Genomic DNA, 103,746 nt, shown 5'->3' with positions numbered 1-103,746 from the left:
TTTTAGGTAATAAATAAGCACTAGTAAAAGGCAGAAGCACCAAATCAGGCTGGCTAGTTTCTGAGAGCCAGGTGAAAGGGAAAACCTACACCTTGGAGGGAATTTGTGCTTTGATCACAGGTTCCAATAAACCCCCTCACCTGAGGAAAATGTTCTGGGGAGAGGAAACAACAATCTCACTTCAGGGTGTCTTTATTGTAATCTGGCCCAGTTTGTAACCATTGGGCCACAGCTGAGAATTGTTTTGCCATGTCAGCTGAAGCATTCCACACATAACACTTAAGGCGCTTTCACACATGCTGAGACTAATGCACTTTCAATCCACTGGAACAATTGTTTGCCCGGGAGGCGCAGATGAGTTTAAATGACAGCCGCCCCCCTTCAGTGGAGCCCGGCCGGGAGGCGCAGATGAGTTTAAAGGGCAGCCGCGCCTTTCCAGCGGGCTCCGCTGAAGGGGGGCGGCTGTCATTTAAACTCATCTGCGCCTCCCGGGCGGGAGGCGCAGATGGGTTTAAAGGGCAGCCGCGCCTCTCCAGCGGGCTCCGCTGGAGAGGCGCGGCTGTCATTTAAACTCATCTGCGCCTCCCGGGCGGGAGGTGCAGATGAGTTTAAAGGGCAGCCCGCCCCCCTTCAGCGGATCCCGCTGAAGGGGGGCGGGCTGCCCTTTAAACTGATCTGCGCCTCCCAGCTGGGAGGCTCAGATCAGTTTAAAGGGCCCCCGCGCGCCTTCAGGGAATCCCTGAAGGCGCGCTTCGGCCGAATTTTCCCCCAAACTCCTGATCCCCCCTAATTACCGGGGATCCGAAGCGGGGGAGTTCGGACTTCGGCATGTACCGAACCCACAAGGGTCAAATTCGGCCGAATCCGAACTGTACCGATTTTTTTTTTTTTTGACAGCCCTACTCTTTGCATCGGCAGGAGGTTTTGGGGGCAGAGCCTGAAGAGGGCGGGGTTTGAGGAGGGGAGGGACTTCAATGCCATAGAGTCCAATTGCCAAAGTGGCCATTTTCTTCTAGTGAACTGATCTCTATCGGCTGGAGATCAGTTGTAATAGCTGGAGATCTCCAACTAGTACCTGGAGGTTGGCAGCCCTACTTATTTGGCGTATGTGAGAGCGACCTTACACTGTTCAGTACTTTTTTTCCTGTTAAATCAAACATGTTGTTTTGCCTTCACCCATGTCTTATCTGCCTAGTTGAACGTTTAGTAAAAGTGGGACTCAAATTTACCTCATAAATTCCTTCAATATTGTTATTAAAGCGTCTGAAGAATAGACCTTTGGGGGCCTGCAGTTTATACTCTACCCATACTTCATCACAAACTCACCCGTACTCATGAATGTGGGCTGTTTCCTCATTCAAAGGCAGTGTGGGGGAAAGAAGCTGTTTCAAAAAGATTCCAGGCATCTTTCTTGGACCTGAGGTGTTTCAATACAACATAATTCTAAACATAATAAATCCTTGGCCCTAGGGTCTCATTGCCTCAGAGGTTTATTCTGTTACACTGTGGCTCAGTGGTAGAGCATCTGTTTGGCATACAGAAGGTCCCAGGTTCAATCCCCGGCATCTCCAATTAAAGGGACTAGGCAAGTAGGGGAAGTGAAAGACCTCAGCCTGAGACCATGGAGAGCCGCTGCCGGTTTGAGTAGACAAGACTGACTTTGATTGACCAAGGGTCTGATTCAGTATAAGGCAGCTTCATGTGTTCATGGGACAATGTTGCACTTAGAATCATAGAATCATAGAGCTGGAAGGGACCACCAGGGTCATCTAGTCCAGCCCTCTGCACAATTCAGGAAATTAACAACTACCTCCCTCCCCCACATCCCCAGTGACCCCAACCCTCCCCCCACCATACAGGATCCCACAATCAAAGCACTCCCGACAGATGGCCATCCAGCCTCTGCTTAAAGACTTCCAAAGATGGGGACTCCACCACCCTCCGAGGCAGCGCATTCCACCATCGAACAGCCCTCACCGTCAGGAAGTTCTTCCTAATGTTTAGGTGGAACCGCTTTTCTATTAGTTTAAATCCATTACTCCGTGTCCTAGTCTCTGGCGCAACAGAGAACAAGCTAGTTCCCTCATCAGCATGACATCCCTTCAGATATTTAAACATGGCTATCATGTCTCCACTCAACCGTCTTTTCTCCAAACGAAACAAACCAAACTCCCTAAGTCTCTCCTCATAGGGCATGGATTCCAGACCTCTGACCATTCTGGTCGCCCTCCTCTGGACACTTGAAAAGGGGTGCTAGTAAAGACTGGTGGAGAGGAAGAAAAATCATTTCTGCCCTGCTCCCCTCAGTCTAGATCTCTTCCAACACAACTCAGATAGGCTCACATTGTCAATGGCTCTAAATTACCTCCTCTTCTGCTCTTCCCGCTACTGACTACTTCCTCAGCCCGCAGTTTCTGCACATCACTAGGGTTGTTACGAGAAATTCTCTTACTTCCTCCTTACCCAGTCTCTCTCTGATATCCAACAACCTGTTTCTTTTCTTCTTTTTTGAGGAATTTGGAATGTGTATCTCTGATCAATTCTATTTTGATCAACAAGAAGTTTGAAGAGGAAGAGGGGCAGGAATGGAAGTTCTGCAGAATTCCAGAATTTTACTCTGTAGATGCTCAGTGGCAGGTTGTGTCTTCCCAAACCTTCCTATCCTGCTGCTAGATGCTAAAGGGCAACACTGTACATACCATAGTGAAATAGCAAAAACAACACTTCAAATGTGCAAATGGTAGGTGATATGTATTTAGACAAAATAATATTTGCATATTGTAAAATATACTATATATACATTCATTACAAATCCATAGTACAATAAAGTCTTGCAGATGGTCTTTATTGTACTATCCAGCTCGTGTTGGGTCTTCCTCTTTTCCTGCTGCCTTCAGCTTTTCCTAGCATTATTGTCTTATCCAGTGTCGTTGTCTTTTCAGAATATGACCAATGTAAGATACAGTTTAGTCATTTTCGCTTCTAGGGAAAGTTCAGGCTTGATTTGATCTAGAACCCACTGATTTCTCTTCTTGGCAGTCCACAGTATCTGTAAAACTCTCCTTCAACACCACATTTCAAAGGAATCTATTTTCTTCCTGTCAGCTTTCTTCATTGTCCAATTTTCACACTTATACACAGCAATAGGGAATACTATGGCATGAATTAACTTGATCTTGGCTACCAGCAACACATCCTTATACTTAAGAATTTTTTTCTAGCTCCTTCATGGTTGCCCTTCCCAGTCTCAATCTCCTTCAGATTCCTTGGTTGCAGTCTCCCTTGTGCTTGATGATGGAGGCAAGGCACAGAAAATTTCAACTTCTTCATCACCAATCTTAAAGTTGAGTAATTCCCCTGTAGTGATTATTATTTTTCTTCTTCTTCTTGATTTTCAGGTTTAATCCTGTTTTGGCACTTTCTGTTTTAACCTTTATCAGTAGTCGTGTCAAGTCTTTGCTGTTTTCTGCCAGTAATGTGGCGTCATCTGCTTATCTCAAATTATTAATGTTCTTTCCATCAGTTTTCACTCCTCCTTCATCTAAATCTAATGTAGCTTTCCTTATGATATGTTCTGCATACAGATTGAAGAGCTAGGGAGATAAAATGCATCCTTGTCTGACACCTTTGCCAATTGGAAACCATTCTGTTTTTCTATATTCTTTCCTAATGGTAGCCTCTTGACCAGAATATAGGTTGCACATCAAACAATTAGATGCTGTGGTACACCCATTTCTTTTAAAACCAGCCATAGCTTTTTCATGATCCACACAGTCAAAACCTTTCCTTACCACTATTTCAAAACAAAATATAATGTGGAAATCGACACAATAAAAACTGGAATGGCAAAGCAGAACACACTTGGCTATTATGAAGTGTCATAGTGAAGTCTGAGCTGTGTTCCTTCGTTCTTCTCTCTGCCCTTCCTCTTCCTTGAAAGCCCTTTGGAGTATGCCCTTCATGGTCTGCCTTTCTTGCCCCCTCTTCTTTCTCCCAACCATGTAATAGATCACTGGGTTGACACAGCTGTTTAGACAGACACATAATAAGCCAAATACCATTGCATAGAGATTAACATTATGAGTAAAATAATAGACTGTGTAAATAGCATTCAGCGGAAAAGCAAAGATTAGGAAGAAAAGGAGAGTAAGTAGGACGATGGTTAAAATCTTTCCTCTCCGAGGCTGCCGTGATTTACCAAACACTTTGAACAACAGAATCGCAGTGGAGACAGTGACAAGAGGGAGGCAAAGAATACCACATGCTATTAACTGACAGAAAAAAGCATCAAAGAAAAAGTACTGTGCACCATAGAGAACTGCTTGACTTCCTGAGGACAGGCAGGCAAAAAACCATATTAGGGCACACACAATGGTGGGCAGGTGTGGCGGCCGGTGGCATCGATACCAGATGGGGAAGAGGACGGACAGACACCTGTCAATGCTGATGGAAGTCAATAGAAGTTGACTAGCACCATATGTGGATGAAATGCATGTAGCGATTGTTATATACAGAGCAAAAACTCTTGTCTGATGAGTCAAATCGAAAATCGAATGTAGACTTCCAAACAGAAGGACCCCAAAGTCAGCAACAGCCAAGTTCAAGACGTACGTAATGAAAGGGCTCCTTTTAATGAGGAAACCAAGAAGGCAGATGACAATTCCATTTCCCACAAGTCCAATGATGCTAATACATGGGAAGAAGGTGCAGATGACTGCATTCAAGTAGAGCACAGCATCACTGGGGGTATTATTAACTGATGTCAAAGTGTTATTGTAAAGATCACCATACTCCACAGGAGACAGGGATGTCTTGCTGGAATCAGTCATTGCATGTGCCCTCTTCTTTTTTATTTTATAAACAGTCCTGGTAAGAGAAAAGAGAAGAGAGGTATTGCCTTATTCCAAGTAGATGATCAAGCAACAATGCAGTGTATGTTTTAGCCTTATTTTACCTACTTCATGCACAGAATCAATTCCAAAAGCCACTGATTTTGTTGAATGACAATGAAATGGTAATTCTTGTTCATGTTTCTAACAGCTGGTCAAAAATTGATCTCTTATACTCTAAGCATCCAACTCTTTCCAGGACAGAAAAAGTTTACACAGATGCACATAGACATGGATCAAAGTGCTGAAGCTGAGTTTCGATGGGGTCCCCTCTAGGGTTGCCAGATTGCTCACAATGGTGGGCAACCCTAGAGGGGACCCCATCGAAACTCAGCTACATATAAACTGTGTATAAGAATTTTATATTGGATAATTTTATTTGTAGCTTGTAATACAGGCCCTGTGTTTTTACCAATTTTATAGTGTACACCTTGTAAGAAATGTAATTATTTTGTAATAGTTTATAGTTACTAGCTTAGGGTTGCCAACCTCTAGGTACTAGCTGGAGATCTCCTGCTATTACAACTGACCTCCAGCCGATAGAGAAGATGGCTGCTTTGGCAATGGGACTCTATGGCACTGAAGTCCCTCCCCAAACCCCACTCTCCTCAGGCTCCACCCCAAAAACCTCCCTCCAGTGGTTTACCTCTTCTGGAATGGCTCCGATGTCAGCAGTTCAAGATAACTCCAGACTTTAAATATGTTCTCCAAGAAAGCTTTGTAAGTTTAACTTCAGCACACGGAGATGTAGATGGAGAATGAACAAGCAATATGATGTGAGTGCTTCTTATTTCCCCACATGTCCTGCAGATGATGATGACCAGCAACGATGTGTCTATTCGTCTGCTCTCAGTTCCTGATTTCTGACAAAGTGATATTAACATAAGGGAAATCCGGTATAAATAACCAATAATCGCATCAACTTAGGCTAAAAAGCCAGCTATCTCTGTTTCTCAGAAAGTGTAAAGTGGCTGGGATGATGCATATTCTGATCACATCCATAGTAGATTACATTGTACTCCACTGAGGTCTCTGTCCTCCCCAGGCTCCACCGCTAAATCTCCAGGGATTTCCCAACAGTCTTCCAAGTAACATCGGGGCCCTGTGGGATCTGAAGGAGTTCCGCAGGGCCTACAAAACAGAACTGTTCTGCCAGTCCTACATCTAAGGGCAGCCGTGAGTCTTTCTCTGTTTTCATAATTTTCTGGCTTTCCCATCCACCCCAACCAGATTTGGGGGTCCACTGTTCTCCAGGTCAGTTTAGTGTCTAGTGGCTGCAAACGAAAGGGAATGCCATCTTGTTCTACTGTTTTAATGTATAATGAAGAATGATTTTAAAGTATATTTTAATATATGTTTTAACCTATGTTTTATCTTGTGACCCCCTCTGAGCCCGGCTTGCTGGGAATGAGGGCAGGATAGAAATGCAATTAATAACAACAACCCGGACCTGACAACCCTACACCCTTCACACCTTGCTGCTAGCCTGGGGGCACCTGGCAACCCTACAGAAAGAAGAGCTTGGGAAGTGGAATGAGCTGAGCAGGGGTGTAATGCCACTCCATCCACCCTCTGAAGCTGCTATATAGTGCTTCTATATAATCCATGGTGTTTCTATATGATCTTTCTGCCTAGGTAATGTTGATAATGGCCATGTATTTTCCAACCTTTGCTGTGTCCTGTTCATTAAGCTATGTTTCTCTACCTCTTCTTAACAGTAAGATGATGTCCTGTCTGAAATAGTGCTGCCCCACTCCTCCGCATGAGCAGCAGACTCAAATCTGGAGAACCGGGTTGGTTTCCTCACTCCTACACATGAAGCCTGCTGGGTGACCTTGGGCTAGCCACAGCTCCCTTAGAGCTCTCTCAGCCCCACCTACCTCACAGGGTGTCCATTGAGGGGAGGGGAAGGTAAGGTGATTGTAAGCAGGTTTGATTCTGCCTTAAGTGGTAGAGAAAGTCAGCATATAAAAATTAACTCTTCTTCTTTCTCAGTGGGACTCAAGACAGATTACATTCATGATAAAAACTTTTCAGTCAGCTGGTAAGCAAATTACAACAATATGACAACATTCATCAAGGTCTCTTGGTTCAGGGTGGCTTCAGTGACTTCAATGGATTTAGTAGCGTGTAGCTCTGTTTGCACTGTATATTACCTATAATCTGAGCTAGCAAGCCATTTCATCACTGCATTTTGATCGCTCATTTTGGGGTGATCCTGTTAGGCTGTCCTACTGATAGGAGCTTAACAATTAAGTTTGCTGTTGGAAAATTGTGTTAGTATTTGGGTGCCATAGAAACTATTTCAGTCAGAATGGGGAGGGAAACCACTATTGCCTCATATATAATAGGAATCTTACCCATCCTCCTCATTTTTGCACAGCCTCCTACACATTGATGCAAAATCCATGCTGGGCAGTGGTTTAATTAAAGAAAGAAAATATGCCTAAAATATGTGCTTTATGAATTTAATAGTTCAAGACCTTGGGCGGTCTAAGAAACTATCATTCACTTCACAGCACGGCTTCAAATGTTTGTGATATACAACATTCCTTACAATTGTTCTTTAATTTCTTTTTACAACAGATAGGCTTGGCTTCCAGAAGCCCATATAATGAGCTTCAAGCATAGCAGGGATGATCTTTTCCTAATTCTAGTTGGTAACACTGTGTGGGAGGGTATAATTTCCTGTACTGCTTATGGAACGTTTATTCATGCATTGCATAAAACAGGATTATGGTAACATCCGAGAGGACAGGGAACATTCTCAAAGGACATGCCTTATAAGTAGGGTTGCCAGCTCCAGGCTGGGAAATACCTGGAGATTCTGGGGGTGGAGCATAAGGAAGGCAACGTTTAGGGAGGGGAGGGACTTCGATAATTTATAATGCTGTAGAGTCCACCTTCCAAAGCAGCCCTTTTCTCCTGGGAAATTGATTTCTGTTGCCTGGAGATCAGTTGTAATCACAGGATGATGATGATGATGATGAAGAAGAAGAAGAAGAAGAAGAGAGTTGTTTTTTATATGTCGAGTTTCTCTACCACTTAAGGAAGAATCAAAGTGGCTTACAATCACCTCCCTTTCCCCTCCCCACAACAGACACCCGGTGGGGTTGGTGGGGCTGGGAGAGCTCTAAGAGAACTGTGACTAGCCCAAGGTCACCCAGCTGGCTTCATATGTAGGAGAGATGAACCCAATCCAGTTCACCAGATTAGCGACCGCCGCTCATGTGGAGGAGTGGGGGATCAAACCCCAAGTGGGGGATCAAACCCAGTTCTCCAGATTAGAGTCCACCTGGAGGATGGCAACCCTGCTTAAAGGTCCAAGCTAAATGGATAGAGGCTACACGGCTAGGCATAGAGGATAGGTTTTTTACTGCAAGGAGAAGAATGAGGGTCTCCAAAATGAGGGTCCAATGCAATATTGCACAGAATGCCCAGACTCTCTGACATTATCGAGGATGGAATGTAGTAAGCAAACATCCATGTTATCAACTCCTCTGTTAGAGACATCTCAGGGTCTTCTCCAGGTGGTAGTGGTGGAAAGTGCCATCAAGTGGTAGCTGACTTACGGCGACCCCATAGGGTTTTCAAAGCAAGAGACATTCAGAGAAGGTTTGCCATTGCCTGCCTCTGAGTAGTAACCCTGAATTTCCTTGGTGGTCTCCCATCCAAATACTAACCAGGGATGACCCTGCTTAGATTGGGCTAGTCTGGGTCATCCAGGTTAGGGCAACCTGCAAATGGGCAAAATCAACAATTGCCGGTAGATGGGCCTTCTCCATTGTGGCCCCCACCTTATGGAATGGTCTACCTGAGAAGGGAAGACTCCTCCTCTCCCAGCTTTCTGCAAACTATGCAAAACTGAATTATTCAAGAGGGCTTTTCTATAGAGGCAACAGGATTGCACTGTACAAAATGGTTTACAAAGTTGGATAAATTTTTAGGGACTGTGGTCTATACTGTGTATAGCTGGCTGTAAGTAGGATCCTACTATGTAATTTTTGCATCATTTGAAGTGTCCTGTTAATACTTATGCTTTGCTTCCGTTCTTTATTTCAAATTTCTGGTTGGTTCCAGACTTCTACAATCCCAATCCTGTTTCACTGTTTATTGAATGTTCCATCCTGTTGATTGCATTGACTCATTGCCCTGAGAGCCAGTGTGGTGTGGTGGTTAAGACCAGTGGTTTGGAGCGGTGGAATCTGATCTGGAGAAACGGTTTGGTTCCCCACTCCTCCATATGAGCGATGGAGGCTAATCTGGTGAACCGGATTTGTTTTCCCACTCCTACAAACAAAGCCAGCTGGGTGACCTTGGGCAAATAATGCTCTCTCAGCCTCACCTACCTCACAGGGTGTCCGTTGTGGGGAGGGGAATGGAAAGTGATTGTAAGCCGGTTTGATTCTGCCTTAAATGGTAGAGAAAGTCAGCATATAAAAACCAACTCTTCTTCTTCTTCATTCTGGGTCATCTCCCTTGAGTCCCAGCAAGAAAAGCTGAGTTTGAGCAATGTAAATAAATAAATAAATAAATAAATGCAACTGTTTCTAAGCAGCGTTGAGGAACTCATCATGACTAGATTCATGCTAGAGGAATTCTCCCTTTACTCTTCATCCTCTTCCTCTTTTTTGAAACTCTATTATGTAATTCTGGTATTTCAAGCAAGAAGCCACATGACCACGAAGCTTTGAGAGGTACTTTTTTTTTTTTTTACCGCAGCCATTGCAAGCGGTCTCTGTTATTTCAATTTGCTTTTCCAAGTCCAAAGCTCTGCTACCATAAGACAGAGTACTGTAGCAAACTCCTTTGTTCTTTCCTTTTTTCCTTTTATCCCTTAGAAGCTCCTTGATCCATTGATCTTGAGCAGCATATATCTAGGGTTTGAGGGATATAAGGACTGAAACAAATCTTGCCACTGACAATGTAGCCTTGGGATCCCTATCACTTAGCAGAAAAGGCATTACGTCAGACACAGAGGCATTAGATTTGTATGTTAAAAGGGGGGAGATATAATGTGATCGAAGTTCCTCATAAAAGCGGCATTCCAAAAGGGCGTGAGCTAGTGAATCGATAGAGCCAGAAGAGCAAGGACAGGTCCTGTCTGAATATGGTATATTCAAAATTCTGCCTTGCATAACCATAGAGGGGTTAGCATTCAATCTAGCTAAACAAAAAGCTCTAGAAAGACGAGTTGTCAAATAATATGTATAAGCAGGCAAACCACGTGGTGGTGGTATTCCAAAGAACTGGGATGAACAAACGCGGCGAGCACGAAAAGTAGTGCTGTTATAATCAAGTTCTTTAATGCGCTTTTTAATTTTGGTGAAAGCTTCAGTTTTCCCAAGATCTAATAACTCCTTTGTTCTATAACCCACTGATTTGTTTTTTGGGCAGTCCACGGTATCTGTAACACTCTCCTCCAACACCACATTTCAAAGGAATCTGCTTTCTTCCTATCAGCTTTCTCCAATGTCCAGCTTTTACACCCATACATAATAATAGGGAATACAATGGCATGAATTAATCTAATCTTGGTGGCCAGTGACACATTCTTACACTTCAGAATCTTTTCTAGCTCCTTCATGGCTGCCCTTCCCAGTCTCAATCTCCAACTGATTTCTTGGCTGCAGTCTCCCTTTTGGTTGATGATGGAGCCAAGGATTAGAAAGTCTTCAACAGCATATGAGCACTGACAGAGAGTATTATATGGAAACTTTAAGTCTGAAGGAAGGACTGTTTCAGTCTGTTCAGTCATACTGAAATCACTGGTTTTTCAATGTTGGCTTTCTCCGCTCATAAAACTGTTATCTGAAGAAAAAAATCACGAATCTTTACAAAGAGGAACCAACCAGGTGTAATTAAAGAAAGTTTTCAGGAGAGGGAAGGAAATGAATCATGTATTTTGGTAACTGCAAGAAATATTCTCAGTGGCCAATGTTTCACATCATGCCAGGATATTACGTAGAGCTGTTGTGTACTTGATGGCAGTGGGTGGTGTTCAATATATTTAAATATTGATGTGAATTTGGTTTTTTTTTTAAGCTATCATTGTTAGACATCAATTTTTTCATAGAACAAAGGTGTGGTAAAAAGTTCTCAAATAAGTAATTAGGAGGTACATAAATATTAAGTGCAGCTATTGGTATTGGTGACCTATATGTACTTTTTTTAGTTAATAGACCTTACCAAAATAGAAACAATCCATTTAAATTACATGTGTGATACCACACACTTAGGGCAAAAACGCACGGTCACTTTATCCTCCTTTAATCCCTGTTTTAGCCAGCATCGAACGCATGCGTTTCTCCTAATGTGCGTTTGATCCTGGCTAAAACGGGGATTAAAGGAGGATAAAGCGACCATGCATTTTCGCCCAGAAGAGTTTCAGAACCTATAGGAGTTACACTACCTTTGAAATTAACAGCACATTCCTGACCTTTAGGGCAAAAGCCCTTAGGAGGTCAGGAAGGTGCTGCACTGGCATTGGGGCCCTCCAAACCGGTGTCCGGGCTACTTACGCTGCCGTAAAAAGCCCCAGCACCGGTGGGGAGGGCCAGATGCTGGTCGCTGGGCAGTGCCACAGCAGCACCGCCCCAAGATGCTGGCGGGGCATTCCGACGGCATCCCACCAGCATAAAGGCCCACACCAGCATCCTAGGGGGCGTCCCGGTGTCCCAGGAGGCGTTCCCAGGGTGATCCAGGGGGAGGAGCTGATGTTAGTCAGCCTCCTGTCCCCAGATACACCGGCGGCGAGAGGAGCAAGGCTGCACCAGTTTTTTGCTGGTGCAGCCTCACTTTTCTCAATGGGATGAAAAGGCCCCATTTGACAAAAAAAGTGCCTCTAAACGGCTTTTCCTTTTCTTTCAGTGGCTGTGGAATGGCTTAGGAGGTGGCGTGGCTGCACCTCCTCCCTTTCATCCCCAGCAACCACCAGCTCAGGAATGGGCTGTAAATTAATCACAATAAATTGGTCTCAATCGATAATGAAGTAGAGCTTCTAGAATTATAGCTACATTGTTATGTTCCAGGAAACACGTGAGATCAAGAACACTACTTCCCCTCTCAGATGATGCAGTAATGGCAATACTGACCAGCTATGTGAACAAAGGTCCAGCCAAAGAGTTCCATGATAAATTGAAAGCATATTATTTATAGTGTTCTTAAAAAGGAAAAGGGGCTAGGAGAGGAAACAGAAAGGAGTACAATGAAATTTAGAAAATTTTGTAAACACTTACTGGTATACTGCATTGAATATATTTCAAATAAGATGGGAAAGAATCCATTTTTAATATGGGGAAAGTTAGTAAAATTTTAAAATTATTAGTAATTCGTAGTAGAAACATAATATAATATTTAATATTATGTCTTTTCAGTCATACTATGTTAGAAATTATGTTAATACACAGATGAATATAAATATTGTTGTTAATCAAAAAATCTTAAGGTCATAGATAAAAAATACTAAGTTAACCATTAATTAGCACTCTATATTGTTACATATTGCTTATATCTATGCTTACTATTGTGATAGTTTTCCTTTTCATGAGCATAAATATGTTTACTGTTTTATTTGTAAAGTAGAGTATGACTTGTTTCCTTCTATATCAAGTGTAGTAATCTCAACTATCATTATGGTGTGTATATGTTCTCTTTTTATTATTATAAAATTTAAAAAAAAACATATAAAAGAGAATGCCGCTTCCCCTCTTAAAGACCAGATCACAGCAACCACAAGAAATCACAATGAGTCTCTGGGACTCGAACTCAGCTCTCGCAGGTTCACGTCTGCTAGACTTTATCATGAGACCATGGGAGCTTAAAAAAGAACTCTCAGAACACCACAGCTGAGATGCTATTTCAAACTCACCTCTTTTCAAATGGCTCCAAGCTCAACGGTCCAAAATTACTCCGAAGGTATACATTTGTAGTGCATAAGAAGGCTTCCCAGAGTATAACTTCAAGGCTTATTTATAAAACAGGTTGAAACATAACTGAGGCAGTTTGCCAGCTGCAAGTTGTGTTTGCTTTGACGTTTTCAGGAAGCTCCTACATGCAGCTCCAGACCACAAGGGTGTTGCTGTCGTCCTACTCTAACTTCCCGAAGCACGAACAAGAAATGAAATTTCGAAACTAGCCTCCTTTTCCCATCTGTTGTTGACCTGAATAGAAATGCTCTAGAAATTATTCTCGAAAAGTTGTGTGCATTTGTGTGTGCATGTTTGCGTGAAACTGCTACAAGAAATATCGTCACAACATCTCATAGGCCGTTCCACAGAAAGAAACTTTGGTTTTGCTCTTAGATTCTTCTGGAATCATCAGTGTTGCTTCTTGAGAGTTCTTAGGAGGTCCCCCCCCCCCCAAATTTTTTAACATATAAAGCTTATTTTCATCGTATATAGAATGTCCGAACATTTAATATATACTGTCAATCAGCCTCCCCCTTCCCATAGAGGCTTTTATGCCCTTCTACAGAATTTTTGTTATACTCGCGTAGGATAGAAGTTAATCATTACATCGGTAAGACTAATTTTTTATTAATATTTTTTGATGACAATTTTCCGTGAAATCACACAGCTTTTACATAATCAAAATATTGTTCACAGAGGCATTGCCCTGAACATAACTGAAGAAGCTGTTCTTAAGCGAAACGTTCACCAATCCGGAGGTGTCGTCTTGTTCTTGATGCTGTGAATGAATTTATGGGCTACCATCTTGAGAGGATCATCTCGGGTGTTGCCAAAGAATTAATTTGTTGTTGCTTTGAAGAAAATGGAAACCTGACTGGTTAACAAAATACACTGTCTTCCCTTTGTTTGAATAGAAATTATATATATATATATTTTTTTAGGGTGATCCAACCTAAGTGTTTTCTGCTGAGATTACGGTTACATTATTTATTTGAGGTGAAGCAACCTGCATTATTATTAGAGACTACAGTTGTATTATTCTCTGAGGTGAAGCAACCTGTATCATTTTTGAATGTGTTAATAACTTGTATATGCTTATGAGTTTTGAGTCTTACTTGGTGTATGTTTATAATATACCTACCTTGGACAAACAGATTTGGTTGTTATTACATTGTTTACATTCTTTCACAGTTCTTGGTATTTTAAATTTAGAGCCCTCGTGCTGCTGTTTATTTCCATCACCTGGAGGTTGGCAACCCTAATCACACCCTACCTCTCAGGGCTGTTGTGTGGATCAAATGGAGGAAAGGAGAGTGACATAAGGTATCTTCAGGTATTTCCCCACCCTGAGCTGGCAACCCTAGTCCAAAGACATGTTTGTAAACATTTCCAATGCCGTTTCAATTTATACCCATTGTGTCTTTAAAAAAATACTGTCACCCTGGGACTGTTTCGAGTGGTGAAAATGGTGCAAGATGGAAGACTGAGCCTCCTTCTCCAATCCTGATCTGAATTGGGTACTACATGTGCAGTAATTAAAGACAACCCACAACTCATTGTGTTTTCTCTGGGGTTCACCAGATCAGAGTCTGCCGCTCATGTGGAGGAGTGGGAAATCAAACCTGGTTCTCCAGATTAGAGTCCACCACTCCTAACCATTACACCACGTTGGCTCTAAGAGACCAGAAAGTACTTTCACATTGGTCCCCTTTCCAACTGAAAGGCGGGCATTGCTGTTTATATAATTCCCCTCCTGTCCTGACCATTTGCCGCTGATTAATATTCAGCATGCTATAACACTTTTCTCTGTGAATATTTTCCAAGCACCTCCACCAACATTTCCTGTTGCCTGACACTGCTGAGAGGGAGGTGGGGTTAGAAATGGACAAGATTCCCAGTTCTCCTCTGAGAGTATTGTAAACTTGTAAATGTATTGACGTTATTTATAGTGAATCAATACAATCAAAAAGACGGGACATTCAATAAACTATGAAATAGGATTTTGGTTGTAGAACCAACCAGAAGTCTAGAAAACAGAGCTGAAGGAAAGCAGAAGTGTTAACATGACACATTAATTGATGCAAAAATTACACAGTGGGACCCAGCCCATGGCAACCTGGGTGGTGACAGGAACTCATTCAGAGCAGTGGCAAAGGTTCCCTTAACATTTTACATAACCCCAAAGAGATCCCGATTGCAATCCTAAGGACTTTTTTTCTTGGGAGTGAGCTCCACTGAATAGCACAGTGCTTACTTCTCAGTAGACCTGCTTCGTATTGCTCCTACACTCTCTTAAACCTAAGCTTATGGGGTGGGGGAACCCCGATGTCTCCTTTTCATTAGGGAGAATCATATTCCCACAGCTCTAGTTCATTTAGAATCCAAAGCCCCTTCAGATCCTGGCGATCTTACCCAGCAATGACCTTAAGAGAAGGGGGGGAAATCCCGTCTCCTCTGACCTCATCGCTCTTAAAATTATTTCACCACTTTCTATAGAGAAAAAAAGTGCCTTGTGCCTTTCTGCAAGCTCCCCAAGGTCCATGGGTGTGTATTTGTATGACTGAGATAATTCCGGAATTGCACCCCCCAAAAAAATCACTGAAATTGTCTATGCAAATTAAGCAATTATCGACTGTGATATGGTTTTAATCTCACATTAGAGACTCACAAGTGTGTGATTCTGTAATGCACTAGAATTGGCTTTTTTTTTTCTTTTTTTTTTTTTACCCTGAAGGCACTAGTTTGGGAAAGGAAAATTAGGCTTGGGCCCAAAAAAGCCTCTATGGCTATCTTTCATCCCTATTCTACTTTATCCCGAGAGTATACAAAGCATTTCCCTGCTATGCAATAAAGCCTGATTGCTGGAATTCCATAGATAAGTGCCACACCTTTGTTATATATAATGAAAGCCCTCCCCAACCCAGTAATATGATTGGAGGATGGTGTACACAGAAATGTCAATCAGTGTTATAACTGTATGGCACAGACGTGATCTAAGCATTGTGGTTGGCTGGTGTGTAGGTGAGACATACTTTCATTTCTCAGACTATCCTTTCTTGCATGATTCTTTCTTTTTTAGTTTTAAGTAGACAGTTGTAACATCTCCTAATCTGCAGAAATCTTCGATAATTGAAGGGGGTAGGATGTTTCTTAAGTGTAGTGTAAGATTTCTTAAGAGCTCTTTTTTGCAATCTGCAGTCCCCATCAAACCAGTGCTTCCTGTGGAATCTATTCATCTTCAAAACAGTTTTGGTCAAAATTGGAGTAAACAATTTAATTATTGCCTCCATCTTAGAATCATAGAATCACCAAGGTCATCTAGTCCAACCTCCTGCACAATGCAAGAAATTCACAAATACCTCTCCCCCCGCCCCCGTGGTTCCTACTCCATGCCCAGAAGATGGCCAAGATGCCATGATGATCTGCCTAAGGTCATAGAATCAGCATTGCTGACAGTTGGCCATCTAGCCTCTGCTTTAAAACCTTCAGGGAAGGATTGCTCACCACCTCCCGAGGAAGCCAGTTCCACTGAGACTGTTAGAAAGTTCTTCCTAATGTCTAAACTGAAACTCTTTTGATTTAATTTCAACCCGTTGGTTCTGGTACAACCTTCTGGGGCAACAGAAAACAACTCGGCACCCTCCTCTATATGACAGCCCTTTAAGTACTTGAAGAGGCTGACAGTGCTGGAGACTTTGGGTGTTATTGACACAATCTAATTTGCTTCTTGCTGCCTCATTATTGCCCTAGCTTTTGCTACATACATTTGCTTACTCACTCTCTCCACTGTGACCTTTCGAATACATCTCAAAGGCCAGGAAGTGGAAATTTAAAGCCAGTACAAGGAAGGTGAGCTGCACCTGGTGACACCGTGGAACTACCAAGGGGAGGGGGTTAGGTATGACATAAACCAGTTTGGTGTAGTCGTTAAGAGCGGTGGTTTGGAGCAGTGGACTCTGATCTGGAGAACTGGGTTTGATTCCCCACTCCTCCACATGAGCTGTGGACTCGAATCTGGTGAACTGGATTTGTTCCCCCACTCCTACACAGTAAGCCAGCTGGGTGACCTTGGGCCAGTCACAGTTCTCTTTGAGCTCTCTCAGCCTCACCTACCTCACAGGGTGTCCGTTGTTGGGAGGGGAAGGGAAGGTGATTGTAAGCTGGTTTGAATCTCCATTAAGAGGTTAAGAAAGTCATCATATAAAAACCAACTTTCCTCCTCCTCCTCCTCCTCCTTCTTCTCTCAAGTTTCAAGCTAATAAATGTGAAAGCCTGTGCCTTGGAATCACCAGAAACCATTTCCGAGTATAAATTGCAGATTTCCCATGGGTCCGAAACCTAGGGAGTCAATTTCCACAATACTTTTCTGATTTCTGAAGCCGTCCGGGAAAGTAATGGAACCCCACCCAACGTAATGGATGCAAGCTTGTGGATTAGTAGGAAGCTTCATCATGATGTATATGCCCCACCCCTATGGAACCAAAGCAAAGCATGTCTCAGATGGTATCTATCCATGGCTGGATGATCAATGCTGTAAGGACACATACTTTTCATGAGATGACTACTGGGATCTTGACATCCTGAAGGGAAACGGCACCATTTTGTTGACCCCCAATTGTTGTTTTCGGTTGGTTGATTTAGACTTGGAAGAAGATAGGATATTCTTTGCATGACCTCTTCTCTTTGTCTGTGTCCTCCTTGATTGTGCCTCTACCTTCCTCCTCCTCCATAATCCTGTTAAACTCTGTGCATCAAAACAAGTTATGCATAGTTCCATGAGTCTTTACATTAAGAATATTTTTAAATGTCCTCACTAAGACTGCATTGGAGAGCCAGAGTGGTGTAGGGGTTAAGGCATCAGACTAGGATCTGGAAAATCCAGGTTTGAATCCCCACTCTAACAACAAAGGGAGATTTTTTAATCCCTAAACAATAGAATTAAGTACCCAAAAGGTTGAGAAGAAATAAACAAATATCCAAGGCCAAAGAATATACACTCTAAAAATTATGTAAGTACAGAATATGTATATATTTATTTCAGGGTAAAATTTAATGGCCGAAATGTGTATGGTCGGAGTCTAATTGTGTGATTTTATGTCTTATTGGGTTATATGAGCATGTCAATTTGATAGGCTTTTGCAGGACTCTATATGTGTTATATGTGGTATTAGATTTTATCCTAAAATAAATATATATCGTATATACTCGCGTATAAGCCGAGTTTTTCAGCCCAAAAAAAGGGCTGAAAAAGCCGGCCTCGGCTTATACGCAGGTCAATACGGTAGGGGAGGGGGGAGGGAGGGAGAGAGGAGGGAGGAGGGAGGAGGGAGGGGGGAACTTACCGCCGCCATCGCCGCCTCCGCCGCCATTGCTGCCGTGCCCGTGTGGCTTCCCCCGGCCAGGAGCGCCCTGGGAGCGCCTCCAGAGGCCTCTGGAGGCCACGTCGCCGCCCCCGCCGGGCTCAGCGAGGCTCCTGCCGGCCGGCACCAGCCTGGGAGCGCCTCCAGAAACCTCTGGAGGCCCCGTCGCCGCCCCCGCCGGGCGCAGCGAGGCTCCTGCCGGCCGGCGCCGCCCTGGGAGCGCCTCCAGAAGCCTCTGGAGGCCCCGTCGCCGCCCCCGCCGGGCGCAGCAAGGCTCCTGCCAGCCGGCGCCGACCTGGGAGCGCCTCCAGAGGCCTCTGGAGGCCCCGTCGCCACCCCCGCCGGGCGCAGCGTGGACCCTGCCGGCCTGCGCCGGCCTGCGCACCTGGATTGAGGTAAGCCTGCGGGGGGGGAGGGGTTATAAGCCGACCCTCGGCTTATACGCGGGTGCCTAATTTTTCCCCATTTGGGGGGAGAAATTAGGCACCTCGGCTTATATGCGGGTCGGCTTATACACGGGTATATACAGTACGTATTTTGTACTTACACAATTTTTAGAGTGTATAACCTTTGGTCTTAAATGTTTATTTATCTTTTTCTTGACCTTTTGGGTACTTAATTTGAATCCCCACTCTGCTATGGAAACTTGCTGGGTGACCTTGGGCCAATCACACGCTCTCAGCCCCGACCCTGGCTAGTATTTGGATGGGAGACCTCCAAGGATTACCAGGGGTGTGACGGGGAGGCAGGCAGTGGCAAACCACCTCCGAATATCTCTTGCTTGAAAACCCTGTGAGGTCGCCATAAGTCAGCTGTGACTTGAAGGCAAACAAACAAACAAAAGACTGCGTTTGGAAGGGAGGAGGGCCATGATGAGAGGGAGAGCATTCCTTAGCTGTTTCCACTTGCTGAAAATTGGCCCCTGAAAACAGCTTTTACTGTTACTCAGAAAAATATAGACATAGACCAGTAAGGCTGTCCAGTGAGGAGAGTCAGAAACGATACCTCTCTTCTTCACTTGAGCAGCTGTATTTTGTATAAAGTACAGTATAACATAAATTATAATTCATAAATTCTGTCTGTCTGTCTGTCTATCTATCGAGCCAGTGTGGCGTAGTGGTTAAGACTGGTGGTTTGGAGCGGTGGAGGTGGGGAGAGGAGTTGCCACCATGAGAGTGTGCCAGGCAGGTGGAGGTGGTGTTGGCACTGCAGCAGGGTGGACTGGGTGGCAAGCAAGGTGGACCAGAGAAGCCATGGGGGAGGTGAGAGATGACATAGCTGGTATGCATTTTCATGAAGCTCAATAGTTTGTGTATCCCACAGACTTTAACAGCATCCGTGGCTCTCAATCATCCTGTAAGTGAACTTCAGACAATGATTGGACATTTTGTCCAAATTGCTTTCATAGAATCATAGAGTTGGAAGGGGCCATATAGGCCATCTAGTCCAACTTCCTGCTCAATGCAGGATCAGCCTAGAGCAACCCTGACAAGTGCTTGTCCAGCCTCTGCTTAAAGACTGCCAGTGAGGGGGAGCTCACCACCTCCCTAGGTAGCTGATTCCACTGTCAAACAACTCTTACTGTAAAAAAAATAATGTTTCCTACTATCCAGCCGGTACCTTTCTGCCCGCATCCATACAACCAGCATCCAAACGATCACAACTGAAAATAATCTTCACTATATTTTATGCAACTATCAACTAATACTTCCCATCTTACACTTTTTGCTGATTAATAGCAGTGATTGATAAAATATCAGGTGTGACGTTAATATTGCAGCCATATCTGTAACATTGTGTATGCAAGTGTGAATATACATACTCATTACAACAATGCTCAGAACTCAGTATTTCTTTTAAATCACTTTGATCACTAAGTGCAGCACTTTAAAACCTGGCTCAATGAGAAAAAGGATTTCTCCAAAGGATATTTCGTGAGCTGTGCTTTTGTAAACACATGATGCACTTCTCCTTCATCCCATCCTTGCTTTCTAACCTCATTTCTTGTTTGTCTCTGTAGGAGGACTTATTTCTGCTTCAGGCGAAATCCTGACTGTTGATCTTGGAGTCGTGCCAGAAGACATGAATTTTGATTTCCTTATAATGAGAGCTGTCAGGCACGGCCGGTGCAATCCTAAGCATGTCTACTGAGAAGTAAACCCCATTAAGTTCAATGGCACTTAGGCCCTAGTAACTGTCCTTAGGGTCACAGCCAGACAGTTCTCCCTGGCTTTACCCAGTGGTAGAGTCTTGGACATGGAACTGTGTCAGTCAGATCTACATTCAAGTTCTCCAGGGTATAAGCTTTCGATAGTCAAAGCTCTCTTAATCAGATATAAGGAAGAATGTAGGATTGCTTAATTTTAGTTCATTCATAAATTCAGAACAATGGGCCCATAGGACTGAATAGGGATGAAGGATTCTTATGTCACTGCAGATGCTAATTTGCTGCCCACTAGCATTTCCCCCTGCTCTAATTTAGCTGATTATATTCTGCATTGTACCTTTGCATCCTGTCTCCTTTCATTGTAACACCTCTCTCACCTTCACTTAGAGGAGGGCAGGGAGCTGTTCCTTTTGGCAGCAGAGGATAGGACTCACAATAATGGGTATAAATTGAGGGCGGAATGGTACTGACTGGCTATTAGGAGAAAAAAATTACAGTAAGAGTTGTTCGACAGTGGAATCAGCTCCCTAGGGAGATGGTGAGCTCCCCCTCACTGGCAGTCTTCAAGCAGAGGCTGGACAAACACTTGTCAGGGATGCTCTAGGGTGATCCTGCATTGAGCAGGGGGTTGGACTAGATGGCCTGTATGGCCCCTTCCAACTCTATGATTCTGTCTATGATATAAAGGTTCAGGGATCTCCATTCCTACTTGTATCTGATGAAGGGAGCTTTGACTTTTCAAAGCGTATAGTCCAATCCTCTGCTCAGTGCAGGATCAGCCTACAGCATCCCTGTCAAGTGCTTGTCCAGCCTCTGCTTAAAGACTACCAGTGGGGGGGGAGCTTCACCACCTCCCTAGAAAGCCGATTTTACTGTTGAACAACTCTTACTGTAAAAAAGATATTCCCTAATATCCAGCTGGTACCTTTCTGCCTATAATTTAAACCCATTATTGCGAGTTCATTTGTAAAGTGCACACATGTACTGCTTTTTTTCTTACAAACATATATGCAGGGTATGCATGTGATCAGGAAATGGGAGATCAGCACAAATGTTCTAGCTACATTGCAAAGTCCTCTGGGATGCTCTCCCACTCATCAATGGGAAAGATCCTTTGAGGAGGAATCACAGAATATGACGGTCTTGCACACTGTTTCTTGTGCTGCCACCAGACACAGCAAGAGGCCCCTAGTTCTTCTGTCAGACTTGGGCAGATGCCTCATCATGGTGACCCCTGATGATTGATCTGCTTTAAAAGGCCACAAGACCCTTTGTTGCTTTTTGCAAAAGTACCAGTCACATGAAACTGCCTTATGCTGAAACAGACCATTGGCCTATAAAGGTCAGAATTGTCTGTTCTGACCGGCAGTGGCTCTCCAGGGTCTCAGGTGGAAATCTTCCACATCACCAACTATCTGATCCTTTTAACTGGAGATGTCAAGGATGGAACCTGTATGCAAAGCAGATACTCTTCCACTGGTAGGGTTGCCAACCTCCAGGTTAGGGCTGTTTAAAAAAAATCGGACAAATTCAGATCTGGCAAAATCTGGCCCGTTTTGATCCGGGAAATGCCGCAGTCCGAACTCCCCCGCTTCGGTTCCGTGGAATCCGGCACGAGATTTGAGTTCGGGGAAATATTCAGCCGAATAAAGCTATAAAAAACACATTCGCCATTTCCATGACTCGGGGGGGGGCATTTTTTGGGTTTGAGGTCTCAAACTTTCAGCATAGCTTGAGGGGGTCCTTATTGCAAGAACCCCCAAGTTTGGTGACGATTGGGGCAGGGGGGGTCGAGTTATGGGGCCCGGAAGGGGTCCCCCCACCAATCTGCCCATTGGAATGAATAGAAATAGACCATTTGGAGTGGACTCGGAGTTTGCAAAACCATGCAAAGGAACACATGGCATGCTTGCCGCTTGCCAAGCAGTGGGAGAATGAAGTAAGTCTCACCCCCCACCTCTCCAACCAATATGGCGCCGCGCCGCACCCCAAACGGGGGAAAAAATCCAGCACACAAGGCGTGCTTGCCGCTTGCCAAGCGGACGGAGAGACTCACGCAAGTCTCACCCCCCACCTCTCCAACCAATACGGCGCCGCGCCGCACTCCAAATGGGAAAAAAATCCAAAGCGCATGAGGCGTGTTTGCAAAGCGGACAGAGAGACTCACGCAAGTCTTACCCCCCCACCTCTCCAACCAATATGGCGCCGTGCCGCACCCCAAATGGGGAAGAAAAATCCAAAGTGCATGAGGCATGCTTGCTGCTTGCCAAGCGGACGGAGAGACTCATGCAAGTCTCACCCCCCACCTCTTCAACCAATACGGCGCCGTGCCACACCCCAAAGGGGGAAAAATCCAAAGCACACGAGGCATGTTTGCAAAGCAGACAGAGAGACTCACGCAAGGTGCACCGCAGCTCTCGCCTTCTAATGGGGAAGAAAACCCACTCTCAACTCCAGGCGAGGGTGGCCAGGGCAAAAAACCGCCGTGCCGTCGCACTCAACCCCAGGCCAGGGGCACAAAATAGAGGCAAGTGGGCACACCACCCCCTCAGCAGAACGGTCGAAAGCCCCCCTTTGGCTTCTCCCCCCACCCACAGAAACCGCTCCCACCACCCACATACACACACAGCCTCTGCTTCCCCCACACTCACACACACACACAAGAAAAGGTATAGAGGAAAACCCCAAAAATCAAACTGTATGATGTCTTCTTCAAGCAAGAGCATGAGAAGAAGTAAATCCAATCCTATTCCGGTAAGCAGCAGCCGCTCGGCCCAATCAGGAATCGGAGTCTCAGCAGCAGCAGCACCAAAATGGAAGGCAATGAATACAGTCGGGACGGGAGGGGAGGACGGGAGTTTTTAGACTCTTCTCCTGGCCATTTCAAAAGTGAGAATCCTTGCTCTGATTGGCCAGGAGAAGACCCAGCTTGGCCACCATTGGCCGCAGGAGAATGCTGCTTACTAAGTGATGGTTATACTGCTGCTTCGGAGCCCCCGGATTCGCTGAATTTATCCAGTGATCGCCAGACCTCGCTGAATTTGGCACGTCGTTTTCCCGCCTTTTTTGAGTTCGGTTCCATCCGAACTGAAAATCGCCAGATCGGGGGAAATTCAGCTGTTTTTCAGTTCGAATGGAACCGAATCGACAGCCCTACTCCTGAGATGTTCCCACTGTCCTTGTTTGTCAAGTGCATGAACAGGCCTCTTCTCAAGCACCTGAATCTTATATACTATATACAAACTTGTCCTGAATATGTGGTCATTAAGGCTGTCGATTTGGTTCATCCCGAACCGAAAAACAGCCGAATTCCCCCTGATTCAGCAGTTTTTAGTTCGGATGGAACCGAACTCAAAAAAGGCGGGAAAACGAGGAGCCAAATTCAGTGAATTTGTGGTGTTCGGTTAATAAATTCAGCAAATTAGGGGTTCGGCACAGCAGCGTAACCGTCAGTTAGTAAGCAGCATTCTCCTGCAGCCAATCAGTGGCCAAGCTGGGTCTTCTTCTGGCCAATCAGTTTGAGCGATTGAGTGCATGAGCTCAGCTGCTGCACGGCCCGGGAAAAGAAAGAGAGAGTATCTGTTTGTGTGAAAGAGAGAAATCCCTGTGGGGGGATGCTTGTGCACATTCGCTCCTTTCCGTGGCTGCAGGGGGTGAATTTTTGGGGATAGAGACCCCAAACGTTCAGTGGAGCTTCAAAGGACCCTTCTTGCGAGACCCCCCAAGTTTTGTAAACATTGGGTCAGGGGGTCCCGAGATATGGGGTCCCCCCTTTTACCTATTGGGATGAATGGGATCAGCCAATCCTGTGTGCATCTCGAGAGCGGCAAATCCAAGGCAAAACCTCCTGTGCTTAAATGGAATCGTATTGGATTATCCAGTCCTCCCAGTCCCTCCTGATGGAACAGAAGACATCCACAGTAAGACCCCTTTTGGGGCTTTAATCTATAATTTTTCTCCTGTGTGTGTGTGTGTGGGGGGGAAGCAGAGTCTGTGTGTGTGTGGGGAGGGAGCAGTTTCTGTGGGTGGGGGGGAAGCCAAAGGGGTCTTTCGCCTGTTCTGTCTGGGGGGGTGCCCCCTCGAGTCTCTCTCTCCCTGGTTTGAGGGGGGGCTTCAGTTGTGTGTCCTCAGGTTTTCCCTCATTCATAAGTTCGGTTAGGTCTATTTTGATGCTTGCTCAAAATTGTTTTCAAATGGTGACTTAAAGAATGCATTTGCCTGGTCCCGAGTCCGATGCAAAAGGGGAAATTCCACGCCCTCCTGCTCCTGATGCTTAGCTAGCATGCCTCTGTCCCTTTCCATGGTTTGCAAACTCCCAGGCATCAGGTGTTGCTTTGCAAGGTTGTGTTGTTTTGCATCATGGTTTGCAAACTTCTTCTGTCCCTTTCCATGGTTTGCAAACTCCCAGGCGTCAGGTGTTGCTTTGCATGGTTGCAAACGTGATGGTTTGCATGGTTGTGTTACTTTTCATGGTTTGCAAACTTCTTCGCACCTGCCCTGCCCTTGCTCCCCGCAGCTCAGCTGTTTGTCGGGGCTGAGAGCTTTGAGTGGGTGGCAAGCTCTGCTAATTGCAAATGCACATTAAGGAGGGGGGACCCCCTTCGGGGCCCATATCTTAGCCCCCGCTGATCCAATCTTTACAAAACTTGGGGGTTATTGCAAGAAGGGTCCTTTGAAGCTACTCTGAAAGTTTGGGACCTCTACCCCCAAAAATGTCCCCCCGGAGCCGCAGAAAGGTGCGGTTGTGATTTTAATGGCTTTATTCGGCCGAATTTTTCCCCGAACTCCGGACCTCATGCTGAATTGCACGGACCAAAGTGGGGGAGTTTGGACTTCGGCATTTCCCAAATAAAAATGGGCTGAATTTTGCCGAATCTGAATTTTACTGAATTTTTTTCCAACAGCTCTAGTGGTCATTCCATGTGTGTGCTTTGCTTAGTATTTGCATGAGAACCAATTAATGGAAAATTTGCTACTAGGTAGGATAGAGTTGCCAATCTCCAGGTACTAGCTGGAGATCTCCACCGCTCTTTAGGGCTGTCAATTCGGTTCGGTCCGAACTGAAAATCAACTGAATTTCCCCTGATTCGTTGCTTTTCTGTTCGGACGGATCCGAACTCAAAACTGGCGGGCAACCGGGGGGGCCGAATTCAGCGAGTTCGGGAGTTCGCGAATAAATTCAGCCAATTCGGCCGTCAGTAAGCAGCATAACCGTCAGTAAGCAGCATTCTCCTCCCCCGGCCAATCGGTGGGCAAGCTGGGTCTTCTTCTGGCCAATCAGTCAGGATTGAGTACTGGAGGAATCAGCTGATGTGCGGCCCGGCCAGGGAGAGAGAAAGAGAGAGCGAAATCCTCGTGTGTGTGTGTGGGGTGCTTGTGCACATTCGCTCCTTTCTGTGGCTGCAGGGGGTGCATTTTTGGGGTGCACACACAAAACTTTCACTGGAACTTCAGATGAAGCTTCTTAAGGTACCCCCCAAGTTTTGTAAACATTGGGTCAGGGGGTCCCGAGATATGGGCTCCCCCCTTTTTCTTTCCATGGCTGCAGGGGGCGCATTTTTGGGGGTACAAATCCCAAACTTTGAGCGGAGTTTCAGACCAGTGTTCTTAAGATACCCCCCAAGTTTTGTAAACATTGGGTCAGGGGGTCTCGAGATATGGGCTCGCCCCCTTTTCCCTCCCCCCTTTTCCATTTATGTGGCTGCAGGGGGCGCTTTTTTGGGGATATAGCCCCCAAACTTTTAGCATAGCTTCAGTGAATTATTCTTAAGATACTACCCAAGTTTTGTAAAGATGGGTTCAGTGGGGGCAGAAATATCGCCTCCCCCCCTTTTCTCTTTCCATGGCTGCAGGGGGCGCATTTTGGGGGGTGCAGACACAAAACTTTCACTGGAACTTTAGATTAAGCTTCTTAAGGAACCCCCCAAGTTTTGTGAACATTGGGTCAGGGGGTCCCGAGATATGGGCTTTCCCCTTTCCCCTTTCCCCTATTGGGATGAATGGGGCAGCCGATCCGATCCTGTGTGCATCTCTCCAGAGCAAAACGTTCCGTGCCTAATTGGAATCATCGTGGATTACAGCCCGTCCTGCTGGAACAGAAGACAGCCACAGTAAGACCCCTTTGGGGGCTTTAATCTATAATTTTTCTCCTGTGTATGTGTGTGTGTGTGGGGGGGAAAGCAGAGTCTGTGTGTGTGTGGGGAGGGAGCAGTTTCTGTGGGTGGGGGGGAAGCCAAAGGGGGCTTTCGTCGGTTCTGCCTGGGGTGTGTGTTCCCCCTCAAGTCTCTCGCTCCCTGGTTTGAGGGGGGAGGTTTCAGTTGTGTGTTGCAAAGGTGTTGTTTAACAAGGTTGTGTTTGCAGTTGTTTTGCTAATTTCTCCGCTGTTGTCGGGCTGGGAGCTTTGTGCGTGGGCGGCAAGCTCTGCTGAGAGATGCACAACATTAAGGGTGGGGGGGACCCCTTTCAGGGCCCATATCTCAGCCCCCCCTGACCCAATCTTTACAAAACTTGGGGAGTCTTTCAATAAACGTCCTTTGAAGCTCTGCCAAAAGTTTGGGACCTCTAAGCCCAAAAATGCCCCCCCCAGAGCCGCGGAAAGGCGCGGTTGTGTTTTTAATGGCTTTATTCGGCCGAATTTGTTTCCGAACTTTGAATTCCCGCCGAATTGAACGGATCCGAAGTGGGAGAGTTCGGACTTCAGCATGTACCGAACCCACAAGGGCCAAATTCGGCCGAATCCGAACTGTACCGAATTTTTTTTTTGACAGCCCTACCGCTCTTAACCACTACACCATGCTGTTTCTCTCTTAAGTGCAAATATGCGTGAAAACCTTTTAAAACTCCAGCAAAGATGGTACTTAACTCCTACGAGCACATTTATAGTTTAAATGATGTACATTGTTGGGGTTGTCAAACTCCTAATGCTGATCATGCATATTTTTGGAAGCATTCACTAATTATACCTTATTGGAAGGGGAAAATGCATAAAGGATATTGCAGTATATGAAATGGACTCTGTGGACTCTAGGGTATTTTTGTGGGGCTTAATTATGGGCTATGTTAGGATAGATGAGACAGAGTTTGTTACATCTTTGCTGACCATGGCTAGAATGTATATTGGAAACTGCTGGAAATCAAACAATTCACCATCCTTTATGGACTGATCGCAAGAGAAATGGGAATGTAGCAGTTTTGACAAAGAAGACTTATGATAAAAGGGATCTTTATCAAATAGATGTGTTAGAAATTGGATTCAGTTGATAAAACCATGGAATACTAATTTTATGACCCTGTAAGACCAAGTATTTTTTTCCCTGATGTGAAATAACTTTTAAAAATTAAAAATGATAAAACTTTTAGGAGGTCTTGAATCAAAAGAGTTTCAGTGGGAAAGGTGAATTATAAACAAAGAAGACATCGCTAGAAAAACACATACCTGGGACAGTATTTTAGTAGGTTCATGTTTTTATATGTGTTACATAGAGCAGTGGATCTCAGCCCATGGCAGAATGGCTGGTTTGAAACAAGGATGCTATCAGATTTCCCAGGCTTGCGGGTTTGATTCAAATGCCCATTTGCTACTGTCATGCATCTCTGTGATTTTCTGTGTCCTCCCACTGAATGTTCACTATTAAAAGTTTTTTTTTTTTTTTTTTTGTCATCCAGTCACAGTTGACTTATGGCTTCCCCATTGGGTTTCCAAGGCAAAAGACGTTCAGAGGTTTGCTGTTGCCTGCCTCCGTATCTTGGCCCTGGTATTCCTTGGAGGTCTCCCATCCAAATACTAGCCAGGATCGAGGCTGAAAGTGTGTGACTGGCCCAAGGTCAGCCAGCAAGTTTCCATGGCAGAGTGGGGTTTCGAACCTGCATTTACCAGATCCTAGTCTGACACCTTAACCACTTACACCATGTTGGCTCTCTAATAGATGGATAGATGTACTCCCCCACCCAGGACCACTAAAAGTGGCTTGGTGGGGTGTGATGTTCAGTGAGAAGAAAAGGTTAATAAGCAACTCCAAATTCCCCTGAGGTCTCCCCTATCAAATTCCAGACTCAGGACAACCTTTGGTTGGGAGAATGAGAGGAGGAGGAAGAGAGAGACCAAGAAGAGAGTTCATGCCAAGAATGCCTTGGCACTTAACATACACACGATGGGTGAATAATAGAGGAACACAAAAATATTCCTGCATGGCTTTGAAGCAACCACCTAATCCCATGGTGCCTCAGGGGATGGTTGGATGGGTCAGCAGCATGTAGAAAATTCCTGTGTGCAAGTGGCAAAACCTGACTAAAAAGCCTCGACTATCTATCCCCCATTGGCTGTATGACTCTGCCAATCATATCCTGTGTCTCATTCTGTGTCTTGGCCTGACAATGGGTTGGGCCAACAACCTCCCTGGTCAAGAGCCATTAATTCATTTTTAATTGGAATTGCCACTTTTACACACCATTACACGGTTTCTACCATTAGGCGATATTCCCACTAGCATGGTTTAATCAGGTCAAACCGGGGGCGGGGGAAATCACAGAGGTATACTGCCACAGACGTCAAGGAACAGAAGGGGAATTATAGTAAGGTGCAGATGCTGAAGGTGCATCAAGACACCTAAATAGTAAGTTCAATGTAAACATATTTTTTCCCTTTAAGTATGTGCCTTTCCACAGACTTGAGGGGGGGAATGCTGTGAACAAACACCGTTAATTCATGACCAAAATGGAACTTCTCCCTCTGTTTATTTACATCAGGGAAGTATACTTCCTTTTTTTTCATATGAGTCAATCAGCACTATTACACCACGATACCAGAAATATCACCTAATTGTAGCAATGCAATCAATTTTTTGTTCTTGACAGCTCTGTTAGTTTAGATCTTTTTTTAACTGAAGAGGCCAGATACTGGACTTTGACTTAGGGCAGAATGTGGCAGAGTGAGTCAGTGAGTCCTCTGTTCAAGATACGTACAACTGATAAAAACATATTCCTCTTATACTTGCACTGCTCTGTTGTTTTGTGCTGGCCAATGGCCGTAACAATAAATGTAATGTATTCCTCTTGTATTTTTAGACAGTTTCTATATGGACTTCAGCAACCAATCAGCCACTATTTCTTACTAGGCAAGGTCTTCAGTAACAGACACTGACTCACTGATATTTACTGTCATGTAAATGTTTCAAAGACAAAGTTTCATTGTTTGTTTTTTTTGTACATGTAAAGATGTTAGAACTAGGACAATCACATTTTTCATTTCATCTAGCAAGCTGTCTAGTATGCATTCCATCCCTATTTAATTGTGTTTTGATTTGGAGAATTTGTAAAATTAATGTTCCAAAATTTCAGAAGGCAGAATTTACAACAGCCTTTCATTCCTTCCATCTACAGGTTGAGTATCCCTCATCTGAAAATCCGACATCCAAAATGATCCCAAATCCAAAACTTCTGGTGAGATAGTGACATCTTTGCTTTCTGATTGGTTCAATGTACACAAACTTTGTTTCATGCACAACATTATTAAAAAAAACACTGTAAAAATACTGTATAAAATTACCTTCAGGCTATGTGTATAAGGTTTATATAAAACATAAATGAATTTTGTGTTTAAACTTGGGTCCCAGCCCCAACATATCTCATTAAAAAAAGGTAAAAGTCCCCTGTGCAAGCACCCATGGAGTGACATCACATTCCGACTTTTACTAGGCAGACTTTGTTTACCAGGTGGTCTGCCAGTGCCTTCCCCAGTCATCTTCCCTTTACCCCCAGCAAGCTGGGTACTCATTTTACCAACCTCAGAAGGATGGAAGGCTGAGTCAACCTTGAGCCGGCTACCTGAAACCGACTTCCGTCAGGATCGAACTCAGGTCGTGAGCAGAGCTTTTGACTGCAGTACTGAAGCTTACCACTCTGTGCCATGGGGCTCTTGTTAAAAATATCTCATTATGTATATGCAAATATTCCAAAATCCAAAATAATCTGAAATCCAAAACACTTCTGGTCCCAAGCATTTTGGATAAGGGATACTCAACCTGTAGATGCATATTTTTTCCCATACTTTTTTACTGGGTAAAAAAAAAAGAATCTCCTTGTTGTGCTCAAACATGCAACTGCATCACGATTATGTTCACGCAGTGTTTTACCGTTGATGGGCCATTTGGGGGGGGGGGATAGACAGAAAACGCTGTAGCGGATGGTTTGTCACCAAGCCGTAAATTCCCTGCAATGTATCAAAAGGAAGTAAATAAAGCATCCAGTTCCTCTCTCAACACTTCGCGTTCAAAGCCCCTGCTTGAAATAACACTCTTGGTATTTAAAGTGGAACGTTTTTTCATTAGTAACATTCAGGCAGGTCAAGTGAGCTCTGCAGTTTCCAGATAAATTGCCTTTGTGAGAATTTATCCTGCCCTCTAAGTAAATTCTAACAAATTACAGGCAAATGAAAAACAACATTCTCCCCTTAGAAAAGATTTTCACCCATGAAGAGTCTCCCCCCACCCCAATTTTATCTTCTTAGGGTCTTCCTTTCCCCATTAGCAACCATTTCTGGCCCTTTCCTGTTTAACTTTTGATCTTTCTACTGGAAAAGAACTATATCTTCATTGGAGATAGATCACAATGAGTCACATTCTAGCTGATTCTGAAGAAGTGCTACTGGACTCTTGCTCTTTTCTACTGCTATTGGCAGACTAACATGGCTATCCATTGTGATCTAGAATTCCAAAGATGCACACAGGCTTAAAATGTTTGGGGACCTCTAATTTAGAGGTATAAAGGGGGCAATTGGTGCCCACAGACTTTAGCTTTAAATCTTTGTGCTCTGTCATGATATAAGCCTTCTTGGAATTCTTTTGCTCTTCATTGTACTCTTATTTTTTTTTCCACAAGGCATCCTTCCTAATTTATCATGCATTTACATTTCAATTAAGGATCCTGGCTGTTTGTAAAAGCCACCCCAGTGAGAAGCACAAATAAATTATTGACTTTACCATCATCTGCACAGCCCATTACCACCTCATTTACCCTAATGACACTAAAGGAGACTGTCACCCTCAATGCAGTTCATCCTCCTAATAGAAATTCCCCCAGGAGCTCTGTTTATGTGAGTTACATGCATTTGCATATGTTAATTAGGTAATCATAGCCTGGGTCTTTGCACTAGTGTCTTTTAACTATGATAGATAAATAGATGACTACATGATGGCAGAAAGACTCCCAGGACAATTCCTTCTCCAGTGAGGTTACTGTTAGGATGGTGATTTTAAAGAGGGTAGATATTGGTTAGCTGGATGGCCCAGGCTGCCCCAGTCTCATTACATTGGAGAAGCTAAGCAGTGCTGGCCCTTGTTAGTACTTGAATGGGAGACTAGCAAGGACATCGATGGGCCCCAGAGGCAGAAAAAGAAGAATTGGTTTTTAGTTGGAGGGTATATCCCTCTGGATGGGACTTGGAGAGCCCCATCTTTTTAAAAACCCATATGCTTATTCCAAATCAAACCCACCGAAAGGTTGGTCAGACCAAGTGGACTCCAATTACACAACCCCGACTTCAAAAGGGCCCCAACTATGGGGCCCTAACAAAACCAGTCAAAAAAAGAAAGAAAATGGGAGAAAGCACAGAGCCGTGCCTCTGAGCAAAGGCATATAGCCAAACCTGCCAAAGTCGAATATTTATTTGGCTTTTTCGGGAATCACCTATTTGGGTTCAGGCAGACCCCCGGGTTTTGGTGTTCGGTAAACCCGATCCCCAAAAATAACCGAAATGGCTCATTTCAGGTTTATTTTCAGTTTGGGGTTTATTGATATGCACAACCCTACCCACTTTTTCTGTGCTGCAAGGAGTCTCAAAGCGGCTTGCAATCACCTCCCCACAACAGGCACCTTGTGACGTAGGTAGGGCTGAGAGAGTTCTGAGAGAACTGTGACTGGCCCAAGGTCACCCAGCAGGCTTCATGTGGAGGAGTGGGGAATCAAACCCGGTTCTCCAGATTACAGTTTGCCACTCTTAACCACTACACCATGCTGGCTGGCAATGGCAAACCACCTCTGAATGTCTCTTGCCTTGAAAACCCAGTGGGGGGTCAGTATTAATTATTAAAGACAGTGGACTATACTACTATGTATAGCTTGCTGTAAGTAGGATCCTACTATGTAATTATTGCAGAATTTCCTATGTCATGTCAATAGTTAGGTTTTACCTCAGTACTGTTTTTAGATTTCTGGCTGGTTCCACAACCCTAATCCTACTGCATTGTTTATTGACTGCCCCATCCTGTCAATTGTATTGACTCACTCTGTGTAATCCGCCTTGAGTCCAAGTGAGAAAGGCAGGCTATAAATTACATACATAAATAAATATAAAGAAATAAAACAGTTGAAAATACTGCTCATATTAAATGAGGTGCTTTACTTGAGGCAAAATGAGCAATGTAAGCTTTGGTTTTCAGATGGGATGCAAAATAAATGGACACATCTCTACATAACTAGCCCTCCCTAGCATCCAGTGTGACTTAGATTCAAACCAACATTGGCTGTAGGAAATATGGACGCTATATCTTTCTGTCCTGTTAGATTTCAGGTTTTATAAAACCTGCTTAGAAAACTGCAGATGTTTTCTACAAAAGGGTAAGAATATTAAAAGGTTGCTCTAGGTTGCCTGTCTCTACTCTTGTTAGTGAGGTATATTGAGTAGCAAGACATCTACCATCAAAATAAGAGCATCTGGTGGTGGGACGTGCTGTCAAGTCACAGCTGTAGGGGTTGGTAAGCAAGGAATGAACAGAGGTAGTTTGCCATTGCCTGCCTCTGCAAAGCAACCCTGGGCTTCTCTGGTGGTCTCCCATCCAAGTACTAAACAGGGATGACCTGGTCAGGAAGCAATTTTCCTCCAGGGATCCTGGAAGGGTTTTTTTTTTTTTTTTTGGCCATCTTCTGGGCATGGAGTAGGGGTCACTTGGGGAGGGGGAGGTAGTTATGAATTTCCTGCATTGTGCAGGGGGTTGGACTAGATGAACCTGGTGGTCCCTTCCAACTCTATGATTCTATGACACTGCTTAAGCTTCCAAGATGTGACAAGATAGAGCTAGCCTGAACCATCCAGGTCAGGGCAATAGCATCTACAGGAGTCAAAATAATCCAGTGATTACCTGGGAACAAACAGACAAGAAGGAGGAAAAGAAGACAGAACCTTGTTTATATGACTATTCATTACTGAATTCTAAATATGAAAAGACTGCTAACAAAAGCAAACTATTGTTAGATGTCAATGCATTCTAGAGGTTGAATCAAATCAGGGTTTATATTGCAAAGGGATTAATCTAGTCCAACCACGTGTCCCACCCCCCTCTCCTTCTTTTCTTTCCTATTTAGCATCACATCTGCCAACTACAATGGGTTATAATTTCATTGTGGCTTTTTATGTCGAGAAGTTATTAATACCAGATGTTCATTTCTTAGACTACCTTGAAAGCCAAATAATAATATTAATGAAACTCGAAATGTTACCAATTATGTGTCCAGACTCTATGGATTAAATCACGTATTAAAATTCTGCTGTGCCTCCTACATTTTACACAATAGCTCCCTCCCGTGCATATCACAACATCATTTAAACAATGGTAAGTGTTATCTTTTTACATTTTTCTTAAAGGAGACAGGAAATTTATATACAAATCCTGCACTGTTCCCTTGTTTGGGTTGGGGCTAGGGCTGTTGATTCGGTAAAAACTAAATCAAAAAATTCATATTTGGTAAAATTTGGGTTTGGGTTTACCGAGTCCGCAAAATCCGGGAGGTTAGCAAAAACGGATTTTCCATTCCTGAAAAGCCAGATAAAAATCTGGCTTTTTTGGGAAAGTCTTTCTGCAGCTCCTGGAGGGGGGGACATTTTTGCAGGTAGAGGTCCCAGATTTTCAGGGTAGCTAGAAGGGACTCTCCCTGCAAGAATCTGGATACATTGTATCTCCATGGAGACGCCGGGCAAACTTTCCCACCATTTAAAGCCTGGCTTGTCCATTGAGATACATTGCAAAGATCACACTAAAGCATCTGAACACAGTCACGTTGCCAAAGCATTTCAATGGAGAAGGATGGGGGCGACCCTTTCCAGACCCCATACCTCGGGACCCTCTGATTTTTGGAGGAAACCTGAATTTAAAGCCGAAGTCCTACCTTTACCGGTATAGGAAATTCAGCATTCGGGTTTTCCAGGGGTGGGGGTGGCCAATAAACCCAAACCGGAATTTTACAGAATTTTTTTTTCAACAGCCCTGGTTGGGGCCCAATGTCTTATGAACAGAATGCCTGAAGTTGGATCTATATTGAAATGTATTGGCTTCTTTATACAAAATTTGAGGAGGGGTGCTATATTTGTCCGAGCCCTGACTTGGATGACCCAGGCTAGCCTGATTTTGTCAGATCTCAGAAGCTAAACAGGTAGGATTGCCAATCTCCAGGTACTAAAACAACACAGCACCGATGCCTAAATACAACAGGTAGGTATTATTGAGCAATAGTGTTCAAAAACGTACCTATAATGTATGCAACAATATTACAATAAATTATTTTACTCTTAACAGTTGTCTGCAATGCATAAATCGTGTCAGATACCACAGTACATTACGAAGACCATTCCCTGTGTTCTGAATAAAATGGTAAGGCCCATACTCCTATTGGCGAGCCGGAAGGCATTCCAGCACCTCGGGAGGCATTCCCGGGGCTTTCTGGCACCCCGGGAGGTGTTCCCGGGGCGTCACAGGAGGTGTTCCCTATGAGGGTTGCACGGGTTTTTGGCACCAGGTAGAGGTTTTGGCGGGGCCGAAACCTCTTTAGGAGGCAACGCCATTGGGTTGCCTCCTAAATCCGGCACAGGCATTCCTTTCAGGAATATGCTGTTGGTGGTGGAAAGTGCTGGCAACTCTGTAGGGTTTTCAAAGCAAGAGACAAACAGAGATGGTCTGCCATTGCCTTCCTTTGCATAGTGACCCTGAATTTCCTTGCTGGGCTCCCATCCACGTACTAATCAGGGCTGATCACCTTACTGACACAATAATAATACGCATTCATTAAAACAATAAAATAAATCATAAATAATCCACTAAAACAACAGACAGTGCAGTTACTGTAGTTACTGCTGAGAAGTACTGCAGCCAGACATTCCCCCCACAGATCATAAATGTAGGTTGAACAAAGATTGGGGGAAGTAGGGAGACTATCCGTTGGGAGGGAAGTGGAAAACTTACTTTGCTGGGGGATAATTTCATAGGGAGGCTTCAGAAAAGGGGCAGAAAGGAGGCCAACTAGTAAAGAGAAACAAAAACTCATTGTGAGTGTTTGCCATTGGTACAGAGACAGCTTTATATAAGGCTCTGCACCAGTCATTTTTCTCTGCTCTTTCCAATCTTTATCTCTTGTGATATTTATCAGCAGACACCCAAAACATTTTGATTCGGGCTGTGTCTCCTGAGGCTTATCTCTCTCCTGATAAGATTCAGTGTCTGCACCGGTAAATTCGTTTGCTCTGCGGAGTGCCACGGAAACCTGGTGGCAGCAAAGCAAACGCCATCAATTAAATTCCTTTCTTTTTTTCCCTGTAAACTTCATAAACATGTAAATTCAACCATCTCCATAAACACTTTGATATTATGAATCACAACAGGGCCTCGCAGCTGGCTGTCGGTAGAAACAGTGTCTGGAACTTGGCACATCATTTAGCTGCCGGGCCAGGTGATGGGGGGAAAGGGAAAGTGTTTCATGCGCTCACCGTGGTAACAATGGAGGTAATTAGAGGTCTTTGGAGCGGATATTGTCTGCGTATGCTGAAAAGGATTTAGTGTAGCTTCAGTCTTGTCTGCTAAGATGTGCCATCTGGTGAGCAAATAGAAGCTATGGACCAGGAAGGGCTGGAAGGAAATGTCAATGCTCCACCAGCAAGGGTTCAATATACTGTCCAATTTTGTAAAAATGTATATTCATTTTTGATCAGTCCTCAGACTAGCTTGTCATAGAAACGAAACAACAGTTATCAAGATAAAAACCACAGAAGACATGAATGTTTGAGGAGAAGGGATAAGAAGTGTATGATACAAAAAAGAATTTTAAAAATTTAATGTACTTAATGAATAAATAAAACAAAAGAGTTCCTCTCACAGATGATGGAAAATTCATTTCTGTTTCAGGTGAGCAGCCATGTTAATCTATAGCAGTGATGGAAAGTGCTGTCAAATTGCCGATGACTTATGGAGACCCCATAGGGTTTTCAAGGCAAGTGATGAACAGGTGATTCGCCATTGCCTGCCTCTGCATAGCGACCCTGAACTTCCTTGGTGGTCTCCCATCCAAGTACTAACCAAGACTAACCCTGCTTAGCTTCCAAGATCTGGTGAGATGAGGCCAGCCTGGGCCTTCCAGGTCAGGGCAAAATTACATGTCTAGTCCTTTTGGTGGTGGAAAATGCTGCCAAGTCATAGCTGACTTATGGTAACTCCATAGGGTTTTCAAGACAAGAGATGCTCAGAGGTGCCACTGCCTGCCTCTATATAGTGACTTGGTGGTCTCCCATCCAAGTAATAACCAGGGTCAACCCTGCTTAGTTTTCAAGACCTGACAAGATAAAGCTAGCCTGGGTTATCCAAGTCAGGGCTAGTCTATAGTAGTAGTACAAAATTTTAGTACAGGAGCGCCCTAAAGACTAGGGTTGTGCAAAAAATAAAGTCAATAAATTTCAGGTTTGGGTTTATTGGGCCCATTGTTTTCCCAGTTAACCTGGAATCAGTCAAATACTCATACCAGTAAAAGGGTAATTTGGCTTTATTTCTGGTTTACTGAAAAAAATTGGGTCCATTATAGTCTATGGGGATTTTTTTCAAAGCTCAAGTGGGGGCATTTTTGGAGGTTGCATTCCCAAATTTTCAGAATAGCTTCAAGGGACTCTCCTTGCATGAACCCCAAAGTCTGGTGAAGCTTGGGTTAGGGAATTTGATTTTATGGGGTCCTGAAAGGGTTGCCCCCTCCTCCATAGAGAAGTAGTTTATAATGCTTCTCTACGAAAGATGGGGTGACCCCTTCGGGACCACATAAAATTAGACCCCCTGAACCAATCTTCACCATACTTCGGGTTTCATTCAAGAAGAGCCCCTTGAAGTGACCAGGAACATTTGGGACCTCTATCTCTAAAAATGTTCCCACTGGAGCTTCGAAAAAAATCCCCATGGGGAAAAGCCTGGGGAAACCCGAAGCCGAAAAAAGCTGAATAGTTATTCAGCTTTTTCAGGAATCACCTATTCGGCTTTGGGCAGATTCGCAGGTTTCGGTATTTGGTCTATCAGAAACCCGAATATTGCCAAAAACGGCTAATTGTGTGTGGGGTTTTTTTTCCGGTTCAGGTATATTAATATGCACAACCCTACTAAATACCAAAAACATTTTCCAGGGTAGATGCTTTCATGAGTGAAAGCTCTTTTTGTCAGATACAAATAGGAATGAAGATAGGATCTTGATGGATCTTTATTCCTATTTGTATCTAGCAAAGTGAGCACACAGTCAAAAAAGCTTGTGTGTGCGCTCGTAAAGTCATCAAGTTACAGCCGATTTATGGCAACTCCAAAAGGTTTTCAAGGCAGGAGACAAGAGTTGGTTTGCCATTCCCAACTAATTACATGACCCGCCTTTGTTCCTTATGTGAAATTCTTAGGGGTTTTTTTTACCAATACTTCAGTGTTAATAACATTCTATTTGAGGCCTTGGAATAAGGTTATCTGGATGCATGTTAGTGGGAAACAATATTTAAGAAATCTCTTAATCTTTGGAGGCAGTAGACAGGCATGGAGATGATGGGGGGATGTATGAGTGTGTGTTTTATGTAACTGCTCTATATCCATAAAAGTGTCAGACAGAACAAATATGTTTAGAGCTGACCTACTTTCCCAGCAATGCCAGCCAGAGGAGAGGGGGGGGGGGCGGAAATCAGATCAAGTTTTTTTTTTTTTTTTTTTATAATGATAGTTTGAACTGGGCAGAAAAACAGAGGAGAACTGGGCAGAAAAACAGTACCTGTGCTGTAATGAGCAAAGTTGATGATATGACACATTTAGAAAGCATTATATGTTATGATAAATTAGGCATGACTGGATACTCAGTGATGCAATAGGACACTTATGAGGCCAAATGTCGACCACAATGGGCCTTAACTTAGCTGTTAATATTAACCTGAGATGTTCCCAGTAGCAAACGTTTTCTTCCACCCATTCTGCGCCTTTACTTTTTCGCCCTTCTGGATGCACACCTTAACATGGTGAGGGGGTTTGTGTGTGTCAGGGAAGCTGAGAGCAATACCGTAAGGGGTCTAGACTCTATCAAGAGACTAAACTCCTAGCAGAGTCACTCAAGACGGAATGGTCACAGCTGAGACATCAGACGAAGATGCATCCACCCCCTTAAGGGATCAATGGCAACATCCGCAGAAGAGAACAGGCAGTTGCAATGGGGACGGGGCAGAGGAATCCCTAAAGGTTAGCTACTGGGCAGCAGCAGTAGTGGAAGGTGACACTGGCGGAGGACTTTCGTAGACAACGGCAGTGCCACTACGGCTAACTCTGGTTAGTACTGCGCAGAAGAAAGCACTGGTAAACCACTTCTGACCAACCTTTACCTTGAAAACCCTATGATGAGACAATCCAAAATGAAAAAAAGATATAGTGCTGGAAGATGGGACCCCCAGGTCGGATGGCACTCAATCTGCTACTGGAGTAGAGCAGAGGACAAGTACGAGTAGCGCTGTTCTTAATGATGCGATTGGACTAAAGCCGAAAGGACGTTCAGTGGTTGACATGAATAGATGCAAAAGGAAAGTCCGAAGCTGTTCGACGCATAAGCCACAGCCTTCAATTTGCAAGATCTGAGCAAGGCTGTCAAAGATAGGACATTTTGGAGGACTTTCATTCATAGGGTCGCCATGAGTAGGAAGCGACTTGACGGCACTTAACACACACACACACACACACACACACACACACTTTTTCGCCACAGGAGGCAACTTCTTATGAACGCTCAGAGCTTTGAGGTTAGCAATTTGGAGGTAGACTGTGGCCATGACCGTACCACCTGAACATTGCTCAAAAGAAACTATTACTCCTATGTGTTTGTTGATATGGAAAGTCCAGGGGTGGTGCTAGAGCCAGCATGGTATAGCTGTTAAGAGGGGTGGTTTGAAGCAGTGGACTCTGATCTGGAGAGCCAGGTTTGATTCCCCACTCCTCCACATGAGCGGCGGGTGCTAATCTGGTGAACTGGATTTGTTTCTCCACTCCTACACATGAAGCCGGCTGGGTGACCTTGTATTACCTATACTATACTAGTATAGTATAGTATACTATACTATACTGGGTGACTTTGGTCTAGTCACAGCTTTCTCCAAACTCTCTCACAGGGTGTCTGTTGTGGGGATGGGAAGGGAAGGTGATTGTAAGCCGGTTTGATTCCCCCTTAAATGCTAGAGATAATCGGCATATAAAAAGATTAAGAAGAGTTGGTTTTTATACCCCAATTTTCTCCTTTAAGGAGTCTCATAGCGGCTTACAATCACCTTCCTCTCCTCACGACAGACACTTTGAGCGGTAATTGGGGCTGGGGGAGTTCTGAAAGGACTGTGACTGGCCCAAGGTCACCCAGCAGGCTTCATGTGGAAGGGTGGGGAATCAAACCCAGTTCTCCAGGAGTCCACCACTCCTCACCACTACACCACACTGGCTCTAAACTAAATGAATGCCTGAATATGTCTCAGGTCTCCGCTGCAGAGGCTATGTTTAAGTGTCCTGCCCTGCAAAGCACCCCATGTTTATATACAGGTTTATCTTTCAAACCTCATGGGTTTGAGGTTTTCGTGGGTTCCTCATAATACAACAGAGAGTTTTCCCACAGAAACTTAGGCAGTGAGCAATTTTTCATCCCCTTTTGTGGAATCTTTCATTGGGGTCTGGTTTCCCGGAGCAACTTTTGAGTTATGCCGTCCATTTCAGTTATGCCGAGCCTTGGCATTTAATTACTAAGGCAAAGATGCTATTAATCTTGCCCCGCATCCTATATCCCATCGCCGTGTGTTCTTTTCTCTAGCAAACTTTTATTGGGCTGCTGTTTTTGTCTCCAGCAAGCCTCACGGTGGCAATGAACCAATGCCATTTCCAGTTTAAGTATCAGCACCATCTGGTCTGTGTACAATGCATCATTCTTCCTTTTAAGCAGCAGGTTTGGAACAGCTGCACAACTGACTTTGGATTCGGGGTGGGGAGAAAGACACATCTTTCTGCCCCTTTTTTTAGACGGGCTGCATTTTTTTTCCAACATGGGTGCCATCGCAATCAACAGCAACAAAGATTTTAAAGGAGATGGATTTTTTTTCACCTTCTGGTCTGTGGATCGAATATTATCTTGAATCTTACCTGGCTTTGAGCTTCTTCTTCTTTTTTAACCTTCAGACAACACTTTCCAGATCAGCTTATCAGCTGATGAATGACTTGGAAGGCTTTAAAAGGTGGATGGACATGTTCATGGAGGAGAGGGCTATTCATGGCTACTAGTCAAAATGGATATCTGTCATGATGAGTACCTATTCTCCACAGTCTCAGAGGAGCATGCCTATTATATTAGGTGCTGTGGAACGCAGGCGGGATAATGCTGCTGCAGTCATCTTGCTTGTGGGCATCCTAGAGGCACCTGGTTGGCCACTGTGTGAACAGACTGCTGGACTTGATGGACCTTGGTTTCATCCAGCATGGCCTTTCTTATGTTCTTATTATTGTCACAGAATCCTTGCATGACAGAGAATTGGGTAGTATGGTTTAAGGCACAATTCCTGTGGCACATTGGCCAGTCATGATCACAGTCTCCTTGTTCCAATGGAAAGTCTGCACTGGAACAAACCCAGCATCCTTTGAGAGTAGGGTTTCCAACCTCCAGGTGAAGCCTGGAGACCTCCCAGAATTACAGCTGATTTCCAGACTATAGAAATCCATTATCCTGGAGAAAATGGCTACTTTGAAGGATTGAATCTATGGTATTACACCCCTCCCTAAACTCTCCCCTCCCCAGATTCCATCCCAAAATCTCCAGAAACTTTCTAACCCAGATTTGGTAACCTTACTTGGGAATTGTGTATTGCAATGAAGCATCTCCCCTACAAGGAAAGGGTAAAGAGTTGGGATTTTTTAGTTTCATAGAAAGTCATACTAGGAGGAGAGAGATGATCGAGGTAGATAAAATTATGCATTGGATGGATGAAGAATAAGAGTTGGTTTTTATATGCTGACTTCCTCTACCACTTAAGGAAGAATAAAACCGGCTTACAATCACCTTCCCTTCCCCTCCCCACAACAGACACCCTTTGAGGTAGATGGAGCGTAGAGGGTGTGACTAGCCCAAGGTCACCCAGCTGGCTTCTTGTGTAGGATTGGGGAAACAAATCCAGTTTACCAGATTAGCCTCCGCTGCTCATGTGGAGTAGTGGGGAATCAAACCCGGTTCTCCAGATCAGACTCCACTGCTCCAAACCACCGCTCTTAACCACTACACCACGCTGGCTCTCCCTCTGCCAGAGGAATTTTTTTCTCCCTCTCCCACAATGCTAGAACTTGGCATCCAATGAAATTGATTCAGGACAGATCAAAATAAATGCTTCTCTATTCAAAGAATAATTCAATTCACTTGTGGAATTTGCAGCTACAAGATATCATGATGGCCACAGAAGGCTTGGGACAGGGATCAGACAAACTCACAGCAGAGAAGTCTGTGAGGACCTGATAAGGCCCCAAAGGTTTGCTTGCCTCACCAGGGTGTCAGTCAGATGCCCTGGAAATAAAGACCTCACCCATCAGTAGGGGGAAAAAATACTTTTTTTTTTTAAACAACACCAAATCAAATGTTTATCCCATTCTGTCCCTCAGGAAAGGACTGTTGCCAAGATGAGGTTCCAAGAGTGATTCTCCCCAGTAAAATAAAAAGGCCAGTTCTCCCTACTCATCCACCCTAACCAGTTCTTCATAGGCTGGAGAATATCTTGATTGACCTGGCGGCTTCCTGTTGATCTTAGTAGAGGTTTGTCTCAGGCTATTTCACTGTCTTCCCTTTGGTCCTGCTAGTAGGGTTGCCAGCCTCCAGGTACTAGCTGGAAATCTCCTGCTATTACAACTGATCTCCAGTCGATAGAGATCAGTTCCCCTGGAGAAAACGGCTGCTTAGGCAATTGGACTCTATGGCATTGAAGTCCCTCCCCTCCCCAAACCCCACCCTCCTCAGGCTCCACCCCAAAAATCTCCAGGTGTCTCCCAACCCAGAGCTGGCAACCCTACCCAAGGTCGATATATCTAATAATCAAGGGTAGCCTAATTTACAGTTACTTAAATCTGTGGATTAGAGCCACACTGACATAAAACTTGATGGACACCCCAGGTTTGCAGAAAAATCTAAAACCCTAAAAATATTACATTGGGGGATTTAAATCCCCCCCCCCCAATAAAGAGCATTGTCTGCACATGCACAGACAATGGACTTACCTGTGTCCTGGAAAACTTCTTTTTTGAGGCATAAGTTTGAAATATTTTTGCAGGGCTAAAAACTACTCATTGAGATAGAGGGCTTTCCATACCTGATTTTTAGAAAGCCTGTTTCAAGAAAATGGCCACATGGACACATGAAGGTGCCTTATACATAGCTGGGTACCCAAGGTTGGGTGAAAAGAAAATATATAGGTCTATGTGTAAATATAGAAAGTATAATTTATTAGAAGCGCTATGTAAAATTTAAAATTCTTTAAAAGCATTAAAATAGCACAATGGCATATCCTGAAGTTGATGACTGTAACCACATACCAAACGCATTTCGGCCTATGGGGCCTTCATCAGTGGTTAATTAAAACCCTTTCTTAAGCCTGCACACATACACAGAAATACAATAATGAATACAAATACAAACAGTTCAAACCCAACCAGGCATGTGTATATGTTGTAATTTCTATTCCCAATTACTCTAACATCTGGTATAATAGGTTCTTGTTGTAATACTGGTTAGTATAAGTCTCTCATATACTCTGTGTGCAGGTATCAACCTAGTAAAGCAGTATCTTATACCTTATACATATATTGTGTGCCTTATACAAAATCAGTAAATTGGTCCATCACAATCAGTGTTTTCTACTCAGACTGGCAGCAGCTCTCCAGGATCTCAGGTTGAGTTCTTTCACCTCACCATTTCTCTGATCCTCTTAGGTGGACATGCTGGGGATTGAACCCAGGACCGTCTGCATGCTCTACCATTGAGCAGATGCTCTACCACTGAGCCATGGCCCCTCCCCTATAATATGGCTTAACCCTTGACATTTCAGAGCACTGAGGAGCGCCCCACCCTAAACTCCTTCCAATCTAATTCAAAACTGCAATTTCACACTGGATCACTCTTTCTTTCTAGGTTTCAAGAGAGCTTGGTGATTACAGTTGTAAATCTCTGCAATGCAAAGCTGGAAACTCAAATATATACATATATTCCAGAAGGAGAAACTCAATCACTAATTACTTTAGGTCTTTGGGAAGCAGGCAGGATTACAATCCGCAGTAGCAAAATATTTCGCCAGTGAGATTCAGGCAATGATCAGGAGTGGCGAAGAGGAGCCACCCTGTGTGTAAATAATCCCCACCTTCAATGCCCAGCATTTGGAAATGGAAACGAAAGGCACCGAGGGCTTCATGCTCAGTATCACTGTGTCAATTTGCATAGCACCTCATGTCTCCTTTCGAGAGTCACAGCTGGGACTCCTCCGTAGAATGGCAGAGCAGAAACTCCGAGGGGTATCAGAGGATGCCGCGTCAGCTTCTCTCTGGCGTTCAGCGAGGAACGCAATTGCGGGAGATGTCATTAAAGGGGGGCTGGAAAGATATGCAGTGGCTGCTTAATGTCCCCATTTTATAGGAGCAGTGCAATATCGATGAAGAGCAGAACGGGCTCTTGCAACATTACCACCCCCTCCCCTCAAAACTGATGTGTGTGCAGTTACCAAGGACGGTGATGCTTTGTTGTGGGCATCTCTTCTTTTTGTCTTTCTCTCACATGGTGTCAGCTCATGCCTTTTGTTGCATTTCTCTGGCGACCTTAACTTGTTTGTTCCTGCGGCTCCTTGGAAGTGCTGTCTTAGAACCATAAGAGGGGGAAGGGGCCATGCAGGCCATCTAGTCCCCCTGCTCAGTGCAGGATCAGCCTAAAGCATCCCTAGCAACAACAAGAAAAGGTGGCTCAATGTACTAGGTATAGTAGGCCAGCCATGATTGATGGTGCAAGGTCCTATGATCCAATTGATGCCCATCTTCTTGATCCTCCAAACAGATGATCTCATTGATCTCCACCGTCCATTCACTAGTTAAAAACTCTTTTATATCCAGGGACTTCACATGCTAATATGATATCCCCATTACCAAAAAAAGGTAACAAAGTGAAGTAGCATAAATCGGTAATTTGCACACATGCTTAGGAAGAAGAAGAAGAAGAAGAGGAGGAGGAAGACGAGGAGGAGGAGGAAGAGGAGTTGGTTTTTATACCCCACTTTTTTCTACCTTTAAGGAGTCTCAAAGTGGCTTACAATCACCTTCCCTTCCTCTCCCCACAGCAGACACCTTGTGAGGTAGGTGGGGCTGAGAGAGTTCGGCAAGAAGTATGCCCGGCCAAAGGCCACCCAGCAGGCTTCATGTGGAAAATAAAACTCGGCTATCCAGATTAGAGTCCACTGCTCTTAACTGCTACACCATGCTGGCTCTCGTTAAAGAGGAAAGGTGTAACAAGAGTAGTGACATTGGAAGGTGTTCAGATATCAGCTTGGATCCACCAGATGATTTCTGCATGTACGAATGGAAGTATGCCTTTGCACGAGTAGAAGTGTGTAAGAAAACCTCCCGCTTGCCCCTTCTGTTATAGTGTATCCCAAGCTCTTCTCCTGCCCGTGCAAGACATTGTGCAAACAATTTCTGGGCACTGTCAAATATAGGAAGGAAAGTGCAGAAGAACTTGTGTTTCAGAAGAACTTGTGTGAGTGGAACTGAACTGAGTCTGTTCACATTGCTACTCATGCGTCATCTTGTCTCGACATATTCTTTAATGGTGGATCACTGCTTCCTCACCCACAAGGGTGACCCACAAGTAGCAACTGATAGAATCATAGAGTTGGAAGGGGCCATACAGGCCATCTAGTCCAACCTCCCGCTCCATGCAGGATCAGACAGAGCATCCCTGACAAGTGCTTGTCCAGCTACTTCTTGAGCTCCTGCCAGTGAGGGGGAGCTCACCATCTCCCTAGGTAGCTGATTCCACTGTCAAAAAACTTATTGTAAAAAAGAAAAATCCTAATGTCCAGCCGGTACCTCTCCACCTGCAATTTAAACCCATTATTGCAAGTCCTATCCTCTGCTGCCAACAGGAACAGCTCCCTGCCCTCCTCTAAGTGACAGCCCTTCAAATACTTCAAGAGAGAGTAACCATGTCTCCCCCTAATCTCCTCTTCTCCAGACTAAACATTCCCAACTCCCTCAGCCTTTCCAGGCCCCTGATCATCCTCGTTGCTCTCCTCTGCACTCGCTCCATTCTGTCCACATCCTTTGTGAAGCGAGGGCTCCAGAACTGTACACAATACTTTAGGTGCGGCCTGACCGATGCAGTGTACAGTGCAACTATGACATCTTGCAATTTGGATGTTCTGTCTCGGTTGAAGCACCCGAAGATCGCATTAGCTTTTTTTGTCGCTGCATCACACTAGCTGCTCACCATGGCTGCTCATGATGTGTAGCTTCAATCATTATAATAAACTACTTGGATCCTTTTTATCCCCCCAGCACATCCACTGAAAATATATTACCCCCCCTTTTTTTACAAAAAGCAATCATGTGCTGCCCTCACAGAAACTTTTAATGATGTGGCAAGGAGACGGGCGAATTCCGCAGATAATGCAGTGATTAGCAGAGAAATATTTCCATGGGCATTAAAAAGTCGGCCAGTTGTAGGAAATTGGATGTGCCTCGGTCGCTCTGTCATCCAAGCATCCTCAGTGGAGCTTTTAATCCTAAATAACAATCCTGATATTTTGTCTCGCAATATCAACTTTTCATCTCACATCATTAATAGCTAATTCCCTGCATTCCACTCCAGCTCAGATGTGCAGTAAACAATGTTCTGTTGACTGCCAAAAGGAGACTGGAGCAATGCTCTTTTCGCATGTGGCGGAGTGAACGAGAGAAAGATTATCTTGAAAAAACACAATGGGGTAGTTTTGGAACTCATCCCAGCACAACTGGATTAAAAGATAAGAGGTAATGTGCAGATCCATAATTTAGGACATCCTCAACATGCACCCATTGTTCCTTTATTTTATAATTTAAATTATTATTTGTATTAGGTTTTTTTTTTTTAAATAAAAAAAAAACCAAATGGTAGCAAGCAATGGCAAAGCCCTTGTTTTGAGAATACCTTATAGGAATTTATGCTCTATGTAGGGCTGCCCTTAAGACTGATTTGGAAACTCCAGCTGGTACAGAATGTGGTGGCGAGGCTCCTTATATGGACCTTGCCATGAGCTAGGGTTGCCAACCTCCAGGTAGTAGCTGGAGATCTCCTTCTATTACAACTGATCTCCAGCCAATAGAGATCAGTTCACCTGGAGAAAATGGCCGCCTTGGCAATTGTACTCTATGGCACTGAAGTCCCTCCCCTCGCCAGACCCCACCCTCCTCAGGCTCAACTCCAAAAATCTCCTGCTGGTGGCGAAGAGGGACCTGGCAACCCTACCGTGAGCACATATACAGTGTTTTGACACTGGCTTCTGCTGGAGTACTGGATCAGGTTCAAGGTGTGGGTTTTGGCCTTTAAAACCTTACACGGTCTGGGACCTTCGTATCTGCGGTACTGCCTCTCCTGGTGTGCCTCTCAGAGAGCTTTGTGTTCAGCAAACGCCCATCTCCTGGTGGTCTCTGGCCCAAAGATGTCCAGCTCTCCTCGACCAGGGCCAGGGCTTTTTGGGTCCTTCTTTGCCACCGTCAGGAGATTTTGGGGGCGCAGCCTGAAGAGGGTGGGGTTTGGGGAGGGGAGGGACTTCAATGCCATAGAGTCCAATTGCCAAAGGGGCCATTTTTCTCCAGGTGAACTGATCTCTATCGACTGAAGATCAGTTGTAATTAGGGTTGCCAACCTCCAGGTACTTGTCAATTGAATGTAAGCAACACAGTGGCCAATCAACAATTAGAAGCACAATGGTGTAAAGCCCGAAATGTAATTATAAACGCATACAAAGATAGAAATAGCAAGTCACAAACATGAAAGGAAACAGGGTTAGTTATATATACAAGCCACAATACCATGACAAAAAAAATCCATGCAGGAAACCTGCAAGTGAATAGCAATCTTATGGCAAATACAAAGTATAAGTACAAATGTCCAATAAGGCACAGTGATATAATGCCAAGAGCAACCCTTGTAGTACAGCTGAACAATTGTGTTCCTTGTGAAGATTTTTCACTAATAAAGCCAATGTCCAGTAGAAGTTGCAACAGCGAAAGTTCAGGTATAATGTGAAAAGGAATGGTCGGCTTCTATGCCTTTTCGAGCCATCAGGTTTCCTTCATCAGTCGTGAGAATTTGATGAAATTGACACAGGCTCCTATGCAGTTTCTTATGCAATGAAAATTGCCATGTAATGGCACTCAATGCCAAGCCGTTAAAGTGGAGGTACTGTATGGTAACCTTCCTTACCAAATTCTTACTAGAATGTCTTGCTTAGGGATGCTAACCGCCAGGTACTACCTGGAGATCTCTTGCTATTACAACTGATCAGTTGACCTGGAGAAATTTTTATCCAGGTGAACTGATCTCTATCGGCCGGAGATCAGTTGTAATAGCAGGAGATCTCCAGCTAGTACCTGGAGGTTGGCATCCCTACTCATAGAGTTGTGAGGATAAACTGGAGGAGAGAAGAAAGATGTAAAGCTGCTTTGGGTCCCACTGGGGAGATGGTTGGGGCGTAAATGAAGTTAATAAAGAAAATAAATAATTTGTAGAATCTCGGGTCCTTTAGGGGTTGCCTGTGTTTAAGAAGTCCCAAGAATGCATACAGCTCGATGGTGTTTGTGGCTTCCTTGAGGCACCTGGTTGGCCACTGTGTGAACAGACTGCTGGACTTAATGGACCTTGGTCTGATCCAGCAGGGCCTTTCTTATGTTCTTATGTTCTTAAATGCCATATGTCAAGAATCTCCTGGCTTTGCACAAAATCCCTTAGATTGTTTTCCTTGGAAAAGAAATTCTGACTTTATTTTGGCTTTATTTTGACCTTAAAATCTTTTTAAAACTGAGGCTAGGATTTCTCCCCCCTTCCTTTCAGATTGCTTTGTTTTGTTGTTGTTATTCTTAAAATGTTTTTTTTTTAATGTGGCAATTGGGTTGGGGGGGATTTTCTCTCACAGTAAGCACTATAAGTAAGCCAGTTACAAAGCAGCACTTAAAGGGGCGGGACTTGATTTGAGCTTGTGGATTGCTGGGACATAGATTCCCATCAGGAAAGGGTGGGTCCAGCGAGTAATGAACCTCAGGTAAAACTCCCATGCATAAATGACCACCGATGACTATCATGCTTGGTGCCCTGTGTTCGATAAATCACAAAAACAGCTGTACCATTCTCAGAGCAGCATATCAGGGGTGGGGACAGAATTACAGCACAATTATCTCCGCCGACGCCTACAAAGCTGCTGTTTCGACTATTTCACCCCTCACTTCCTACAGAGCTCCTCTCCGGCATCTTCTTTCCCCATTTCATTTCCCCAGCGTGGCTGCTTTCTTGGACTCCCCTCCTGCCCTTTCCTCTCCTTTGTGGCAGCTTATCTCAATAAGGGCTGTCTCCCAGCCTCTGCAGAGAAGAAAGAGGAGCTCAATTGAGCTGACAGCTCCGGTTTCCATCAGATAAACTCCAGTTCAAACAAATGGAACTCCTTTGCTTTTCAAAGGCCTCGACTTCCCTGATGTTTTTGCATGCAATGCAGACCTTTTCCATTAGCCTGGGACCGCTGTCACTGCCTTTGTGCAGCTAAACTGAGAACCCTCTACTCTCTGCTGCCAATTTTCCTGGAGGGTCCACATCTTGGCAGTGGCCGAGAGGTGCCCAGCGTGTATCAAAGGCAAGTACAACCTCAATAGACTTTGCCTCTCTGCCACTTCCTGTTGTTCTCTCTTCCTTTCTCTCCCCCAGAGTCCTTCAGGAAAGGTATTGTCTTCCATTTGTGATAAAAGGAACTGTCAAGAAGGATGATAAAAACCAAAAATCAACTGTCAGAACTAGTTTACTTCTGTTTCAGGTAAACACATTCTGTGCCTACAGTCCATTTTGGAACTTTTCTTTGTGCTAGGGTTGCCTGGTCTCTCTTTGCCACCGGCGGGAGGTTTTTGGGGCGGAGCCAGAGGAGGGCGGGGTTTGGGGAAGGGAGGGACTTCAATACCATAGAATCCAATTGCCGAAGTGGCCGTTTTTTCCAGGGGGACTGATCTCTATTGGCTGGAGATCAGTTGTAATAGCCGGTTGTAATAGAGATCTCCAGCTACTACCTGGAGGTTGGCAACCCTACTTTGTGCCAACGAGGACTTCCACTGAAAATATGGAGACACACGCTTCCTGTGGAGAATATGGAGACACATGCTTCCTTTGCATGGAACCATTTTGTAGCACTTAAAGCTTAAAGAATAGGGCTGCCAACCTCAAGATGGTGGCTGGAGATCTCCTGCTATTACAACGGCTCTAGACATCAGTTCCCCCAGAGAAAATGGCCGCTTTGGCAATTAGACTCTATGACATTGAAGTCCCACTTCTCCCCAAACCCCGGCCTCCTCAGGCACCACCTCAAAAATCTCCAGGTTTTTCCCAAGCCGGAGATGACAACCCTATTAAAGAAGCAGATGGTGATTAGATTGGAAGAACTCCGGGCACTGTTTACATTTTGTATTTGCTTATGTAAATGAACGCACATTCCTTTAAAAAAGAAATTAATTTTCCGGTGCCCCTCTCAACTCATAAATATTTAGTAGCTGAAGTGTTTCACCCCCAGCATTTCCATGTTGAGGACATTTTCACCTATTTGTTTGTGTTCTGGTCCCGCAAAAGAAAGGGGAGGCTCTCTCAGGACTTGGCCCAGGACAGAGTTAGGGTGAGACTGAACCTATGTCTCGGAGGAGGATTTACTCATAATCCATGGTGAGCCTGCAAGCATTTCAAGATCACCGGAGGCCAGCCCCAGGCCCAGGACGCAACTAAAAATGCCACCTAAGGAGTATGTTGCCAATATTTGGCCACTACAAATGTGGCGCATGCACAGTTTGCAAATATAGCCTACCTGTCAAGGAAATTAGTTCTACGGCTTTCAAATTCAAATTTCAATTAAAACACTTTAGTAATTGCCTATCTCATAATGTTATTTACGCAATTCTGTGCCCGTGTTCTATTTTATACATTGGCTCCACCTCCAGACAATTAAAATTGTGCATAGGTGAATACAGAACTCACATACGCACGCGCATAATGGAAGCTCCGTTAACGGCACATTTCCTGGGAAAAGGGCACAACGAGAATGATCTATTATTTTTTATTCTGTGGAAATACGAACACAAGCCTTATTGCAAGGAAGACATCAATCAAATATTACACAGACAAGAAATAAAAATGATCTTCCTTTTTAAAACTATGGCTCCAGCAGGTTTAAACAATGAATTTGACTTGGGATGTTTCCTTTAAACTGAATGTTCCCATCTCTTCTTTATTACATGAGCTAGTTTCCTCCTTAATGCATTACAGCTGCTACCAGCTAACTTCAGCTTGAATATTACTGAGGGTAGTTCTGATTTCTTACAACCTCTTTGGAGAGCAAGAGAACCCAGTGGGTCCACTTCATTGTGATAGGGGTAAGCTCTTCTGTTTATTCTCATTTTTATTTTGTTGATCTTTTTTTTTTTGATCTTTTTATCTTTGTGCCCTTATGCTCCTTTGACATTATTGTTCTATACTAAGCAATCTCAATGTATTTTTACAGAGGCATTTTGCCCTATGAATTACATGTTACTCTTGGAAGGAACCCTTGTGGTCTTTTGCATATGGCAGTGGTAAGACCATTCTTAAACTGGCCTTTTGTTTACATGCTTCTAATTTCTTTGTATTGAATATTCTCCTGTGTATCCCCACAGAGGCTATCTGCCCACTTGTATAAGAAGAATAACTGAAGAAGCTTTGTTCTTGCAAAACGACTACCAAACTAGAGGTGTTGTCTGTTGCTGTTGAAGAATTTTCTGCTTATTATACATATTTTTGTTTTGATAAATGTTAGGTGATATTACCTTATCTAATTTGTGTTGGACTTGATATTCAGGATTGAATAGGATTTATTTTTGCACCTTGGACTGTTCTCTTTGAGTGTAACTTCCATTGGAAGTATTTCTGTTTATATCTTGCCATTTGTGTTTTTGGAGAAATTGTGTTGTAACACTGCAGAATTCAACATCAGTAAATTGACTATTCATGTGAGCCCTTGTGCTGTTGTTATTATTGTTAAATATCCAGATGGTGGCTGGAGATCTCCTGCAATTACAGTGTCACGGCTCATGTTGTTAAGGGGTCTACACTCTTAGAATGTATCACTTACTGAGAAGTGAAGCTATCTTATTCAACGAGACCTCACAGACAGGAGTCAATGATAATTCCTGCTACTGTAGGCCTTCTATTGAAGTGTGCCAGAAAATTTATAAACAAGGAACTTCCTTTAAATAACATTTATTTCACATAATATATATATATGCATGTGAATATTTACACACTCTCAAAACATGTCATAAAGTACAAACATGATTCTTTTACATGTTCATTTATGCAAGCAGTCTCAAACAATCTTTATAAGCAATTTCTCTATGTAAGGTTTTCTAACCTTAAACCTGTAATGCATTTAATTCAGGAATAAATCAGTTTACAGTTTACAGAAAGCTTGTCAAAATATGATTAGTATAAGGAGAGAAATTCATAGTTAAAAACCTCTTAATGCAAAATACAACCTTATATTATTTCTAAACTTCTCCTAGCTTATATTCAGGACATTGCAAACCTTTTCTGTAAGAACATAGTCTTTTCTCATGTTTCTATGTCTTTACCATATCTTTGATTCTCTGGTTTTTAGTTTATTTGAGAGCTATAGTCCAAAATACTTAATGAGCTTTTGGTTCATTGGAGTACTGTTCTGTATCAGAGACAGCTGATTCTTGTAAAGCTGAAGTCAGTAATTTACGAGACTATGTGTAGCTTTAAATTCAATATGTAGAGAGAACCTGTATGAACCTTAGTTCCAGATAAGAGCTCTATAGCTCTTTTTATATAATATAATCTGTGTATGCATACTGTGTATGCCACTCATTGTCACTGAGTATAGAAGCTTCCTCTGTGTTGTTGAGGAAACCTCTGACTCTTTACCCTGAGAGATATCTCTGGTTGTTTAGAGGAATCTCTAAGAGTATCTAAGAATCCTGTTTCTGATGCTGAGAACTGAAGAGACCAGTTCTGTAACGTGGGTTTCACAACTTCCATGTTTCTCAAGGAAAGCCAAGTCAGACCATTTAGATCATTCAGTGAGAACTCATCAATCCTTGCTAGAATTAATGAGATGTCAGTGTTTCCAAATATGGAACTGATCCAATACTCTTAGACCCCACAGTAAGGTTAGTAGGAATACTAAGAGTCTCCATCATATGGAATAGTCCACAAGCATTCATTCCAGACATCCGGCCTTAGCAGGTCATCTGGACATGAATCCCTCTCAAAGACAGTCTTTCCCATTCTCACAAAGAACTTGTGAAATGGTAGAGTTCCATATCACACAAGATATGAAATAATAGAAAGCAATTGCCAAGAACTCACTCAGTTCTTACATCTCATGCAAGAGATGAGGAAAGCTAATGACCAGACAACAGTGTTGTCCTTCACTAACAATCCTAGGTTTTACATCTTTCAAGATGGAGAGAGCAAGGCTAGACAGAATGAGGCTATCCTCCAGTCACTCTCTCTTAGTCTCACGCAAGAGACAGAGAAAGCTGGTAACCAGACAATCAGCATTGTCCTTTACCAACTTCTTTCCAAGTTTTATATCTCTGGAGATGTGGAGAGTGAGGTCAGACAGCCTCAGCCATCTTCTGTCAACTCTCTGCCTCCTAGCAGTTTGGTCCTGGCTTTTATTCTCTCAGACCAGTGGTCAGCTGAGCTGAGAGGCTAGCATATTCTGCCCTGGGTTGCCCATATCCCTGCACTTGGCATGGTCACACATGGTGGTGTGCTATTGTCACCTGGTCTGTGAAGAAAGCACCACCATGTTCCCGGCATTAAGTCACAAGTGCAAGGTCACCATCTGTTATACTGTTTGAAGACTAGGTCTGAGTCATTTGACGGTAGCGTTATTCCCTTCTCACATTATCTGAGGAGGCTGCAAACTTACAGGCAGAAATGACCTTCCTGTTAATGTCAATAAGGGGTAAAAGTACCTCGGATAAGCGATGCCGATATTTTTCCAGACTCAACCATCAAGCGGGCAACAGTGCATATCATAACCTTGTAGTTTTGTAGTTTTATTTATCTTAAAATAGTCTTAGCCAGCATGACCTTTACTCCACTTTCTTTCCACATCAATTCTGTTCAGAGAAATAAACCTCTTACTTCTATGTTTTACCCATAAGATTCATAGGAATGCCACAGGTACAGGCTCCTTATCACTCAGGCCTGTGACAACACCTGATCTCCAGGCAACAGATATCAGTTCCCCTGGAAAGAATGACTGCTTTGGAAGGTAGCCTGTACAGCACTTTGTCCCTATTGAAGTCCCTCCCCTCCCCAAACCCTGACCTCCTCAGGCTGCACCCCCAAAATCTCCAAGTGTTTTTCAACCCGGAGCTGACAACCCTACTAAGGAGTAGGGTTGCCAGGTCCTTCTTTGCCACCAGCAGGAGGTTTTGGGGGCAGAGCTTGAGGAGGGCGGGGTTTGGGGAGGAGAGGGACTTCACTGCCAGAGAGTCCAATTGCCAAAGCAGCCACTTTCTCCAGGGGAACTGATCTCCATCGGCTAGAGATCAGTTGTAATAGCAGGAGATCTCCAGCTGTCACCTGGAGGTTGGCAATCCTACTCATAATTTGAGGTTCTACCTATAGTTTACTTAAGGATGCCAGCCTCCAGATGGTTGATGGAGATATCCTGGAATTACAACTGATCTCCAGTCAACTAAGATCAGTTCAGCTGGAGAAAATGGCCGCTTTGGAGGATAGACTCTATGGCATTATACCCCATTGACGTCCTTCTCTCCAAATCACACCTTCCTCATGCTCAATCCCCAAAATCCTTAGGTGTTTTCTGACCTGAAGCTGGCAACCTAGGGTTGCCAACTGCCAGGTAGTTAAGCAAAACAAACAACCTGAGCTGTAATAGGTAACCTTAGGAAACTGGCAGCACGAAGGCTCCACAAAGAACACAGTGCAAAAATTACACAAGCACTGAATTATTTACAATGTTTATCAACAATGTTTACTGAGCATTGAATTCATGCCCTATTGAAACCAAAATAACAACCAAAGTATTACATTCATAACAATGGAGTATCGAGTGGTAACAAAACTAGCAATAAAGTACCAGTGCAACTCAAGTCCATGGGCAAAAGCCTGAAAAAGTTGCAGGATGTGAGACTAGTCACTTCATGTTTCACGACGTGAGACCAGTCACTTCACGTTTCACGTTGGCTTCGTCAGCTCTTTTCAGAATGTTTTTTGAGCATTCCATGGCATATTGCACTGTATGCTGCTGGTAAATCGCCTTGCAGCTAAATGTGCATTTTTTGTTCCCAAAGGGATATGTGCGAGCACATAGCCTCTCTCTCCAGCGGTAGTCTGAGGAGGTCAGGGTTTGGGGAGGGGAGGGTCTTCAATAGGGGCACAGTGTCGTACAGTCTACCGCTGGAGTAATAGCTCATGCCACGGGAGAAACTGGGTGCGCACTTCACAGTCTAGGACTAACAGACGCACATGTTGGGCTTTAGGAGGCATCCTACAGCATGCAGTAAATGTGAAATTGACATGCATTAGGAGCCAATAAACTTTGAATGAGCTGACAAAGCGTAACGAAAAGTGCTACAGCTGGCTAGACGTTCTCCTCTTCGAGTAGTATTGTTTTGCCTTGGGGCTCTCCCCTGGACCTTTCTGCACCCTAGGAGGAATTGGACCCTTGGGAACCATTAGGAACCTTCGTGGTCAAGGATGGTGCAGATGCGGTTGCTTGTCTATGACTTGGACCTTCTCGCATCGTTGCTGAATTGCAATTCTTTTCCCTTGTATGTTTTGTGTTGTTAGGTTGTTTTGGTAGTTAGGGAATTTTGTTATTGTGTTTAATTGTGCTCAGGCAACAGCATGAAGTAATGCTGGAATTGCCTAGTAATAAAAGACTCAACGTATCTAATTTCCTATTATGGACTGTTGATTTATGAGCCTTCGTGCTGCCTCTTCTATAAAGTATTCTTAATACTGGCACAGGTTAATTTCTAAGGTTGCTTAACTGCCAGGTAGTAGCAGATCTTCTGCTAATTCAACTGATCTCCAGTCAATAGAGATCAGATCACCTGGAGAAAAATGGCCGCTTTGGCAATTGAACTCTATGGCATTGAAGTCCCTCCCCTCCCCAAACCCTGCCCTCTTCAGGCTACGCCCCCAAAATCTCCCGCCGGTTGAGAAGAGGGACCTGGCAACCCTATGGCAACTGTATATTTGCTCTGATTACTAGTATAATCTAGTGGGGCTCTTCTTATATTCCTAACCCATGCTCAGCATCCTCCTTTCTTAGGGTTGCCAGGTCCCTCTTTGCCACTGGCAGGAGGTTTTGGGGGCGGAGCCTGAGGACGGCAGAGTTTGGGGAGGGACTTCAATACCATAGAGTCCAATTGCCAAAGTGGCCATTTTCTCCAGGGGAACTGATCTCTATCGGCTGGGGGTCAGTTATAAAAGCATAATAAAGTGAGGGATGGGGTGTGTGGGGGATTGAAGCATTCCATCTCATTTCTAGCTCATATGTACTGCCTGAAAATATTTTTGTTGTGAATTTGGAGGGGAATGGACCGCCTCATATATTCTCAGAAAGATAAGAGAGGACTCTCTGGGAACTGACAAATGGGCTTATACCTAGCCAGCTGTATGCAGTTTTTATCACCTTGAGAATACCTTGTCTGGCACCTGAAACATCTGTGTTTTCCTCATGATCCCACACTTTCTTCCACCTCTCCGCCAGAGCCACCTCATATACCCTGAGCGTTGTTCTGCTTCAGTCCGGCTAGCCCACTCGCCGGGCTTCATTTGCTGTGGCACAGCAACAAATTACCGCATTTGTTGTGGACTACCTCCAGTTTCCATGCATTTGTTAGAGTTCACTGAGCTGCAGAATGCGGTAACGGATCAATGTTCATTCACAATAATCCGTCGGTGGTTGATAAAGGGATGTGGCCGAGTTACAGATCACTGGCCCGTTCCTTTCATTTGAATTTGCTTGTTCTGTTTTGAAGGAGGACATGGTTTGTTTTCATGGCAGGGGTTTGGTACTCCCTCCCCCAAACCTTGAAAATAACAGAACTGAAACAGTTCCACAGAGAGGAAATGGGATTTCCCAAGCCCACAAAACCTTGTGTGATGTAGTGGTTAAAGTGTCAGATGAGGGCAGGGGAGGCTTGTGTTCCAATACCTGCTCGACAATTAGGGCTGCCAGTAGGGTTGCCAACCTCCAGGTAGTAGCAGGATATCTCCTGCTATTTAGAGTGATCTCCAGCTGACAGAGATCAGTTCCCCTGGAGAAAATGGCAGCTTTGGCAATATGGCCTTGAAGTCCTTCCCCTCCCCAAACCCCACCCTCCCCAGGCTCTGCCCCCAAAATCTCCAGGTATTTCCCAATCCAGAGCTGGCAACTCTAGCCTTGTGGGAAGTTGGTTCATCTCCTGCTTTCTCTTCATTCAGGGTACTGGATTGTAGCCTGCAGAAGTACCCTGAACAGAGTATGCCATCACAATTTCTGTTGCAGAGCTATTCATTACATCTGTCTATCTTTATCTCAGTTAATCTCCGATAATCCCCCAGTGGCCCTTTTTGTTTTAAACATCTGGACAGCCTTATGGTTAGCGAGAACCGAAGGTGCTGAGCAAAGAATACAGCTTAGTTATCTTTCCTTTTCAAATAAATGAGGTTTTTTCTGGATCATTAACTTGGGGAGGGGGGGAAGAGAAATTGCCCCTGCTTCTAAAAACGGAGGGACTTCTTTCAAAGGTCCTAAACTCAAGATAATGCATCTCTTGCTCAAATAGTTGCAAGGCGCTTAATGGGGCCATTAGCCGCGGGAACAATAAGGTACGTGCACCTGAAGGACCTCGTGGCACAAGATGCAATGAACACTCTGTTTCCCCCTCCCCTGATCACCTTTGTTTTGTCGGAAAACACAATAGTGCATCAGGTGGGCGCTTTTCAGGCTGTAATAAAGTTGTCAGCATCATCACAGAAATGGCTGAAGGTGTTATTTAGGGTACTGCGCTTGCATGCTAATCAGCAAGACACTCCAATTGTTGTCGACGCCGACAATCGAAAACAGAGGAGGGGAACAAAACCACTGTTTGGTCCAACCTGCTTGTGTTTCTCGGAGAGCCCCCTGGTTCTCAGCCATAGCAGAAGGCCCAGCATCTCCAAGTGACAGACAAGAGGCAGGCAAAAATAGGTACACCTGTGTGCAAATCATAGTTTGCTTCAGTTGGAAACCATTACAGTAAAGCTTTCAGGATCTTTAGACGTTCATCAGCCTATAAATATAGACAACAGCATATGATTTCTGAACGGGGGAAAGTGCCTGTCAGAGTCTATAAAAAGAACTTCAGTGCACCAAGGTATAAGCAAAAGTATCTTTAATAGCGGATACTTGCATCCCACAATTTGACTGGGTGGGTGGTTCGAATCAGATTGTCCCAGGCTGTCTATTTAAACTCAGTTTTCCTATACCTGTCCACTCCCTTTCTACCAATGGCACACAGCGCCCCCTGGACCCAAGCGATGTGTAAGTCCCTCCCCCTACTGTTGCCAATCTCCAGGTGGGGCCTGGAGATCTCTCAGAATTACAGCTGGTCTCCAGACTAGAGAGAACAGTTCCTCTAGAGAACTGGGTGGCACCTGTGTCAAGAAGAAGAAGAAGAAGAAGAAGAAGAAGAAGAAGAAGAAGAAGAAGAAGAAAGAAAAAGAATTTTGAGTTATTTTTGAATCAATTCCATTTGATCCCCCAGTTCTCAGTGTAAAAAGAGTGCCTGTATGCAAATGAGCATTTAGGCGTAACTTGACCATAACCTTTGGTGTATCTTCAAAGCAGCTGTTAAGTAGTAAACTACGGATAGAGTAACAGCCTTATCATTACCAGACAGCAGATATATTAAAAGGTAGTCATGAGAACATACAGGAAAGTGTGAAATCAACGGAGTAATCAAAGAAGACCTTTTTGTCTTTGCCTTTCCACCCCGGCAGACTCCCTGTTCGATTGGGGTTTTCAACAATTTGCCAGTCAGTTCATTCAGGGGTAAGGCATTATGTATGGCCAAGAAGAAAAGTCTGCGAAAAGTTGGAATGGTTACGAATTCAAATTAATCTGGAAGCACTGGAAAAGATGGGGTGCTTTGTCCTCAGAAGGAGGGTGCGCATTTCCTTCTGGCATCTTTTGATCCAAGAGAAATCTGAAGACTGGATGAGCAGGAAAGGAGGTTCTTCACTATTTCTGAATTTCAGTCTATAGCTGCTCAAGAGGCAAGCAACGTCTTCCCAAACATTCCTATCCTCCAGGTGAGGCCTGGAGATCTTCTGCTTTTATACCTGTCAACTAAAGAGATCCGTTCCCCTGGATAAAATGGCTGCTTTGGAGGGTGGACTGTATGGCATTGTACCATACTGAGATACCTCCCCTCCCCAAAACCACACCCTCCTCAGGCTCCACCCCCAAAACCAAGAGCTGGAAACCCTAAAACCACCGCAGGGGCTGAAGTTACAAAAAAACCATTGATTTATCTTGAGCAAGAAATGAGCAAGAAACCCCCCTTTTAAAAGAGATAAAAGAGAATACATGGAATCAGTGGCAATATCTCAAAAAGTCAATGTTAGGGAAAGACATTCAACTTCCCGTAACAACATTATTTGCAAGATGTTTCCTGGGATCTTTTTAAACTTACAGATGCCTACATGGAACCTCTACATGCAGAGGCAGACAACCTCTGGATCCTATTGCCAGGAGGCAACATCAGGGGAACGCCTCGGACTCTATGCCCTGTTGTTGGACCTCCAGAGGAACTGGTAGGTCACTGTGTGAGACAGGATGCTGGACTAGATGGACCACTGGTCTCATCCAGCAGGGCTCTTCTTATGTTCTTCTGTCATGGATAGAACATGAAACATTGTGTCTCCAAGGTGTACCCCTTGTCACTGAGCTACGGTCCCTCTCTGTGGAGGAACTATAATAAATCTCTTTTAGAAGGTCAGAAAATGTCATTCCTTTAGGCTGTAACTCTGCTATGATCCATCTACAATGTCCTAAGCAACTTTTATTTCTGAAATGTTTGGGTTATCCCAAGAGGAAGGCATCGGGAAGTAAAGCAGGCTGCCTGAAATTAACCCAGAGAGTGATCTCTTTTTCAGGCCTTCTTCACGCCAAGATGAATGGGAAATCTGTCAGGCAGCTTTCTCCTGTAGTCAGACATGGGCTTCTTTCATTGGATCGGATGACTGAGCATGAACACAAATGCTGAACCCTGTCAGCTTGGGGAACATGCTCTGATAGTTAAGCAGGGACTCAAAGCATAAGCCCTGTCAGACTCTGTTTCACTTCTATGTTTTCTGTTGTGCATGAAAACAAAATGCAAACAGAACTTTTTTAAAAAGACTGTTTCATTTTATTTTAATGAGTAGTTGACTTTTGAGAGAGCCTGGTGGTCATTAAAAAGATGTCACTTTCTATCATAGCATTCCAAGGGGTGACATGGAAAGGTTAAATGGAGAGGAAACACCTTTCTCTTTCAAAGACACATTATAGCACTGACTGAAGAAGCATCATGTTATAATGTCCCTTGGGTATAACCTGGGGGAAGCAACATATTGATACAGAAGAGCCGAGGTCCCTAACATGGTGCTTTTTGGTGCTTTTAGTGCACGGCTTTTGATTGTCCACTATGTGACTAAAGAAAAGTTGTGGCAGCCATTTTTTGTGAGTCCACCATTTTATTTTTGCTATCAAGTCCCAGCTGATTTATAACGTAGGGTTTTCAAGGCAAATGACATTCAGAGGTGGTTCTCCTTCTTCTCCTTCTCCTTCAAATCATAGAGTAGGAAGGGGCCATACAGGCCATCTAGTCCAACCTCCTGCTCAATGCAGAATGAGCCTATAGCATCCCTGACAAGTGCTTGTCCAGCCTCTGCTTAAAAACTGCCGGTGAGGGGGAGCTCACCACCTCCCTGGGTAGCTGATTCCACTGTCAAAAAACTCTTACTGTAAAAATTTCCTAATATCCAGTCGATACCTTTCTACCCACAATTTAAACCCATTATTGTGAGTCCTATCCTCTGCTGCCAACAGGAACAACTCCCTGCCTTCCTCTAAGTGACAGCCCTTCAAATACTTGAAGAGAGCAATTGTGTCCCCCCTCAACCTCCTCTTCTCCAGGCTGAACATTCCCAAGTCCCTCAGGCTTTCCTCGTAGGGCTTGGTCTCCAGGCCCATGATCATTCTCATCGCTCTCCTCTGCACCCGCTCCATTCTGTCCACATCCTCCTCCTTCTCCTAAAAATAAACAAAAATGGAAGGACAAAAGATAAGAACTGTTGGCAATGCAAGTGTGGACACACGAGGAATGCCCTGCTTCATCAGACCAGTGGTCCATTTCTTGGCTTGCAAGGTTATTACCTGGATGGGAGACCACCAGGGAAATCCAGGGTCACTACCCAGAGCCAGGCATTACCAAACTGCCTGTCTCTTGCCTTGGGGTCACTCTAAGTCTTTCCAGAGAGATGTTAAAGATGCATATTTCCTGGGTTTTAACCACTTAACGTGAAACCCGTAGTTCACTTACTGCTGAACTCAATGGGAATTAATTCTGATAAATAAGAAAAGGGAAAAGGCTATACGTCTTATTTCACGATCTGGTAAAAAAAAGTTCTTTTCCTGTGTTATTTCAAAAACTAACCTTGTTTTTCTCCCCTGTTTGCCTTTTGCAGAGAAAAGTAAGAAGGTTTAATGAGCAAGCAGCAACTGTGCGCGTGCCCTCAGGAGAGCTTCCATCTTGGAATGAAAAACTCCCGGCACCGTTCCTAAAAATGCTGAATCATCCAGAAGTGGCTGGATGCCCACAGATTTCTGCTACCCCTCAGGAATGGAAGATATTTTTTTTCTTCGTTTCTTTGGCTGCAACTCGCTACTGGCCAGCATTGGCTGAGAAAATAATCAAAAACGCTTCGTAGTCTTAAAAAGATGGTTTATGTCCCGCTGTCTCTCAAATCAACACACGTCTAGAAATGTCAGCACCATAAGTCGCAGGGCCCTTAAAACACTGTACAATATGTATTAAAAAAAACAGTCTGGTCCCAGTGATCAAAAAGTCCAGTGATTTTGAGGGGGAAATTTGGTGTGTGTCAAAAACAGAAATACTTTCAGTCATTATTCACTGATGTTTTTGGAAAAGAGGTCTCAGTATAATGGGGGGAGGAACGGCCGTTGTGTGTTGGAAGACACTGCTGGATTTATCTTCTCCCCAAAGCCTGCACGCGCTTCGTTCAACATCTGTATGAATTACCTTCGCCAAGTCTTGAGATTAACAACATGTTGATTCTGAGCCAAGATACTGAGGACAAACCAGTAGGCCTTCGCTCCCTGCTTGTGAGTTTACAAAATGTATCTAAAGGCAGCTTTAGAAAGAAAACAGAAGAAGAAGAGTTGGTTTTTATATGCCGACTTTCTCTACCACTTAAGGCAGAATCAAACCGGCTCACAATCACTTTGGCAATTGGACTCTGTGGCATTGAAGTCCCTCCCCTCCCCAAACCCTGCCCTCCTCAAGCTTCACCCAAAAAACCTCTCACCGGTATAGAAGAGGGACCTGGCAACCCTACAAACTGGCACATGATCAAGCATCCCTGCTTTTTACTAGGCCCCTTGTATCTTCAAACCGATTTATGGTTTCTGGAGCATGGAACAAACCAAAGAAAGCCACCGCCTCCATATAAGGCAAGCCTGAGATCCCTTTTTAATTTGACACTCAACACTTTTATGTCTTCTTGTATGCGTTATGCTAATTCGGCTTGTCCTGTTGTTCTTCCTTATGAGTTTAGCCGACTTAGCTGTGATTATAGCAGAACATTCTGATACAGGATTTCAATTTGCACTGGAAAGCATTTACCGAGCCCTATGCGGAAGAATTAATATCTGTTGAACAATTTCCCTAAGTATTGCATTGATTTCCCCCCCCAAGTAAAGATGCCAAGAAGGCAAGGAAGAATATATTAGCATCTCTGGGGTGGTAAAAGAAAAGGAGGAAATAATATATAAGTGAACGAGAACAAAAATATTTGCCGTGCTAGCAAAATCACAATGTATAGCCAGAAACAGCTCATTTTCATCTTAATTGTATTACATCTCAACCCATTGTGGCAAGAAGATTTTAGTAGCTCATGAAATAACTTTTGCTGAACCGGGCATTCTTGTGTTCCTCTAGACCTCATGCCTCCTTGGCAGGAGAATACCGTCCAGCCTGTTCATACTTTAAGCAGAAATATTTCAATGATAGCAAGGCCACACTTGTGCAGGTCTCTAATATAGCTGAATATATGAAGCTGCCTTATACTGAATCAGACCCTAGGTCCATCAAAGTCAGTATTGTCTACTCAGGCCAGTAGCAGCTCTCCAGGGTCTCAGGGTCTTTCACATCACCTACTTGCCTAGTCCCTTTAACTGGAGATGCTGGGGGTTGAACCTGGGACCTTCTGCATGCCAAGCAGATGCTCTACCACTGAGCCACAGCCCCTCTCCCCAGTTAGGGTTGCCAGGTCCCTCTTCGCCACCAGCGGGAGGTTTTTGGGGCAGAGCCTGAGGAGGGCAGGGTTTGGAGAGGGGAGTGACTTCAATGCCATAGAGTCCAATTGCCAAAGCGGCCACTTTTTCCAGGTGATCTCTATTGACTGGAGATCAGCTGTAATAGCAGGAGATCTCCAGCTAGTACCTGGAGGTTGGAAACCCTAAATATTGTACAATTATTTTCTCATAGGTCTTTTATGCAAGGCTATCTCCCTCGCAGTCACCTTCCCAACTGCTTCGGGACTTTGCTTTGATTATGTATGCCTTTTCCGAGTGTCAGAGGTTGCCTCACTCTCCCTGTGTGTTTCTGCACATTTTGCCCTTGTTTTCTGGATGCTGTTTTAGCCAGCATTCAGAAAACATGGGCAAAATGTGTGGAAATGCATGGGGGAGCAAGGACAGCCGGCCTGGCACCATCCCAGATACTCTGACCACATGCTTGGGAGCCATGGCAAAATGATTGAACTTGAATCCATTGAAGATGGAGGTCCTCTGGCCAGGTCAGTGTGGCCTGGATCAGGATAGCCTACATGCTCTTGAGTTTTTGTTCTAGTACTCAGAAGTACAGTGCTTCTTAGGTCTGCCAAGCCTAGGTCTGCCAGGTCCCTCTTCACTACCGGCGGGAGGTTTTTGGGGTGGAGCCTGAGGAGGTCGGGGTTTGGGAAAGGGAGGGACTTCAATGCCATAGAGTCCAATTGGCAAAGCGGCCATTTTATCCAGGTGAACTGAACTCTATCAGCTGGAGGTCAGTTGTAATAGCAGGAGATCTCCAGCTAGTACCTAGAGGTTGGCAACTCTAGCTAAGCCCCAGTCTGGATGGGGTGATCTCCCGCCCCGAGTTCCCATTGCCCCTGGGAGTGACAGAAGGGGATAAATTAAAATTGAAAAACTCATGGGCATCATGAGCATGATGACATCACTTCCAGCTACTATTCAGAAGTGATAGCAGTTGCTCTAGGAATGGCAAGAAACTCTATGCTAACACCCGTGCTTTTGAACAAAGGAGCCCATTAAATAAACAAATTAAAATGTTTATGATCCAATGACTCTTTATTGGTGATTTCTAAATTGTAAACTCAAAAGTCCCCTCCCCCCACTGGGGTTGCCAACCTTCAGGTACTACAATTCAAAAATCGTCCCTCGTGCTATAATAACAGAGTTGAAGGAAAATAACAAGCACTGATGGCTAAATTGCCCTTTACTTTGAGGAGAATTTCCTTAGAATATTTTAAGCCCGAAATAGGATTCCGGTATTTTCCTATTTCGCTGATGCTTTGTCCATCGGGCTTAAGGTGGCTTGAGCTAGTATATTTGACTCAAATGCCAGTGAATAATATCACATCTGTCAAAGTAAAGGGCAATTTAGCCCCAACTTTTTGTTACAATTTACTTTAAAATCAAGTTTTGGCTCAAAATTCTTCGGCTACATACAGCCAATATCGATCTGCAACTACCTTTGCCTGCGGTACCTGTTTCATCTGCGGCTTGGCATGCCGCTAGTGCCGCCCCAGTGAACGGATCTCCAGCCTTCACCTGGAACTTGGCAACCGGGAGACCTCACCTGGCGAAATTTATTTTCACCACGGGACTTTGTTTGCTTCTGTTTCACTGTATAAGGTTTGATTTTTATGACTGAATTATAAAAAGTCTTATTGATGTTTCCAGTAGCCATCAGTGCTTGTTATTTTCCTTCAACCTTCAGGTACTAGCTGGAGATCCCCTGCTAATACAACTGATCTCCAGCCAATAGATATCAGTTCACCTGGAGAAAATGGCCGCTTTGGCTATTGGACTCTATGGCATTGAAGTCCCTCCCGTCCCCAAACCCTCCCCTCCTCAGGCTCCACCCCAAAATCTCCCACTGGTGCTGAAGAGGGACCTGGCAATCCTACCCCTACCCCCCCCCCACACACACACACAAAAAACCCTTACCCATTTTGGGTGAAGACAAAATTTGTATCATTTATGAAAATGATTTCAGAAGCAACCTTGCCCAATGCAGACCCACGATATAAGTAATGCCGAATCATTATCTTGCTTGGTTTGGTATAATTGATCTGTCCTGTTGGTGTTCAGATGCCAAGAGATATACAATGTCTTGCTAAGAATTCTGTAATAAGGAGCTAACATTCTTTCAGCTCACTTTCAGTCGCAGTCCCCATCTCCTTTCCAGTCCAAGGGAAGCGACAACGTGCCTGGCCGCTAATTCACTCTGTCAGTGGAAATCTCTCCCGAAGCCAACGTTCGACTTATCACAAACGCTTAACTATTCCGATCATGGCCACTGCAAAGAGCAAGATACACTAATTGATTAATAATATGCTGATGTAACTGTCTGACTTGCTAGAGATAATGTCAAATTACAGCAAATAGAAAGGAGATAATGAACGTAAGGTTGCATTCTGATGAATTGCGGCGTATTCTATACCCAGCCTAGGAGAAGAGGAGCAGAGATTGCAAACTGTACTTTATTTCACTGACTGATATACAGGGAAAGTTACGTCCTCGTGCAGAGGACTGAAAACTAGCAGTCACCATCTCATAAGGTTATATCCATTATGGGCGAAAACACATGGTTGCTTCAGCCTCCTTTATTCCCTGTTTCAGCCAGGATTCAGCCAGGATCGAACTCATGTTCGGCGAAACACACGCGTTTGATCCTGGCTGAAACAGGGAATACAGGAGGCTAAAGCAACCATGCGTTTTTGCCCTATGACTTTTTTAAAAAAAATCAAACACTTTGAACATATTAATATTTGGAGCAGTGTTTCCGCAAGACAAATTGAATACTCGTATCTATCTATCTATCTATCTATCTATCTATCTATCTATCTATCTATCTATCTATCTATCTATCTATCTATCTATCTATCTATCTATCTATCTCTTCAACTCCTAACTTGCCCTTCCCAGCTAGGGTTGCCAACCTCCCGGTACTAGCTGGAGATCTCCTGCTATTACAGCTGATCTTTGGCCGATAGAGATTAGTCCCCCCCCCAAAAAAAATGACCACTTTGGCAATTGGACTCTATGGCATTGAAGTCCTCCCCTCCCCAAACCCTGCCCTCCTCAGGCTCCACCCCAAAACCTCCTGCCAGTGGCGAAAAGGGTCCTGGCACCCCTAATCTATTTATCATCTATCATCCATCTATCTATCACCATTTATCTATCACCTGGCAACCACTATCTATCTATCTATCTATCTATCTATCTATCTATCTATCTATCTATCTATCTATTTATCATCTATCATCTATCAATCTAATTTTCCTTCCTTGCTTGCAATTTCAAGTCCACCTTACCATATACTAAAAAGGTAATGCTTTCCACCCCATGTTTATGGATCAAGCCATATGCCTCTTTCTTTCTCCCAAGTTCCCTAATTGGTGTTGAGCTGCAATTTTATTCCTTCACCCTTTCCCGCAATTGCTAGGTGTTGTGAAAGGAACGCCGGCTTCCCCATTTTATTGATATGCGCTCAAAGTTTCATTATCGCCTCGTCATCTTCTTTGGCTCACCATCTGGTGCACCGGCAGCTGGAAATGGACCCTCGTTTGCTTCAAGGGTCTAATTGGCGCCGTGTAGCAGGCTCCTCCTTTCATTAGGCTCAGAAACTCTTGCTGTGGGGTATCTTTTCTGCTAAGTGCCAATTAAAGAGCAATGCACACTTTACTTTGTACTCTGTGGAATTACGTATTTTCCCATCTGCCGAGGAGGGGTAAGTGGTATTTTTTTTTGGTCTGACAAAGCACACAGCTCTGAGGGGTTTATTTCTTTTGTTTTGGGGTAATTCGGGTATAGGAATCACAAGGATGCTTCTCCCGACAGATTATTGCCATTTTTCTTCTCCCCCCCACCCCGCCTTCTTCTTCTTCTGAGAATTATTTATCTTCATGGAAGCCATTTTAGATTTTGTACAGGTAGGTTAGGGTTGCCAGCTCCAGGTTGTGAAATACCTGCAGACATTTGGGGCAGAGCCTGAGGAGGGGAGGGTTTAGGAGGGGAGGGACTTCGATGATATAGAGTCCAAATGCCAAAGCAGCCATTTTCTCCAGGGGAACTGATCTCTATCAGCTGGAGATCAGTTGTAATAGTAGGCGATCTCCAGCTATTACAACTGATCTTCAACTGACAGAGATCAGTTCACCTAGAGAAAATGGCCGCTTTGGCAATTGGACGCTATGGCATTGAAGTCCCTCCCCTCCCCAAACCCCACCTTCCTCAGGCTCCACCCCAAAAACCTCCCACCAGTGATGAAGAGGGGCCTGGCAACCCTAGGTGGACCATTAGGGTAGGGGGAATTCAGCAAATGTCTACCAGGGCTGCTTGTGTACTTTTCAAGCACTACCCACCCCAGTCTCTGCCCCAAATCTCCAGGAATTCCCCAACCACATGGGTACCATCATATACAAAGCCAAAGCAGTGACTCACAGCCAAATATCTAGTTGCCATTTGAAATGTGGGATCCATTTTGCCTGTGTTCCTGCCAACTTCTTGGAGTTTTCTGACTGATACCTTTTCCTTGTGCAGTCATCTCGCCGCACAGGAAACCATACAATTTTTCTCCTGTCTCTAGGCCATACATGAGGCTTTCTTTCTGTTCTCTTTTCCCTAGGGGATCTCCAGCCGATAGAGATCAGTTCACCTGGAAAAAATGGCTGCTTTGGCAATTGGACTCTATGGCATTGAAGTCCCTCCCCTCCCCAAACCCCGCCCTCCTCAGGCTCCACCCCAAAACCTCCCACTATTGGCGAAGAGGGACCTAGCAACCCAACGTGTCCCTCTTTCCTTAAACTGTATGTCCCAGTGAGTTTCCATTCAGGGTTGCCGACATGAAGGTGGGGCTTGAAGTTTTCCCAGAATTACAATTGATCTTCAGACTACAGAGATCTGTTCCCTAGGAGGAAATGGCAACTTTGGAGGGTGGAGTCTATGGCATCACATCCCTGCTGAGCTCCCTCCTTTCCCCAAATTCCACCCTCTCCAGGCTGTGCCCCTAATCTCTATGGGGTCGTCCTAAATCAGCTGTGACTTGATGGCACTCTGCACATATACAAAATATTTAGGGCGCATCATTTTTGCTGCTGTAAACAAATGCATAATAGTTTTTTAAAACAAATCCTCAATCATCTATCTAGCCATCTAGCTAGCCATTTTCCATATAATCAGTGATGTAGACGGTTGGTTCAATCAATCTCTAATCAACTGGAACAGTGAAATGCAACTTGGTCAAAAGTTTCCTTCTGGGGTTACGGTACTGAACCAGCAGACTGACATATACCCTTTAGACTTTGGACCACTGCATTCGACCCACAGATAAGTTTCAGCTTCAATCCACATTTATTGGAAAGAAATGCAAACCCATACAACATGATGATTTTAGGCCCCAGAAGAGGGAGAGAAACTTTTGGGATGATTCTCCTTGCTGGGTACTCAAGGTTAGGTGAAAAGAAAATATATATAAGTCAATGTATAAATACTGAAAGTATATTTTATTAGAAGCACTATGTAAAATTTAAAATTATTTAAAAGCATTAAAATAGCACAATGGTTGATAGCTGTAACTAGGGCTGTTGAAAAAAAATCTGTATAATTTGGATTCGGCAAAATTCAGCCCGTTTTGATTCAGGCCGTGCCAAAGTCCGAACTCCCCCGCTTCGAGTCGCCGAAATTCGGGCGAGATCCGGAGTTCGGGGGAAAATCCCCCCCCTGTGCGCCTTCAGGAGACACAAATCTGTTTAAAGACCCCCCGCGCGCCTTCAGGGGGCTTCCCTGAAGTCCCGGGAAGAGGGGCAGGGGTCTTTAGACCCCTCTGCCCTGCCTGCGCAGACAGCGCAGAGGGGCTTGACAACCCACCGCCCCACTTCAGGATACAATGGTTCCATATTAACATACCACACCCTCATTAGCACATTATCTTGATACTTACAGGACAATGATTAGCACATTACCTTTGATACTTTTTGCAGGACAATGATTCAGCTCAAACCCACCCCTTTCTGACTATGTATTACTCTTCCTACACACTTGACATTGAGAGACACTGTCCTTCAGTGTTACTCCTCTGAAGATGCCTGCCACAGCTGCTGGCGAAACGTCAGGAAAGAAAATACCAAGACCACGGTCACACAACCCAGATAACCTACAAGAACCGATGAACTTTGACCGTAAAAGCCTTCGACAATATTCTGCTTTACTTGATACCTGCACATATAGCATATGAGAGACTTATACTAACCAGTATTACTGTTATTTAAGATGTAATAAAGTTAAAAATGTTTTTAAACATGCAAGTGCATTGTAATGCAAATCTGAGCTCATGTGCCCATAAACATTGCTTTACTTATATTGGGAAGCAAGAGCTGATGTGTACCCCAGTTCCCTGTCATAGCTAGTCATCAGACAAAGCTTATGGACTACCATAGGCATGGGTTTTGTGCAATTGCTTGAGGCAGAGAAAACAAAGAACCGCAGGTGGGCAGAAGTTGTTCAGGAAAATAATGTTATCTAAAGGATAGGATTGCCAGGTCCCTCTTCACCACCAGCAGGAGGTTCTTGGGGTGGAGCCTGAGGAGGGCGGGGTTTGTGGAGGGGAGGGGCTTCAGTGCCATAGAGTCCAATTGCTAAAGCGGCCATTTTCTCCAGGGGAACTGACTTCTATCAGCTGGAGATCAGTTGTAATAGCAGGAGATCTCCAGCTAAAACCTGGTGGTTGGCAGCCCTACTAAAGGACCACCTTTTTCCATAAGTTCATGCCTACCTGTTGAAGCTGCAAGTGTAGCACCTTGAGTCCCTGACATGCTATCAGCTAAAAAAAGGTGTTTTAGAGGTGGTTCTGGGAGAGGGTGGAGTCTGGAAATAATGTTATGTTGCTACTCGGTGATGCTCTAGGCTGCCATTCCTAGTCTCTATGGTCTTTACCATAGAAGTCAGAGTGTTAGACTAGGATTTGGGAATGTTTGTGTGTTAAGTGCTGTCAAGTCACTTCCGACTCATGATGACCCTATTAATTAATGAGCTCCAAAATGTCCTATCATTAATAGCCTTGCTCAGGTCTTGCAAATGGAGGGTCGTGGCTTTCTTGTGAAGTTAATACATCTCACATTGGGTCTTATTTTTTTCCTGCTGCCTTCAGCTTCTCCTAGCATTATTGTATTTTCCAGTGACACTTGTCTTCTCATGATGTGACCAAAGTATTTCGAATCCTTGCTCTGTCACGGAAGTCTGCTGGGTGATCTTGGGCCAGTCACATACAGTCTAACTTACTTCACAGGGTTGTCGTGAGAATAAAATGGAGGAGAGGAGATTAATGAATGAAGATAAAATGGAGAAGGAGACAATGTTGTATGCTAATGTGTGTCCCCATTGGGGAGAAACACAGGGCATAAATAAGATAAAATTAAAATAAATTAATTAAATAGCCAGTTTGTATTCACTCCAGTTTCTCAGGAGTCAGTCTACACTCTCAGGCTCTATAAGACCTGGAGTTGCTCATATGATCTGGGGAGAGGCTGTGGCTCAGTGGCAGAGAATCTGCTTGGCATGCAGAAAGTCCCAAGTTCAATCCCAGGCATCTACTTTTAAAGGGACTAGGCAGTTGATGATGTGAAAGATCTTCCTGAGATTCTGGAGAGCTGCTGCTGGTCTGAGTACACCTTCAGCAGATGACCCCGTGTTCTGGTTCCTTACATAAATGTTGAGTAATTGTGTGAAACAGTAACAGTTGAAGCTCCATGAAAGAGTGAAGGGTAGATTAGAAGGCCCTGCCGAAATGACATTAAAGCACTACGAAAAGAAGGGAGATCAGACTTATTCTCCCATTTGAAGATGGACCAAGTGTCTGAGTCAGCATAAGACAGCTTCATGTGTTCATGTGACAAACTGCTGAGTCACTACAATGCAGTACCTTCTCCTGCTGGATGCTTGAGGGGCACCCAAGTTCAAGTGTTCCCTCCTTCTTCTGGCCAGCCTCCATGGCAAAAGAGAGAAGACTGGCTGGTGGACTCCCCTGTGCTTTGCATTCCCAGGATGAACCTTAACATACAAACATAAGAAAAGCCATGCTGGATCAGACCAAGGCCCATTGAGTCCAGCAGTCTGTTCACACAGTGGCCAACCAGGTACACCCAGGAAGCCCACAAACAAGACAACTGCAGCAGTACCATCCTGCCTGTGTTCCACAGAACCTAATATAATAGGCATGCTCCTCTGATCCTGGAGAGCATAGGTATGCATCATGACTAGTATTCATTTTGACTAGTTGCCATGGATAGCCCCATCCCCCATAAGAACACTAGGCCACTCTGGATCAGACCAAGGCCCATCAAGTCAAGCAGTCTGTTCACACAGTGGCCAACCAGGTGCCTCTAGGAAGCCCACAAACAAGATGACTGCAGCAGCATTGTCCTGCCTATGTTCCACAGCATCTAATATAATAGGTATGCTCCTCTGATCCTGGAGAGAATAGGAATGCATCATGACTAGTATTCATTTTGACTAGTAGCCATGATAGCCCCATCTTCCATTAAAATGTTCACTCTCCTCTTAAAGCCTTCCAAATTGGCTGCCATCACCACCTCCTGGGGCAGAGAGTTCCACAATTTGACTATGTGTCATGTGAAGAAAGACTTCCTTTGATCTGTTTTGAATCTCTCACCTGCCAGCTTCAGCAGATGATCCCGCATTCTGGTACCTTACATAAGTGTTGCATGACTGTAAAACAGTAACAGTCAAAGCTACGCATTAAAATAAGAACATAAGAAAAGCCATGCTGGATCAGACCAAGGCCCATCAAGTCCAGCAGTCTGTTCACACAGAGCCAGCCAGGTGTCACTAGGAAGCCCACAAACAAGACAACTGCAGCTGCATTGTCCTGCCTGTGTTCCACCGCACCTAATATAATGGACATGCTCCTCTGATCCTGAAGAGAATGGGTATGCATCAAGACTAGTATTTGTTTTGACTAGTAGCCATGGATAGCCCTCTTCTCCATGAACATGTCCACTCCCCTCTTCAAGCCTTCCAAGTTGGCAGCCATCACCTCATCCTGGGGCAGGGAGTTCCACAATTTAACTATGTATCATGTGAAGAAAGACTTCCTTTGATCTGTTTTGAATCTCTCACCCTCCAGCTTCAGCAGATGATCCCGCATTTTGGTTCCTTACATAAATGTTGAGTAACAGTAACAGTCGAAGCTCCATGAGAGAGTGAAGGGTAGATTATTGCCGAAATGCCAATAAAGCACGACAAAAAGAAGGGAGATCACACTTATTCTCCCATTTGAAGATAGGCAGAAACGCAGCATCTGGCAAGAAGAGAAGGGACTTCAGTCCACTTCTGACGGCAATGTGATTAGCTGTGGTTTTCTTTTTGTTGTAAAGAAACAGATTCACAGGAGGATCTTCCCCTGGGCTGCAAAGCATTCAGGGCAATAATGATTTAACAAGACCGCTTATGCCGGGTTGATCCTTCTGCTGGAGGCACAAATGAGCTGCCGGCCTTCAGGCGCTATTGGAGAATCAATCCATGCCGCTGAGGACTCTCAAGACTAGCTTTGCTGTTTCCTGTGATCAACGTCCAGATTAGCAGCAGACGAGGGCTCCTTCCCTCTGCTCTTTTGCCGAAGTATTCTTCATTTCTTTTCTTTTTTTTTAAGCTGTCAAAAAACGTGAGCAAACTGAACGTGTTGGCTGTGGCTTTTGACTATGCACTCATCACTATTTCCAACACCCCTCCCCCCTTCCCAATAGAAAAGTCTTACACAGTATCTCTCATCTTGGGTCACGGAAAAATCGAGCCACTCCACTTTACAACCTATCTGAGATGACATTTGGCTGTCTCCCCGTATTTCAATCCGGGAGAAAGTTTGGGAAGTTTGTGAACGAACAGTGCCACCTACTGGCCATTGTATGTTTCCCAAAGATGGGGGGGGTTTTTTACGCACAATAAAAGATGGCCCAGGCTAGCTCGATCTCGTCAGAGCTCAGAAGCTAAGCAGAGTTGGCCCTGGTCATTATTTGGATGGGAGACCACTGAGAAAGGGCTGTTGATTCAGTTCGGTCTGAACTGAAAAACAGCCAAATTTCCCGCAATTTGGCAATTTTTCGGTTCGGACAAAACAAACTCAAAAAGGGGGGGAAACCGGGGAGCCGAATTCGCCGAGTTCGGGGTGTTCCTGAATAAATTCGGCGAATTCGGCCCCTTTAAACAGATCTGCGCCTTCCAGCTGTAAGGCGCAGATCTGTTCCCCCCCCCCCCCCCCGGCGCCTCCAGGGAGCTTCCCTGGAGGCGCGCGGCGGGCCCTTTAAATAGATCTGCGCCTCCCATCCGGAGATCTATTTAAAGCCCCCCCCCCAGCCCTGCCGGGAAACCCTCTGCGCTGCCTGGGTCCCGGCAGGGCTGGGGGGGGCTTTAAATAGATCTGTGCCTCCCGACTGGGAGGCACAAATCTGTTTGAAGACCCGCCACGTGCCTCCAGGGAGCTTCCCTGGAGGCGCACAGTGGGCCCTTTAAATAGATCTGTGCCTCCTATTTAAAGCCCCCCCCAGCCCTGCCGGGACTCCCGGCAGGGCTGGCGGGGGGCTGGCAAGCCCCTCTGCGCTGCCTGCGCAGACAGCGCAGAGGGGCTTGTTTAAAGCCCCCCCCCCCGCGCGCCTTCAGGGAATCTCCCTGAAGGTGCGCGGGAGGCCGAATTTTCTCCCAAACTCCGGATCCCCCCGAATTTCCGGGGATCCAAAGCGGGGGAGTTCGGACTTCGGCACGGCCCGAATAAAAACGGACCGAATTTTGCCGAAGCCAAACTATACCGATTTTTTTTTTCAACAGCAAGCAATATCCGAGGCACTAGGCAGAAGCAGGCAATGGCAAACTACCTTTGAATATCTCTTGCCTTGAGAATCAGGCTCCACCCTCAAAATTTCCAGGTATTTCCCAACCCGGAGCTGGCAACCCTATGGGAGTCCCAACAGTTTTTTTTTTATCAAGGGTGTGTGTGGAGGCGTATGCACACATGTGCATGTATGTGAGGGTAAGCATCTCTTTTTATGCGGGTGATCCCCCCCCCCCCACACACACACATAAATACACTCTGGTGGTTTTGGAAACCTTCTCCTCAAATCTGCTGTTTGCATTTGTGGGTATTTTTGTTTTCCTGATTAAACAAAACAAAACAAAACAAAAATCCTTTGCCCATTGTAAATCTGGTACGGTATGACTGCTTCACACAGTATGGTTTCAATATGGTTACATCCATGAGGTGGAAAAATGAATAAAGAGGTTGAAACATTCCAATCCCTTAGAGCTCCATTTTCAAGGATCTCTTGTTACAGAGCATCGACTTAAGTTGGTAGCCACAGTTGACAATACTGGGTTAGATGAGGTAATAGTCTGATATAGTGTGAACCAGATTCTTACATTCATATTTTATCATCTCAGGGTTGTTGTCTGAAAATAAGCCATCCTCTTTCCTCCATGCAACAAGGCATTTTGATTCTTTCCCAGCAATCGCAGGTCATCCCTAAATTCTTGTCTTTCTTTAATGAAGTATGAACTCTATCAACTATAGGGTTGCCAACTCCAGGTTGGGAAATACCTGAAGGTTTATGGGGTGGAGCCTGAGGAGGGCGGGGTTTGGGGAGGGAAGGGACTTCAATGCCATAGAGTCCAATTGCCAAAGCGGCCGTTTTCTCCAGGGGAACTGATCTCTATCGGCTGGAAATCAGTTATAATAGCAGGCAGTCTCCAGCTACTAACTAGTAGTTGGCAACCCTAATTCACTAGCAAGAGCCAACCTATGCATGTTTATTAGTGTTGCCAACCTCCAGGTACTAGCTGGAGATCTCCTGCTATTACAACTGATATCCAGCCACAGTCTAGGCCCAAGAGTTACCTGTTCTGTTTCCCAGCTGCTGGAACAGCCTGCCTGATGAGGCCTAGGAAGACTCCCATGCTCCTTTAATTATTTGGAAGGTGTAGAAGGGAATTGTTCAGGATAATGATTTAATAAAGGAAATGTGGTCATAACTAGTGCCTGTGAAATTTAGGTATTTTTTCACTGCTTTGTATAGTGTGTAACATTGCATTGTATCCCTAATTTTTGTAATCAAGTTTTCTTTAATTGATTGTTGTATATATAAGTTGAAGAGGAGGAAGAAGAAGAGTTGGGTTTTATATACTGACTTCCTCTACTTTTTAGGAGACTCAAACTAGCTTGCAATCTCCTTCCCTTCCTCTCTCCCCAACAGACACCTTGTGAGGTAGGTGGGGCTGAAAGAATTCAGAGAGAACTGTGACTAACCCAAGGTCACCCAGCTTGCTTCATGCGGAGGAGTGAGGAATCACTCCTGGTTCTCCAGAGTAGAGTCTAGCACTCTTAACCATTATACCTTGCTGCCTCTTTGAGTATCCCTTATCTGAAATCCTTGGGACCAGAGGTTTTCTTTATTTCGGATCTTTCCATATTTTGGCATATTTGCATAAATATAATGAGATCTCTTGGGGATGGGACCCAAGTCTAAGCACAGAATTCATTTATGTTTTATACACACCTTATACACAGAGCCTGCAGGTAATTTTATACAATATTTTTTAATAATTTTGTGCTGGGGGGCATCATGGGAACCTGCCGTTGGTGCAACTGGACTGCACACGTGCCATTTTATTACCCTTTGTAGGCACTCGAAAAGTTTTGGACTTTGGATATCAGAATTCCGGATAAGGGATACTCAACCTGTATTAGACCCCCCGCCCCTTTTTTTGCCATCAAGTCACATCAGACTTATGGCGACTCCTGGTGAGGTTTTTAAGGCAAGATACATTCAGAGGCGAACATAAGAAAAGCCATGCTGCATCAGACCAAGGCCCATCGAGTCCAGCAGTCTGTTCACACAGTGGCCAACTAGGTGCCTCTAAGAAGCCCACAAATAAGAAAACTGCAGCACCATCCTGCCTGTGTTCCACAGCACCTAATATAATAGGCATGCTCCTCTGATACTAGAGAGAATAGGTATGCATTGTGACTTGTATTCATTTTGACTAGTAGCCATGGATAGCCCTTTCCTCCATGAACATGTCCACTCCCCTCTTCAAGCCTTCCAAGTTGACAGCTATCACCACATCCTGGGGCAGAGAGTTCCACAAGTTAACACAATTGGAAGGTGGTTTCCCAATGCCTGCCTCCATCCTGGGGTTCCTTGGAGGTCTCCCATCCAAATACTTACCACAGTCGACCCTGCTTAGCTCCTGAGCTCTGACGAGAACAGGTTAGCCTGGGCCATCCAGGTCAGGGCTTTTTATTGTATATAGCATTCTGTTTAGTGCACTACTTTAATTTTGTAATTTTGTTTATTGGATGGTTGATTGGATGGTGCACTGTAACCTGCCTTGAGTCTTGGTGAGAAAGGCAGGTTATAAATGAATTAACAAATGAATAAACAAATGTTAAGCTGGAACGTGTCCAGAGGAGGGCAAGAAATATGGTGAAGGGTCTGGAGACCAAGTCCTATGAGGAAAGGTTGAAGGAGCTGGGTATGTTTAGCCTGAAGAGGAGAAGACTGAGAGGAGATATGATAACCATCTTCAAGTACTTGAAGGGCTGTCACGTAGAGGATGGTGCTGAGTTGTTTTCTGTGGCTCCAGAAGGTCGGACCAGAACCAACAGGTTGAAATTAAATCAAAAGAGTTTCCATCTAGACAATAGGAAGAATTTTCTAACAGTCAGAGCGGTTCCTCAGCAGAGCAGGCTTCCTCGGGAGGTGGTGAGCTCTCCTTCCCTGGAGGTTTTTAAGAAGAGGCTAGATGGCCATCCGTCAGCAATGCTGATTCTATGACCTTAGGCAAATGATGAGAGGGAGGGCACCTTGGCCATCTTCTGGGCATAGAGTAGGGGTCATTATGTGTGTAGGTGTGTGTGTGTGTGGGGGGGGAAGATAGTTTGGAATTTCCTCCATTGTGCAGGGGGTTGGACTAGATGACCCTAGTGGTCCCTTCCAACTCTATGATTCTATGATTCTAAGTGAAAGGAAGTTACTTCAGTATAGCCAGCTGTACAAATTGCATGCATCACCTGCAACAGCATATATTAGAGAATGTGATAAACAGCCTATACATATCCACTTCCCATTTTGTATCCTAAATTTCCACCATTTTTGTTGGCGTTCTGGACCCGCCGTTACCAGCCTCTTTTCACGTTTTTCCAGAGCTGACCTTCCTGAATCAGATAACAAGCATGAAGTCATCACTTCTGCAGATTCGAAGCACATTCTGCCTGGCATGTGAACATCAAAAGAGATTGGGCAGTTGATAATTGGGTCTAATTGGAGATGGTAACAGTCTTTACCTGGAGGCAAATGAGGCTCAGTCAGGTGTGGAGCATTTGGAAAATGCCACGGCAATTGCTTCCGGGCTGACCCAGTGAAAATCACCCACTTAGCAGTGAAACAGAGAAACTATTTCTCCTCCTTAGTCAATGAAGTCAAGCTGCCTTGTAAATAATGTATGTGAAGGCAGTGGAAAGTTTGTGATTAGCTTCTCCAGTCTCCAAGCCCCTTGGGACCGCATGGTGGGAAATCTATAGAATCTCTGCCAGTTTTAAAGAACAAGCCTCGACAACGCGTGATCTGACAAGAGAGATGTAGTTCACCGGCTGCTCGACAGCTGTTGATGGCAGCTTACTGAGGTCTCAGCCCTGACCTGGATGGCTCAGGCTAGCCTGATCTCATCAGATCTCAGATGCTAAGCAGGGTCAGCCTTGGTTAGTCCTTGGATGGAAGAACACCAAAAAAGTTCAGAATTGCTACCCAGGTGCAGGCAATGTCAAACCACCTCTGTTAATCTCTTGCCTTGAAAACCCTTTGGGGTCTGTTATGACTTGATGACACTTTCTTCCACTATGGGGAGAGGTCGTGGCTCAGTGGTAGAGCCTCTGCTTGGCATGCAAAAGGTTCCAGGTTCAATCCCCAGCATCTCCAGTTAAAGGGACTAGGCAAATAGGTGATGGGAATGACCTCCACCCAAGACCCTGGAGAGCCGCTGCCGGTCTGAGTAGACTGTACTGATTTTGATGGACCAAGGGTCTGATTCAGTATAAGTAGGGTTGCCAGCCTCCAGGTGATGGCAGGCGATCTCCAGCTGACAGAGGTCAATTCACCTGGAGAAAATGGCAGCTTTGGCAATTGGACTCTATGGCATTGAAGTCCCTCCCCTCCCCACACCACACCCTCCTCAGGCTCCATCCCAAAAACCTCCCACCGGTGGTGAAGAGGGACCTGGAAAACCTAAGTATAAGGCAGCTTCATGTGTGCTCAACCACTATGGATGTGCTCAACCACTATGGTCATCTTTGGAGGCCTGCTTTGGGTACCTTCTACCTTCTGATTTTAGATGGATGGCAACCTGGAAGAGGGCCTTCTCAGTCATGGCACCAAAGCTCTGGAACTCTCTCCCCAGGGAGAGTAATCTGTTCCTATCTGTTGCCCTCTTCCGCCAGCAGGTGAAGGCTATTTTGTTTGGTCTGGCATTCTTTTATTTACTTACTTACTTTATTTCTTTATATCCCACCTTACTCCCCAATGGGGACCCAAAGCAGCTTTACATCATTATCTTCTCCTCCATTTTATCTTCACAACAACCCTATGAAGTTGGTAGGCTGTGAGTGTGGGACATGTTCAAGGTCACCCCTCAAGCTTCCATGGCAGTATGGAGATCTGAACCATGATACCATGCTGACTTAATCCCTAACCAATGTTTGTTATGTTTTCTATCTATTTTAACTTGGTTTTAATTGTTTTAATGATGTGTGTTTTGGAGGGGGGAGGATGATTTGAACAGTTTTGAAATGTGATTTTTTTTGCATACGTGTTTTAAATGGTCGGCTGCTTTACTGGCCTTTGCAAGGGCAAGAAAGCAGGATGCAAATGTGGTCAACAAGCAAATAAACAAACAACTGTTTTGCCAAGATGGAGTCTTGCAATGTTTGCTGAAGTGCGAAAGGAAGAAGTCTGCACTTCTTTGCTTTTGTTTTGTACAAGGACTGCAACATTCCTGGGCTGGTTTCCAGAATGGCTGCTATGGGGGATTCGTGCTCCATATGGGATCTCTTAACTGGCAGCTGAAACAGCCGTACCCTCTCTGGAGGAAGACGCCGAATATGAAACCAAACAGCGGGCCTCAGCAATTTAGACCACCGCTAACTGCTTTCCGTGGGATGGGAACCTCTTTCCTTTAATAACTCCGGGAGCCCAAGTGCAGACCGAAATGTATCCCCTTGATTTCTTAACACGTCTCCATTAATAATGCAGGCTGTTTGTTTCGCCGCGACAGAATTTTTAAACCGAACATCTTTGGAAACTCTTTCGGATGGATGTTGCTTGTCTAATTAGCAATATGTTTGTCACATTTCTGCCTCATCCCGAGGAGAATAGCTCCCCAAATGCCGGCGCGTTCATTGCATCTCATTAAGAATGTATGGCCCATTACGGTTTTGATACCTGTAATAGTATTGACTCTTTGGTGGGAGGATTTAAAAAAAACAACACACACAAAAAGCAACCCTACACAAAACAGAGCCATTTCAAAGGCTGCCTTTAAGAAGTTGGATGGCACTAAAAACTCAGATTTGGACGGGGAATAAACACGGCCCTTGGTGTATTCCGCACATCCTTAAGTCAGCTCGTTTGTTCTACAAACGCCTCCCTTTGAGAAGAAAATTCACCAAACTTGTAATGTCACCCGGCCCGGGAAGGCGGAATCTTTGCTACTGGAGTCGGATGCTACGGAACAATGAAATCATTGGATTCCAATTTGTCGAAGCGGATCCTGCGACACAAACCGTCCGGTAGAGATATTGGCATGATTGGCAATAGGTCAGCAGTGGAGAAGAAGTCATTGCGATATTTGCTTTGAGAGTGGCATGTTTGCTGCAGCTTGGACAAATCACTGGAGGGGGGGGAATCACTCATCTTGAAAACTTTTGTGAGGGTTGCCTGCTACGGATTGGGAAATACCTGCAGATTTTGGGGGTGGAGTCTGAGGAGGGCGGGGTTTGGAGAGGGAAGGGACTTCATTGTCATAGAGTCCATTTGGCAAAGCGGCCATTTTCTCCAGGGGAACTGATTTCTACTGCTTGGAGATTGGTTGTACTAATGGGAGATCTCCAGCCACCACCTGGAGGTTGGCAACCCTAACATTCATGGTGTTCCAGTGCTGAATGGGACACTTTTGTTCTCCTGGCTGCTGCCTCTTCCCAGAGCCATTTTTCTACTTATTATACCACAAGGTTTCGTAGACTAGACTACTGTAATGCATTAAACATTGGTCTCCCTCTTTGTTTGACCCTCCCCTGCTCTAACTGCTACACCACACTGGCTTTCACAGTGTGGCTGCTTCTGAACAGAAACAAGCAGCCAGTCCTAGCTGAGTGGTATCAAATTGTGCGGTAACAACCAGAGGTGGCTGCCAGGCCTGGGGTTGCCAACCTCCAGGTGAGACCTGGAGATTTCCAAAAATTACAACTGAACTCCAGATGACATAGATCAATTACCCTAGAGAAAATGACTGCTTTAGAGGGTGGACTCCATGACACTTCAGAGTACTGAATTCCTTCCCCTCCCTAAGTCCTGCCCTCCTCAGACTCCACCACAAAATCTCCAGGAATTTCCCAAGCAGGAGTTGGCAACCCTAGTGAAACCTGACCCCTATGAGTTCTTCCAACATAGGCCTGGAAAGGACCCTGCCCTCCCTCCTGCCTTTTTCCTCACAGAAGCCCAGTCTGGAATACTGCAGCTGCTTGTCACACAAGGGAGTCCATTGTTTAAAGCTGCAGGCACTCCTTTTATCATTTTTGGGGGGTTTCAACAGCCCAATGCATTTTTTTTATTTCAGATTTTTCTGCAAACCTGAGGCATTGTTCTTGCCCATTCACAGCTGCCGTTGCTGGATTTAAGTATCCTCAGGTTTGGCCAATTTTGCTGTTACTATATAGATGATGATGATTAAAAACACAACACAATATGAATAGAACAACAATGATAAAAACACACAAGAAGTTACAATTTAAAAACTCCAAATATGACTGCCAATAAATAAAGACTAAATCAGTCAAATGCAGTCCTAAATAAAACTGTCTTCCACTGCCTCCTGAAGATTGACAGTGAGGCAGCCTGGGGAGGTTGCTCCATAATAGTGGGGCTGCCACCGAAAAGGCCCTATCTCATATGCCCACCAGATGAGCTTCTTTAATTGGTGGGACTGTCAGGAAGGCCTCTTCCTGTGATCTTAATTCCCCAGCAGAAACGTATGGGAGATTCTGAGATTAGGGATAAATAATATTCCCCATTTCATTTCATATTAGTTTCGTTGTCAACAATTAAGAACATAAGAAAGGCCCTGCTGGATCAGACCAAGGCCCATCAAGTCCAGCAGTCTGTTCACACAGTGGCCAACCAAGTGCCTCCAGGAAGCCCCCAAACAAGACGAGTGCAGCAGCACCATCCTGCCTGTGTTCCACCGCACCCAAAATAATAGGCATGCTCCTCTGATACTAGAGAGAATAGAGAATTCCACTTCTCTGTTTATTTGGAGATTCTTTTGTATGGTGTTCAAATGTTTTTAATGACTAACCTATACAATATCTGTACATTTCCCTACAAATCCATTATATGTGTCTAATGCTTATTTACAGATAGTCACAAATAACACCGGGGGAAAAATACATACCTTTTACAGGAAAAGTGTAGTGTAACATAACAGCAAATGGTACAAAAATCATGGGTTTGATTTACTCAATGGAGAAGCAAAATCAAACTAGGGCTTTTTGAATATTTGAAACTATTCATATCTGAGAAGGTATTTATTCTAGCTTTATTTTTCATGAGTATTATGGTTTTGTTGGCATGGCAAACGAGAGAAATGTGTATGCCTCTGCACACCTGTATAAATAAGGATGCCACCTGGCTGATATTTTACCAGCCTGCTGATTTTGCAATGCTTGAGCTACTTATTGGTCTTAGCTATGAAAAAAAATAAACAAAACACCTTTCCTCAGAGGTTAGATTGCCATCTGTCAGCAATGCTGATTTTATAGCCTTAAGCAGATGATGAGAGGGAGGGCATATTGGTCATCTTATGGGCATGTAGTGGGGGTCACTGGGGGTGGGAGGGGGGTAGTTGTGAATTTCCTGCATTGTGCAGGGGGTTGGACTAGATGACCCTGGTGGTCCCTTCCAACTATATGATTCAATGAAGAAGAAGCAGCAGCAGAGCCCCTGGGCCAGTGTAAGTCGCCCTGCGCCAGTGTCTGTGCCAGTTTGCATGGCACAAGTGGGACGGACTCCGGCGTAGGGGTCACGCCGGTTCTTGTGCAGCTCTGCCTCCACCCTTTCAGGATTGGATGGTCAAACTCAGAACTGAATGTTCTTCGCATGTTTCCGTTCTCCAAACAGCTCAGACCAATTCAATGCACACAAAGTTATCCTCCCTAGCAGCTGTCTGAAGTTGCTTAAAACTGCGTTGGTGAGTCAGTGGCAGTCAATCCCAGATCTCTTTGAAGATATATATGAAAAATAGTAAAAGATAAGAGTGGCATGAGAAGACAGAAAGGGCTGATTCATCTTACGACAGGTAGGAGACAGATTGAGAAAGGGAGTAAAGGAAGGGGAAAGATTAGTTATATTTAAGAGCACAGTTGCAGAGAGTTTTTTACTCTTCAAACAAATAAACACACTGTTGACTCTTGAAAGGGCCAGGACCAAGGCACAGAATCGCATTCTCAAATCAGTGCTGTAGTTTTCCAAGATGGCATGACCACCCTGACCGCGTCTGATCACGTCTGATCTTGGAAGTTAAGCAGGGGTGGATCTGGTTAGTTCTCAGATGGGAGACCATCTGGGAATGTGTGCGTGTGTGTGAAGTGTCGTCAAGTCGCAGCCGACTCATGGTGACCCCTTATGTGGTTTAAAAGGCAAGAGACTAACAGAGGTGATTTGCCATTGTTTTCCTCTGCATAGCAACCCTGGTATTCCTTGGTGGTCTCCCATCCAAATACTAACCGGGTCTGACCATGCTTAGCTTATGAGATCTGACAAGTTCAGGCAATACCATGCTGCCTTCCCTCCTCATCATATGGAAATACCAGGTGCCATAGTTTTCCAAGGACACATGAACACATGAAGCTGCCATATACTGAATCAGACCCTTGGTCCATCAAAGCCAGTATTGTCTACTCAGACCGGCAGCGGTTTGAGGGGGGGGGAACTTTGCCCTTTCTGCAGAGGGTGTGTGCCCGCTCGCCTCCGCGGGAGTGTGTGCTGTGCTCTGCTTTTGTTTTTTGCCCCTAGCCTGGGGTTGAGTGCGACAGTGCTGCTTGCGTGAGTCTCTCCCCGGCGCCGCTCGGCACCCGCACCACCTCCTTGTTTTTTTCCCCGTTTGGGGTTAAGCTGAGCCGTACTGTTTTGAGGGGGGGAGGCTTCGCCTGTTCTGCAGAGGGTGTGTGCCCGCTCGCCTCTGCGGGAGTGTGTGCTGTGCTGTGCTTTTGTTTTTTGCCCCTAGCCTGGGGTTGAGTGCGACGATGCGGCTTGCGTGAGTCTCTCCCCGGCGCCGCTTGGCACCCGCACCTCCTCCTCCTTGGTTTTTTCCCCGTTTGGGGCCAAGCCATACTGGTTTGAGAGGGGGGGTTTCGCCCACTCTGCCTGTGTGTGTGCCCGCTCACGTCTCTCTCTCCCTGGTTTGATGGGGGGGGGGCTTCAGTTGTGTGTCCTCAGCTTTTCCCTCATTCATAGGATCAGTTAGGCGGCATCTGGCCTAGGGCCCTTGCATTTCAACCCTCGCTGTAGGGCCGGTCAGCTTCTCGAAAACTAGGCTCAGCTAGGTCTTTAAAAGGGCGAGGGATCTTGACTTTTAAGTAGATCACAACTAGGTAAAACGTTTGTTGGGTAGCCCCTAGCCTGTCTTGTGGATGACTGCTGCCGGTAGAAGTAGTCAAAGGTGAGGGAAGTGTGTCCATCTTTGCAGAGAGAACACTCCTCCTGGTTGCTGAGGGAACCATTGTTGGAGTGCAGAATTAGATAGGGTTCAACTTATCCCAGGCTCCCGGCCATTACTTCCCCCTTTTAAAAAGTTTTGGAAATCCATCTCCAGGGTTAAACCCAGACAGGTCTCTAGACTAGGTTCCCCCAGGTACCGAACCAAACAAATCAGCAGGTATTTAAGTTAGGTTAGGTTAGGGGCGGGCCTATTGTTAACAGTTAGTTATCTTGGGGGCGGGTACGTAAAAAGTTCTCAGCTCAGGGACTGATCCTACTCCAGGACAGCTAGCGAATCAGTTAAACTTCCCCACAGTACAGGTAGCCAGAGTTTGGCCCAGGGGAACAATGAGTGGCAGGGGTGCAGGTAAGAGGGGTCCGAGGGGGGAACAAAGCAAAAGACTAGAGGGGGGAGGGGAGGGGGAGGGCTTCGGCTTGCCCCCGACCTGGGCGGGAAGTAGCTCCAGAGCTCCTCCAAGATCCAGCGGCGGATGCTCTTTCCCGAGGGGGCCTCTGGAGCTGCAACCAGTGACAACAGGTGCTGCTGGCACTGGGCGGGGGACTGCTGCTGCTGTTCAGGCTGTCCCTCCTCCTGCTCCTCCTGGTGCTGCTGTTGTGGAGACTTTCCTGCAGCAGCGGGAGGAGGAGGAGGGGGAGCAGTCTGGGGAGGAAGTGGGGCTGAGTTTCTTTGACGCGGGTCTGTCGGAGCTCACCCCCCACTTCGAAGAGGGTGGTGCAGGAGCTTGCACGGTTGCTGGACAGCCCGTCAACTTTGCCTGCTTCTTCACTCCCCAGCAGCAGTTCTTCCATGGGGGCATGGAAGGAGAGGGTGGGGGAGGTGCAAGAGGAAGAGATGGAGGAGGTGCAGGTGTGCCTGCCATCTCAACCCCTTCCCCCGTCGCCACCTCCCCCAGGGTTCTCTAGACACAACGTGTCTGACCCAAGCACCTCTAGGCAGGTTGCTCCTGTGGCACCCGGGGCGGCCCAGCCGCTTGGGAGCCAGTTCACATCCTCGATCTGAAAGCACTTCCAGGTGTCACAGGATGATCCACGACTTGCTCAGTGCCAGCTCTGTAGGGTCAGTTGAGGGAAAGACCTCCATCATCTCTCGATCTCTGCACTCCAGAACCATCTTCAGAAGCACCACAACATGGTGCTTCTTTGGGGGGAGAGACAGGCTGGTTCTTCGTTGGCCAAGGGGCCAGGAGCCAGCACACCGCCATCGCCTGGTGCTCCCCATGCAGCGGCTTTGGTAGAAAAGGGACACCAAACTACTTTTACCGAGATGTTTGGTGAGGGTGGCGTCAGTAGGGCGCCAAGAGGTGGGGTTAGGGCAGTGACGAGAATGGTGACTCGTCTCATCGGTGAGGTGATTGCTGTGGATGGTGAACCCTATCATCTAGTGGAGAGGGTTGCCTTCCAGAGGCTGATCCACTACCTGGCGCCCTGGTACAAGTTCCCAGCTCGCTCCACGATGGCACAATCTGTTGTACCCTCATTGTACAGGGCTGCCAGGGCGAATGTGAAGGCACAGCTGTCCCACACTGCTGGGAGGACTGTGCACTTCACATCCAACCTGTGGACAAGCCAGCATGCGCAGCAGGGGTTCCTCTCCCTCACCGTGCACTGGTGGCAAACCGATGACCTTGTAGGTGGGGGTGAGGGAGCAGCGCTTGGCAGGGAGAGTGCAGCTGGCCTGGCTTTCACCAGGCTATGCTCCACACGCAGGAGTTCACGGAGGTGCACACGGCAACCAACATCGCCACTGCCCTGAGGGCACAGTTTGAGTCCTGGGTAGGCAGGGATGTCACCAAGAGCTTCATGGTGACGGACGGCGGCGCAAACATCAGGGCGGCAGCAGCAGCATTGGGCCTGGAGGAATGGATTTACTGTGTGGCCCCCCTTCTCCACCTTGTGGTCAAGGATACCCTGGGCCTGGGCTCCCAAGTAGAGTCCAGGCTGGATGCCGAGACCCATGAAATGCAGGCAGCTTGCGAGTCACTTCTCTCGCAGTCAGAAGGACAACTACGCACTGCATGAGAGGCTGGCCCGAGAAGGCATGCCCGAGCACCGTGTGAAGGGCGACGTCGACACGTGCTGGAACTCCACCCATGCCATGCTCAGGCATTTGGTGGAGCAGAAGAGGGCCCTCAGGGCATTGTTCCGGGAGACCAATGCCTTGGGGCCTGAAAGGCATCTCAACCATGACGAGTGGCTGGCTATCTCTCAGACTGTGCTGGTGCTTGAGCCCTTCAAGCAGTGCACAGACATGTTCTCCTCTGCCACAGCAACGCTGGCTCTGTTCACCCCCATGGCCCACAGACTTCATGCGTGGTTGGGCACCTTTCTGGAGCCGGCTGAAGAACGTGCAGAGTTGGTTCCAGCCATGAACGCCCTGGTGCAGAGGCTGCAAGATGGTGTGAGAACCCGCCTGCTGCCTGTCGCCCAGGAGCCAGTCTTCATGTTAGCGAGCATGTGCAACCCACGCATCAAGGGCAGCATCGCAGAGCAGGACAACTAGCTGCTGCGCTGGAGAGACGAGCTCTCCCGGAGTGTGTGGCAAGTGAAGGCTGAAAGGGGGAGCTCGCCTGGGGAGGGGAGGCAGGAGGCCCAAGCAGCAGCACCTCTGTTGCTTGTCCCCCACCTCCACCACCCTGGGCCACCCCCCCCCCAGCCAACCACCTTGATGACAATGGAGATGGACGTGATCGGGTGGGCAGTTGGCCCCTCTCAGGGGTCGGCAAGGCCATGAGACAGACACGGAAGAAGCAATGGTGAGGGAGTACCTTGCGGAGCACTACGAGTCGCAGACCACGTGTCCTCTGAGCTACTGGGCCATGAAGGAGTTGGTCTGGCCAGACCTCTCTGTAGTGGCCCAGAGACTCCTCTCCTGCCCTCCGACGAGTGTTCAGCACGAGCACCTTTTTTCGCATTTGGGCAATGTGCTCAGCCCACATCGCACTAGCCTGGCACCCTGGCACGCAGAGCAGTTGGTCTTCCTCAAGATCAACTTGCCTCTGTTTGGCTTCCCAGACCTGGACTTTGAGGATGCATGAGGTGAGCACATGCTTGTGCCTGCATCTCCTTGGGGCCTGTCTTGGGAGGTTTGGGTGAAGCGCTCTTCCCCGAATAAAAATTCAGCAGCCTCACAAAGAAGCATCAGGTCACATCCCCAACTGATTTGGCCCTTTGGAACTGTCTCCCCTTCCCAAACCCATAACACCAAGTGGCGGGGAAACCACCGAGTGGCTCACGTCCAGGTGACTTCCCAGCTCCGCCATCACTCACCCAGCCCCTTGGACTCATCATCATCATCACCATAACCCAGTGCCCACACCAAATTTCACACTGATGCAGCCGCACCCCCACACCCCAGAAACCTGCAGATTGGCCAACAACATCGTGCAGGTAATTAAGAGTGTTTAATGTGTTTAATCGAAACCCCTTTAACTATCCTCTTTGCAGGGGTGGGAGGTGGGAAATGGAATAGGAGAGCCAGTGATGATGAAAGGCAGCCACAGAGTCACATTGTCCACCTGGTGGGCCGTGTGATGGTGTGCGAGAGACTGCAGAGAGCGGAGGATCTGGGTGTGACCAAACTCCTCCTCTCACTGTCTGAGGCCTTCCTTCCATGGGGAAAATGTGGGTTTGTGTGCCTTTCTGCCATGCGTGGCTACTATTGGGCTTCTCTGTCTGTTTGTGGGGGGGGGGCAGGTAGCCAGCTTCCTGCGAACCACTTTGCTGGCAGTGGGGGAGACCTTGTGAGTGACTGAGTTGACTGATTTAGGAACTGTGGTGAACCTTGCTTGCTTCCTTGCATTGAGGTTGTCCCCTTTGGTAATTCTTCTGCTTCTAGGTAGCTGCTTTTTTGTGATGCTGTCTGTTGTTTAACTTTGTGTAAGGCAGGCTGCAGTAGTGGTGAGAAAGTGGTGGTACACGAAAGTGGGATAGGAAACTTGAACTCTGGTGATCTTTGCTTTTTTCCTATTGAGGCCAGTGTATGAGAGACGTATATTAAATCATGTAAAGGTAAAGGTAAAGGTCCCCTGTGCAAGCACCGAGTCATTCCTGACCCATGGGGTGACGTCACATCACGGCGTTTTCTAGGCAGACTTTGTTTGTGGGGTGGTTTGCCAGTGCCTTCCCCAGTCATCTTCCCTTTACCCCCAGCAAGCTGGGTCCTCATTTGACCGACCTCGGAAGGATGGAAGGCTGAGTCAACCTTGAGCCGGCTACCTGAAACCAACTTCTGTCGGGATCGAACTCAGGTCGTGAGCAGAGCTTTTGACTGCAGTACTGCAGCTTAACACTCTGTGCCACAACAATGTAAACCTTTTTAGAACTTTTTTAACAATACAAACTTTTTATAAACTGTTGAACAATATGAACTTTTAAAAAACTGTTTAACAAGACAGGCCATTTTTAATAAAAACATAAGAACAATCAACTCCCACTGCTTTCTGCCTCTGTAGGGAGAAAAAGATAAAGTTGGGCTCAGATTAGTTGCAATAAAACAAGATCTCCAGTACCTCTCAGGGTGTTTGTTGTGTGGAGGGGAAGGGAAGGTGATTGTAAGCCACTTTGAGACTTCTTATATGTAGAGAAAAGCAGGGTATAAAACCAGCTCTTCTTCTTCTTCTTTGTATTTTATATAATCTTAATTTTTCTCAAGATAGTAATGGCCTTTGGCGATGTGCAATATATTTTACTTGTATCTACATTTAAGTGCCAACAGTTTCAACTACAGTAGCCAATTTTCATCTAAGATCTATTTTCATGTAGTGTCACATATCAACATTTTGAGGGGAGGCGGCCCACTAAAAATAAGAGAAGAAGAAGAGTTGGTTTTTATATGCTGACTTTTCTTTTACATGCCAATTGTAAGACTCAAACCGGCTTACAATCACCTTCCCTTCCCACAACAGACACCCTGTGAGGTAGGTGGGGCTGAGAGAGCTCTTAATAAAATTGTGACTGGCCCAAGAGCGGGGAAACCAACCCAATTCATCAGATTAGCACCTGCCGCTCATGTGGAGGAGTGGGGAATTGAACCTGGTTCTCCAGATCAGAGTCCACTGCTCCAAACCACCATTCTTATCCACTACTCCACGCTGGCTCTGCATGTCTCTCCTTCACTGTCCTTCAGTGTTACTCCTCTGAAGATGCCTGCCACAGCTGCTGGCGAAACGTCAGGAAAGAAAATACCAAGACCACGGTTACACAGCCCGGATAACCTACGAGAACCAGTTACATTGAGCTTTGGAGAGGTTTAGCCAAAATCTGTTTCCCTGTCTCCAAAAACCCATGGCCCCCTCCTCTGACTGTTCAGACCTTTCTCTCCAAAATATACAGCTGGCTCCCACATTCTTCTCTTGCATTCCTGACGTTCATGACTACCAAGCAATCCCAGCCTTGGTTTTGAGCAGAAAAAACTACCTGCCCTAACAAGAGGCTTGAATTATGAACAACAACAGATAATAACAGGCGCTCAAATGCCATTCATTCATCTTCTCCTGTCTTACAAGCAAGAGACTCTCAAAGCCAAAGGTCAGCAAACATCCATCACCACAGAATGCAAGCATTTCTCCCAAGGTGCAGGGTCATGGAAGCACACATAGGGCAGAGATCTATACAATTATGCGCAGCATAGAAAGAGAAAGAAAGAAAGAAAGAAAGAAAGAAAGAAAGAAAGAAAGAAAGAAAGAAAGAAAGAAAGAAAGAAAGAAAGAAAGAAAGAAAGAAAGAAAGAACTGGCAACCCTTCTATGATTGTTACCTACGTGCTAAGTAAATAATTTAAAAACCAAGAAATTAATGATTTATTACAAGAAAATGTTAAATGAGATTTAAGATGTTTAATTTTTTTTTTAAGTTCAGTCTATGCTGAGGCTTGGAGGATGAAATAAGTTTTAGTGAGTTTTAAGATGTTTAAACGTTCAGGATGAATGACAGAAATTATGGCAATAGCCTTTTTTAAGTTCAGATCATGCCGAGCCTCGGAGGATGAAATATGTTTTATCTTTTTCCCTTTCCCTTTTTTCTTTCTTTCTTGTATCCCTTTATATTAAAAAATATTTAAAAAAAGAAAAGAAAGAAAGAACTATCCCTGTGTGCTGCACTAGAATTCGGATCATTTCAGAGGATAGCCATGTTGGTTTACAGCAGAAAAGCTAGATTCGAGTCCAGTAGCACTTTAGAGACCAACAAGATTTTGGGGTATAAGCTTTTGACAGTCAGATCTGTTGAAAGTTCAATCCGAATATCTTGTAGGTCTCTGAAATGTTACTCGGTTTGAATCTAACTGGAATTGGGAGTTAGTCAATCAAATTTGATTGGCAGCGGAGCCAGGATTAACACAAGAAAGGGATTCTTGGCAGAATAAACGCATGGGCATTTATTTTATTAAACCATTTCATGGCCGAGAGGTCTCCCAGATGCTGTTCGCCATGACAGTCGAGCAAAATGGAATTTTTGTGTACAACGATGCCATGCCTTTGAAAACCAGATGCTCCGGGCAATGGAGAGGGAAGGGCAGCAGCTTTCATGCCTTGCTGAAGGGCTTCCTGGAGGCATCTGAACAGCTGGTGCTGGCAACAATTCTGGAAAAGCCTTCACTCTGATCCAGTAGGGGACGTTCACCTGCTCCTAGGACTCCCACTCGGAGAAGAGGTATCTTTATTGCAGAATTTGTAATACTGGTGCAAACTTGCAGAAGCTTAACCGCCCTTCCCACCAGCCCGTGCTTCCCACAGGCACGTCTAGCATTTGTTCCAAGAAACGTACCTTCATCTTCACCGCTGAATTTTATTCCTTTCCTTTCCTTTTATTATTAAGCATTCCATTTCAAAACACTTCTCTCTTTCTTCCTCTGTCTTTCCCTCCCTCGAAAACTAGAGTGCCGAGCAGCAACTGGCATCTAATTGATGTTTTAATCCTTCATTTTGTTTTGTCTGAGTGACAGAGAAAAAAGATGCCAATTAAAGAGCAATTTCCCTGCTGTTGTCATTAAAAGATGGGTAAATGAAAGGGAAAAATAGATTGATATGACATTTGGCAGAATTATAATATCTAGCTGGGGTTTTTGCAATGAAGAATCGTTTCTGTCATAGTGGGATTTGCTGGGAGGCTGATACATTTCTGATTAGAATATTTGGAATAATAATAATAATATTTGGACTTGTGAGGTCAGCTTTAGACTGTGATGTATGGTTTGTAGGGTTGCCAACCTCCAGGTGGGGGCTGGAGATTCCCCGCTATTACAACTGACCTCCAGGTGACAGAGGTCCGTTTCCAGGTTGGGGCTCTATGTCACTGAAGTCCCTCCCCTCTCCAAACCCTGCCCTCCTCAGGCTCCACCCCAAAAATGACCATGTATTTCCCAAAATGTCCATGTATTTCCCAACTTCCTTCCCAATAGTGAAGATAGCTGATAGGAAGAAAATAGATTCCTTGAAATGTGGTGTTGGAGGAGAGTGTTACGGATTGCGTGGACTGCCAAAAAAACAATTCAGTGGGTTATAGATCAAATTGAGCCTGAACTGACCCTAGAAGCTAAAATGACTAAACTGAGGGTATCGTATTTTGGTCACGTCATGAGACAACAAGAGTCACTGGAAAAGACAGTCATGCTAGGACAAGTTGAGGGCAGCAGGAAAAGAGGAAGACCCAACAAGAGATGGATTGAATCAATAAAGGAAGCCACAGCCTTCCATTTGCAAGATCTGAGCAAGGCTGTCAAAGATAGGACATTTTGGAGGACTTTTGGAGGACATTTTGGAGGACTTTCATTCACAGGGTCGCCATAAGTCGGAAGTGACTTGACAGCACTTAACACACACACATTTCCCAACCTGGAGCTGGCAACCCTAACGGTTTGTACACCGCCCCAGAAGCATGACCTCATGATCGAAGAAAGCTGTATATATCACAAGACCCTGAATCTTCGCCACATCAATCACGTTTTTATCTTGCTCTTCCTCAGAGCTCAGGGTGACATGCATAGTTCTCCCCTCTGTGATTTTATCTTCACAACAACTCTATGTAGTAGGCAGGGCTGAATTAAAGCCACTGGCCCAGGAATGGGCTTGCTAGCTAGAGTTGTCAGCTCCCTCTTTGCCACCAGCAGGAGGTTTTAGGGTGGAGCCTGAGGAGGGAGGGGTTTGGTGAGGGGAGGGACTTCAATGCCATAGAGACCAATTGCCAAAGCAGCCATTTTCTGCAGGGCAACTGATCCCTGCTGTCTGGAGATCAGCTGTAATTCTGGGAGGTCTCCAGGCTCCCACCTGAACGTTGTCAACCTTACCTAAGAAAACTTCAGCTTTGGGGAAACCCATGTTCGGAAACTTGGCCTACCCTTTGCATTTTTAGAGGATCTAGTAGAGGAAGTAGTATGGAAGGAGCAAGGTCAGTGTGATGTGCTCAGCATCTAAGACAACATAACAGCATTTCTTGTACTGTCATGGGATTCAGAAGCACACTTTCACTTTGGCTACGGATGGTTGGCTCCAATCAGCTTTTCTGCTGGTGCTTCAAAGAATAACTGCTCCATACTAGGGGTCAATCTACTCTACCCTCCTTACAACTGGCAGCATTTAAATTTGACACAATGGTCCAGGTTCACCTACAATAGCAAAGTAGAGGCAGCTTTGTAGAAAAAATCAATGCAGAGTATGTTTCTGTGCTTGTAAGTTTTAGTGGTATTCATGCAAGTCAAGTTTCTATTTTTTCCTTGATACAAACTGCCTTCTGTATCCTAAAATATGCATACTTAAAACAAGCTGTCAAACCGCATGTCCATGCCCCCAAACCCAAAGACCAGTTAATATTGTCTCCCAAAATCCTGTTCTCCCCTTTGCCCTTTCAGCCAGGGATGGGACAGTGTTTCCTGGGCAATGAAGATGAATGTTGCAGTGCCTTTCAGCTATATCATGGGAATCCAGGTGCATCTGCATTTCCTGCCTTGGAAAGACCTTGCAGCCCATCTCTTTTTCAAGAGATCCTTCCACTCCTCTCATGATGCAGCAGTAGGGTTGCAAGGAGGTTTTAGGGTGGAGCCTGAGGAGGGTGAGGTTTGGGGAGGGAGATCTCCAGCTAGTACCTGGAGGCTGGCCATCCTAGCCATACAGTCCACCCTCCAAAGCATCCCATGACCCATATACTTTTTCAAGAAATCCTTCCACTCCTCTCATGATACAGCAATATCACCTGGAACCTAGTCTAGGAAACACTGTGACAGAGAATTGGAAGTCTTGTCTCTCAGGAAACACATCACTCCGAGCCAAATCAGCTGAGCTACTTCAATCTGGAGTAGATTTAACTTTATCACTAAATCATAAGAGGTGGGATTACAGATTGTTCTCTCTCTCTCTCTCTTTGGATTTTTCAGCTCTCAGACTTCAAAGCAGGAAAAGTCTTTGACAGAAACTGCGGCTGTAAAACTGAGGATTAATTTCTTTGCTTCCCTCCATGGCTGGAGATGTTTTTTACCTTCTCCAAGATATTATCCTAAATTCTGCAGGCCAAGAATGCCTCTCGTCCCTTCACCTGATAAAAAAAACTGATATGCGCTCTCTCCCCTGTCCCAATATTTATAGAAAAGCTTGGGTTGCCCATCTCCAGAATGCTCTTCTTAAACAGTAAAAACTTCTGTAGCTGTAACCATCTGCGGCTGACATCCCATGCATCTGAAAAAATGTGCTCCTGTCTATTAATCAATCAATCAACTACTAGAATCAACTGATCAAAAGAGTGGGTTTAAAATGAAACAATCTAAGTAACCACAGTTGGTTTGCAGAGACCAAATACATACAATCAATATAAAACTAGAATTCTATTCAAAACAAACAATGACACCTGATGATAACAGAAGAAGAAGAGGAAGAAGAGGAAGAAGAAGAAGAGGAGGAGGAGGAGGAGGAGGAGTTGGTTTCTATATATGCTGATTCTGTGACCTTAGGCAGATGATGAGAGGGAGGGCATCTTGGCCATCTTCTGGTCACTGGGGGTGTGAGGGGGAGGTAGTTGTTAATGTCCTGCTTTGTGCAGGGGGTAGGACTAGATGACCCTGGTGGTCCCTTCCAACTCTATGATTCTATGATTCTATAACAGTAGAACGCGGGGTCATCTGCTGAAGCTGGAGGGTGAGAGATTCAAAACAGGCAAATGGAATTCTTTCTTCACACGGCACATAGTTAAATTGTGGAACTCCCTGCCCCAGGATGTGGCGATGGCTGCCAACTTGGAAGGCTTTAAGAGGAGAGTGGACATCTTCATGGAGGAGAGGGGTATTCATGGCTACTAGTCAAAATGGATGCTAGTCATGATGCATGCCTATTCTCTCCAGGATCAGAGGAGCATGCTATTATCTTAGGTGCTGTGGATCACAGGCAGGAGAATGCTGCTGCAGTTGTCTTGTTTGTGGGCTTCCCCACAACCTGGTTGGCCACTGTGTGAACAGACTGCTGGACTTGATGGGCTTTGGTCTGACCCAGCAGGGCTTTTCTTATGTTCTTATGTACTATATGTCATTTCTGGTAAGTTTTTAAAACAAAACAAAACCCAGAAATGACGTGATGTTGCAGCCTGCATCTCACTTTCTCCCACATCCCCCCCTAACCCTCCCACTAGTTGCATGGCAACCCTAATTAACACAGGGTGATTTTTGTCAGCATCTCTAATGCCGGGGCAGTCTGTGCTGATCCTGGGTGTTCTCGAAGAGTCTCCTCCCAAAGCTTGTTGCGAAGGCAACACAAAAATGAATAAGAATTGTGCTGAAAGGATATATATGAATGATTAATAACATTCTTGATACATTGAATTGAAAATGTGTTAAGGGGGGACATTTAAATATATTATGGACAGATAATAATAGAAGATCTCAATTTTTCAATATTTGGGAAGTATTTTTAGAAATGTATAATAGCCATCGCCACTGCAAGCTTTTTTTAATCCATTCTATTTCATTACAATTCATCTTATAATATTGTCTAACATCATTATCGGGTTTATTAAGTATTCTGTTGGGTATCTTATGATTTACGCTAAGATTATAATGGCAATCAGTATTCAATGTTCATTATTATTTTGCCATTTACTGTTCATAACTGCTGTCATCATTTATTGTTTATTATATCCTTGTTTGTTACGTTGTATGTATTGTACACTGTTTCTTTTCTTTGTCTTCTGATATAATTGTAATTACTGTTTTGATATGGTTCCAAATTTTTCTTTCTTTTTCTGTTTTGTTTTCTTTTAGTGGGAGGACTGCTGAACTTTATGGACCTTGGTCTGATCCAGCATGGCCTTTCTTATGTTCTTATGCTCTTAAATCACAATGCACACTGGTTGGCTTCGAACGACCTCCCCAAATATTTCCCGGAGCACATTTGAAAATTCTGTGCCTTGACCTTCCACTTGGAAATGAATCTCATGGAGAGTGAGAAGTAAACAAGCAGGAAGCTTACGTGTTTCTCAAATATATCATCACTGTAGCCTTTTATGTCAAGAGCTGTCGGCCATTGTGCCAACACCCCCATGCCCACCCGGATCACATTAGCTGAAGCATTTTCCTAGGCTGTTGTGGCACTTCCATTTCACAAAGCGCATGAAAACAGAGCATCCTGCCAAAGGTCTAAAAGCAAAGAGAGCCACTGGCGGAAGGCGGCCAGCCCCAAATGTTCACATCATTCATGTTCTCTTAAGCAAATCATTTGTCTCCATCAGTTGCGTTTCTCTGAAGTGTTTGCTCATGTTGGACATTCCTTCAGAACTGTTGCTGTCAATTGTGCATATCCATCTGATTGTGAGGAACTTGTCCAAAAGTTGGTAGCTGCGTTTTCAAGTTTAGCCAAATTTTAAATTTGTATGAAATTTTGTTTCGCCTCAATCTTAAGCAGAAAGTCAAGATGGGGGGGGGGATATCCTAAGAAGAAAGAAGATGAAATAAAGCTATCCTAAAATGATGGAAGTCTGGATTACTGGCCCTGGCTCGCACATGAAGTTGCCTCGTACTGAATCGGACCATTGATCCATCAAGGTCTACTCAGACTGGCAGCATTATTCCAGGGTCTCTGGTAGAGGTCTTTCACATCACTTACAGTTGATTTGTTTTAGCTGGAGATGCTGGGGATTGAACCTGGGACCTTCTGTATACCAAGCAGATGCTCTTCTGAACCACAGCCTCTTCCTATTCTCAAGAACGTTATCATAGAAGTGTCAATACCATGGAGGTGATACAGCCTCAGGACCTGCCTCAAATCATGCCATCTTCTGGTGAGATGCATCCAAGAAGACCAGTGGTTCCTGTTCTAGTGTTCTTCTATTAATCCACCGCTTCCCAAGGGATACTGTCCCAGTGTCAAACACACCTCACCTTCAAGAAATTCTTCCTGAAATTGAAAGAAAACCGTTTTTGCTGTAGTTTATATCCATTCATATGAGTCCTGTCATTAAAAACGAATGAAAACATGTCTGCCCCAACCTCCTCATGGCCTCTCTTTAGGTATTGGAAGGTGGCTATTATATCATCTCGCATTTCAATTAAATAATTAAACAAACAAACAAATAAATAAGGGGATTGTTGTTTTATTTTGGTTTTGATCTGTAATGTTTTCATTATTACTGGAAGGTTCCTTTAGCTGGAAGGACAGATGGGGTAAAAAATACTTTAAAAAATATAGACAACAAGTCAACTGTGATGAACTACAAACCTGGAGTATTTTCTCTTTCAAAACAAAAACTGGAGGTATTTACCTGGCATTTAGTGCCACTGGGGCAGAATCACATGGGTTTTTTTCTTCTTCTTTTTCTTCTTTTTAGAATCACATGTTTTTGAAGGAAGCTTTTTCCGCCCCCCACCCCCCATGCCTTTGGAAGACCAGTGATGGGTCCTCGGTGCATAGACCCTTTGTTGTTTCTCTAATGGGCAGCTTTTTAACCAACACATGGCTCTTATGTACTAGAATGCGCCATCGTGAATAAGAACTATGCAACTTTGCTACAGGGTGACTTTGATCCCCGGAGCACTCAACAAAAGGCAGTCAATGGCTCACCGATCTGGCCAAGAATCCGTGCAAATGCTATTTTATTGGAAAGGGGAGAATGGCCAGGTGCACAAAAGGCATGCATTATGCAAAATGCTCTCCCCAGCAGAGCGAAAATGTGATTGTTTATAGCCAGTGGCTGTTCATTTTGGCGGGTGGCTTTCTTTTGTTTTGCTGGATGGCTTCCTTTGAAGAGACTGTGATTGCATTTCTGTCTCATTTCCTTCCTGGCCTGACTTGCACTTTGCTCACATCCCCAAAGCTTAAAGGGAAAGTTTTGGAGATCTTTTATTTTGATTTTGATTCATGCCTTGTATCTTCGAAGAGGGAAGGAAGGCATCATGCTATAGCCCAATCTTGTCAGACCTGGGAAGCTAAGCAGGGTCGTTACTTGGAAGAGAGACCACCAAAGTAGATTCTTTGGTAGACCTGGCCTCCGGCTGAGTCCCATTGGGAGGCCATGTCTACCCACTGGCTTTCTTGGCTGTAGACCTGGACTCCGAGGAGGGGAAAAAGTCCCCCTTCAGAGGCCAGGTCTACCAATTGGCTTCTATGGGCCTCCGGAGGCAAGGTCTACTGCCAAGAAAGCCAATGGGTAGACCTGGCCTCCCAATTGGACTCAGCCGGAGGCCAGGTCTACCAATAGGCTTTTATGGCTGTAGACTAGGCCTCCAGACGAGGACTCCGGACGGGGAGGGGGAAATGGCAGGGACTTACAATTTAATTTTTATCAATAAAAAAGATCACTATTAAGTATGATATCAAGTTTTATTCAGTGTACCTACAGTTTAATTAAGACTTAAAACTTTAATTAAAGTGTATTAAGTTAATAAACAGTGTACCTAGCTATATAGTTTAAGTTTAAGAAATTTGGCTCTCAAAAGAAATCTCAATCGTTGTACTGTTGATATTTGGCTCTTTTGACTAATGAGTTTGCCGACCCCTGGGCTAGACCTTCAGCTGACAGACTCCCCAAGGCTCTTACCCAGTCAGATGCTTTGCCCCATCGCCACCACACTAGACTCCACCCTTAGGCCTCACCACCTGACCTCTGAAGCCCCACCCCTTTCCCTGTCAGGTTCTCTCCTCTGAATCTCAGGATCTGAGCCCCAACGGACCAGACTACCCTAAACATTAAAGTGTGGACTTCCTTACAACTTGATTCCCCCCTTTTTCCTTACAAAGGAAACAAGGGCCAACCCTTTTTTTAACCCCCACCTTTTTAAATAGTTTTTATTATTTTTTAGGAAATACAGAAGGAAAAAAGGGAAAGGGGAAAGTTTGGCATCCGTTTGTAATAAATAATGTTATCTCAGTCAATAGTAAACGTATTTAATACAGAGATTTGCTGCTACTAATTCAATATATTAATTTCTAATCTTATTTTTGCTCGATGAAAAGATAATCAAATATATATTTTAAAAGATGGTGTCATTAAAGATAAACTATGGTGTATTTCTCTAAAGGTAATCATCATTAAGGTAAACCAAATATGTTTATATGTATAAGAAACATCTACTCATATAGAAGGGAAAAAAAGATTAACTAAAATCAAGTATTTAAAGACATATACATATACCAAGGTAACCATTTTTCATTAAACTGTTCAGCACTTTGCATGTCATCTAAATTCATCAGATAAGTCATTTTAGCCGTATTTGCTTATTCCAACATCTTTTCTTTCCATTCATCTACTTCTGGTAAGGTTGTTTGTTACCATCTCCTTGCAAGAACAACTCTCGCTGCCGTTTTTAACCCCCACCTTGACGAACATTTGGTAGGTTGACCAGAGGGGGTTGATGAAGTTGCTCCACAGGCCAAATAGATGCCTCCTTTGGGACACTGATTGGCCATTTCCGAACCGCCTCTTTCTTTTCCCATCCCCTCCCCTGCCGTGTGAGATTGGGACATTTGCTTCCATCATCACAAGCTTCCAGCATTGCTCTCTGCGTGTGGCACGCCATGGTACCGGTTCTCTGGGCTAATCTTGGGGTGTCCGATGCAGGGAGAAATCACTGCTGTAGCAAAATGCTCTGCAATGTTTTGCTTGTATTTTCGAGCCGCCGGGTGCGGGCAGAACTCGTGGTGCTCTCCTCTGTCGCACACTCTCTCTCTCCCTCTAATGAAGCACAGATTGAAAATTGCTTAAAAGCCTGTGCAGGGTGACGAGGGAGAGATTTTCCCCAGCGGCGCTTGGAGGAAAATTACTGCAATTGTACTTTTTACTTATTATCAGCTTGCTCTCCCGGACCTTGGGAACAGCTATTTACCCTCTGGCTCCAGGGTTCTTCGCAGCCAATATACCATATTCCAAACCATTTATTAACAACCAGGAGCATGCTCTGTCCTCTTTGGTGAGGTCCACAATCTAATCTAATGATGCATTTGGGAAACCTTTTAAGATTCATTCCCAGAGTTCACTCCATGCAGGACGCAAAAGCCGCGTCCTTTTCTCCGATCACAGTTACATCGAATCCGTGCCTTGTAACATGTGTGACACCAGCGTAAGATGCATAGGTAGGGTTGCCAGGTCCCTCTTTGCCACCGGCGGGAGATTTTTGGGGCAGAGCCTGAAGAGGGCGGGGTTTGGGAGGGGAGGGACTTCAATGCCATAGAGTTCAATCGCCAAAGTGGCCATTTTTCTCCAGGTGATCTGATCTCTATCGGCTGGAGATCAGTTGAATTAGCGGGAGATCTCCTGCTACTACCTGGCAGTTGGCAACCCTATGCATAGGGACGAATCACCACTATCACAACACATCACTCTGGTTCGTCAGGGAAGTGGGCTTCTCAATTCACTCCAGGCACAAATCCATTTAAATTGCTTGTTTTGAATGGAGGTGTATGAACTGCCCTCCAGAAATTGACTGGTTGTATCAAAACCAGGGAGCATATAAAGCCAGTGTTTTACCACCTGCACTGGCTCCAACTGGAGTATCGGATCAGGTTCAAGGTGCTGGTTTTGACCTTTAAAGCCTTACACAGTCTGGGACCCTCATATCTTCAGGACTGCCTCTCCTGGTATACCCCTGAAGGATATTAAGATAATCCAATGAGAATTTACTGGCGGTCCCTGGCCCTAAGAGCATGCGGTTGTCCTCGGCAAGAGCCAGGGCTTTTTCAGCCCTGGCTCCAGCCTGGTGGAATGCTCTACCTGGTAACATCAGGGCCCTGCAGGATCTGAAAGTTTTCCACAGGGCCTGCAAGACAGAGCTTTTCTACCAGGCCTACAACTGAGGACAGCTGCTTATATCAGTTTGTATCATACCATCTTTACTGGCCTCCCCCCCTTCCCTCTCTTGAATGGGAATTATATGCGTTGAAGGGTTGCCATCTGTATGGTGCCTACAGCTTACAGTATTTAGAATGTGTACGCCATTGTGTTAGAGATTTATTGTTTTTATTAAGAGTTTTAGAGATTTATTGGTTTTATTAAGGATTATATTCATTTTGTGCTTTTGATGATGTTACCTCCCCTGAGCCAGCTTGCTGGGGAGGGCGGGTTATAAGTAAATAAATAAATAAATAAACGTTTGGACTTCTGCAGACTGGTAGCTTTTGGCTGGCCCAAGCTAGTCTGATCTCGTTCAATCTCAGAAGCTAAACAGGGTCGGCCCTGGTTAGTTCTCGGATGGGAGACCACCAAGGACGTCCAGGGGTGCCACCAAGAGGCAGGCAATGGCAAATTACCTCGGTTCATCTCTCGCCTTGAAAACCCAATGGGGTCACCGTAAGTCTTAGAATCATAGAGTTGGAAAGGGCCATACAGGACATCTAGTCCAACCTCTGCTCAATGCAGGATCAGCCTAGACTGCATTCCTGATAGCTGCAACATCATAAGTAGCATGTTATGCTGAAAGCGCTCAGAATCTGACATGAATGTGGAGGTGTAAATTAAAAGGAAGGGATCATCTGCGAATTATGTGCTGCATTGCTATCTGCCATTGGCTAATCTTTTCTGATGTCATAGCTTCTGAGATGAAGAAGAAGAAGAGTTGGTTTTTATATGCAGACTTTCTCTACTACTTAAGGGAGACTCAAACCAGCTTGCAATCACCTTCCCTTCCCTTCCCTTTCACACAACAGTCACCCTGTGAGGAAGGTGGGGCTGAGAGAGCTCAAAGAGAGCTGTGACTGGCCCAAGGTCACCCAGATGGCTTCATGTGGAGGAGTGGGGAAACACATCCACTTCACCAGATTAGCCTTCACCGCTCATGTGGAGGAGTGGGGAATCAAACCCAGTCCTCCACATCAGAGTCCACCGCCCTTAACCACTACACCACACTGGCTATATCTATCTGGAATTGGCCCAAATAGTTGGTCATCTGCATGAATGCAAAACCCTTTTATTGAACATGTGGCCAACGTTTGCCAAAATTAAGTTAGAAACCTTTTGTTTTGATGTCAAGGATTGTTGGATGACATTGGTTGCTGATCATTTGAAGAGTTTTCAGAGCCTTCCAGCAGGAAAGGGGCAGATTTCTTCAGCTGTCAAGAAGTTAGGGTAGACTCACTTCCTAACTCTGAATAACATCTAACATCTGGCCTTCAGTTTAGGATGATTTAACAGGATTTTTGGTATTTAAATATGATTTGGCATTTCCTGCTTGCTTGTCAGCTTTTAATATAGTGGGGGATCATATAATCAAAGAAAGAGCCGAGTTTAAGGACAGCAATGTAGAAGGATTACCGTGCTGTTGTTTTAATACAGTGCTAATCTTTGGCTCTGTCTTAATCTGCTCAGAGATAAATCAGTACCACCGAACATTAGAAAGACCAGTGGCAATGCACAAACTGTGTTTCGGTTCTGTAGGGTTGCAGAAAATTTATGGCAACCCCATAGGGTTTTCAGGGCATGAGATGTTCAGGGGTGGTTTGCAATTGCCCACCTCTGCATAGCACACCTGGACTGCCTTGGTGGTAGGGTTGCCAACCTCCAGGTACAACTGGAGATCCCCTGCTATGATCTCCAGCCGATAAGAGATCAGTTCACCTGGAGTAAATGGCCGCTTTGGCAATTGGACTCTATGGCATTGAAGTCCCTCCCCTCCCCAAACCCTGCCCTTCTCAGGCTCCACCCCAAAACCTCCCACCATTGGCGAAGAGGGACCTGGCAACCCTACTTTCCTTTTGACTGGGGAAAACAAGCAGTGGTGAAAACAGACAGTGGTGAAAGCTAGCAGAGGCCAGGAGGTCTCATCCCGTGGCAGGTGACCTGCTAAGACTAGGCTTTCAAAGGAGATGGAAAGGATCTCAGAGAGATCTACCAAAGTTATAAGCCCCAATATAGCTGTGAATCGCATTTGCTGTAGAGGAACCAGCTGGAAAAGTTACAGTCTTAATGTTGTGCTTGTGGCCTACTTGAAGGCATCTGGTTGGGGAAGAGGTGCTGTCCTGGATGGACTTTTGATCTAATCCAGCAAGCACCTCCTATGAACTTCCAGTTTAAATCAAGTGATTCATTCTGACCCACCATGGTAGGTTATGTTACTCACAGCTCCATGCTACTGAGTAGGTCTGAGCATCTCAGGTTCTTTGGAGGATTCTAGTGAAGTCAAGGCCAACCGTGACCACAGGTGATTAAATTTGCCTGTCAAGCTGGTTTATTATGCAACGAAGACAACCCCCATTTCATGCACAGCATCTTTATGTGACGTTGGCTACCTCCATGTGGTTGCTGGAGATCTCCTGCTATTACAACTCATCTACAGGCAACAGAGATCAGTTCACCTGGAGAAAATGGCTCCTTTGGAAGGTGAACTCTATGGCATAATACCCCATTGAAGTCCATCTCCTCCCCAAACCCCACCCTCCTAAGGCTCCACCCCCCGGATTTCCATTTATTTCCCAATCTGGAGCTGGCAACTTTAGTGATGGACCTTTGGGGGAAAACATCTCCTGGCCTCTGTTTCATATGGTTGTCAACCTCCAGGTGGTGGCTGGATACCTCTCGCTATTATGACTGATCTCCAGATGATAGACATCAGTACATTTGGAGAAAATGGCCACTGGAAGGTAGACTCTATGGCATTATACCTCACTGAAGTCCCTCCCTTCTCCCAACCCCACCATCCCCAGGCTCCACCCCCAAAATCTCCAGGTATTTCCCAAACCAGAGCTGGCAACCCTACTGTTTCAAGAATGCTACATTTCAGACTTTTCCAACATGCCCCCAAATATTGGTTTGCTTGTTTGTTCATTT

General features: G+C 45.0%; 1 protein-coding gene across 1 annotated transcript; it reads right to left on the bottom strand.

The window, feature by feature from the left end:
- Positions 1-3,878: 3,878 nt before the first annotated feature.
- On the bottom strand, positions 3,879-85,315 carry LOC130481869 (proto-oncogene Mas-like). The gene is made up of 3 exons (XM_056854654.1): positions 85,219-85,315; positions 84,952-85,132; positions 3,879-4,866 (listed from the first exon to the last, which is right to left on the bottom strand). Exons 1-3 carry the CDS (start codon positions 85,313-85,315, stop codon positions 3,879-3,881), a joined length of 1,266 nt encoding a protein of 421 aa, XP_056710632.1.
- Positions 85,316-103,746: the final 18,431 nt, after the last annotated feature.

This window comes from Euleptes europaea, chromosome 8, assembly GCF_029931775.1.
Source record: "Euleptes europaea isolate rEulEur1 chromosome 8, rEulEur1.hap1, whole genome shotgun sequence".
Classification (NCBI taxonomy): Eukaryota; Metazoa; Chordata; class Lepidosauria; order Squamata; family Sphaerodactylidae; genus Euleptes; species Euleptes europaea.
Note: the sequence above shows the minus strand (reverse complement) of the source record. Positions and strands in the feature narration are given on the sequence as shown.

What these genes read in the sequence shown, in the direction of transcription:
- LOC130481869 (XM_056854654.1), bottom strand. Translation starts at nt 85,315, where the DNA reads ATGGAAGAACTGCTGCTGGGGAGTGAAGAAGCAGGCAAAGTTGACGGG. An exon ending in CACCCTCTTCGAAGTGGGGG is followed by an intron (nt 85,133 to 85,218) that starts GTGAGCTCCGAC and finishes CCGCTGCTGCAG; the next exon opens with GAAAGTCTCCACAACAGCAG. An exon ending in TGGAGCTACTTCCCGCCCAG is followed by an intron (nt 4,867 to 84,951) that starts GTCGGGGGCAAG and finishes TTCTCTTACCAG; the next exon opens with GACTGTTTATAAAATAAAAA.